Source organism: Hyperolius riggenbachi, chromosome 12, assembly GCF_040937935.1.
Source record: "Hyperolius riggenbachi isolate aHypRig1 chromosome 12, aHypRig1.pri, whole genome shotgun sequence".
Classification (NCBI taxonomy): Eukaryota; Metazoa; Chordata; class Amphibia; order Anura; family Hyperoliidae; genus Hyperolius; species Hyperolius riggenbachi.
The window spans coordinates 72,189,863-72,334,041 of record NC_090657.1 but is presented as its reverse complement, the minus strand read 5'-3'; the positions used below and the strand labels follow the sequence as shown (position 1 = coordinate 72,334,041).

Here is a 144,179-nt window from a genome sequence, read left to right as displayed (position 1 = left end):
CATCAGTCTAAATGTTTCCAGTACAGGAAGAGTTGAGAAACTCCAGTTGTTATCTCTATGCAAAAAAGCTATTAAGCTCTCCGACTAACTTGGTCGTGGAGAGGGCTGTTATCTGACTATTATTATCTCAACTGTAATTGAACTGTTTACTCTTCCTCTGCTAGAGGAGAGTTAATTACTTCACAGACTGCTCTGAAAGACTCATTTTGAATGCTGAGTGTTGTGTAATCTGCACATATTATAGAGTGATGCAATGTTAGAAAAAACACTATATACCTGAAAATAAAAATATGAGAATATTTTCTTTGCTGCTAATCTTCTAGTAATTATTCATAGTACACAACCAATTCATTATATCATATATTTTTTTTTCGCTTCAGTGTCTCTTTAATTGTAACGTGCCTAATACAAAAGGGCTCTAATTAGTTGATCTCCCTCTCAGATGGTTTATTATATTCTTTTTTGGCAGAGTACTTTGGCTAATCCAATGGGCTAAAAGTAAATCACATTATGGCCAATAGGATTGTAAGCCGGCCCACCATGGCAAGGTAGACTCTTAGGGCAGGTTGGGGGAAGGGAGCGAGTTAGGCATAGGGGATGGCAGTTTTGAAGGGGGATAAGGGGGATAGGTGGTCATCATGGGTACCACTCTTACACCCTCAAGTGTAAAGTCTGGAACCCATGACAACCACCTGTTAATTAATTGGGTCCCAGTTGGTCCCCCTTATGCCTGGTTCAACATTGGGATCGCAAAAGGAAAATCACAATCGCTTATGGAGTGTGATTGCGTTTTTACCAAGCAATTGTGGCTCCATGTTGCAATGATTGCGTTTTTCGAGTCTCATTCCAGAGAATGAGAATGGCATTCTAACTGCCACCGAAATGTTGCACGCAGTGCACCTTTGCGACATATGCACACCACAGGCACTGCAAGGATTTACCACATTGCTTTGCTGAATACCGGCTATCAGCAAAGAGCAGAAATGCTCCCCTCCAAAAGCACACCAAGTGTGAACTGGCCCTTAAGAGAATTTGATTGGTGATTACAAATTGTTGCAGCCTGCAGTGTAGAACTCAGGGGCATATTTAAAATGATTTAAATATACCCCCAAGTTCTACGTATGGCCTCCTCCTCCCCACAGCCATACCAACCCTCACCAAAAAGTTACAAAGCAAACAAAACAAAAAAGATGCAGGCCGACAATCGTAATTATTGAAAATACCAGTTGCACTAGCAAAAACCAGGCAATGCAATTTACATGTTCATCGCCGTGCTGTTGCTATTGGCAAAATGGGCATGATACCATTTTTTAATTGTAACGTGCCTAATACAAAAGGGCTCTAATTAGTTGATCTCCCTCTCAGATGGTTTATTATATTCTTTTTTGGCAGAGTACTTTGGCTAATCCAATTGGCTAAAAGTAAATCACATTATGGCCAATAGGATTGTAAGCCGGCCCACCATGGCAAGGTAGACTCTTAGGGCAGGTTGGGGGAAGGGAGTGAGTGAGGCATAGGGGATGGCAGTTTTGAATGGGGATAAGGGGGATAGGTGGTCATCATGGGTACCACTCTTACACCCTCAAGTGTAAAGTCTGGAACCCATGACAACCACCTGATAAATAATTGGGACCCAGTTGGTCCCCCTTAAGCCTGGTTCAACATTGGGATCGCAAAAGGAAAATCACAATCGCTTATAGAGTGTGATTGCGTTTTTACCAAGCAATTGTGGCTCCATGTTGCAGTGATTGCGTTTTTCGAGTCTCATTCCAGAGAATGAGAATGGCATTCTAACTGCCACCGAAATGTTGCACGCAGTGCACCTTTGCGACATATGCACACCGCAGGCACTGCAAGGATTTACCACATTGCCTTGCTGAATACCGGCTATCAGCAAAGAGCAGAAATGCTCCCCACCAAAAGCACACCAAGTGTGAACTGGCCCTTAAGAGAATTTGATTGGTGATTACAAATTGTTGCAGCCTGCAGTGTAGAACTCAGGGGCATATTTAAAATGATTTAAATATACCCCCAAGTTCTACGTATGGCCTCCTCCTCCCCACAGCCATACCAACCCTCACCAAAAAGTTACAAAGCAAACAAAACAAAAAAGATGCAGGCCGACAATCGTAATTATTGAAAATACCAATTGCACTAGCAAAAACCAGGCAATGCAATTTACATGTTCATCGCCGTGCTGTCGCTATTGGCAAAATGGGCATGATACCATTTTTTAATTGTAACGTGCCTAATACAAAAGGGCTCTAATTAGTTGATCTCCCTCTCAGATGGTTTATTATATTCTTTTTGGCAGAGTACTTTGGCTAATCCAATTGACTAAAAGTAAATCACATTTTGGCCAATAGGATTGTAAGCCGGCCCACCATGGCAAGGTAGACTCTTAGGGCAGGTTGGGGGAAGGGAGTGAGTTAGGCATAGGGGATGGCAGTTTTGAAGGGGGATAAGGGGGATAGGTGGTCATCATGGGTACCACTCTTACACCCTCAAGTGTAAAGTCTGGAACCCATGACAAGCACCTGATAAATAATTCGGACCCAGTTGGTCCCCCTTATGCCTGGTTCAACATTGGGATCGCAAAAGGAAAATCACAATCGCTTATGGAGTGTGATTGCGTTTTTACCAAGCAATTGTGGCTCCATGTTGCAGTGATTGCGTTTTTCGAGTCTCATTCCAGAGAATGAGAATGGCATTCTAACTGCCACCGAAATGTTGCACGCAGTGCACCTTTGCGACATATGCACACCGCAGGCACTGCAAGGATTTACCACATTGCTTTGCTGAATACCGGCTATCAGCAGAGAGCAGAAATGCTCCCCACCAAAAGCACACCAAGTGTGAACTGGCCCTTAAGAGAATTTGATTGGTGATTACAAATTGTTGCAGCCTGCAGTGTAGAACTCAGGGGCATATTTAAAATGATTTAAATATACCCCCAAGTTCTACGTATGGCCTCCTCCTCCCCACAGCCATACCAACCCTCACCAAAAAGTTACAAAGCAAACAAAACAAAAAAGATGCAGGCCGACAATCGTAATTATTGAAAATACCAATTGCACTAGCAAAAACCAGGCAATGCAATTTACATGTTCATCGCCGTGCTGTCGCTATTGGCAAAATGGGCATGATACCATTTTTTAATTGTAACGTGCCTAATACAAAAGGGCTCTAATTAGTTGATCTCCCTCTCAGATGGTTTATTATATTCTTTTTGGCAGAGTACTTTGGCTAATCCAATTGACTAAAAGTAAATCACATTTTGGCCAATAGGATTGTAAGCCGGCCCACCATGGCAAGGTAGACTCTTAGGGCAGGTTGGGGGAAGGGAGTGAGTTAGGCATAGGGGATGGCAGTTTTGAAGGGGGATAAGGGGGATAGGTGGTCATCATGGGTACCACTCTTACACCCTCAAGTGTAAAGTCTGGAACCCATGACAAGCACCTGATAAATAATTCGGACCCAGTTGGTCCCCCTTATGCCTGGTTCAACATTGGGATCGCAAAAGGAAAATCACAATCGCTTATGGAGTGTGATTGCGTTTTTACCAAGCAATTGTGGCTCCATGTTGCAGTGATTGCGTTTTTCGAGTCTCATTCCAGAGAATGAGAATGGCATTCTAACTGCCACCGAAATGTTGCACGCAGTGCACCTTTGCGACATATGCACACCGCAGGCACTGCAAGGATTTACCACATTGCTTTGCTGAATACCGGCTATCAGCAGAGAGCAGAAATGCTCCCCACCAAAAGCACACCAAGTGTGAACTGGCCCTTAAGAGAATTTGATTGGTGATTACAAATTGTTGCAGCCTGCAGTGTAGAACTCAGGGGCATATTTAAAATGATTTAAATATACCCCCAAGTTCTACGTATGGCCTCCTCCTCCCCACAGCCATACCAATCCTCACCAAAAAGTTACAAAGCATAGAAGCGCAAACAAAACAAAAAAGATGCAGGCCGACAATCGTAATTATTGAAAATACCAATTGCACTAGCAAAAACCTGGCAATGCAATTTACATGTTCATCGCCGTGCTGTTGCTATTGGCAAAATGGGCATGATACCTTTTTTTTTAATTGTAACGTCCCTAATACAAAAGGGCTCTACATAGTTGATCTCCCTCTCAGATGGTTTATTATATTCTTTTTTGGCAGAGTACTTTGGCTAATCCAATTGGCTAAAAGTAAATCACATTATGGCCAATAGGATTGTAAGCCGGCCCACCATGGCAAAGTAGACTCTTAGGGCAGGTTGGGGGAAGGGAGTGTGTTAGGCATAGGGGATGGCAGATTTGAAGGGGGATAGGTGGTCATCATGGGTACCACTCTTACACCCTCAAGTGTAAAGTCTGGAACCCATGACAACCACCTGATAAATAATTGGGACCCAGTTGGTCCCCCTTATGCCTGGTTCAACATTGGGATCGCAAAAGGAAAATCACAATGGCTTATGGATTGTGATTGCGTTTTTACCAAGCAATTGTGGCTCCATGTTGCAGTGATTGCGTTTTTCGAGTCTCATTCCAAAAAATGAGAATGGCATTCTAACTGCCACCGAAATGTTGCACGCAGTGCACCTTTGCGACATATGCACACCGCAGGCACTGCAAGGATTTACCACATTGCTTTGCTGAATACCGGCTATCAGCAAAGAGCAGAAATGCTCCCCACCAAAAGCACACCAAGTGTGAACTGGCCCTTAAGAGAATTTGATTGGTGATTACAAATTGTTGCAGCCTGCAGTGTAGAACTCAGGGGCATATTTAAAATGATTTAAATATACCCCCAAGTTCTACGTATGGCCTCCTCCTCCCCACAGCCATACCAACCCTCACCAAAAAGTTACAAAGCAAACAAAACAAAAAAGATGCAGGCCGACAACCGTAATTATTGAAAATACCAATTGCACTAGCAAAAACCAGGCAATGCAATTTACATGTTCATCGCTGTGCTGTTGCTATTGGCAAAATAGGCACGATACCATTTTTTAATTGTAACGTGCCTAATACAAAAGGGCTATAATTAGTTGATCTCCCTCTCAGATGGTTTATTATATTCTTTTTGGCAGAGTACTTTGGCTAATCCAATTGACTAAAAGTAAATCACATTTTGGCCAATAGGATTGTAAGCCGGCCCACCATGGCAAGGTAGACTCTTAGGGCAGGTTGGGGGAAGGGAGTGAGTTAGGCATAGGGGATGGCAGTTTTGAAGGGGGATAAGGGGGATAGGTGGTCATCATGGGTACCACTCTTACACCCTCAAGTGTAAAGTCTGGATCCCATGACAAGCACCTGATAAATAATTGGGACCCAGTTGGTCCCCCTTATGCCTGGTTCAACATTGGGATCGCAAAAGGAAAATCACAATCACTTATGGAGTGTGATTGCATTTTTACCAAGCAATTGTGGCTCCATGTTGCAGTGATTGCGTTTTTCGAGTCTCATTCCAGAGAATGAGAATGGCATTCTAACTGCCACCGCAATGTTGCACGCAGTGCACCTTTGCAACATATGCACACCGCAGGCACTGCAAGGATTTACCACATTGCTTTGCTGAATACCGGCTATCAGCAGAGAGCAGAAATGCTCCCCACCAAAAGCACACCAAGTGTGAACTGGCCGTAAGAGAATTTGCTTGGTGATTACAAATTGTTGCAGCCTGCAGTGTAGAACTCAGGGGCATATTTAAAATGATTTAAATATACCCCCAAGTTCTACGTATGGCCTCCTCCTCCCCACAGCCATACCAACCCTCACCAAAAAGTTACAAAGCATAGAAGCGCAAACAAAACAAAAAAGATGCAGGCCGACAATCGTAATTATTGAAAATACCAATTGCACTAGCAAAAACCAGGCAATGCAATTTACATGTTCATCGCCGTGCTGTTGCTATTGGCAAAATGGGCACGATACCTTTTTTTTAATTGTAACGTGCCTAATACTAAAGGGCTCTAATTAGTTGATCTCCCTCTCAGATGGTTTATTATATTCTTTTTGGCAGAGTACTTTGGCTAATCCAATTGGCTAAAAGTAAATCACATTTTGGCCAATAGGATTGTAAGCCGGCCCACCATGGCAAGGTAGACTCTTAGGGCAGGTTGGGGGAAGGGAGTGAGTGAGGCATAGGGGATGGCAGTTTTGAAGAGGGATAAGGGGGATAGGTGGTCATCATGGGTACCACTCTAACACCCTCAAGTGTAAAGTCTGGAACCCATGACAACCACCTGATAAATAATTGGGACCCAGTTGGTCCCCCTTATGCCTGGTTCAACATTGGGATCGCAAAAGGAAAATCACAATCGCTTATGGAGTGTGATTGCGCTTTTACCAAGCAATTGTGGCTCCATGTTGCAGTGATTGCGTTTTTTGAGTCTCATTCCAGAGAATGAGAATGGCATTCTAACTGCCACCGAAATGTTGCACGCAGTGCACCTTTGCGACATATGCACACCGCAGGCATTGCAAGGATTTACCACATTGCTTTGCTGAATACCGGCTATCAGCAAAGAGCAGAAATGCTCCCCACCAAAAGCACACCAAGTGAGAGGTCCAGGCCCACCTACACTCCCCTCCAGGTATCGCGCATTGGCCTTGGGGCCCCGGCCAGTGAGAGAGGTCCGGGGCCCCTGGCCATCGTGCGAACCAATCGTGTGTTTTTAAACGTTTTTTTTTCAGCTCTAGGACATGGCAGACAGGTGAGCGGTTAGGGAGGGACCCCTGTGGGAGGGATGCCTGCACGGGGCGGTCCTGCTAGCGACGCAATCTTGCGATTTGCGTCCAACTAAAGCCTCCCACCTGAATGCTAATGGCTGCTAGATGTGGTATGGCAGGTAAATGGTGTATGACAGTGCATCCTGATTGGCTGACGAGCACCTGCTGACGACTTAAATGTAGCTGCATGCATGTATTGCTGTGTTCTATTGCTTGTGTGTGTCAAATTTAGCATTCAGTATGGAGGCAGTGTTGGTGGGTTTTCTGGATGTGAGAGGTCCAGAGCCTGGGTGTGAGAGGTCCAGGCCCACCTACACTCCCCTCCAGGTATCGCGCATTGGCCTTGGGGCCCCGGCCAGTGAGAGAGGTCCGGGGCCCCTGGCCATCGTGCGAACCAATCGTGTGTTTTTAAACGTTTTTTTTTTCAGCTCTAGGACATGGCAGACAGGTGAGCGGTTAGGGAGGGACCCCTGTGGGAGGGATGCCTGCACAGGGCGGTCCTGCTAGTGACGCAATCTTGCGATTTGCGTCCAACTGAAGCCTCCCACCTGAATGCTAATGGCTGCTAGATGTGGTATGGCAGGTAAAGGGTGTATGACAGTGCATCCTGATTGGCTGACGAGCACCTGCTGACGACTTAAATGTAGCTGCATGCATGTATTGCTGTGTTCTATTGCTTGTGTGTGTCGAATTTAGCATTCAGTATGGAGGCAGTGTTGGTGGGTTTTCTGGATGTGAGAGGTCCAGAGCCTGGGTGTGAGAGGTCCAGGCCCACCTACACTCCCCTCCAGGTATCACGCATTGGCCTTGGGGCCCCGGCCAGTGAGAGAGGTCCGGGGCCCCTGGCCATCGTGCGAACCAATCGTGTGTTTTTAAACGGTTTTTTTTCAGCTCTAGGACATGGCAGACAGGTGAGCGGTTAGGGAGGGACCCCTGTGGGAGGGATGCCTGCACGGGGCGGTCCTGCTAGCGACGCAATCTTGCGATTTGCGTCCAACTGAAGCCTCCCACCTGAATGCTAATGGCTGCTAGATGTGGTATGGCAGGTAAAGGGTGTATGACAGTGCATCCTGATTGGCTGACGAGCACCTGCTGACGACTTAAATGTAGCTGCATGCATGTATTGCTGTGTTCTATTGCTTGTGTGTGTCGAATTTAGCATTCAGTATGGAGGCAGTGTTGGTGGGTTTTCTGGATGTGAGAGGTCCAGAGCCTGGGTGTGATGGCCCATACTCACGAGTGACATTTGTCGCCGCAACACGCGGCGCGCGCGTGTTGCGGCGACAGGTTGCCCGTGAGTATGGGCCGCCGCACGCGCGCGCACCCCGAACTGTCGCCCGCCGCTCTTGTCGCCATGCGATTGAAAGTTTCAATCGCATGGCAACAGTCGCCGCCGCACCTCCGCCGCAACTGTCGCTAGTCCGCGTGAGTACGCGGACTAGCGACAGCAACCTCCATAGAGGTGAATGAAGCTTCCGGCGGGGGGAGGAGGAACGTCGGCGACAGCTTCCGTCTCGCCGCTGGTCCCTCTTCCGCGTGTGTACGCGGAGGGACCTGGAGAGAAGCTGTCGCCGGCCTGTCGCTAGCACGCTCACGTGTGCTGGCGACAGGCCACTTCTGCAGCCCGTGAGTACGGGCCATGAGAGGTCCAGGCCCACCTACACTCCCCTCCAGGTATCGCGCATTGGCCATGGGGCCCCGGCCAGTGAGAGAGGTCCGGGGCCCCTGGCCATCGTGCGAACCAATCGTGTGTTTTTAAACGGTTTTTTTTCAGCTCTAGGACATGGCAGACAGGTGAGCGGTTAGGGAGGGACCCCTGTGGGAGGGATGCCTGCACGAGGCGGTCCTGCTAGCGACGCAATCTTGCGATTTGCGTCCAACTGAAGCCTCCCACCTGAATGCTAATGGCTGCTAGATGTGGTATGGCAGGTAAAGGGTGTATGACAGTGCATCCTGATTGGCTGACGAGCACCTGCTGACGACTTAAATGTAGCTGCATGCATGTATTGCTGTGTTCTATTGCTTGTGTGTGTCGAATTTAGCATTCAGTATGGAGGCAGTGTTGGTGGGTTTTCTGGATGTGAGAGGTCCAGAGCCTGGGTGTAAGAGGTCCAGGCCCACCTACACTCCCCACCAGGTATCGCGCATTGGCCTTGGGGCCCCGGCCAGTGAGAGAGGTCCGGGGCCCCTGGGCATCGTGCAAACCAATCGTGTGTTTTTAAACGTTTTTTTTTTTCAGCTCTAGGACATGGCAGACAGGTGAGCGGTTAGGGAGGGACCCCTGTGGGAGGGATGCCTGCACGGGGCGGTCCTGCTAGCAACGCAATCTTGCGATTTGCGTCCAACTGAAGCCTCCCACCTGAATGCTAATGGCTGCTAGATGTGGTATGGCAGGTAAAGGGTGTATGACAGTGCATCCTGATTGGCTGACGAGCACCTGCTGACGACTTAAATGTAGCTGCATGCATGTATTGCTGTGTTCTATTGCTTGTGTGTGTCGAATTTAGCATTCAGTATGGAGGCAGTGTTGGTGGGTTTTCTGGATGTGAGAGGTCCAGAGCCTGGGTGTGAGAGGTCCAGGCCCACCTACACTCCCCCCCAGGTATCGCGCATTGGCCTTGGGGCCCCGGCCAGTGAGAGAGGTCCGGGGCCCCTGGCCATCGTGCGAACCAATCGTGTGTTTTTAAACGTTTTTTTTTCAGCTCTAGGACATGGCAGACAGGTGAGCGGTTAGGGAGGGACCCCTGTGGGAGGGATGCCTGCACGGGGCGGTCCTGCTAGCGACGCAATCTTGCGATTTGCGTCCAACTGAAGCCTCCCACCTGAATGCTAATGGCTGCTAGATGTGGTATGGCAGGTAAAGGGTGTATGACAGTGCATCCTGAGTGGCTGACGAGCACCTGCTGACGACTTAAATGTAGCTGCATGCATGTATTGCTGTGTTCTATTGCTTGTGTGTGTCGAATTTAGCATTCGGTATGGAGGCAGTGTTGGTGGGTTTTCTGGATGTGAGAGGTCCAGAGCCTGGGTGTGAGAGGTCCAGGCCCACCTACACTCCCCTCCAGGTATCGCGCATTGGCCTTGGGGCCCCGGCCAGTGAGAGAGGTCCGGGGCCCCTGGCCATCGTGCGAACCAATCGTGTGTTTTTAAACGTTTTTTTTCAGCTCTAGGACATGGCAGACAGGTGAGCGGTTAGGGAGGGACCCCTGTGGGAGGGATGCCTGCACGGGGCGGTCCTACTAGCGACGCAATCTTGCGATTTGCGTCCAACTGAAGCCTCCCACCTGAATGCTAATGGCTGCTAGATGTGGTATGGCAGGTAAAGGGTGTATGACAGTGCATCCTGAGTGGCTGACGAGCACCTGCTGACGACTTAAATGTAGCTGCATGCATGTATTGCTGTGTTCTATTGCTTGTGTGTGTCGAATTTAGCATTCAGTATGGAGGCAGTGTTGGTGGGTTTTCTGGATGTGAGAGGTCCAGAGCCTGGGTGTGAGAGGTCCAGGCCCACCTACACTCCCCTCCAGGAATCGCGCATTGGCCTTGGGGCCCCGGCAAGTGAGAGAGGTCCGGGGCCCCTGGCCATCGTGCGAACCAATCGTGTGTTTTTAAACGTTATTTTTTCAGCTCTAGGACATGGCAGACAGGTGAGCGGTTAGGGAGGGACCCCTGTGGGAGGGATGCCTGCACGGGGCGGTCCTGCTAGCGACGCAATCTTGCGATTTGCGTCCAACTGAAGCCTCCCACCTGAATGCTAATGGCTGCTAGATGTGGTATGGCAGGTAAAGGGTGTATGACAGTGCATCCTGATTGGCTGACGAGCACCTGCTGAGGACTTAAATGTAGCTGCATGCATGTATTGCTGTGTTCTATTGCTTGTGTGTGTCGAATTTAGCATTCAGTATGGAGGCAGTGTTGGTGGGTTTTCTGGATGTGAGAGGTCCAGAGCCTGGGTGTGAGAGGTCCAGGCCCACCTACACTCCCCTCCAGGTATCGCGCATTGGCCTTGGGGCCCCGGCCAGTGAGAGAGGTCCGGGGCCCCTGGCCATCGTGCGAACCAATCGTGTGTTTTTAAACGTTTTTTTTTCAGCTCTAGGACATGGCAGACAGGTGAGCGGTTAGGGAGGGACCCCTGTGGGAGGGATGCCTGCACGGGGCGGTCCTGCTAGCGACGCAATCTTGTGATTTGCGTCCAACTGAAGCCTCCCACCTGAATGCTAATGGCTGCTAGATGTGGTATGGCAGGTAAAGGGTGTATGACAGTGCATCCTGATTGGCTGACGAGCACCTGCTGATGACTTAAATGTAGCTGCATGCATGTATTGCTGTGTTCTATTGCTTGTGTGTGTCGAATTTAGCATTCAGTATGGAGGCAGTGTTGGTGGGTTTTCTGGATGTGAGAGGTCCAGAGCCTGGGTGTGAGAGGTCCAGGCCCACCTACACTCCCCTCCAGGTATCGCGCATTGGCCTTGGGGCCCCGGCCAGTGAGAGAGGTCCGGGGCCCCTGGCCATCGTGCGAACCAATCGTGTGTTTTTAAACGTTTTTTTTTCAGCTCTAGGACATGGCAGACAGGTGAGCGGTTAGGGAGGGACCCCTGTGGGAGGGATGCCTGCACGGGGCGGTCCTGCTAGCGACGCAATCTTGCGATTTGCGTCCAACTGAAGCCTCCCACCTGAATGCTAATGGCTGCTAGATGTGGTATGGCAGGTAAAGGGTGTATGACAGTGCATCCTGATTGGCTGACGAGCACCTGCTGACGACTTAAATGTAGCTGCATGCATGTATTGCTGTGTTCTATTGCTTGTGTGTGTCGAATTTAGCATTCAGTATGGAGGCAGTGTTGGTGGGTTTTCTGGATGTGAGAGGTCCAGAGCCTGGGTGTGATGGCCCATACTCACGAGTGACATTTGTCGCCGCAACACGCGGCGCGCGCGTGTTGCGGCGACAGGTCGCCCGTGAGTATGGGCCGCCGCACGCGCGCGCGCCCCGAACTGTCGCCCGCCGCTCTTGTCGCCATGCGATTGAAAGTTTTAATCGCATGGCAACAGTCGCCGCCGCACCTCCGCCGCAACTGTCGCTAGTCCGCGTGAGTACGCGGACTAGCGACAGCAACCTCCATAGAGGTGAATGAAGCTTCCGGCAGGGGGAGGAGGAACGTCGGCGACAGCTTCCGTCTCGCCGCTGGTCCCTCTTCCGCGTGTGTACGCGGAGGGACCTGGAGAGAAGCTGTCGCCGGCCTGTCGCTAGCACGCTCACGTGTGCTGGCGACAGGCCACTTCTGCAGCCCGTGAGTACGGGCCATGAGAGGTCCAGGCCCACCTACACTCCCCTCCAGGTATCGCGCATTGGCCTTGGGGCCCCGGCCAGTGAGAGAGGTCCGGGGCCCCTGGCCATCGTGCGAACCAATCGTGTGTTTTTAAACGTTTTTTTTTTCAGCTCTAGGACATGGCAGACAGGTGAGCGGTTAGGGAGGGACCCCTGTGGGAGGGATGCCTGCACGAGGCGGTCCTGCTAGCGACGCAATCTTGCGATTTGCGTCCAACTGAAGCCTCCCACCTGAATGCTAATGGCTGCTAGATGTGGTATGGCAGGTAAAGGGTGTATGACACTGCATCCTGATTGGCTGACGAGCACCTGCTGACGACTTAAATGTAGCTGCATGCATGTATTGCTGTGTTCTATTGCTTGTGTGTGTCGAATTTAGCATTCAGTATGGAGGCAGTGTTGGTGGGTTTTCTGGATGTGAGAGGTCCAGAGCCTGGGTGTAAGAGGTCCAGGCCCACCTACACTCCCCACCAGGTATCGCGCATTGGCCTTGGGGCCCCGGCCAGTGAGAGAGGTCCGGGGCCCCTGGCCATCGTGCAAACCAATCGTGTGTTTTTAAACGTTTTTTTTTTTCAGCTCTAGGACATGGCAGACAGGTGAGCGGTTAGGGAGGGACCCCTGTGGGAGGGATGCCTGCACGGGGCGGTCCTGCTAGCAACGTAATCTTGCGATTTGCGTCCAACTGAAGCCTCCCACCTGAATGCTAATGGCTGCTAGATGTGGTATGGCAGGTAAAGGGTGTATGACAGTGCATCCTGATTGGCTGACGAGCACCTGCTGAGGACTTAAATGTAGCTGCATGCATGTATTGCTGTGTTCTATTGCTTGTGTGTGTCGAATTTAGCATTCAGTATGGAGGCAGTGTTGGTGGGTTTTCTGGATGTGAGAGGTCCAGAGCCTGGGTGTGAGAGGTCCAGGCCCACCTACACTCCCCCCCAGGTATCGCGCATTGGCCTTGGGGCCCCGGCCAGTGAGAGAGGTCCGGGGCCCCTGGCCATCGTGCGAACCAATCGTGTGTTTTTAAACGTTTTTTTTTCAGCTCTAGGACATGGCAGACAGGTGAGCGGTTAGGGAGGGACCCCTGTGGGAGGGATGCCTGCACGGGGTGGTCCTGCTAGCGACGCAATCTTGCAATTTGCGTCCAACTGAAGCCTCCCACCTGAATGCTAATGGCTGCTAGATGTGGTATGGCAGGTAAAGGGTGTATGACAGTGCATCCTGATTGGCTGACGAGCACCTGCTGACGACTTAAATGTAGCTGCATGCATGTATTGCTGTGTTCTATTGCTTGTGTGTGTCGAATTTAGCATTCAGTATGGAGGCAGTGTTGGTGGGTTTTCTGGATGTGAGAGGTCCAGAGCCTGGGTGTAAGAGGTCCAGGCCCACCTACACTCCCCTCCAGGTATCGCGCATTGTCCTTGGGGCCCCGGCCAGTGAGAGAGGTCCGGGGCCCCTGGCCATCGTGCGACCCAATCGTGTGTTTTTAAACGTTTTTTTTTTCAGCTCTAGGACATGGCAGACAGGTGAGCGGTTAGGGAGGGACCCCTGTGGGAGGGATGCCTGCACGGGGCGGTCCTGCTAGCGACGCAATCTTGCGATTTGCGTCCAACTGAAGCCTCCCACCTGAATGCTAATGGCTGCTAGATGTGGTATGGCAGGTAAAGGGTGTATGACAGTGCATCCTGATTGGCTGACGAGCACCTGCTGAGGACTTAAATGTAGCTGCATGCATGTATTGCTGTGTTCTATTGCTTGTGTGTGTCGAATTTAGCATTCAGTATGGAGGCAGTGTTGGTGGGTTTTCTGGATGTGAGAGGTCCAGAGCCTGGGTGTAAGAGGTCCAGGCCCACCTACACTCCCCTCCAGGTATCGCGCATTGGCCTTGGGGCCCCGGCCAGTGAGAGAGGTCCGGGGCCCCTGGCCATCGTGCTAACCAATCGTGTGTTTTTAAACGTTTTTTTTTCAGCTCTAGGACATGGCAGACAGGTGAGCGGTTAGGGAGGGACCCCTGTGGGAGGGATGCCTGCACGAGGCGGTCCTGCTAGCGACGCAATCTTGCGATTTGCGTCCAACTGAAGCCTCCCACCTGAATGCTAATGGCTGCTAGATGTGGTATGGCAGGTAAAGGGTGTATGACAGTGCATCCTGATTGGCTGACGAGCACCTGCTGACGACTTAAATGTAGCTGCATGCATGTATTGCTGTGTTCTATTGCTTGTGTGTGTCGAATTTAGCATTCAGTATGGAGGCAGTGTTGGTGGGTTTTCTGGATGTGAGAGGTCCAGAGCCTGGGTGTAAGAGGTCCAGGCCCACCTACACTCCCCACCAGGTATCGCGCATTGGCCTTGGGGCCCCGGCCAGTGAGAGAGGTCCGGGGCCCCTGGCCATCGTGCAAACCAATCGTGTGTTTTTAAACGTTTTTTTTTTTCAGCTCTAGGACATGGCAGACAGGTGAGCGGTTAGGGAGGGACCCCTGTGGGAGGGATGCCTGCACGGGGCGGTCCTGCTAGCAACGCAATCTTGCGATTTGCGTCCAACTGAAGCCTCCCACCTGAATGCTAATGGCTGCTAGATGTGGTATGGCAGGTAAAGGGTGTATGACAGTGCATCCTGATTGGCTGACGAGCACCTGCTGAGGACTTAAATGTAGCTGCATGCATGTATTGCTGTGTTCTATTGCTTGTGTGTGTCGAATTTAGCATTCAGTATGGAGGCAGTGTTGGTGGGTTTTCTGGATGTGAGAGGTCCAGAGCCTGGGTGTGAGAGGTCCAGGCCCACCTACACTCCCCCCCAGGTATCGCGCATTGGCCTTGGGGCCCCGGCCAGTGAGAGAGGTCCGGGGCCCCTGGCCATCGTGCGAACCAATCGTGTGTTTTTAAACGTTTTTTTTTCAGCTCTAGGACATGGCAGACAGGTGAGCGGTTAGGGAGGGACCCCTGTGGGAGGGATGCCTGCACGGGGCGGTCCTGCTAGCGACGCTATCTTGCAATTTGCGTCCAACTGAAGCCTCCCACCTGAATGCTAATGGCTGCTAGATGTGGTATGGCAGGTAAAGGGTGTATGACAGTGCATCCTGATTGGCTGACGAGCACCTGCTGACGACTTAAATGTAGCTGCATGCATGTATTGCTGTGTTCTATTGCTTGTGTGTGTCGAATTTAGCATTCAGTATGGAGGCAGTGTTGGTGGGTTTTCTGGATGTGAGAGGTCCAGAGCCTGGGTGTAAGAGGTCCAGGCCCACCTACACTCCCCTCCAGGTATCGCGCATTGGCCTTGGGGCCCCGGCCAGTGAGAGAGGTTCGGGGCCCCTGGCCATCGTGCTAACCAATCGTGTGTTTTTAAACGTTTTTTTTTTTCAGCTCTAGGACATGGCAGACAGGTGAGCGGTTAGGGAGGGACCCCTGTGGGAGGGATGCCTGCACGGGGCGGTCCTGCTAGCGACGCAATCTTGCGATTTGCGTCCAACTGAAGCCTCCCACCTGAATGCTAATGGCTGCTAGATGTGGTATGGCAGGTAAAGGGTGTATGACAGTGCATCCTGAGTGGCTGACGAGCACCTGCTGACGACTTAAATGTAGCTGCATGCATGTATTGCTGTGTTCTATTGCTTGTGTGTGTCGAATTTAGCATTCAGTATGGAGGCAGTGTTGGTGGGTTTTCTGGATGTGAGAGGTCCAGAGCCTGGGTGTAAGAGGTCCAGGCCCACCTACACTCCCCTCCAGGTATCGCGCATTGGCCTTGGGGCCCCGGCCAGTGAGAGAGGTCCGGGGCCCCTGGCCATCGTGCTAACCAATCGTGTGTTTTTAAACGTTTTTTTTTCAGCTCTAGGACATGGCAGACAGGTGAGCGGTTAGGGAGGGACCCCTGTGGGAGGGATGCCTGCACGGGGCGGTCCTGCTAGCGACGCAATCTTGCGATTTGCGTCCAACTGAAGCCTCCCACCTGAATGCTAATGGCTGCTAGATGTGGTATGGCAGGTAAAGGGTGTATGACAGTGCATCCTGAGTGGCTGACGAGCACCTGCTGACGACTTAAATGTAGCTGCATGCATGTATTGCTGTGTTCTATTGCTTGTGTGTGTCGAATTTAGCATTCAGTATGGAGGCAGTGTTGGTGGGTTTTCTAGATGTGAGAGGTCCAGAGCCTGGGTGTGAGAGGTCCAGGCCCACCTACACTCCCCTCCAGGTATCGCGCATTGGCCTTGGGGCCCCGGCCAGTGAGAGAGGTCCGGGGCCCCTGGCCATCGTGCGAACCAATCGTGTGTTTTTAAACGTTTTTTTTTCAGCTCTAGGACATGGCAGACAGGTGAGCGGTTAGGGAGAGACCCCTGTGGGAGGGATGCCTGCACGGGGCGGTCCTGCTAGCGACGCAATCTTGCGATTTGCGTCCAACTGAAGCCTCCCACCTGAATGCTAATGGCTGCTAGATGTGGTATGGCAGGTAAAGGGTGTATGACAGTGCATCCTGATTGGCTGACGAGCACCTGCTGACGACTTAAATGTAGCTGCATGCATGTATTGCTGTGTTCTATTGCTTGTGTGTGTCGAATTTAGCATTCAGTATGGAGGCAGTGTTGGTGGGTTTTCTGGATGTGAGAGGTCCAGAGCCTGGGTGTAAGAGGTCCAGGCCCACCTACACTCCCCACCAGGTATCGCGCATTGGCCTTGGGGCCCTGGCCAGTGAGAGAGGTCCGGGGCCCCTGGCCATCGTGCAAACCAATCGTGTGTTTTTAAACGTTTTTTTTTTTCAGCTCTAGGACATGGCAGACAGGTGAGCGGTTAGGGAGGGACCCCTGTGGGAGGGATGCCTGCACGGGGCGGTCCTGCTAGCAACGCAATCTTGCGATTTGCGTCCAACTGAAGCCTCCCATCTGAATGCTAATGGCTGCTAGATGTGGTATGGCAGGTAAAGGGTGTATGACAGTGCATCCTGATTGGCTGACGAGCACCTGCTGAGGACTTAAATGTAGCTGCATGCATGTATTGCTGTGTTCTATTGCTTGTGTGTGTCGAATTTAGCATTCAGTATGGAGGCAGTGTTGGTGGGTTTTCTGGATGTGAGAGGTCCAGAGCCTGGGTGTGAGAGGTCCAGGCCCACCTACACTCCCCCCCAGGTATCGCGCATTGGCCTTGGGGCCCCGGCCAGTGAGAGAGGTCCGGGGCCCCTGGCCATCGTGCGAACCAATCGTGTGTTTTTAAACGTTTTTTTTCAGCTCTAGGACATGGCAGACAGGTGAGCGGTTAGGGAGGGACCCCTGTGGGAGGGATGCCTGCACGGGGCGGTCCTGCTAGCGACGCAATCTTGCAATTTGCGTCCAACTGAAGCCTCCCACCTGAATGCTAATGGCTGCTAGATGTGGTATGGCAGGTAAAGGGTGTATGACAGTGCATCCTGATTGGCTGACGAGCACCTGCTGACGACTTAAATGTAGCTGCATGCATGTATTGCTGTGTTCTATTGCTTGTGTGTGTCGAATTTAGCATTCAGTATGGAGGCAGTGTTGGTGGGTTTTCTGGATGTGAGAGGTCCAGAGACTGGGTGTAAGAGGTCCAGGCCCACCTACACTCCCCTCCAGGTATCGCGCATTGGCCTTGGGGCCCCGGCCAGTGAGAGAGGTCCGGGGCCCTTGGCCATCGTGCGAACCAATCGTGTGTTTTTAAACGTTTTTTTTTCAGCTCTAGGACATGGCAGACAGGTGAGCGGTTAGGGAGGGACCCCTGTGGGAGGGATGCCTGCACGGGGCGGTCCTGCTAGCGACGCAATCTTGCGATTTGCGTCCAACTGAAGCCTCCCACCTGAATGCTAATGGCTGCTAGATGTGGTATGGCAGGTAAAGGGTGTATGACAGTGCATCCTGATTGGCTGACGAGCACCTGCTGACGACTTAAATGTAGCTGCATGCATGTATTGCTGTGTTCTATTGCTTGTGTGTGTCGAATTTAGCATTCAGTATGGAGGCAGTGTTGGTGGGTTTTCTGGATGTGAGAGGTCCAGAGCCTGGGTGTGAGAGGTCCAGGCCCACCTACACTCCCCTCCAGGTATCGCGCATTGGCCTTGGGGCCCCGGCCAGTGAGAGAGGTCCGGGGCCCCTGGCCATCGTGCGAACCAATCGTGTGTTTTTAAACGTTTTTTTTTCAGCTCTAGGACATGGCAGACAGGTGAGCGGTTAGGGAGAGACCCCTGTGGGAGGGATGCCTGCACGGGGCGGTCCTGCTAGCGACGCAATCTTGCGATTTGCGTCCAACTGAAGCCTCCCACCTGAATGCTAATGGCTGCTAGATGTGGTATGGCAGGTAAAGGGTGTATGACAGTGCATCCTGATTGGCTGACGAGCACCTGCTGACGACTTAAATGTAGCTGCATGCATGTATTGCTGTGTTCTATTGCTTGTGTGTGTCGAATTTAGCATTCAGTATGGAGGCAGTGTTGGTGGGTTTTCTGGATGTGAGAGGTCCAGAGCCTGGGTGTGAGAGGTCCAGGCCCACCTACACTCCCCTCCAGGTATCGCGCATTGGCCTTGGGGCCCCGGCCAGTGAGAGAGGTCCGGGGCCCCTGGCCATCGTGCGAACCAATCGTGTGTTTTTAAACGTTTTTTTTTCAGCTCTAGGACATGGCAGACAGGTGAGCGGTTAGGGAGGGACCCCTGTGGGAGGGATGCCTGCACGGGGCGGTCCTGCTAGCGACGCAATCTTGCGATTTGCGTCCAACTGAAGCCTCCCACCTGAATGCTAATGGCTGCTAGATGTGGTATGGCAGGTAAAGGGTGTATGACAGTGCATCCTGATTGGCTGACGAGCACCTGCTGACGACTTAAATGTAGCTGCATGCATGTATTGCTGTGTTCTATTGCTTGTGTGTGTCGAATTTAGCATTCAGTATGGAGGCAGTGTTGGTGGGTTTTCTGGATGTGAGAGGTCCAGAGCCTGGGTGTGAGAGGTCCAGGCCCACCTACACTCCCCTCCAGGTATCGCGCATTGGCCTTGGGGCCCCGGCCAGTGAGAGAGGTCCGGGGCCCCTGGCCATCGTGCGAACCAATCGTGTGTTTTTAAACGTTTTTTTTTCAGCTCTAGGACATGGCAGACAGGTGAGCGGTTAGGGAGGGACCCCTGTGGGAGGGATGCCTGCACGGGGCGGTCCTGCTAGCGACGCAATCTTGCGATTTGCGTCCAACTGAAGCCTCCCACCTGAATGCTAATGGCTGCTAGATGTGGTATGGCAGGTAAAGGGTGTATGACAGTGCATCCTGATTGGCTGACGAGCACCTGCTGACGACTTAAATGTAGCTGCATGCATGTATTGCTGTGTTCTATTGCTTGTGTGTGTCGAATTTAGCATTCAGTATGGAGGCAGTGTTGGTGGGTTTTCTGGATGTGAGAGGTCCAGAGCCTGGGTGTGAGAGGTCCAGGCCCACCTACACTCCCCTCCAGGTATCGCGCATTGGCCTTGGGGCCCCGGCCAGTGAGAGAGGTCCGGGGCCCCTGGCCATCGTGCGAACCAATCGTGTGTTTTTAAACGGTTTTTTTTCAGCTCTAGGACATGGCAGACAGGTGAGCGGTTAGGGAGGGACCCCTGTGGGAGGGATGCCTGCACGGGGCGGTCCTGCTAGCGACGCAATCTTGCGATTTGCGTCCAACTGAAGCCTCCCACCTGAATGCTAATGGCTGCTAGATGTGGTATGGCAGGTAAAGGGTGTATGACAGTGCATCCTGATTGGCTGACGAGCACCTGCTGACGACTTAAATGTAGCTGCATGCATGTATTGCTGTGTTCTATTGCTTGTGTGTGTCGAATTTAGCATTCAGTATGGAGGCAGTGTTGGTGGGTTTTCTGGATGTGAGAGGTCCAGAGCCTGGGTGTAAGAGGTCCAGGCCCACCTACACTCCCCACCAGGTATCGCGCATTGGCCTTGGGGCCCCGGCCAGTGAGAGAGGTCCGGGGCCCCTGGCCATCGTGCAAACCAATCGTGTGTTTTTAAACGTTTTTTTTTTCAGCTCTAGGACATGACAGACAGGTGAGCGGTTAGGGAGGGACCCCTGTGGGAGGGATGCCTGCACGGGGCGGTCCTGCTAGCAACGCAATCTTGCGATTTGCGTCCAACTGAAGCCTCCCACCTGAATGCTAATGGCTGCTAGATGTGGTATGGCAGGTAAAGGGTGTATGACAGTGCATCCTGATTGGCTGACGAGCACCTGCTGAGGACTTAAATGTAGCTGCATGCATGTATTGCTGTGTTCTATTGCTTGTGTGTGTCGAATTTAGCATTCAGTATGGAGGCAGTGTTGGTGGGTTTTCTGGATGTGAGAGGTCCAGAGCCTGGGTGTGAGAGGTCAAGGCCCACCTACACTCCCCCCCAGGTATCGCGCATTGGCCTTGGGGCCCCGGCCAGTGAGAGAGGTCCGGGGCCCCTGGCCATCGTGCGAACCAATCGTGTGTTTTTAAACGTTTTTTTTTCAGCTCTAGGACATGGCAGACAGGTGAGCGGTTAGGGAGGGACCCCTGTGGGAGGGATGCCTGCACGGGGCGGTCCTGCTAGCGACGCAATCTTGCGATTTGCGTCCAACTGAAGCCTCCCACCTGAATGCTAATGGCTGCTAGATGTGGTATGGCAGGTAAAGGGTGTATGACAGTGCATCCTGATTGGCTGACGAGCACCTGCTGACGACTTAAATGTAGCTGCATGCATGTATTGCTGTGTTCTATTGCTTGTGTGTGTCGAATTTAGCATTCAGTATGGAGGCAGTGTTGGTGGGTTTTCTGGATGTGAGAGGTCCAGAGCCTGGGTGTGAGAGGTCCAGGCCCACCTACACTCCCCTCCAGGTATCGCGCATTGGCCTTGGGGCCCCGGCCAGTGAGAGAGGTCCGGGGCCCCTGGCCATCGTGCGAACCAATCGTGTGTTTTTAAACTTTTTTTTTTTCAGCTCTAGGACATGGCAGACAGGTGAGCGGTTAGGGAGGGACCCCTGTGGGAGGGATGCCTGCACGGGGCGGTCCTGCTAGCGACGCAATCTTGCGATTTGCGTCCAACTGAAGCCTCCCACCTGAATGCTAATGGCTGCTAGATGTGGTATGGCAGGTAAAGGGTGTATGACAGTGCATCCTGATTGGCTGACGAGCACCTGCTGACGACTTAAATGTAGCTGCATGCATGTATTGCTGTGTTCTATTGCTTGTGTGTGTCGAATTTAGCATTCAGTATGGAGGCAGTGTTGGTGGGTTTTCTGGATGTGAGAGGTCCAGAGCCTGGGTGTGAGAGGTCCAGACCCACCTACACTCCCCTCCAGGTATCGCGCATTGGCCTTGGGGCCCCGGCCAGTGAGAGAGGTCCGGGGCCCCAGCCATCGTGCGAACCAATCGTGTGTTTTTAAACGTTTTTTTTTCAGCTCTAGGACATGGCAGACAGGTGAGCGGTTAGGGAGGGACCCCTGTGGGAGGGATGCCTGCACGGGGCGGTCCTGCTAGCGACGCAATCTTGCGATTTGCGTCCAACTGAAGCCTCCCACCTGAATGCTAATGGCTGCTAGATGTGGTATGGCAGGTAAAGGGTGTATGACAGTGCATCCTGAGTGGCTGACGAGCACCTGCTGATGACTTAAATGTAGCTGCATGCATGTATTGCTGTGTTCTATTGCTTGTGTGTGTCGAATTTAGCATTCAGTATGGAGGCAGTGTTGGTGGGTTTTCTGGATGTGAGAGGTCCAGAGCCTGGGTGTGAGAGGTCCAGGCCCACCTACACTCCCCTCCAGGTATCGCGCATTGGCCTTGGGGCCCCGGCCAGTGAGAGAGGTCCGGGGCCCCTGGCCATCGTGTGAACCAATCGTGTGTTTTTAAACGTTTTTTTTTCAGCTCTAGGACATGGCAGACAGGTGAGCGGTTAGGGAGGGACCCCTGTGGGAGGGATGCCTGCACGGGGCGGTCCTGCTAGCGACGCAATCTTGCGATTTGCGTCCAACTGAAGCCTCCCACCTGAATGCTAATGGCTGCTAGATGTGGTATGGCAGGTAAAGGGTGTATGACAGTGCATCCTGATTGGCTGACGAGCACCTGCTGATGACTTAAATGTAGCTGCATGCATGTATTGCTGTGTTCTATTGCTTGTGTGTGTCGAATTTAGCATTCAGTATGGAGGCAGTGTTGGTGGGTTTTCTGGATGTGAGAGGTCCAGAGCCTGGGTGTGAGAGGTCCAGGCCCACCTACACTCCCCTCCAGGTATCGCGCATTGGCCTTGGGGCCCCGGCCAGTGAGAGAGGTCCGGGGCCCCTGGCCATCGTGCGAACCAATCGTGTGTTTTTAAACGGTTTTTTTTTCAGCTCTAGGACATGGCAGACAGGTGAGCGGTTAGGGAGGGACCCCTGTGGGAGGGATGCCTGCACGGGGCGGTCCTGCTAGCGACGCAATCTTGCGATTTGCGTCCACTTGAAGCCTCCCACCTGAATGCTAATGGCTGCTAAATGTGGTATGGCAGGTAAAGGGTGTATGACAGTGCATCCTGATTGGCTGACGAGCACCTGCTGACGACTTAAATGTAGCTGCATGCATGTATTGCTGTGTTCTATTGCTTGTGTGTGTCAAATTTAGCATTCAGTATGGAGGCAGTGTTGGTGGGTTTTCTGGATGTGAGAGGTCCAGAGCCTGGGTGTGAGAGGTCCAGGCCCACCTACACTCCCCTCCAGGTATTGCGCATTGGCCTTGGGGCCCCGGCCAGTGAGAGAGGTCCGGGGCCCCTGGCCATCGTGCGAACCAATCGTGTGTTTTTAAACGTTTTTTTTTTCAGCTCTAGGACATGGCAGACAGGTGAGCGGTTAGGGAGGGACCCCTGTGGGAGGGATGCCTGCACGGGGCGGTCCTGCTAGTGACGCAATCTTGCGATTTGCGTCCAACTGAAGCCTCCCACCTGAATGCTAATGGCTGCTAGATGTGGTATGGCAGGTAAAGGGTGTATGACAGTGCATCCTGATTGGCTGACGAGCACCTGCTGACGACTTAAATGTAGCTGCATGCATGTATTGCTGTGTTCTATTGCTTGTGTGTGTCGAATTTAGCATTCAGTATGGAGGCAGTGTTGGTGGGTTTTCTGGATGTGAGAGGTCCAGAGCCTGGGTGTGAGAGGTCCAGGCCCACCTAAGCTCCCCTCCAGGTATCGCGCATTGGCCTTGGGGCCCCGGCCAGTGAGAGAGGTCCGGGGCCCCTGGCCATTGTGCGAACCAATCGTGTGTTTTTAAACGTTTTTTTTTCAGCTCTAGGACATGGCAGACAGGTGAGCGGTTAGGGAGGGACCCCTGTGGGAGGGATGCCTGCACGGGGCGGTCCTGCTAGCGACGCAATCTTGCGATTTGCGTCCAACTGAAGCCTCCCACCTGAATGCTAATGGCTGCTAGATGTGGTATGGCAGGTAAAGGGTGTATGACAGTGCATCCTGAGTGGCTGACGAGCACCTGCTGACGACTTAAATGTAGCTGCATGCATGTATTGCTGTGTTCTATTGCTTGTGTGTGTCGAATTTAGCATTCAGTATGGAGGCAGTGTTGGTGGGTTTTCTGGATGTGAGAGGTCCAGAGCCTGGGTGTGAGAGGTCCAGGCCCACCTAAGCTCCCCTCCAGGTATCGCGCATTGGCCTTGGGGCCCCGGCCAGTAAGAGAGGTCCGGGGCCCCTGGCCATCGTGCGAACCAATCGTGTGTTTTTAAACGGGTTTTTTTCAGCTCTAGGACATGGCAGACAGGTGAGCGGTTAGGGAGGGACCCCTGTGGGAGGGATGCCTGCACGGGGCGGTCCTGCTAGCGACGCAATCTTGCGATTTGCGTCCAACTGAAGCCTCCCACCTGAATGCTAATGGCTGCTAGATGTGGTATGGCAGGTAAAGGGTGTATGACAGTGCATCCTGATTGGCTGACGAGCACCTGCTGACGACTTAAATGTAGCTGCATGCATGTATTGCTGTGTTCTATTGCTTGTGTGTGTCGAATTTAGCATTCAGTATGGAGGCAGTGTTGGTGGGTTTTCTGGATGTGAGAGTTCCAGAGCCTGGGTGTGAGAGGTCCAGGCCCACCTACACTCCCCTCCAGGTATCGCGCATTGGCCTTGGGGCCCCGGCCAGTGAGAGAGGTCCGGGGCCCCTGGCCATCGTGCGAACCAATCGTGTGTTTTTAAACGTTTTTTTTTTCAGCTCTAGGACATGGCAGACAGGTGAGCGGTTAGGGAGGGACCCCTGTGGGGGGGATGCCTGCACGGGGCGGTCCTGCTAGCGACGCAATCTTGCGATTTGCGTCCAACTGAAGCCTCCCACCTGAATGCTAATGGCTGCTAGATGTGGTATGGCAGGTAAAGGGTGTATGACAGTGCATCCTGATTGGCTGACGAGCACCTGCTGACGACTTAAATGTAGCTGCATGCATGTATTGCTGTGTTCTATTGCTTGTGTGTGTCGAATTTAGCATTCAGTATGGAGGCAGTGTTGGTGGGTTTTCTGGATGTGAGAGGTCCAGAGCCTGGGTGTGAGAGGTCCAGGCCCACCTACACTCCCCTCCAGGTATCGCGCATTGGCCTTGGGGCCCCGGCCAGTGAGAGAGGTCCGGGGCCCCTGGCCATCGTGCGAACCAATCGTGTGTTTTTAAACGTTTTTTTTTCAGCTCTAGGACATGGCAGACAGGTGAGCGGTTAGGGAGGGACCCCTGTGGGAGGGATGCCTGCACGGGGCGGTCCTGCTAGCGACGCAATCTTGCGATTTGCGTCCAACTGAAGCCTCCCACCTGAATGCTAATGGCTGCTAGATGTGGTATGGCAGGTAAAGGGTGTATGACAGTGCATCCTGATTGGCTGACGAGCACCTGCTGACGACTTAAATGTAGCTGTATGCATGTATTGCTGTGTTCTATTGCTTGTGTGTGTCGAATTTAGCATTCAGTATGGAGGCAGTGTTGGTGGGTTTTCTGGATGTGAGAGGTCCAGAGCCTGGGTGTGAGAGGTCCAGGCCCACCTACACTCCCCTCCAGGTATCGCGCATTGGCCTTGGGGCCCCGGCCAGTGAGAGAGGTCCGGGGCCCCTGGCCATCGTGCGAACCAATCGTGTGTTTTTAAACGTTTTTTTTCAGCTCTAGGACATGGCAGACAGGTGAGCGGTTAGGGAGGGACCCCTGTGGGAGGGATGCCTGCACGGGGCGGTCCTGCTAGCGACGCAATCTTGCGATTTGCGTCCAACTGAAGCCTCCCACCTGAATGCTAATGGCTGCTAGATGTGGTATGGCAGGTAAAGGGTGTATGACAGTGCATCCTGAGTGGCTGACGAGCACCTGCTGACGACTTAAATGTAGCTGCATGCATGTATTGCTGTGTTCTATTGCTTGTGTGTGTCGAATTTAGCATTCAGTATGGAGGCAGTGTTGGTGGGTTTTCTGGATGTGAGAGGTCCAGAACCTGGGTGTGAGAGGTCCAGGCCCACCTACACTCCCCTCCAGGTATCGCGCATTGGCCTTGGGGCCCCGGCCAGTGAGAGAGGTCCGGGGCCCCTGGCCATTGTGCGAACCAATCGTGTGTTTTTAAACGTTTTTTTTTCAGCTCTAGGACATGGCAGACAGGTGAGCGGTTAGGGAGGGACCCCTGTGGGAGGAATGCCTGCACGGGGAGGTCCTGCTAGCGACGCAATCTTGCGATTTGCGTCCAACTGAAGCCTCCCACCTGAATGCTAATGGCTGCTAGATGTGGTATGGCAGGTAAAGGGTGTATGACAGTGCATCCTGAGTGGCTGGCGAGCACCTGCTGACGACTTAAATGTAGCTGCATGCATGTATTGCTGTGTTCTATTGCTTGTGTGTGTCGAATTTAGCATTCAGTATGGAGGCAGTGTTGGTGGGTTTTCTGGATGTGAGAGGTCCAGAGCCTGGGTGTGAGAGGTCCAGGCCCACCTACACTCCCCTCCAGGTATCGCGCATTGGCCAGGGGCCCCGGCCAGTGAGAGAGGTCCGGGGCCCCTGGCCATCGTGCGAACCAATCGTGTGTTTTTAAACGTTTTTTTTTCAGCTCTAGGACATGGCAGACAGGTGAGCGGTTAGGGAGGGACCCCTGTGGGAGGGATGCCTGCACGGGGCGGTCCTGCTAGCGACGCAATCTTGCGATTTGCGTCCAACTGAAGCCTCCCACCTGAATGCTAATGGCTGCTAGATGTGGTATGGCAGGTAAAGGGTGTATGACAGTGCATCCTGATTGGCTGACGAGCACCTGCTGACGACTTAAATGTAGCTGCATGCATGTATTGCTGTGTTCTATTGCTTGTGTGTGTCGAATTTAGCATTCAGTATGGAGGCAGTGTTGGTGGGTTTTCTGGATGTGAGAGGTCCAGAGCCTGGGTGTGAGAGGTCCAGGCCCACCTACACTCCCCTCCAGGTATCGCGCATTGGCCTTGGGGCCCCGGCCAGTGAGAGAGGTCCGGGGCCCCTGGCCATCGTGCGAACCAATCGTGTGTTTTTAAACGTTTTTTTTTCAGCTCTAGGACATGGCAGACAGGTGAGCGGTTAGGGAGGGACCCCTGTGGGAGGGATGCCTGCACGGGGCGGTCCTGCTAGCGACGCAATCTTGCGATTTGCGTCCAACTGAAGCCTCCCACCTGAATGCTAATGGCTGCTAGATGTGGTATGGCAGGTAAAGGGTGTATGACAGTGCATCCTGATTGGCTGACGAGCACCTGCTGAGGACTTAAATGTAGCTGCATGCATGTATTGCTGTGTTCTATTGCTTGTGTGTGTCGAATTTAGCATTCAGTATGGAGGCAGTGTTGGTGGGTTTTCTGGATGTGAGAGGTCCAGAGCCTGGGTGTGAGAGGTCCAGGCCCACCTACACTCCCCTCCAGGTATCGCGCATTGGCCTTGGGGCCCCGGCCAGTGAGAGAGGTCCGGGGCCCCTGGCCATCGTGCGAACCAATCGTGTGTTTTTAAACGTTTTTTTTTTCAGCTCTAGGACATGGCAGACAGGTGAGCGGTTAGGGAGGGGCCCCTGTGGGAGGGATGCCTGCACGGGGCGGTCCTGCTAGCGACGCAATCTTGCGATTTGCGTCCAACTGAAGCCTCCCACCTGAATGCTAATGGCTGCTAGATGTGGTATGGCAGGTAAAGGGTGTATGACAGTGCATCCTGATTGGCTGACGAGCACCTGCTGACGACTTAAATGTAGCTGTATGCATGTATTGCTGTGTTCTATTGCTTGTGTGTGTCGAATTTAGCATTCAGTATGGAGGCAGTGTTGGTGGGTTTTCTGGATGTGAGAGGTCCAGAGCCTGGGTGTGAGAGGTCCAGGCCCACCTACACTCCCCTCCAGGTATCGCGCATTGGCCTTGGGGCCCCGGCCAGTGAGAGAGGTCCGGGGCCCCTGGCCATCGTGCGAACCAATCGTGTGTTTTTAAACGTTTTTTTTTCAGCTCTAGGACATGGCAGACAGGTGAGCGGTTAGGGAGGGACCCCTGTGGGAGGGATGCCTGCACGGGGCGGTCCTGCTAGCGACGCAATCTTGCGATTTGCGTCCAACTGAAGCCTCCCACCTGAATGCTAATGGCTGCTAAATGTGGTATGGCAGGTAAAGGGTGTATGACAGTGCATCCTGATTGGCTGACGAGCACCTGCTGACGACTTAAATGTAGCTGCATGCATGTATTGCTGTGTTCTATTGCTTGTGTGTGTCAAATTTAGCATTCAGTATGGAGGCAGTGTTGGTGGGTTTTCTGGATGTGAGAGGTCCAGAGCCTGGGTGTGAGAGGTCCAGGCCCACCTACACTCCCCTCCAGGTATCGCGCATTGGCCTTGGGGCCCCGGCCAGTGAGAGAGGTCCGGGGCCCCTGGCCATCGTGCGAACCAATCGTGTGTTTTTAAACGTTTTTTTTCAGCTCTAGGACATGGCAGACAGGTGAGCGGTTAGGGAGGGACCCCTGTGGGAGGGATGCCTGCACGGGGCGGTCCTGCTAGAGACGCAATCTTGCGATTTGCGTCCAACTGAAGCCTCCCACCTGAATGCTAATGGCTGCTAGATGTGGTATGGCAGGTAAAGGGTGTATGACAGTGCATCCTGATTGGCTGACGAGCACCTGCTGACGACTTAAATGTAGCTGCATGCATGTATTGCTGTGTTCTATTGCTTGTGTGTGTCGAATTTAGCATTCAGTATGGAGGCAGTGTTGGTGGGTTTTCTGGATGTGAGAGTTCCAGAGCCTGGGTGTGAGAGGTCCAGGCCCACCTACACTCCCCTCCAGGTATCGCGCATTGGCCTTGGGGCCCCGGCCAGTGAGAGAGGTCCGGGGCCCCTGGCCATCGTGCGAACCAATCGTGTGTTTTTAAACGTTTTTTTTTTCAGCTCTAGGACATGGCAGACAGGTGAGCGGTTAGGGAGGGACCCCTGTGGGAGGGATGCCTGCACGGGGCGGTCCTGCTAGCGACGCAATCTTGCGATTTGCGTCCAACTGAAGCCTCCCACCTGAATGCTAATGGCTGCTAGATGTGGTATGGCAGGTAAAGGGTGTATGACAGTGCATCCTGATTGGCTGACGAGCACCTGCTGACGACTTAAATGTAGCTGCATGCATGTATTGCTGTGTTCTATTGCTTGTGTGTGTCGAATTTAGCCTTCAGTATGGAGGCAGTGTTAGTGGGTTTTCTGGATGTGAGAGGTCCAGAGCCTGGGTGTGAGAGGTCCAGGCCCACCTACACTCCCCTCCAGGTATCGCGCATTGGCCTTGGGGCCCCGGCCAGTGAGAGAGGTCCGGGGCCCCTGGCCATCGTGCGAACCAATCGTGTGTTTTTAAACGTTTTTTTTTTCAGCTCTAGGACATGGCAGACAGGTGAGCGGTTAGGGAGGGGCCCCTGTGGGAGGGATGCCTGCACGGGGCGGTCCTGCTAGCGACGCAATCTTGCGATTTGCGTCCAACTGAAGCCTCCCACCTGAATGCTAATGGCTGCTAGATGTGGTATGGCAGGTAAAGGGTGTATGACAGTGCATCCTGATTGGCTGACGAGCACCTGCTGACGACTTAAATGTAGCTGTATGCATGTATTGCTGTGTTCTATTGCTTGTGTGTGTCGAATTTAGCATTCAGTATGGAGGCAGTGTTGGTGGGTTTTCTGGATGTGAGAGGTCCAGAGCCTGGGTGTGAGAGGTCCAGGCCCACCTACACTCCCCTCCAGGTATCGCGCATTGGCCTTGGGGCCCCGGCCAGTGAGAGAGGTCCGGGGCCCCTGGCCATCGTGCGAACCAATCGTGTGTTTTTAAACGTTTTTTTTTCAGCTCTAGGACATGGCAGACAGGTGAGCGGTTAGGGAGGGACCCCTGTGGGAGGGATGCCTGCACGGGGCGGTCCTGCTAGCGACGCAATCTTGCGATTTGCGTCCAACTGAAGCCTCCCACCTGAATGCTAATGGCTGCTAAATGTGGTATGGCAGGTAAAGGGTGTATGACAGTGCATCCTGATTGGCTGACGAGCACCTGCTGACGACTTAAATGTAGCTGCATGCATGTATTGCTGTGTTCTATTGCTTGTGTGTGTCAAATTTAGCATTCAGTATGGAGGCAGTGTTGGTGGGTTTTCTGGATGTGAGAGTTCCAGAGCCTGGGTGTGAGAGGTCCAGGCCCACCTACACTCCCCTCCAGGTATCGCGCATTGGCCTTGGGGCCCCGGCCAGTGAGAGAGGTCCGGGGCCCCTGGCCATCGTGCGAACCAATCGTGTGTTTTTAAACGTTTTTTTTTTCAGCTCTAGGACATGGCAGACAGGTGAGCGGTTAGGGAGGGACCCCTGTGGGAGGGATGCCTGCACGGGGCGGTCCTGCTAGCGACGCAATCTTGCGATTTGCGTCCAACTGAAGCCTCCCACCTGAATGCTAATGGCTGCTAGATGTGGTATGGCAGGTAAAGGGTGTATGACAGTGCATCCTGATTGGCTGACGAGCACCTGCTGACGACTTAAATGTAGCTGCATGCATGTATTGCTGTGTTCTATTGCTTGTGTGTGTCAAATTTAGCATTCAGTATGGAGGCAGTGTTGGTGGGTTTTCTGGATGTGAGAGGTCCAGAGCCTGGGTGTGAGAGGTCCAGGCCCACCTACACTCCCCTCCAGGTATCGCGCATTGGCCTTGGGGCCCCGGCCAGTGAGAGAGGTCCGGGGCCCCTGGCCATCGTGCGAACCAATCGTGTGTTTTTAAACGTTTTTTTTTCAGCTCTAGGACATGGCAGACAGGTGAGCGGTTAGGGAGGGACCCCTGTGGGAGGGATGCCTGCACGGGGCGGTCCTGCTAGTGACGCAATCTTGCGATTTGCGTCCAACTGAAGCCTCCCACCTGAATGCTAATGGCTGCTAGATGTGGTATGGCAGGTAAAGGGTGTATGACAGTGCATCCTGATTGGCTGACGAGCACCTGCTGACGACTTAAATGTAGCTGCATGCATGTATTACTGTGTTCTTTTGCTTGTGTGTGTCGAATTTAGCATTCAGTATGGAGGCAGTGTTGGTGGGTTTTCTGGATGTGAGAGGTCCAGAGCCTGGGTGTGAGAGGTCCAGGCCCACCTACACTCCCCTCCAGGTATCGCGCATTGGCCTTGGGGCCCCGGCCAGTGAGAGAGGTCCGGGGCCCCTGGCCATTGTGCGAACCAATCGTGTGTTTTTAAACGTTTTTTTTTTCAGCTCTAGGACATGGCAGACAGGTGAGCGGTTAGGGAGGGACCCCTGTGGGAGGGATGCCTGCACGGGGCGGTCCTGCTAGCGACGCAATCTTGCGATTTGCGTCCAACTGAAGCCTCCCACCTGAATGCTAATGGCTGCTAGATGTGGTATGGCAGGTAAAGGGTGTATGACAGTGCATCCTGAGTGGCTGACGAGCACCTGCTGACGACTTAAATGTAGCTGCATGCATGTATTGCTCTGTTCTATTGCTTGTGTGTGTCGAATTTAGCATTCAGTATGGAGGCAGTGTTGGTGGGTTTTCTGGATGTGAGAGGTCCAGAGCCTGGGTGTGAGAGGTCCAGGCCCACCTACACTCCCCTCCAGGTATCGCGCATTGGCCTTGGGGCCCCGGCCAGTGAGAGAGGTCCGGGGCCCCTGGCCATCGTGCGAACCAATCGTGTGTTTTTAAACGTTTTTTTTTTCAGCTCTAGGACATGGCAGACAGGTGAGCGGTTAGGGAGGGACCCCTGTGGGAGGGATGCCTGCACGGGGCGGTCCTGCTAGCGACGCAATCTTGCGATTTGCGTCCAACTGAAGCCTCCCACCTGAATGCTAATGGCTGCTAGATGTGGTATGGCAGGTAAAGGGTGTATGACAGTGCATCCTGATTGGCTGACGAGCACCTGCTGACGACTTAAATGTAGCTGCATGCATGTATTGCTGTGTTCTATTGCTTGTGTGTGTCGAATTTAGCATTCAGTATGGAGGCAGTGTTGGTGGGTTTTCTGGATGTGAGAGGTCCAGAGCCTGGGTGTGAGAGGTCCAGGCCCACCTACACTCCCCTCCAGGTATCGCGCATTGGCCTTGGGGCCCCGGCCAGTGAGAGAGGTCCGGGGCCCCTGGCCATTGTGCGAACCAATCGTGTGTTTTTAAACGTTTTTTTTTTCAGCTCTAGGACATGGCAGACAGGTGAGCGGTTAGGGAGGGACCCCTGTGGGAGGGATGCCTGCACGGGGCGGTCCTGCTAGCGACGCAATCTTGCGATTTGAGTCCAACTGAAGCCTCCCACCTGAATGCTAATGGCTGCTAGATGTGGTATGGCAGGTAAAGGGTGTATGACAGTGCATCCTGAGTGGCTGACGAGCACCTGCTGACGACTTAAATGTAGCTGCATGCATGTATTGCTGTGTTCTATTGCTTGTGTGTGTCGAATTTAGCATTCAGTATGGAGGCAGTGTTGGTGGGTTTTCTGGATGTGAGAGGTCCAGAGCCTGGGTGTGAGAGGTCCAGGCCCACCTACACTCCCCTCCAGGTATCGCGCATTGGCCTTGGGGCCCCGGCCAGTGAGAGAGGTGCGGGGCCCCTGGCCATCGTGCGAACCAATCGTGTGTTTTTAAACGGTTTTTTTTCAACTCTAGGACATGGCAGACAGGTGAGCGGTTAGGGAGGGACCCCTGTGGGAGGGATGCCTGCACGGGGCGGTCCTGCTAGCGACGCAATCTTGCGATTTGCGTCCAACTGAAGCCTCCCACCTGAATGCTAATGGCTGCTAGATGTGGTATGGCAGGTAAAGGGTGTATGACAGTGCATCCTGATTGGCTGACGAGCACCTGCTGACGACTTAAATGTAGCTGCATGCATGTATTGCTGTGTTCTATTGCTTGTGTGTGTCGAATTTAGCATTCAGTATGGAGGCAGTGTTGGTGGGTTTTCTGGATGTGAGAGGTCCAGAGCCTGGGTGTGAGAGGTCCAGGCCCACCTACACTCCCCTCCAGGTATCGCGCATTGGCCTTGGGGCCCCGGCCAGTGAGAGAGGTCCGGGGCCCTTGGCCATCGTGCGAACCAATCGTGTGTTTTTAAACGTTTTTTTTTCAGCTCTAGGACATGGCAGACAGGTGAGCGGTTAGGGTGGGACCCCTGTGGGAGGGATGCCTGCACGGGGCGGTCCTGCTAGCGACGCAATCTTGCGATTTGCGTCCAACTGAAGCCTCCCACCTGAATGCTAATGGCTGCTAGATGTGGTATGGCAGGTAAAGGGTGTATGACAGTGCATCCTGATTGGCTGACGAGCACCTGCTGACGACTTAAATGTAGCTGCATGCATGTATTGCTGTGTTCTATTGCTTGTGTGTGTCGAATTTAGCATTCAGTATGGAGGCAGTGTTGGTGGGTTTTCTGGATGTGAGAGGTCCAGAGCCTGGGTGTGAGAGGTCCAGGCCCACCTACACTCCCATCCAGGTATCGCGCATTGGCCTTGGGGCCCCGGCCAGTGAGAGAGGTCCGGGGCCCCTGGCCATCGTGCGAACCAATCGTGTGTTTTTAAACGTTTTTTTTTCAGCTCTAGGACATGGCAGACAGGTGAGCGGTTAGGGAGGGACCCCTGTGGGAGGGATGCCTGCACGGGGCGGTCCTGCTAGCGACGCAATCTTGCGATTTGCGTCCAACTGAAGCCTCCCACCTGAATGCTAATGGCTGCTAGATGTGGTATGGCAGGTAAAGGGTGTATGACAGTGCATCCTGATTGGCTGACGAGCACCTGCTGACGACTTAAATGTAGCTGCATGCATGTATTGCTGTGTTCTATTGCTTGTGTGTGTCGAATTTAGCATTCAGTATGGAGGCAGTGTTGGTGGGTTTTCTGGATGTGAGAGGTCCAGAGCCTGGGTGTGAGAGGTCCAGGCCCACCTACACTCCCCTCCAGGAATCGCGCATTGGCCTTGGGGCCCCGGCAAGTGAGAGAGGTCCGGGGCCCCTGGCCATCGTGCGAACCAATCGTGTGTTTTTAAACGTTATTTTTTCAGCTCTAGGACATGGCAGACAGGTGAGCGGTTAGGGAGGGACCCCTGTGGGAGGGATGCCTGCACGGGGCGGTCCTGCTAGCGACGCAATCTTGCGATTTGCGTCCAACTGAAGCCTCCCACCTGAATGCTAATGGCTGCTAGATGTGGTATGGCAGGTAAAGGGTGTATGACAGTGCATCCTGATTGGCTGACGAGCACCTGCTGACGACTTAAATGTAGCTGCATGCATGTATTGCTGTGTTCTATTGCTTGTGTGTGTCGAATTTAGCATTCAGTATGGAGGCAGTGTTGGTGGGTTTTCTGGATGTGAGAGGTCCAGAGCCTGGGTGTGAGAGGTCCAGGCCCACCTACACTCCCCTCCAGGTATCGCGCATTGGCCTTGGGGCCCCGGCCAGTGAGAGAGGTCCGGGGCCCCTGGCCATCGTGCGAACCAATCGTGTGTTTTTAAACGTTTTTTTTTCAGCTCTAGGACATGGCAGACAGGTGAGCGGTTAGGGAGGGACTCCTGTGGGAGGGATGCCTGCACGGGGCGGTCCTGCTAGCGACGCAATCTTGCGATTTGCGTCCAACTGAAGCCTCCCACCTGAATGCTAATGGCTGCTAGATGTGGTATGGCAGGTAAAGGGTGTATGACAGTGCATCCTGATTGGCTGACGAGCACCTGCTGACGACTTAAATGTAGCTGCATGCATGTATTGCTGTGTTCTATTGCTTGTGTGTGTCGAATTTAGCATTCAGTATGGAGGCAGTGTTGGTGGGTTTTCTGGATGTGAGAGGTCCAGAGCCTGGGTGTGAGAGGTCCAGGCCCACCTACACTCCCCTCCAGGTATCGCGCATTGGCCTTGGGGCCCCGGCCAGTGAGAGAGGTCCGGGGCCCCTGGCCATCGTGCGAACCAATCGTGTGTTTTTAAATGTTTTTTTTTTCAGCTCTAGGACATGGCAGACAGGTGAGCGGTTAGGGAGGGACCCCTGTGGGAGGGATGCCTGCACGGGGCGGTCCTGCTAGCGACGCAATCTTGCGATTTGCGTCCAACTGAAGCCTCCCACCTGAATGCTAATGGCTGCTAGATGTGGTATGGCAGGTAAAGGGTGTATGACAGTGCATCCTGATTGGCTGACGAGCACCTGCTGACGACTTAAATGTAGCTGCATGCATGTATTGCTGTGTTCTATTGCTTGTGTGTGTCGAATTTAGCATTCAGTATGGAGGCAGTGTTGGTGGGTTTTATGGATGTGAGAGGTCCAGAGCCTGGGTGTGAGAGGTCCAGGCCCACCTACACTCCCCTCCAGGTATCGCGCATTGGCCTTGGGGCCCCGGCCAGTGAGAGAGGTCCGGGGCCCCTGGCCATCGTGCGAACCAATCGTGTGTTTTTAAACGTTTTTTTTTCAGCTCTAGGACATGGCAGACAGGTGAGCGGTTAGGGAGGGACCCCTGTGGGAGGGATGCCTGCACGGGGCGGTCCTGCTAGCGACGCAATCTTGCGATTTGCGTCCAACTGAAGCCTCCCACCTGAATGCTAATGGCTGCTAGATGTGGTATGGCAGGTAAAGGGTGTATGACAGTGCATCCTGATTGGCTGACGAGCACCTGCTGACGACTTAAATGTAGCTGTATGCATGTATTGCTGTGTTCTATTGCTTGTGTGTGTCGAATTTAGCATTCAGTATGGAGGCAGTGTTGGTGGGTTTTCTGGATGTGAGAGGTCCAGAGCCTGGGTGTGAGAGGTCCGGGCCCACCTACACTCCCCTCCAGGTATCGCGCATTGGCCTTGGGGCCCCGGCCAGTGAGAGAGGTCCGGGGCCCCTGGCCATCGTGCGAACCAATCGTGTGTTTTTAAAGGTAGACTCTTAGGGCAGGTTGGGGGAAGGGAGTGAGTGAGGCATAGGAGGGATAGGTGGTCATTATGAGTACCACTCTTACACCCTCAAGTGTAAAGTATGGAAACACAACGACCACCTGATAAATAATTCGGACCCAGGTGATCCCCCTTAGGCCTGGTTTAACATTGGGATCTCAAAAGGCAAATCACAATCGCCTATGGAGTGTGATTGAGTTTTTACCAAGCAATTGTGGCTCCATGTTGCAGTGATTGCGTTTTTCGAGTCTCATTCCAGAGAATGAGAATGGCATTCTAACTGCCACCGAAATGTTGCACGCAGTACACCTTTGCGACATATGCACACCGCAGGCACTGCAAGGATTTACCACATTTCTTTGCTGAATACCGGCTATCAGCAAAGAGCTATTGGCAAAATGGGCACGATACCATTTTTTAATTGTAACGTGCCTAATACAAAAGGGCTCTAATTAGTTGATCTCCCTCTCAGATGGTTTATTATATTCTTTTTGGCAGAGTACTTTGGCTAATCCAATTGGCTAAAAGTAAATCACATTTTGGCCAATAGGATTGTAAGCCGGCCCACCATGGCAAGGTAGACTCTTAGGGCAGGTTGGGGGAAGGGAGTGAGTGAGGCATAAGGGATGGCAGTTTTGAAGGGGGATAAGGGGGATAGGTGGTCATCATGAGTACCACTCTTACAACCTCAAGTGTAAAGTCTGGAACCCATGACAACCACCTGATAAATAATTGGGACCCAGTTGGTCCCCCTTAGGCCTGGTTCAACATTGAGATTGCAAAAGGAAAATCACAATCGCCTATGGAGTGTGATTGAGTTTTTACCAAGCAATTGTGGCTCCATGTTGCAGTGATTGCGTTTTTCGAGTCTCATTCCAGAGAATGAGAATGGCATTCTAACTGCCACCGAAATGTTGCACGCAGTGCACCTTTGCGACATATGCACACCGCAGGCACTGCAAGGATTTACCACATTGCTTTGCTGAATACCGGCTATCAGCAAAGAGCAGAAATGCTCCCCACCAAAAGCACACCAAGTGTGAACTGGCCCTTAAGAGAATTTGATTGGTGATTACAAATTGTTGCAGCCTGCAGTGTAGAATTCAGGGGCATATTTAAAATGATTTAAATATACCCCCAAGTTCTACGTATGGCCTCCTCCTCCCCACAGCCATACCAACCCTCACCAAAAAGTTACAAAGCATAGAAGCGCAAACAAAACAAAAAAGATGCAGGCCGACAATCGTAATTATTGAAAATACCAATTGCACTAGCAAAAACCAGGCAATGCAATTTACATGTTCATCGCCGTGCTGTTGCTACTGGCAAAATGGGCACGATACCTTTTTTTTAATTGTAACGTGCCTAATACTAAAGGGCTCTAATTAGTTGATCTCCCTCTCAGATGGTTTATTATATTCTTTTTGGCAGAGTACTTTGGCTAATCCAATTGGCTAAAAGTAAATCACATTTTGGCCAATAGGATTGTAAGCCGGCCCACCATGGCAAGGTAGACTCTTAGGGCAGGTTGGGGGAAGGGAGTGAGTGAGGCATAGGGGATGGCAGTTTTGAAGGGGGATAAGGGGGATAGGTGGTCATCATGAGTACCACTCTTACAACCTCAAGTGTAAAGTCTGGAACCCATGACAACCACCTGATAAAGAATTGGGACCCAGTTGGTCCCCCTTAGGCCTGGTTCAACATTGGGATCGCAAAAGGAAAATCACAATCGCCTATGGAGTGTGATTGCGTTTTTACCAAGCAATTGTGGCTCCATGTTGCAGTGATTGCGTTTTTCGAGTCTCATTCCAGAGAATGAGAATGGCATTCTAACTGCCACCAAAATGTTGCACGCAGTGCACCTTTGTGACATATGCACACCGCAGGCACTGCAAGGATTTACCACATTGCTTTGCTGAATACCGGCTATCAGCAAAGAGCAGAAATGCTCCCCACCAAAACCACACCAAGTGTGAACTGGCTCTTAAGAGAATTTGATTGGCGATTACAAATTGTTGCAGCCTGCAGTGTAGAACTCAGGGCATATTTAAAATGATTTAAATATACCCCCAAGTTCTACGTATGGCCTCCTCCTCCCCACAGCCATACCAACCCTCACCAAAAAGTTACAAAGCATAGAAGCGCAAACAAAACAAAAAAGATGCAGGCCGACAATCGTAATTATTGTAAATATTAATTGCACTAGCAAAAACCAGTCAATGCAATTTACATGTTCATCGCCGTGCTGTTGCTATTGGCAAAATGGGCACGATACCATTTTTTAATTGTAACGTGCCTAATACAAAAGGGCTCTAATTAGTTGATCTCCCTCTCAGATGGTTTATTATATTCTTTTTTGGCAGAGTACTTTGGCTAATCCAATTGGCTAAAAGTAAATCACATTATGGCCAATAGGATTGTAAGCCGGCCCACCATGGCAAGGTAGACTCTTAGGGCAGGTTGGGGGAAGGGAGTGAGTGAGGCATAGGGGATGACAGTTTTGAAGGGGGATAAGGGGGATAGGTGGTCATCATGGGTACCACTCTTACACCCTCAAGTGTAAAGTCTGGAACCCATGACAACCACCTGATAAATAATTGGGACCCAGTTGGTCCCCCTTAGGCCTGGTTTAACATTGGGATCGCAAAAGGAAAATCACAATCGCCTATGGAGTGTGATTGCGTTTTTACCAAGCAATTGTGGCTCCATGTTGCAGTGATTGCGTTTTTCGAGTCTCATTCCAGAGAATGAGAATGGCATTCTAACTGCCACCGAAATGTTGCACGCAGTGCACCTGTGCGACATATGCACACCGCAGGCATTGCAAGGATTTACCACATTGCTTTGCTGAATACCGGCTATCAGCAAAGAGCAGAAATACTCCCCACCAAAAGCACACCAAGTGTGAACTGGCCCTTAAGAAAATTTGATTGGTGATTACAAATTGTTGCAGCCTGCAGTGTAGAACTCAGGGGCATATTTAAAATGATTTAAATATACCCCCAAGTTCTACGTATGGCCTCCTCCTCCCCACAGCCATACCAACCCTCACCAAAAAGTTACAAAGCAAACAAAACAAAAAAGATGCAGGCCGACAATCGTAATTATTGAAAATACCAATTGCACTAGCAAAAACCAGGCAATGCAATTTACATGTTCATCGCCGTGCTGTTGCTATTGGCAAAATGGGCACGATACCATTTTTTAATTGTAACGTGCCTAATACAAAAGGGCTCTAATTAGTTGATCTCCCTCTCAGATGGTTTATTATATTCTTTTTGGCAGAGTACTTTGGCTAATCCAATTGACTAAAAGTAAATCACATTTTGGCCAATAGGATTGTAAGCTGGCCCACCATGGCAAGGTAGACTCTTAGGGCAGGTTGGGGGAAGGGAGTAAGTTAGGCATAGGGGATGGCAGTTTTGAAGGGGGATAAGGGGGATAGGTGGTCATCATGGGTACCACTCTTACACCCTCAAGTGTAAAGTCTGGTACCCATGACAACCACCTGATAAATAATTGGGACCCAGTTGGTCCCCCTTAGGCCTGGTTCAACATTGGGATCGCAAAAGGAAAATCACAATCGCTTATGGATTGTGATTGCGTTTTTACCAAGCAATTGTGGCTCCATGTTGCAGTGATTGCGTTTTTCGAGTCTCATTCCAGAGAATGAGAATGGCATTCTAACTGCCACTGAAATGTTGCAGGCAGTGCACCTGTGCGACATATGCACACCTCAGGCACTGCAAGGATTTACCACAGTGCTTTGCTGAATACCGGCTATCAGCAAAGAGCAGAAACGCCCTCCACCAAAAGCACACCAAGTGTGAACTGGCCCTTGAGAGAATTTGATTGGTGATTACAAATTGTTGCAGCCTGCAGTGTAGAACTCAGGGGCATATTTAAAATGATTTAAATATACCCCCAAGTTCTACGTATGGCCTCCTCCTCCCCACAGCCATACCAACCTTCACCAAAAAGTTACAAAGCATAGAAGCGCAAACAAAACAAAAAAGATGCAGGCCGACAATTGTAATTATTGAAAATACCAATTGCACTAGCAAAAACCAGGCAATGCAATTTACATGTTCATCGCCGTGCTGTTGCTATTGGCAAAATGGGCACGATACCATTTTTTTATTGTAACGTGCCTAATACAAAAGGGCTCTAATTAGTTGATCTCCCTCTCAGATGGTTTATTATATTCTTTTTTGGCAGAGTACTTTGGCTAATCCAATTGGCTAAAAGTAAATCACATTATGGCCAATAGGATTGTAAGCCGGCCCACCATGGCAAGGTAGACTCTTAGGGCAGGATGGGGGAAGGGAGTGAGTGAGGCATAGGGGATGGCAGTTTTGAAGGGGGATAAGGGGGATAGGTGGTCATCATGGGTACCACTCTTACACCTTCAAGTGTAAAGTCTGGAACCCATGACAACCACCTGATAAATAATTGGGACCCAGTTGGTCCCCCTTAGGCCTGGTTCAACATTGGGATCGCAAAAGGAAAATCACAATCTCCTATGGAGTGTGATTGCGTTTTTACCAAGCAATTGTGGCTCCATGTTGCAGTGATTGCGTTTTTCGAGTCTCATTCCAGAGAATGAGAATGGCATTCTAACTGCCACCGAAATGTTGCACGCAGTGCACCTTTGTGACATATGCACACCGCAGGCACTGCAAGGATTTACCACATTGCTTTGCTGAATACCGGCTATCAGCAAAGAGCAGAAATGCTCCCCACCAAAAGCACACCAAGTGTGAACTGGCCCTTAAGATAATTTGATTGGTGATTACAAATTGTTGCAGCCTGCAGTGTAGAACTCAGGGGCATATTTAAAATGATTTAAATATACCCCCAAGTTCTACGTATGGCCTCCTCCTCCCCACAGCCATACCACTCCTCACCAAAAAGTTACAAAGCATAGACGCGCAAACAAAACAAAAAAGATGCAGGCCGACAATCGTAATTATTGAAAATACCAAATGCACTAGCAAAAACCAGGCAATGCAATTTACATGTTCATCGCTGTGCTGTTGCTATTGGCAAAATGGGCACGATACCTTTTTTTTAATTGCAACGTGCCTAATACAAAAGGGCTCTAATTAGTTGATCTCCCTCTCAGATGGTTTATTGTATTCTTTTTTGGCAGAGTACTTTGGCTAATCCAATTGGCTAAAAGTAAATCACATTTTGGCCAATAGGATTGTAAGCCGGACCACCATGGCAAGGTAGACTCTTAGGGCAGGTTGGGGGAAGGGAGTGAGTGAGGCATAGGGGATGGCAGTTTTGAAGGGGGATAAGTGGTCATCATGGGTACCACTCTTACACCTTCAAGTGTAAAGTCTGGAACCCATGACAACCACCTGATAAATAATTGGGACCCAGTTGGTCCCCCTTAGGCCTGGTTCAACATTGGGATCGCAAAAGGAAAATCACAATCGCCTATGGAGTGTGATTGCGTTTTTACCAAGCAATTGTGGCTCCATGTTGCAGTGATTGCGTTTTTCGAGTCTCATTCCAGAGAATGAGAATGGCATTCTAACTGCCACCAAAATGTTGCACGCAGTGCACCTTTGTGACATATGCACACCGCAGGCACTGCAAGGATTTACCACATTGCTTTGCTGAATACCGGCTATCTGCAAAGAGCAGAAATGCTCCCCACCAAAACCACACCAAGTGTGAACTGGCTCTTAAGAGAATTTGATTGGCGATTACAAATTGTTGCAGCCTGCAGTGTAGAACTCAGGGCATATTTAAAATGATTTAAATATACCCCCAAGTTCTACGTATGGCCTCCTCCTCCCCACAGCCATACCAACTCTCACCAAAAAGTTACAAAGCATAGAAGCGCAAACAAAACAAAAAAGATGCAGGCCGACAATCGTAATTATTGTAAATATTAATTGCACTAGCAAAAACCAGGCAATGCAATTTACATGTTCATCGCCGTGCTGTTGCTATTGGCAAAATGGGCACGATACCATTTTTTAATTGTAACGTGCCTAATACAAAAGGGCTCTAATTAGTTGATCTCCCTCTCAGATGGTTTATTATATTCTTTTTTGGCAGAGTACTTTGGCTAATCCAATTGGCTAAAAGTAAATCACATTATGGCCAATAGGATTGTAAGCCGGCCCACCATGGCAAGGTAGACTCTTAGGGCAGGTTGGGGGAAGGGAGTGAGTGAGGCATAGGGGATGACAGTTTTGAAGGGGGATAAGGGGGATAGGTGGTCATCATGGGTACCACTCTTACACCCTCAAGTGTAAAGTCTGGAACCCATGACAACCACCTGATAAATAATTGGGACCCAGTTGGTCCCCCTTAGGCCTGGTTTAACATTGGGATCGCAAAAGGAAAATCACAATCGCCTATGGAGTGTGATTGCGTTTTTACCAAGCAATTGTGGGTCCATGTTGCAGTGATTGCGTTTTTCGAGTCTCATTCCAGAGAATGAGAATGGCATTCTAACTGCCACCGAAATGTTGCACGCAGTGCACCTGTGCGACATATGCACACCGCAGGCACTGCAAGGATTTACCACATTGCTTTGCTGAATACCGGCTATCAGCAAAGAGCAGAAACGCTCCCCACCAAAAGCACTCCAAACACCAATAAATTACTGTGCGCGGTACAAAGTAAGTAAAAATATGGGGTGTACTGTAATATAGAAAAATTTATATGTTACGGCCAGAACCCGAAGTTTCGGGTTCTGGTCGGCCAATGTGCGAAGTGGCCACTGCGCTGCGGCCAGTGTTAGAAATGAAATGTTTCCTGATAGATGAATGTATTCTCTGGCCGTCTCGCTGCGGCCGAATGTATGAAAAGTTAATTAATTTAATGAAATTAAGACGGCAGCAATGTAGCCGCCGGCTTCCTCTCTGCCTCTCTCTCCTCCCCCCTGCCTCTCTCTCTCTCCTACTGGCAGCCGGGGGGGGACACGCGTGTCCCCGAGAGTCGTTCGTCGCAGCAGGGAATCCTGCCGTTCTTGCAGAGCGGGTGTTGGCACAAGCAATGTCTGCAGCCTTCCCCGCTCTGCTTCCCTGGTGTGACGAACGACTCTCGGGGACACGCGTGTCCCCCCCGGCTGCCAGTAGGAGAGAGAGGCAGGGGAAGGAGAGAGAGGCAGAGCTGAAGCCAGCGGCTTCATCTGCTACATTTGCCGCCGGCTTAATTTCATTAACATTAACTAACTTTTCATACATTCAGCGAGACAGCCAAAAAATACATTCATCTTTCAGGAATCATTTCATTTCTAACACTGGCCGCAGCGCAGCAGCCACATTGGCCGGCCAGAACCCGAAGTGGCCAGCCAGAACGCAAAGTGGCCAAACTTCAGGTTCTGGCCGTAACATATACACCAAATATAAACACACTGGCTCAAAATTCAGACTTGGTAGAAAAAGTAATTACAGTGACAAATGTTACATGATGAATAAAATGTATAACACATTTCAAGACACAACATGTTGAGAGAGCCTTGTCCTTGTGAGTTTACTATCTATGGGAATTCGGGGGATGGGGTAGTAAACAACATGTATACCAAGAGGTGATGTGTTTTTAGGTTTGCTAGTGAGGAGCACAACTTGGCCAGAGGCTGATGTGGGAGTGGCGTAAGTTGTAGTGTGTATACTTGTTGGAAAATGTAGCTATCAAGTGTGATGCTTTTTTCAGGACCATATACTAGCACAGAGTAATAATTCATAGCAGCAATTCATAGCTGTTGCATGAAATAACTGGAGAATTGTTGCCACCCTGTCATCCTATAAATTGTAACACCAGATTACTATCAAGTGTGACCATGTTTCAGGGCCGTATACAGTCACGCTCTGTCAGTCAGTTGTAAATGGTGGTGAGAAATGACTTTGCGGTACCTCTCCCATTTGTAGAGCTGCAGGACTGTCTTACAGGATGTATACTCTGCAGAATCTGGCACCTGGCCTCCAGTACTCCAGTACTGCAGAGTGACCAGGATCTGCTTTCCTTTCCGTCCTCTTCCCCAATGTGCATGCATACTAGAACAGCAGTGAAAAGCACCACCTGAGAGGGCGTGGACCAGAGGTTCCCAGCATCCTCTATCTATACCCAGCTGAGTATTGTGAGGTCATCAGGTAATCCTGACCAGGGCAGTTTCTAGGCAAAAATACACTCAGGGCGAGGGTGTGAAAAGTGCACCCCCTCCACGTGGAGCCAGGTATAGGGGCCTGCAGTATAGGTTAGCAAGGTCTAGTTGCACTAAGTATAGGTAGCCAACTATAAGTCCCCTCAGTATAGGTAGCTAGGCATAGGTGCCCCAGTATAGGTAGCCAGCTATAGGTCCCCACAGTATAGGTTAGCCAGGTAGGTGCCTCCAGTATAGGTATGCAGTATTGTTGTCCCTGCATAGGTTAGATAGGCAGGTGTCACCGCTATAGGTTAGATAGGTAGGTGCCCCCAGTACAGGTTAGCTAGGTGGGTGTCTCCAATATAAGTAGCCAGAATAGTTGCACCAGTATAGGCTAGCTAGGTAGGTGCCCCCAGTATAGGCTAGCTAGGTAGGTGCCCGCAGTATAGGCTAGATAGGTAGGTTCCCCCAGTATAGGTTAGATAGGTAGATGCCCCCAATATAGGTTAGATAGGTAGCTGCCCCCAGTAAAGGCTAGATAGGTAGGTGCCCCCAGTACAGGTTAGATAGGTAGGTGCCCCCAGTATAGGCTAGATAGGTAGGTGCCTCCAGTATAGGCTAGATAGGTAGGTGCCTCCAGTATAGGCTAGATAGGTAGGTGCCTCCAGTATAGGATAGATAGGTAGCTGCCCCCCGTATAGGTTAGATAGGTAGGTATGACAAAAAAGGGAGCCTCATATACAACGTATCAAAAATATTTTTTATTCAAAAAGCATAGTGTGAATAACCTCCCCTGCCCAATTTAAAACCATAAAAATGGCTGCGGTTCCCATAGAGGATGGTAGGCCTAGCGCTAGATGAATTTGGAGTGCACTTCTATTATTCAAGCATAAGCAACAGTTACCAATAGCGTATTTCTTCGGGATCCCCTTTATGTACACTCAGGATGCTAACAATCCTTGTGATGTCCTCTATAGGTATCCAGGTCATGTGCCATATGTCATGGATAGCATATGATGAATAGACTTCAGCCTCTTACTTTAGCTCCCCTTTTTATATGCAGAACATCCACAGCAATTTTTCTAAGCAGACCGGCACTTGCCGGGACTCACCTGTCCTTTTGTATAAGTGTATTACGCTATAATGGCGGGTACTTCCGGCACTAGCAACGTCCATATGCCAGGTTCCCTTGCGTGCCACTCGTCTGCCGCCGTCCGTTTATGTGCACCGGCTACTTCAGCTGTTCGGGCGTTTTGAAGCAGGAACCAGGATGCTGGGAGGAGAGAGCGAGGCCGTACACCGAGATCCGTCACATGACCGTAGCCTCACGTGACGCATTTCACCCGGCGTCGGGTTTCTTCAGACAGGTAGGTACCTGCAATATAGGTTAGATAGGCAGCTGCCCCCAGTATAGGTTAGATTGGTAGGTACCAGCAATATAGGTTAGATAGGTAGCTGCCCCCAGTATAGGTTAGATAGGTAGGTACCAGCAATATAGGTTAGATAGGCAGCTGCCCCCAGTATAGGTTAGATAGGCAGGTACTCCCAGTATAGGTTAGATAGGTAGGTGCCCCCCAGTATAGGCTAGACGGGTAGGTGCCCCTAGTATAGGTTAGATAGGTAGGTACCCCTGTATTGGTTAGATAGGTAGGTGCCCCCAGTATAGGTTAGATAGGTAGGTACCTGCAATATAGGTTAGATATGTAGGTGCCCCCAGTATAGGTTAGATAGGTAGGTACCTGCAATATAGGTTAGATAGGTAGCTGCCCCCAGTATAGGTTAGATAGGTAGGTACCAGCAATATAGGTTAGATAGGCAGCTGCCCCCAGTATAGGTTAGATAGGTAGGTACCTGCAATATAGGTTAGATAGGTAGGTGCCCCCAGTATAGGTTAGATAGGTAGGTACCTGCAATATAGGTTAGATAGGTAGCTGCCCCCAGTATAGGTTAGATAGGTAGCTGCCCCCAGTATAGGTTAGATAGGTAGATGCCCCACAGTATAGGCTAGATAGGTAGGTGCCCCCAGTATAGGTTAGATAGGTAGGTGCCCCCAGTATAGGTTAGATAGGTAGGTACCCCCAGTATAGGCTAGATAGGAGGCTGCCCCCGTATAGGTTAGATAGGTAGTTTTTCCCCGGATAGGCTAGATAGGTAGGTGCCCCCAGTATAAGTTAGATAGGTAGGTACCTCCAGTATAGGCTAGATAGGTAGGTGCCCCCAGTATAGGTTAGATAGGTAGGTGCCCCCAGTATAGGTTAGATAGGTAGCTACCCCCAGTATAGGCTAGATAGGAGGCTGCCCCCGTATAGGTTAGATAGGTAGTTTTTCCCCGGATAGACTAGATAGGTAGGTGCCCCCAGTGTAAGTTAGATAGGTAGGTACCTCCAGTATAGGCTCGATAGGTAGGTGCCCCCAGTATAGGTTAGATAGGTAGGTACCCCCAGTATAGGTTAGATAGGTAGCTGCCCCTAGTATCAGCTAGATAGGTAGGTACCCTCCTCCCCATCATGGAGGGGGGAGTCAGCCGAGGGGAGAGCGACCCAACCTCTCCCTTCCTTCCTCTCCCGGGCTGCCCTCCGTGCTCCCCCTTTGATGCAGAGTAAAGCGCAGCAGGAAGCAATGTAGAGAGCAACAGGAAGCAATGTAGAGCGCATCTGCCTGTGTTCCAATCGCCGGTCACTAGCCGCTGGTCTCCTCCTCTGCATAGCCGCTTATACACACACTATACTTCCTGCTAAACCAGTACCCCCAAACAAGAAGTATAGTGTGTATAAGCAGCTATGCAGAGGAGGAGACCAGCGGCTAGTTACCGGCGATTGGAACTCAGGCAGGTGAGTTGCTCTCTACATTTTCAATTTCACCGTGATGTTGCGCTCAGTCCTCAAGCTCCTGTGTGGCTGCTGACTATGCACAGAGACAAGTCCCAGTGAAACAAATCCAATCAATTAAACGTGCCAATGGTCCACACACGCCCAATTCAGATTGTGTTTTTATTTTTAAGGTCTCACAGACAAGAGGGTCTCCTCATAGTGAGTATTGCCTCAATACAGTACACCCTAGTGCCAACACACACTGCGTGAGGGTAATAGCTATCACCAAAAGGCAGGAGATCACCCCCCCCTCTCAATCCCCACTCACCGGATGGCTTCTTTTAATAATTACACATCAAACATTTCATTCCGGCTGCACATGAAGATCTGAAGAGATGCACACCCCGCTGAAGGTCTAATGAAGATGTGCCCAGGCTGCTCGATCACCACTCGAGTACATATAGCAAAGAAGTAAAGCCGGCACCATCAAAGCTCTTTTACTTTTTATTAAAGACTGTCATACATAACAGCGACGTTTCGGAGCAGATGTTATGCTCCTTTATCAAGCTATGGCAGTCTCAAAGTGTAAGTTTTCAACAGTAGTTTATATAACACACCCACATTTTAAATTCACCAATTGTAGGCTATCAAAACATAATAGACCAATCCCCTGTCTCCACACAAGGGAGGACCTGATGGGGAACTATGCACGAAAATGTAGGAGCCAATGGAGAAAAGGAGAACTCACCTGCGTCATATGCAATCACACTCCACATCCGCATCACGCCAGGTCTGCCCCACAGCTCGGCGTCACAGTGATGGAACCACTCCCACCAGTCGCACGGACCAGATGGGAAACTGAGCGTCGAGTAGGCGGTGCTACAACGTCACATGGACGTTGTCAGGGGAACAGTGAAGACGCCACGGAGAGAGCCCCGTGCGTCTATCAAACCAGTGGATGACGTCACTGTGGTCCTGGCCAATCAGGTGGCTCCATGGTCCACCAATTGGCCGGCACGCTGTTACACCACATGGCTACGTGTAGACCAGCTTACACGTTGCCATAGCGATGTACACGCCGGGGCAGAGATGCGGATGTAGAGAGGAACACACAGAGCATAAACAGCCCAGAATAGCCACCGCGCAGCAGCAGTCACCGGGTCTCATCCAAACACAGCACATCACTTGATCTCTATAGTCCAGATTAGGAATAAAAATCAAACCACAGACATTAAGGGGAAGAATGCCCAGAAAAAATAAAAGAAAAAAGATAAAAAAGGATATGATCTTAAGATGAGATCAGTTGTAAAAAAATCTATTGTTGCAAAAAATTACAAGGAATCACAAAAGGGGCAATAGATCGTATTCACGATTCATGCCCCGTGGTTCCAAAGTGTCAAGAACACGTATCCAGTGAGCCTCGCGGCGTAACAGTAGCCTGTGTCTATCGCCACCCCGTTTTAAAGGAGGCACGCTGTCAATAATTTGACAGCGTAACTGACTAACAGAATGGTTAACTTGGGCGAAGTGACAGGCCACTGGTTGCTCCACCAGGCGTTCCCGGATAGCATGTTTATGAGCAGACAGTCTAATCTTGAATTTTTGAGTAGTCTCCCCCACATAGAGAAGGCCACAAGGGCACTTCAATATGTATATCACATATTGGGAATCACAGTTATAGATACTCCTAATCTCAAACTTGGTACCCAATCTAGGATGAGTGAAAAAGTTGCTCCTGATAACTGAGTTGCAGTGCACACAATTAAGGCACGGATACATGCCTCTCCTAGAGCCCCCACATTTTTTGTCAGAAGGTTTAATTTCAGCGTGTACAAGTTTATCCCTGAGTGTAGGGGCCCTTTTGTAAGAGAATAAAGGCGGATTCTGGAACTCAGGGACAGCGGGGAGCGACTGCGAAAGAGCACCCCAATGTTGCTTAATAATTCTCCCAACTCTTCCGGCTGCACATAAAATAAACTGGTATGTTTGCATATCACAATACCCATCCGCCGACACCGGTCACCTCACACATGCCCAGGCCGCGTCTGGTTCAGTATTCAGTTTGTGTGCGTCCTCCAAGCTCCGCCCTACGCATTTCGTCAGGATTGTGACTCAGTCAGGAGGACGCACGCAAACTGAATACTGAACCAGACGCGGCCTGGGCATGTGAGAGGTGACCGGTGTCGGCGGACGGGTGTTGTGATATGTAAACATACCAGTGTATTTTATGTGCAGCCGGAATGAAATGTTTGATGTGTAATTATTGAAAGAAGCCATCCGGTGAGCGGCGATTGAGGGGGGGGGGGGGTGATCCCCTGCCTTTTGGTGATAGCTATTACCCTCACGCAATGTGTGTTGGCAGTAGGGTGTACTGTATTGAGGCAATACTCACTATGAGGAGACCCGCTTGTCTGTGTTTTTATTTTTAAGGTATCACAATCTTAATTGGGCATGTGTGGACCATTGGCGCCACTAATTGATTGGATTTGCTCTCTACATTGCTTCCTGTTACTCTCTACATTGCTTCCTGCTGCGCTTTACTCTGCATCAGAGAGGGAGCATGGAGGGCGGCCCGGGAGAGGAAGGGAGAGAGAGGTCGGGCCACTCTCCCCACAGCTGCAGCTCCCCCTCCATCACTGCGCCCCCCTCAGGGTGGCCACACGGCCCTACAAAACGGGCCTGATCCTGACTCTATGGAAGGAGTTAATAAGCCTGAGGTAGAGAATATAACCTTGTGAGCCAATCATAACCATAAAGAAAAAGTAATATTAATAAGCAGAGATAAGATGGAACTGTGCCCCATTGTAGAATGGAATCTCCACTTTCACACATATCATACTTGATCAGATATCAGATACTTGACTCAGATGCTTCCAGCTAGTTGTTATGCCTGGTACATACACACCATGCAATTTCCCATCTGATAGACGGGTCCAGTGGCGTAGCTAAGGAGCTGTGGGCCCCGATGCAAGTTTTACAATGGGGCCCCCCAAGCACTCTATACATAACAATTGATACGGCGGGACAAAACCTGCCAATGGCAACTACAGTGTCAGAGATGCAAGAAGAGGATGGGGAATAGCTTGTTAATGATCACCACTGTTCAAAGTATCTATAGAAGTGATTATTATGAGCACAGGACCAATAGAGAGCTAATACTGTAATTGAGGGTGGGCCCTTCGGGGCCCCTCTGCCCCAAGGGCCCCGATGCGGTCGCTACCTCTGCACCCCCTATTGCTACGCCCCTGGACGGGTCCAAACGATGATTTCTGACAGGTCCAATCTGATCTGATTTCTGATCATGTTTCTGATGCATTTTTTGTAGAAGTTTTTGGAAAGTTTAATTGGAAAAACGATCTGAAATCAGATCTAATCTGTTGGAAATTATCAATTCGATCCGTCCATCTGAAGGAAATTGCATGGTGTGACCCAGGCATAACACCTATAGGATGTAGTCTTCCCAGTGAGTAAATCCTGGTACACACTTTCAATTATGATTGGCCAATCACTAACTAACCTTACCAAAATGCACTATGGGAGCCAACAGATATTGGATTTAATGAGCAGATTGTGCAGGTAAACAATCACACTACATATAGCTAGGTTCACACTTGGTCCGTTAACATATCTGTGGCTCTGTTTTTCAGGCCGGATCAAAACTGGAGCTACGGATACCAGTGTTAAAGATGGCAGTTCTCTTCACCCATAAAAAAAAACGGATCTGTCTGCGTTCAGGGGGACCCGTTTTTAAAACCTGAACGTATTTGCAACATTTTCAAGGACCCCAACTAGCTGGAGGGAGAGCGGGGACGGGGGACCCAGGTGAGGGGGGAATGACCCCCCTCCCCACTGACGTTTCCACGGACTGGAAACGTCACCTGTGGCTTTACCCTAGCCTCCGTTTTGTTTAGAGAAAAAAATAAAAAAGGACCCTTTTAAAACGGATTTGATCCTGAACTGACAAGTGTGGACCTAGCCATAGGTGGTAATTGGTAAGTTATTGGCCAATCATAATTGAAAGTGTGTACCAGGCTACTAAACATGTCAAACGTTCCATCGTTCTGCCATGATTGGCCTGCTTGGTGTTAGTAGTTTTCAGATCATCAAATCATTATATTTGTGATCTGTTTATATAACTTTCTATTTGGCTACTAATTACCATAATTTCTGTGAACAGATCACAAATATGATTTGATGATCTGAAAACTACTAACACCAAACTGGCCAATCAGGAATCCACAGTTATGGTTTCTAATGCACTTAAGGGGCCCATACAGTGGTTGATTTCAGCGATCGATCGATCAGAAATCGATTCTATCAAATTCCCCATTCGATCGATTTGCGGCCAAGTTCGATCGATTTGATCTATCTGACAGGATCGACCTAAATTTTCCATCCTGTCAGATAGATCAAATCGATCGAAAATTGGCCGACAAATCGATCGAATGGGGAATTTGATAGAATCAATTTCTGATCGATGACCCATAGAGTTGCATTGGCTCTTCTGATCGATGACCCATAGAGTTGCATTGGCTCTAATGGTCCAATAATGAGTGAGTTTACTATCTATGGGAATTCGGGGGATGGGGTAGTAAACAACATGTATACCAAGAGGTGATGTGTTTTTAGGTTTGCTAGTGAGGAGCACAACTTGGCCAGAGGCTGATGTGGGAGTGGCGTAAGTTGTAGTGTGTATACCTTGCATTGGATTTAATGGTTCAATAATGCATTTAGATTGATTTTCAATAGATTTCAGGAAATCTGTTCCTATTGTGTGGCACATCAGATAGATTCCTGTCAGATTGGACTTGACAGGCATCTGCCATAAATCTATCTGATGGTCAAATCTGCTGCAAATCTATAAGTGTATGGCAACCTTTACACTCAGCTCATACTCAGTGCTTAAAACTGACTGAGGCTGGGTGCACACATAACAGAGTGTGAAAGGTTGCGTTTTCTGTCATGTGTGGGGTTTTTTGTGTGTGTTTTTAGTACGTTTGCGGTTTTTCCTTGCAGATGCGTTTTTCAAGCGTTTGTGTGCATTTTTATGCATTTGTGTTTGGTATATACAAAACCCATATGTGTTTTGTATGCGCTTTTCAATTGCGTTTTATGCTAATCCCTAGGAAGACAACAGGAAGCGGAAATACATAAGAAAACAATTTTTTAAAATAAAAACGCATATAAAAGCGCATGTAAAATGCAAACATAAAACATAAAAAATGCATACCATTGCGTTCCCATTGACTTTCATTATGTGTGTTTTTTAATATTATGCAACAAAACCTGAATTTTAAAAACGCATGTTTGAAAACGCATATGCGTTTTTATATGCATTTTTCCTGCGGCCCATTGACTTCCGTTCTGCAACGTTAGCGTTTCTGCTAAGTGTGCACCTAGCCTGTATGTTCTCTATTCCATATACTTATTCTTCCTACATGCATCCTCTATGTATAACCAGCTGAGTACTGTGAGGTCATCAGGTAATCCTAGCATTCTCTATACCCAGCCGAGTTTATTGTGAGGTCATCAGGTAATCCCAGCATCCTCTATACCCAGCCGAGTATTGTGAGGTCATCAGGTAATCCCAGCATCCTCTATACCCAGCCGAGTATTGTGAGGTCATCAGGTAATCCCAGCATCCTCTATACCCACCTGAGTATTGTGAGGCCATCACGTAATCCCAGCATCCTCTATACCCAGCTGAGTATTGTGAGGTCATCAGGTAATCCTAGCATCCTCTATACCCAGCTGAGTATTGTGAGGTCATCACGTAATCCAAGCATCCTCTATCTGTACCCAGCTGAGTATTGTGAGGCCATCACGTAATCCCAGCATCCTCTATACCCAGCTGAGTATTGTGAGGTCATCAGGTAATCCAAGCATCCTCTATCTGTACCCAGCTGAGTATTGTGAGGTCATCAGGTGGGAAAAAACAGCTATAACTGATCAGTCAAGTTTTCATCTGGAAAGACAATTTACAGCATGTCAGGACTGTTTGCATGTAAATGATAATGTATTCTGTACTAGGGATTTGATTATATTTTCTTTTCATAATTCACGCTGATGTAATGCTTCCTGAGTGAGGTTTGTTGACTTTTTTGTATATATGGACTTTGCTTACCTTTTCAATAAAACGTTTAAACAAAAAATACACACACATATATACATATATATATATATATATATATATATATATATATATATATAGCCATCATTTCTTATGTCATTTGGTATATCTGCTTACATCGCTTTTTCTCTGGCTGCTATATATATATATATAACGCTTTCATTAATATATTTGCTGTATTAAAATCCTTATGTGACTCTATGATTGATGTTTAAATAATAAAAAGAATAATTACTAAAACATTCCTTCCTTCCGTTGCAGCATCGGAGCTGCGATCAGCGGCAGAGGTGCCCCTCGGCTCGGCGGTCTCTAGGCGAATGCCTCGCTCCCGCAGCGGAGCTTTATACAGCCACAGAGCGGACCACGTTGAGAACACACACAGCCACCGCGTGCCGCTGCGCCACATTTGTGTTTCTTCTCCCGCCTCTTCGCGCGGTTTTCAGGCGATCGGTGACCCCCAAACCCGGGACCACCCGCATGTCTCCATCTCCGGACTCCGCCCCGAAGACCCGAACAGGAATCCCGGAGGAATGCCGCCGCTTTCATGTGGAAATCATACGATCCATGGGCGCCCCCTGGCGGTCACAGCGCCAGCGGTGTGAAGACGGCTGTTCGGGGGCAGATTGCGGGGGTGAGAGGGGGCAGAGAGGAGAGATCGCTGCTGGGGGTGGAGGAGGGCTCTCTGATAGACAGGTGTAATGCTGTTTGGGGCCTCCAGGGGGCGGTGATGGGGAGTTATGAGCAGTTTAGTGTGATTGGAGAAGCACAAAGCCTGTCACGTGACCCCGGAGCTGTCGGCACTGGAAGCACAGATGCGGCTCCGTCACGTGCAGAGGGGAGGGGCTCTGGCACATCCCCCCCGACCCCCACATGCCTTTTTTTACATACAACAAAGGTGGCTGCAAGAAGCCACGCCCCCGCCGCGAGAAGCTCCGCCCCCCGCCGCGAGAAGCTCCGCCCCCCTATCCAGGACACTTTGGAGAGGCAGGCAGCCCTGACAGGAATTTGGGATCAGGTGAGAATGTGCATCCCCCATTGCAGCACCCTCACTGAGCTCCACCCCCTTCCAACTAACTTCTCCTTTATCCACACACCGACACTGACCCCTCCCCCCACCTGCACCCACAGTACTTTCTCCCTCAAGAACCCCCCCCCCCCACACACACACACACACACTGACCCCTCCTTCCACCAATCAACACCCACTGATCCCTCACACCCCACCCCACCCCACCCCCAAAACCCACAGTAACTTCTTCCTCATCCAACACACACACCCCCTACACCCACACTGGCCTCTCCCTCCACCAATCACCTACACTGACCCATCACCCCCCCCTAGAACCCACAGTAACTTCATACCCCCCCCCCCCCCCCCCCCACACACACACACACACACACTGACCTCACCCTCCACCCACACTAACCTCTCCATCATCCACACTGACCTCTCCCACCCCCCACAATCCACTCTAACTTCTCCCTTCCCTGACAATCATACTGACCTCTCCCTTCCCCGACAATCACAATGACCTCTACCTTCCCCCACCCCCTACACTAACCTGTCCCAACCCCCGGAACCCACACTAACCTCTCCCTTTCCCGACAACCACACTGACCTCTCCCTTCCTCGACAATCACACTGACCTCTCCCTTCCCCCACCCCCTACACTAACCTCTCCCACCCCCCAGAACCCACACTAACTTCTCCCTTCCCCAACAACCACACTGACCTGTCCCTCCCCCGACACCCACACTGACCCCCGCCCAGCACCCATCCTGACCTCTTCCTCCTCCCAGCACCTACACTGAGTTCTCCCTCCTCCAGCACAAGTGGCATAGGAATCTCCATAGGAGCCATAGTAGCTGCTATGGCGGCCTTAGCCAAGGGTCCTATTCTCTTTACCGGCGATAGGGGGGTCTGCTGCGAGCCTCATGGAGACCCATGGCGGTCTACCTGAAGTGTACAGCTAGCAAAGGGGGGACATTTCACCCTGGGCCGGCTGCACTAATGCAATAGAAAATACAGCTGTAACACCGCGACCACTCGATTAGCTCCGCCCCCTCCTCTGTACCTTTCCACCTGGCTGTCATGCCTCTTTGTTGCTTTCTGTGTTGGGTGCCAGGGATGTGATGCTCCTGTCATGCTCCTGCTATTTGCTGCTGTAGTGCTGTGCTCCGCCCCTCCGTCCTGGAACTTTCAATCTGGAAACCGTGGCGCAAGTGCCACATGTAACATTGCTGAATTTTCCCTATGGGCTAAAGTGCTGTATTTTCCCTATGGTCTAAAGTGCTATATTTTCCCTATGGGCTAAAGTGCTGCATTTTCCATATGGTCTAATGTGCTGCATTTTATATATTGGCTAACATGCTGCATTTTATATATGGGCCAATATGCTGCATTTTATATATATACTAACATGCTGCATTTTATATATGGGTCAATATGCTGCATTTTATATATGGACTAACATGCTGCATTTTATATATGGGTCAATATGCTGCATTTTGTTTATTGGCTAACGTGCTGCATTTTGTATACGGGCTAACGTGCTGCGTTTTATATATGGGCTAACGTGCTGCATTTTGTATACGGGCTAACGTGCTGCATTTTGTATACGGGCTAACGTGCTGCATTTTGTATACGGGCTAACGTGCTGCATTTTGTATACGGGCTAACGTGCTGCATTTTGTATACGGGCTAACGTGCTGCGTGTTGTATATGGGCTAACGTGCTGCGTTTTGTATACGGGCTAACGTGCTGCGTTCATTATACGGGCTAACGTGCTGCGTTTTGTATACGGTCTAACGTGCTGCGTTTTGTATACGGTCTAACGTGCTGCGTTTTGTCTACGGGCTAACGTGCTGCGTTTTGTCTACGGGCTAACGTGCTGCGTTTTGTATACGGGCTACCGTGCTGCATTTTGTATACGGGCTACCGTGCTGCATTTTCCCTATGGGCTAAAGTGCTGTATTTTCCCTATGGTCTAAAGTGCTGTATTTTCCCTATGGGCTAAAGTGCTGCATTTTCCATATGGTCTAATGTGCTGCATTTTATATATTGGCTAACATGCTGCATTTTATATATTGGCTAACGTGCTGCATTTTATATATTGGCTAACATGCTGCATTTTATATATGGGCCAATATGCTGCATTTTATATATATACACTAACATGCTGCATTTTATATATGGGTCAATATGCTGCATTTTATATATGGACTAACATGCTGCATTTTATATATGGGTCAATATGCTGCATTTTGTTTATTGGCTAACGTGCTGCATTTTGTATACGGGCTAACGTGCTGCGTTTTATATATGGGCTAACGTGCTGCATTTTGTATACGGGCTAATGTGCTGCATTTTGTATACGGGCTAACGTGCTGCGTGTTGTATATGGGCTAACGTGCTGCGTATTGTATACGGGCTAACGTGCTGCGTTCGTTATACGGGCTAACGTGCTGCGTTTTGTATACAGGCTAACGTGCTGCGTTTTGTATACGGGCTAACGTGCTGCGTTTTGTATACAGGCTAACGTGCTGCGTTTTGTATACGGTCTAACGTGCTGCGTTTTGTATACGGTCTAACGTGCTGCGTTTTGTATACGGGCTAGCGTGCTGCGTTTTGTCTACGGGCTAACGTGCTGCGTTTTGTCTACGGGCTAACGTGCTGCGTTTTGTCTACGGGCTAACGTGCTGCGTTTTGTATACGGGCTACCGTGCTGCGTTTTGTATACGGGCTAACGTGCTGCGTGTTGTATACGGGCTAACGTGCTGCGTTTTGTATACGGGCTAACGTACTGCATTTTGTATACGGGCTAACGTACTGAATTTTGTATACGGACTAACGTGCTGCATTTTGTATTCGGGCTAACATGCTGCGTTTTGTATTCGGGCTAACGTGCTGCGTTTTGTATTCGGGTTAACGTGCTGCGTTTTATATACGGGCTAACGTGCTGCGTTTTGTATACGGGCTAACGTGCTGCGTTTTGTATACAGGCTAACGTGCTGCGTTTTGTATACGGTCTAACGTGCTGCGTTTTGTAATCGGGCTAACGTGCTGCATTTTGTATTCGGGCTAACGTGCTGCATTTTGTATTCGGGTTAACGTGCTGCGTTTTGTATATGGGCTAACATGCTGCGTTTTGTATACGGGCTAACGTGCTGCGTTTTATATATGGGCTAACGTGCTGCGTTTTGTATTCGGGTTAACGTGCTGCGTTTTATATATGGGCTAACGTGCTGCGTTTTGTATACGGGCTAACGTGCTGCGTTTTGTATACGGGCTAACGTGCTGCGTTTTGTATACGGTCTAACGTGCTGCGTTTTGTAATCGGGCTAACGTGCTGCGTTTTGTATTCGGGCTAACGTGCTGCGTTTTGTATTCGGGTTAACGTGCTGCGTTTTGTATTCGGGCTAACGTGCTGCGTTTTGTATTCGGGTTAACGTGCTGCGTTTTGTATATGGGCTAACATGCTGCGTTTTGTATACGGGCTAACGTGCTGCGTTTTGTATACGGGCTAACGGGCTGCATTTTGTATACGGGCTAATGTGCTGATTTTTGTATACGGGCTAATGTGCTGCGTTTTGTATACGGTCTAACGGGCTGCATTTTGTATACGGGCTAACGTGCTGATTTTTGTATTCGGGTTAACGTGCTGCGTTTTGTATACGGGCTAACGTGCTGCGTTTTTTATACGGGCTAACGTGCTGCGTTTTGTATACGGGCTAACGTGCTGCGTTTTGTATACGGGCTAACGTGCTGCATTTTGTATATGGGCTAATGTGCTGCATTTTGTATATGGGCTAATGTGCTGCATTTTGTATATGGGCTAACGTGCTGCATTTTGTATATGGGCTAACGTGCTGCATTTTGTATATGGGCTAACGTGCTGCATTTGTATATGGGCTAATGTCCTGTGTTTTGTATATGGGCTAACATGCTGCATTTTCTGTATGGGCTAACATGCTGCATTTTATATATGGTTTAAGATGCTGCATTTTCTATGTGGGCAAACATGCTTCTTTTTGTATATGGACTGCATTTTCTATATGGGCTAACATGCTCATTTTATTTTTGGGCTAGCCAACTTATTTTCTATATAGGCAAATGTGCTGCATTTTCCGTATGGTCTAACGTGCTGCATTTTATATATGGGCTTACGTGCTACATTCTCTATATGTGCTAACATGCTGCATTTTCTATATGAGCTAACATGCTGCATTTTATATAAGGGCTTACATGCTGATGACCTGGCGTTACCCGGGTATGTATTTGGCTGGTGTTGGCTCTGCCCACTTTTTCTAACCCTAACACACAATTACTCAATGACCAAGTTTGTGAGCTTTGTGGTCTTTGGCATCAATAATTTGCATTGAAATGAAACAAATCTGATTGGCGGTGGCTCCACCCCTTTTCTGAATTTGATCCCCAGTCACCCAATGACCAACTGTACCAGGTTTGAGGTTTGCGTCATTAACAGTGCAAGAATGGCAGCAATTAAATATTCCCTGTGAAAATCAATAGGTGAATTCTGATTGGCTTTTGTAGGCTCCACCCACTTTTCTGAATATTAATCCCAGTCACCCAGTGGCCAACTGTGCAAAGTTTGAGAACCCTGCTATTACCAGTGTAAGAATGGCTGCAGTTTACATTTTCCCAGTGAAATTTGTATTTGTCTCCGCCCACTTTTTGGTTATGGGGATAAAAAGTATCCTATATGTTATTTCAGGTAATATACTATGTGTGTGCCAAATTTCATTCAAATTCCTTCAGCCATTTTTGCGTGATCGAGTAGCAAACATCCGAACTTCCCCTTTTATAATATTAGTAGGATATGCTGCATTTTATAGATGGTCTACATTTTCTGTCTGGGCTAATATGCTCATTTTATGTGTGGCCTAATCTTTTTAACTTCTATATGGGCTAATGTGCTTCATTTTCTGTATGGGCTAATGTGCTGCAATTCATATATAGGCTGCTGTTTCTATATGGATTAACCTGCTTATTTTCTATATGGGCTAACATGCTTCATTTTATTAATGGGCTGCATTTTGTTTATGGGCTAATGTGCTGCTTTTTATATATGGACTGCATTATGTATATGGGCTAACGTGCTGTATTTTCCATATGGGCTAATGTGCTGCATTTTCCATATGGGCTAAAGTGCTGCATTTTCCATATGGGCTAACGTGCTGCATTTTCCATATGGGCTAAAGTGCTGCATTTTCCATATGGGCTAAAGTGCTGCATTTTCCATATGGGCTGGTAAAAAGAGTGGCACTCATATAAAGCAGGGATATGGGTGCCAAAGCCTCAAAGGATCCTCACACCTCTGGATCCAATTCGTGTAGTAGAAGTATTGGAGGCTGACACTTCCAAACGTGAAAAAAGCTCTTTATTGAAGCATTAAAATTAGTGGTAATACAGCTGTATTACCACAAATTTTAATGTTTCAATAAAGAGCTTTTTTCACGTTTGGAAGTGCCAGCCTCCAATACTTCTACTCTTCCATATGGGCTAACGTGCTGCATTTTGTATATGGGCTAACGTGCTGCATTTTGTATATGGGCTAACGTGCTGCATTTTCCATATGGGCTAAAGTGCTGCATTTTCCATATGGGCTAAAGTGCTGCATTTTCCATATGGACTAAAGTGCTACATTTTCCATATGGGCCAATGTGATACATTTTATATATGGGCTGCATTCGGAGAAGTGATTTTTAGCACTGCTAGATTTGAGCGCAGCCGGCGCCACCATAGACTATTATAGGAATCACATCACACAGCGCTCAGTGAGTAACGTTGGCGCTGTCAGAAGACAGAGCCGAAGTTGCTTAAATCACACAATAAATCGGCCTCCAGCAATCGCTGGAAGCCAAATTATATCATTCCCCCCTATCCATGGCGGCCTGGAGGAGGAATAGTAATTAACACGGCCCGGACTTGTGCAGAAGCAGGATCAGCCAGGGCCGGCCCGCTCATGAGGCGGGGTGAAACTTTTACCTCAGGCGGCAAATTTCTAGGGGCGGCATCCGCCCGTCGGAGGGTGCGGGGAGCCGGCCGCCCAGCTGGAGGGGTAGCGGGCAGGACGGGGGTATTGGGCCTAGCGGCGGGGAGGGGGGTCGGACCCCCCCTCCATCGCCTGGGTCCCCGTCCTCCGCTCCCCTCCAGCCTTAAATACATCAGAACTAGCGCAACTCGTAAGAGGCAGTGGGCGGGGAGGACTCACCTCTTCCTCGCTCGATCCAGCGTGCGCTCCACTGACGTCACTTCCTGCACGCCGCCCACTGTATTGTAAATGGACGGCGCTGCAGGAAGGGACGTCAGTGGAGCGCACGCTGGATCGAGCGAGGAAGAGGTGAGTCCTCCCCGCCCACTGCCTCTTACGAGTTGCGCTAGTTCTGATGTATTTAAGGCTGGAGGGGAGCGGAGGACGGGGACCCAGGCGAGGGGGGGGGGGGGGTCCGACCCCCCTCCCCGCCGCTAGGCACAATACCCCCGCCCTGCCCGCTACCCCTCCAGCTCGGCGGCGGCAGCAATAATTTTTTTTTAAATTTGCCTCAGGCGGCAAAAAGTCTCGGGCCGGCCCTGGGATCAGCTATATACCTGCTGTGTCCTGTGCCCAAGTGTACCGGGCTGATTTCACATGTATGCACTACATTTTCTATACTGGCTAATGTGCTGCATTTTATGATATGTGAGATGGGCCCCTGTATTGGAGGGGGGGGGGGGAGGTTAGAAGCTGTGCCCCCACAGCTCTGGAACCCCCTGCAGTCACTGGGGCTGCTCTCTGTGGTTACACCTCTGGTATAGATATTGTGGGGACTGCTTGAGTGTCCTGAACGTAACTGCACAACACTTATAAAGCATATACAGTATATTAGAATCTTGCTGCTCAAATAAATTGTTCAAGTAGTCTGAAGTGTGTGTCCAGGTGCCCCCAATGTTCCTGGCATTCCCTTCAGCCATTGCACACTTTAGGTCAGCATTGTCTGACAGTTATCTTCTATTGTTTTTCCTACACCTCCAGCTCACCCCTTTTCCCCTCCCCTTTCCATACAACAGAACAGGCTACTCAGCAGATAGCCCGCTAGCATGCCTATACAGAGATCATTCCTAAATTACCACCTTGAAGTAATGTTTTTTATGTGAATGGAGTCATTCATATTTTAATAATATTAATCAACGTTTATAACAGTATTGATAAATTAAATGTTTTGTTTCCATAACCTCCTCAAGCCCTTGTCGAATAAGTTCTGGATCGGTGGGATCAAGGAGGATTGAGAAGACTCTGAACTCTCCAGAGGCTTCCCACTACTGAGGTAAGTGTTCAATTATCTTTTTTTCACTTCAGGTACCCTTGAAAGGATGCACGAGGTGACATGATGACATAGACATGTGTATGTACAGCGCCAAGCATACAAATAACTATGCTGTGTTCCTTTTTTTCTTTCCCTGCCTGAAAGAGTTAAACATCAGGCATGCAAGTGACTGGCTTGGGACTGGGTGGGACCACAGCGTAACCCTCACTGATAAGGAATTCCAGCTATAATACAGAAAATGGCTTCTGAGAGCAGAAAATAGATTAAAAAGGGTCAACAGTTCATAGATTGTAGCTCTGGCATACTTCAATAAAGGGCTATTGAGCAGAGACAATGAAACAGTAAAAACTTAAAAAGTAGATTTAAATATTAAATAAAACTGGGATATCTAAAAAAACAACAACACATTTTTAGGAGGAGGATCAGGGCATAGGGGCCAAGGTCGCAGCAGTTGCCTGTGCAACCGGGCCCCTGAGGGGCCCGCTTGTTCCTACCACAGTGCTGCCATTGAGGGAGTCATCAGATACTAACTTCGCCACGATCCACGCTCTGCAGCTACAAACTTCTTCCTGTTCTTGTGCTCCATCTCACATTAAGAGTGCTCCCTAGGGGCGCTCTTGCTGTGAGCTGGAACATAGGACAGGAAGAATTTTGTAGCTGCAGAGCGTGGATCTTGGCCGAAGTGACTATCCGATGACAGCTGAGCCACTGCTGCTGCATACCCCCTCCGCCTGGCTACCTATATAGAGGCATCTGATTCTGACTATCTATACAGAGCCATCTAATCCTGGCTACCTATAAAGAAGCATCTAATCCTGGCTATACAGAGGCATCTAATCCTGACTACCTAACCAAAGGCATCTAATCCTGACTATCTGCACAGAGGCATCTAATACTGACTATCTATACAGAGGCATCTAATCCTGGCTATACAGATGCATCTAATCCTGACTACCTATACAGAGGCATCTAATCCTGACTATCTATACAGAGGCATTGAATCCTGACTGTATAGTAGTCAGGATTCGATGCCTCTGTATAGTCAGGATTAGATGTCTCTGTATAGTAGTCAGGATTCGATGCCTCTGTATAGAGACATCTAATCCTGACTATACAGAGGCATCGAATCTTGACTACCTATACACAGCCATCTAATACTGACTACCTATACAGAGGCATCTGATCCTGACTACCTATACAGAGGCATCTAATCCTGTCTACCTATACTGCGGCATCTAATCCTGACTACCTATACAGAGGCATCTAATCCTGACTACCTATACAGAAGTATCTAATCCTGGCTACCTATACAGAGGCATCTAATCCTGACTACCTATACAGAAGCATCTAATCCTGGCTACCTATACAGAGGCATCTAATCCTGACTATCTATACAGAAGCATCTAATCCTGGCTACCTATACAGAGGCATATAATCCTGACTTCCTATACAGAAGCATCTAATCCTGGCTACCTATACAGAGGCATCTAATCCTGACTATCTATACAGAGGCATCTAATCCTGACTACTTCTACAAAAGCATCTAATCCTGGCTACCTATACATAAGCGTTTCCTTCCGGGTACCACTTAACAATGCCGCCCATGCCCCCTGCATCAGCGTGTAGCTGCATACGGAGGTCCACCAAGTTTGTAGCTGCAGAGAGTGGATCCTGGCCGAAGTGACTATCCGATGACAGCTGAGCCTCTGCTGCTGTGTCCCCCCTCCGCATGGCTACCTATATAGAGGCATCTAATACTGACTATCTATACAGAGCCATCTAATCCTGGCTACCTATAAAGAAGCATCTAATCCTGGCTATACAGAGGCATCTAATCCTGACTACCTATACAGAGGCATCTAATCCTGGCTACCTATACAGAGGCATCTAATACTGACTATCTATACAGAGGCATCTAATCCTGACTACCTATACACAGCCATCTAATACTGACTATCTATACAGAGGCATCTAATCCTGACTACCTACACAGAGGCATCTAATCCTGACTATCTATACAGAGGCATCGAATCCTGACTATACAGAGGCATTGAATCCTGACTATACAGAGGCATCGAATCCTGACTACCTATACAGAGCCATCTAATCCTGACTACCTATACAGAGCCATCTAATCCTGACTATCTATGCAGAGGCATCTAATACTGACTATCTATACAGAGACATCTAATCCTGACTATACAGAGGCATCTAATCTTGACTACCTATACACAGCCATCTAATACTGACTACCTATACAGAAACATCTAATCCTGACTACCTACACAGAGGCATCTAATCCTGACTATCTATACAGAGGCATCTAATCCTGACTACCTATACAGAGGCATCTAATCCTGACTACCTATACAGAGGCATCTAATCCTGACTACCTATACAGAAGCATCTAATCCTGGCTACCTATACAGAGGCATCTAATCCTGGCTTCCTATACAGAGGCATCTAATACTGACTATCTATACAGAGGAATCTAATCCTGACTACCTATACACAGCCATCTAATACTGACTATCTATACAGAGGCATCTAATCCTGACTACCTACACAGAGGCATCTAATCCTGACTATCTATACAGAGGCATCGAATCCTGACTATACAGAGGCATTGAATCCTGACTACCTATACAGAGCCATCTAATCTTGACTATCTATGCAGAGGCATCTAATCCTGACTGTATAGTCAGGATTAGATGCCTCTGTATAGATAGTCAGGATTAGATGCCTCTGCATAGATAGTCAAGATTAGATGGCTCTGTATAGGTAGTCAGGATTCAATGCCTCTGTATAGTCAGGATTCGATGCCTCTGTATAGATAGTCAGGATTAGATGCCTCTGTGTAGGTAGTCAGGATTAGATGCCTCTGTATAGATAGTCAGTATTAGATGGCTGTGTATAGGTAGTCAGGATTAGATTCCTCTGTATAGATAGTCAGTATTAGATGCCTCTGTATAGGTAGCCAGGATTAGATGCCTCTGTATAGGTAGCCAGGATTAGATGCTTCTGTATAGGTAGTCAGGATTAGATGCCTCTGTATAGGTAGTCAGAATTAGATGCCTCTGTATAGGTAGTCAGGATTAGATGCCTCTGTATAGATAGTCAGGATTAGATGCCTCTGTGTAGGTAGTCAGGATTAGATGTTTCTGTATAGGTAGTCAGTATTAGATGGCTGTGTATAGGTAGTCAAGATTAGATGCCTCTGTATAGTCAGGATTAGATGCCTCTGTATAGATAGTCAGTATTAGATGCCTCTGCATAGATAGTCAGGATTAGATGGCTCTGTATAGGTAGTCAGGATTAGATGGCTCTGTATAGGTAGTCAGGATTCGATGCCTCTGTATAGTCAGGATTCAATGCCTCTGTATAGTCAGGATTCGATGCCTCTGTATAGATAGTCAGGATTAGATGCCTCTGTGTAGGTAGCCAGGATTAGATGCTTCTGTATAGATAGTCAGGATTAGATGCCTCTGTATAGGTAGCCAGGATTAGATGCTTCTGTATAGGTAGTCAGGATTAGATGCCTCTGTATAGGTAGCCAGGATTAGATACTTCTGTATAGGTAGTCAGGATTAGATGCCTCTGTATAGGTAGTCAGGATTAGATGCCGCAGTATAGGTAGACAGGATTAGATGCCTCTGTATAGGTAGTCAAGATCAGATGCCTCTGTATAGGTAGTCAGTATTAGATGGCTGTGTATAGGTAGTCAAGATTAGATGCCTCTGTATAGTCAGGATTAGATGCCTCTGTATAGATAGAGGCATCTAATCTTGACTACCTATACACAGCCATCTAATACTGACTACCTATACAGAAGCATCTAATCCTGACTACCTACACAGAGGCATCTAATCCTGACTACCTATACAGAGGCATCTAATCCTAACTACCTATACAGAGGCATCTAATCCTGACTACCTATACAGAAGCATCTAATACTGGCTACCTATACAGGGGCATCTAATCCTGACTACCTATACAGAAGCATCTAATCCTGGCTACCTATACAGAGGCATCTAATCCTGACTATCTATACAGAAGCATCTAATCCTGGCTACCTATACAGAGGCATATAATCCTGACTTCCTATACAGAAGCATCTAATCCTGGCTACCTATACAGAGGCATCTAATCCTGACTATACAGAGGCATCTAATCTTGACTACCTATACACAGCCATCTAATACTGACTACCTATACAGAAACATCTAATCCTGACTACCTACACAGAGGCATCTAATCCTGACTATCTATACAGAGGCATCTAATCCTGACTACCTATACAGAGGCATCTAATCCTGACTACCTATACAGAGGCATCTAATCCTGACTACCTATACAGAAGCATCTAATCCTGGCTACCTATACAGAGGCATCTAATCCTGGCTACCTATACAGAGGCATCTAATACTGACTATCTATACAGAGGAATCTAATCCTGACTACCTATACACAGCCATCTAATACTGACTATCTATACAGAGGCATCTAATCCTGACTACCTACACAGAGGCATCTAATCCTGACTATCTATACAGAGGCATCGAATCCTGACTATACAGAGGCATTGAATCCTGACTACCTATACAGAGCCATCTAATCTTGACTATCTATGCAGAGGCATCTAATCCTGACTGTATAGTCAGGATTAGATGCCTCTGTATAGATAGTCAGGATTAGATGCCTCTGCATAGATAGTCAAGATTAGATGGCTCTGTATAGGTAGTCAGGATTCAATGCCTCTGTATAGTCAGGATTCGATGCCTCTGTATAGATAGTCAGGATTAGATGCCTCTGTGTAGGTAGTCAGGATTAGATGCCTCTGTATAGATAGTCAGTATTAGATGGCTGTGTATAGGTAGTCAGGATTAGATTCCTCTGTATAGATAGTCAGTATTAGATGCCTCTGTATAGGTAGCCAGGATTAGATGCCTCTGTATAGGTAGCCAGGATTAGATGCTTCTGTATAGGTAGTCAGGATTAGATGCCTCTGTATAGGTAGTCAGAATTAGATGCCTCTGTATAGGTAGTCAGGATTAGATGCCTCTGTATAGATAGTCAGGATTAGATGCCTCTGTGTAGGTAGTCAGGATTAGATGTTTCTGTATAGGTAGTCAGTATTAGATGGCTGTGTATAGGTAGTCAAGATTAGATGCCTCTGTATAGTCAGGATTAGATGCCTCTGTATAGATAGTCAGTATTAGATGCCTCTGCATAGATAGTCAGGATTAGATGGCTCTGTATAGGTAGTCAGGATTAGATGGCTCTGTATAGGTAGTCAGGATTCGATGCCTCTGTATAGTCAGGATTCAATGCCTCTGTATAGTCAGGATTCGATGCCTCTGTATAGATAGTCAGGATTAGATGCCTCTGTGTAGGTAGCCAGGATTAGATGCTTCTGTATAGATAGTCAGGATTAGATGCCTCTGTATAGGTAGCCAGGATTAGATGCTTCTGTATAGGTAGTCAGGATTAGATGCCTCTGTATAGGTAGCCAGGATTAGATACTTCTGTATAGGTAGTCAGGATTAGATGCCTCTGTATAGGTAGTCAGGATTAGATGCCGCAGTATAGGTAGACAGGATTAGATGCCTCTGTATAGGTAGTCAAGATCAGATGCCTCTGTATAGGTAGTCAGTATTAGATGGCTGTGTATAGGTAGTCAAGATTAGATGCCTCTGTATAGTCAGGATTAGATGCCTCTGTATAGATAGAGGCATCTAATCTTGACTACCTATACACAGCCATCTAATACTGACTACCTATACAGAAGCATCTAATCCTGACTACCTACACAGAGGCATCTAATCCTGACTACCTATACAGAGGCATCTAATCCTAACTACCTATACAGAGGCATCTAATCCTGACTACCTATACAGAAGCATCTAATACTGGCTACCTATACAGGGGCATCTAATCCTGACTACCTATACAGAAGCATCTAATCCTGGCTACCTATACAGAGGCATCTAATCCTGACTATCTATACAGAAGCATCTAATCCTGGCTACCTATACAGAGGCATATAATCCTGACTTCCTATACAGAAGCATCTAATCCTGGCTACCTATACAGAGGCATCTAATCCTGACTATACAGAGGCATCTAATCTTGACTACCTATACACAGCCATCTAATACTGACTACCTATACAGAAGCATCTAATCCTGACTACCTACACAGAGGCATCTAATCCTGACTATCTATATAGAGGCATCTAATCCTGACTACCTATACAGAGGCATCTAATCCTGACTACCTATACAGAGGCATCTAATCCTGACTACCTATACAGAAGCATCTAATACTGGCTACCTATACAGGGGCATCTAATCCTGACTACCTATACAGAAGCATCTAATCCTGGCTACCTATACAGAGGCATCTAATCCTGACTATCTATACAGAAGCATCTAATCCTGGCTACCTATACAGAGGCATATAATCCTGACTTCCTATACAGAAGCATCTAATCCTGGCTACCTATACAGAGGCATCTAATCCTGACTATACAGAGGCATCTAATCTTGACTACCTATACACAGCCATCTAATACTGACTACCTATACAGAAGCATCTAATCCTGACTACCTACACAGAGGCATCTAATCCTGACTATCTATACAGAGGCATCTAATCCTGACTACCTATACAGAGGCATCTAATCCTGACTACCTATACAGAGGCATCTAATCCTGACTACCTATACAGAAGCATCTAATACTGGCTACCTATACAGGGGCATCTAATCCTGACTACCTATACAGAAGCATCTAATCCTGGCTACCTATACAGAGGCATCTAATCCTGACTATCTATACAGAAGCATCTAATCCTGACTACCTATACAGAAGCATCTAATCCTGACTACCTACACAGAGGCATCTAATCCTGACTATCTATATAGAGGCATCTAATCCTGACTACCTATACAGAGGCATCTAATCCTGACTACCTATACAGAGGCATCTAATCCTGACTACCTATACAGAGGCATCTAATCCTGACTACCTATACAGAAGCATCTAATACTGGCTACCTATACAGGGGCATCTAATCCTGACTACCTATACAGAGGCATCTAATCCTGACTATCTATACAGAAGCATCTAATCCTGGCTACCTATACAGAGGCATCTAATCCTTGCTACCTATACAGAGCCATCTAATCCTGACTACCTTTACAGAGGCATCTAATCCTGACTATCTATACAGAGGCATCTAATCCTGGCTATCTATACAGAGGCATCTAATCCGGACTACTTCTACAGAGGCATCTAATCCTGGCTATCTATACAGAGGCATCTAATCCGGACTATCTATACAGAGGCATCTAATCCTGATTACTTCTACAGAGGCATCTAATCCTGACTACTACAGAGGCATCTAATCCTGGCTACCTATACAGAAGCGTTTCCTTCCGGGTACCACATAACAACGCCACCCATGCCCACTGCATCAGCGTGTAGCTGCATACGGAGGTCCACCGTGTGTCATCCACCCAGCACTCTGAAGCCCTGTGTTATGGACTTAGCAGCATCTTGAGACCAGATAGGAAGCAGTTGTCCAATGGATTGAATAGAGATTTCTGCTTTACAACAGTAGCTTCGTTTGTCTCTGGGCGGCAATGTCTTGTGCTTCCACATGCTGCATCGCTTGCTTTTGTACACGCTTCATGGTGCCATATTCCATACTCAAGAGTGCTAACTGATTCAATAACTACGATTGAGTTGTGATCTGGACACTCTGCTGGAATAGTGTGGACACTGCCGGAATTATTGCGTTGGCAATTGTTTGAGGAATGAGAGCATCAGCTTAAGGTGCCAAGCATTATTGCTTTTTCATCATGAATTGTGCTTGATGCTATTAACATGCAAATAAATATCTGGGGATTGCGACCAGAGATACCTGCTCTCTGAAATGTTGCTTATAGCTAGTAGGTGTAGTCCAGCGGACCATTTCTGGCAGGTAGTTGTAGGTGGTGTATGAATGACATTACAACGTTGGCCGGCCATACTGTTTTTAATATTTTGACAGATCTGTCAGATATTTTACAAGATGTTTGTCTGAGTATGCACTTTAACTTTTTCTAATGCACTAATAAAGTGACAACACAGTGGGTTTGTTGGACATACACGCTCATTAGTGTTTTATTTTTTGGGCAACTTTTAAGAAGAAAATAAACGCAGTGGGCAGCATTTCAGCAGAAAATAAACGCAGTGGGCAACATTTCAGCAGAAAATAAACGCAGTGGGCCACATTTCAGCAGAAAATAAACGCAGTGGGCAACATTTCAGCAGGAAATAACGCAGTGGGCAACATTTCAGCAGAAAATTAACGCAGTGGGCAACATTTCAGCAGAAAATAAACGCGGTGGGCAACATTTCAGCAGAAAATAATGCAGTGGGCCACATTTCAGCAGAAAATAACACAATGTGGGCAACATTTCAGCAGAAAATAAACGCAGTGGGCAACATTTCAGCAGAAAATAAACGCAATGAGGGCAGCTTTTCACCAGAAAATAAACACAGTGAGTGCAGCTTTTCACCTGAAAATAAACGCAATGATGGCAGCATTTCACCAGAAAATAAACACAATGAGGGCAGCTTTTCACCAGAAAATAAACACAGTGAGTGCAGCTTTTCACCAGAAAATAAACGCAATGATGGCGGCATTTCACCAGAAAATAAACGCAATGAGGGCAGCTTTTCACCAGAAAATAAACGCAATGATGGCAGCTTTTCACCAAAAATAAACGCAAAGATGGCAGCATTTCACCTGCAAAGAAAAAAAAATTTACTCACCTGACAGAAGTCTCCTCTCCCGGCGGTCTCTGGTGTGCAGTTCCCCAGATGATGCTCCTGCAGTCTCCCGCGCTGACAGGCAGAATGCAGGGCTACAAGAAGATGGCGCCCGAAGCCCTGTACTGGAGACACAAATAGTCTCCAGTGCAGGGCTTCGGGCGTCATCTTCCCGTAGCCCTGCAGACTGGAGCGGGGCTGCGGGCTATGAACTGTTAAATCCGGGACATAGCGCAGCAGCGATGGCGTGTCTGCAGATGAGGCTATGCGTGCTGGGTCTAGCACGCGTGCCATAGGTTCGCCATAGCTGATCTATACTAAGGTACCTATTCCTGACTACCTATAAAGAGGCATCTAATCCTGACTATCTATACTGAGGTACCTATTCCTGACTGTAGAGAGGCATTTAATCCTGGCTATCTATACTGAGGTACCTATTCCTGACTATATACAGAGGCATATAATCCTGGTGTATACTGAGGTAACTATTCCTGACTATCTATACAGAGGCATCTAATCTTGGCTATTTATACTGAGGTACCTATTCCTGACTATCTATACAGAGGCATCTAATCCTGACTATCTATACTGAGGCATCTAATCCTGGCTACCTATAAAGAGGCATCTAATCCTGACTATCTATAGAGAGGCATCTAATCCTGGCTACCTATACTGAGGCCTCTAATCCTGACTATACAGAGGCATCTAATCCTGGCTATCTATACTGAGGCATCTAATCCTGACTATACAGAGGCATCTAATCCTGGCTATCTATACTGAGGTACCTATTCCTGACTATGTATACAGAGGCATCTAATCCTGACTATACTGAGGCATCTAATCCTGGCTACCTATACTGAGGTACCTATTCCTGACTATAGAGAGGCATCTAATCCTGGCTACCTATACTGAGGTACCTATTCCTGACTATGTATACAGAGGCATCTAATCCTGACTATACTGAGGCATCTAATCCTGGCTACCTATACTGAGGTACCTATTCCTGACTATAGAGAGGCATCTAATCCTGGCTACCTATACTGAGGTACCTGTTCCTGACTATCTATACAGAGGCATCTAATCCTGACTACCTATACAGAGGCATCGAATCCTGACTACCTATACAGAGGCATCTAATCCTGGCTACCTATACTACGGCATCTAATCCTGACTACCTATACAGAGGCATCTAATCCTGACTACCTATACAGAAGCATCTAATCCTGGCTACCTATACAGGGGCATCTAATACTGACTACCTATACAGAAGCATCTAATCCTGGCTACCTATACAGAGGCATCTAATCCTGACTATCTATACAGAAGCATCTAATCCTGGCTACCTATACAGAGGCATATAATCCTGACTTCCTATACAGAAGCATCTAATCCTGGCTACCTATACAGAGGCATCTAATCCTGACTACTTCTACTACAAAAGCATCTAATCCTGGCTACCTATACATAAGCGTTTCCTTCCGGGTACCACGTAACAATGCCGCCTATGCCCCCTGCATCAGCGTGTAGCTGCATACGGAGGTCCACCAAGTTTGTAGCTGCAGAGAGTGGATCCTCGCCGAAGTGACTATCCGATGACAGCTGAGCCTCTGCTGCTGTGTCCCCCCTCCGCATGGCTACCTATATAGAGGCATCTAATCCTGACTATACAGAGGCATCGAATCCTGACTATACAGAGGCATTGAATCCTGACTATACAGAGGCATCGAATCCTGACTACCTATACAGAGCCATCGAATCCTGACTACCTATACAGAGCCATCTAATCCTGACTATCTATGCAGAGGCATCTAATACTGACTATCTATACAGAGGCATCTAATCCTGACTATACAGAGGCATCTAATCCTGACTACCTATACAGAGCCATCTAATACTGACTACCTATACAGAAGCATCTAATCCTGGCTACCTATACAGAGGCATCTAATCCTGACTGTATAGATAGTCAGTATTAGATGCCTCTGTATAGATAGTCAGGATTAGATGCCTCTGTATAGATAGTCAGGATTAGATGCCTCTGTATAGGTAGCCAGGATTAGATGCTTCTGTATAGATAGTCAGGATTAGATGCCTCTGTATAGGTAGCCAGGATTAGATGCTTCTGTATAGGTAGTCAGTATTAGATGGCTCTGTATAGGTAGTCAGGATTAGATGCCTCTGTATAGATAGTCAGTATTAGATGCCTCTGTATAGATAGAGGCATCTAATCCTGACTACCTATACAGAGCCATCTAATACTGACTACCTATACAGAAGCATCTAATCCTGGCTACCTATACAGAGGCATCTAATCCTGACTATCTATACAGAAGCATCTAATCCTGGCTACCTATACAGAGGCATCTAATCCTGACTACCTATACAGAAGCATCTAATACTGGCTACCTATACAGGGGCATCTAATCCTGACTACCTATACAGAAGCATCTAATCCTGGCTACCTATACAGAGGCATCTAATCCTGACTATCTATACAGAAGCATCTAATCCTGGCTACCTATACAGAGGCATATAATCCTGACTTCCTATACAGAAGCATCTAATCCTGGCTACCTATACAGAGGCATCTAATCCTGACTATACAGAGGCATCTAATCTTGACTACCTATACACAGCCATCTAATACTGACTACCTATACAGAAGCATCTAATCCTGACTACCTACACAGAGGCATCTAATCCTGACTATCTATATAGAGGCATCTAATCCTGACTACCTATACAGAGGCATCTAATCCTGACTACCTATACAGAGGCATCTAATCCTGACTACCTATACAGAAGCATCTAATACTGGCTACCTATACAGGGGCATCTAATCCTGACTACCTATACAGAAGCATCTAATCCTGGCTACCTATACAGAGGCATCTAATCCTGACTATCTATACAGAAGCATCTAATCCTGGCTACCTATACAGAGGCATATAATCCTGACTTCCTATACAGAAGCATCTAATCCTGGCTACCTATACAGAGGCATCTAATCCTGACTATACAGAGGCATCTAATCTTGACTACCTATACACAGCCATCTAATACTGACTACCTATACAGAAGCATCTAATCCTGACTACCTACACAGAGGCATCTAATCCTGACTATCTATACAGAGGCATCTAATCCTGACTACCTATACAGAGGCATCTAATCCTGACTACCTATACAGAGGCATCTAATCCTGACTACCTATACAGAAGCATCTAATACTGGCTACCTATACAGGGGCATCTAATCCTGACTACCTATACAGAAGCATCTAATCCTGGCTACCTATACAGAGGCATCTAATCCTGACTATCTATACAGAAGCATCTAATCCTGACTACCTATACAGAAGCATCTAATCCTGACTACCTACACAGAGGCATCTAATCCTGACTATCTATATAGAGGCATCTAATCCTGACTACCTATACAGAGGCATCTAATCCTGACTACCTATACAGAGGCATCTAATCCTGACTACCTATACAGAGGCATCTAATCCTGACTACCTATACAGAAGCATCTAATACTGGCTACCTATACAGGGGCATCTAATCCTGACTACCTATACAGAGGCATCTAATCCTGACTATCTATACAGAAGCATCTAATCCTGGCTACCTATACAGAGGCATCTAATCCTTGCTACCTATACAGAGCCATCTAATCCTGACTACCTTTACAGAGGCATCTAATCCTGACTATCTATACAGAGGCATCTAATCCTGGCTATCTATACAGAGGCATCTAATCCGGACTACTTCTACAGAGGCATCTAATCCTGGCTATCTATACAGAGGCATCTAATCCGGACTATCTATACAGAGGCATCTAATCCTGATTACTTCTACAGAGGCATCTAATCCTGACTACTACAGAGGCATCTAATCCTGGCTACCTATACAGAAGCGTTTCCTTCCGGGTACCACATAACAACGCCACCCATGCCCACTGCATCAGCGTGTAGCTGCATACGGAGGTCCACCGTGTGTCATCCACCCAGCACTCTGAAGCCCTGTGTTATGGACTTAGCAGCATCTTGAGACCAGATAGGAAGCAGTTGTCCAATGGATTGAATAGAGATTTCTGCTTTACAACAGTAGCTTCGTTTGTCTCTGGGCGGCAATGTCTTGTGCTTCCACATGCTGCATCGCTTGCTTTTGTACACGCTTCATGGTGCCATATTCCATACTCAAGAGTGCTAACTGATTCAATAACTACGATTGAGTTGTGATCTGGACACTCTGCTGGAATAGTGTGGACACTGCCGGAATTATTGCGTTGGCAATTGTTTGAGGAATGAGAGCATCAGCTTAAGGTGCCAAGCATTATTGCTTTTTCATCATGAATTGTGCTTGATGCTATTAACATGCAAATAAATATCTGGGGATTGCGACCAGAGATACCTGCTCTCTGAAATGTTGCTTATAGCTAGTAGGTGTAGTCCAGCGGACCATTTCTGGCAGGTAGTTGTAGGTGGTGTATGAATGACATTACAACGTTGGCCGGCCATACTGTTTTTAATATTTTGACAGATCTGTCAGATATTTTACAAGATGTTTGTCTGAGTATGCACTTTAACTTTTTCTAATGCACTAATAAAGTGACAACACAGTGGGTTTGTTGGACATACACGCTCATTAGTGTTTTATTTTTTGGGCAACTTTTAAGAAGAAAATAAACGCAGTGGGCAGCATTTCAGCAGAAAATAAACGCAGTGGGCAACATTTCAGCAGAAAATAAACGCAGTGGGCCACATTTCAGCAGAAAATAAACGCAGTGGGCAACATTTCAGCAGGAAATAACGCAGTGGGCAACATTTCAGCAGAAAATTAACGCAGTGGGCAACATTTCAGCAGAAAATAAACGCAGTGGGCAACATTTCAGCAGAAAATAATGCAGTGGGCCACATTTCAGCAGAAAATAACACAATGTGGGCAACATTTCAGCAGAAAATAAACGCAGTGGGCAACATTTCAGCAGAAAATAAACGCAATGAGGGCAGCTTTTCACCAGAAAATAAACACAGTGAGTGCAGCTTTTCACCTGAAAATAAACGCAATGATGGCAGCATTTCACCAGAAAATAAACACAATGAGGGCAGCTTTTCACCAGAAAATAAACACAGTGAGTGCAGCTTTTCACCAGAAAATAAACGCAATGATGGCGGCATTTCACCAGAAAATAAACGCAATGAGGGCAGCTTTTCACCAGAAAATAAACGCAATGATGGCAGCTTTTCACCAAAAATAAACGCAAAGATGGCAGCATTTCACCTGCAAAGAAAAAAAAATTTACTCACCTGACAGAAGTCTCCTCTCCCGGCGGTCTCTGGTGTGCAGTTCCCCAGATGATGCTCCTGCAGTCTCCCGCGCTGACAGGCAGAATGCAGGGCTACAAGAAGATGGCGCCCGAAGCCCTGTACTGGAGACACAAATAGTCTCCAGTGCAGGGCTTCGGGCGTCATCTTCCCGTAGCCCTGCAGACTGGAGCGGGGCTGCGGGCTATGAACTGTTAAATCCGGGACATAGCGCAGCAGCGATGGCGTGTCTGCAGATGAGGCTATGCGTGCTGGGTCTAGCACGCGTGCCATAGGTTCGCCATAGCTGATCTATACTAAGGTACCTATTCCTGACTACCTATAAAGAGGCATCTAATCCTGACTATCTATACTGAGGTACCTATTCCTGACTGTAGAGAGGCATTTAATCCTGGCTATCTATACTGAGGTACCTATTCCTGACTATATACAGAGGCATATAATCCTGGTGTATACTGAGGTAACTATTCCTGACTATCTATACAGAGGCATCTAATCTTGGCTATTTATACTGAGGTACCTATTCCTGACTATCTATACAGAGGCATCTAATCCTGACTATCTATACTGAGGCATCTAATCCTGGCTACCTATAAAGAGGCATCTAATCCTGACTATCTATAGAGAGGCATCTAATCCTGGCTACCTATACTGAGGCCTCTAATCCTGACTATACAGAGGCATCTAATCCTGGCTATCTATACTGAGGCATCTAATCCTGACTATACAGAGGCATCTAATCCTGGCTATCTATACTGAGGTACCTATTCCTGACTATGTATACAGAGGCATCTAATCCTGACTATACTGAGGCATCTAATCCTGGCTACCTATACTGAGGTACCTATTCCTGACTATAGAGAGGCATCTAATCCTGGCTACCTATACTGAGGTACCTATTCCTGACTATGTATACAGAGGCATCTAATCCTGACTATACTGAGGCATCTAATCCTGGCTACCTATACTGAGGTACCTATTCCTGACTATAGAGAGGCATCTAATCCTGGCTACCTATACTGAGGTACCTGTTCCTGACTATCTATACAGAGGCATCTAATCCTGACTACCTATACAGAGGCATCGAATCCTGACTACCTATACAGAGGCATCTAATCCTGGCTACCTATACTACGGCATCTAATCCTGACTACCTATACAGAGGCATCTAATCCTGACTACCTATACAGAAGCATCTAATCCTGGCTACCTATACAGGGGCATCTAATACTGACTACCTATACAGAAGCATCTAATCCTGGCTACCTATACAGAGGCATCTAATCCTGACTATCTATACAGAAGCATCTAATCCTGGCTACCTATACAGAGGCATATAATCCTGACTTCCTATACAGAAGCATCTAATCCTGGCTACCTATACAGAGGCATCTAATCCTGACTACTTCTACTACAAAAGCATCTAATCCTGGCTACCTATACATAAGCGTTTCCTTCCGGGTACCACGTAACAATGCCGCCTATGCCCCCTGCATCAGCGTGTAGCTGCATACGGAGGTCCACCAAGTTTGTAGCTGCAGAGAGTGGATCCTCGCCGAAGTGACTATCCGATGACAGCTGAGCCTCTGCTGCTGTGTCCCCCCTCCGCATGGCTACCTATATAGAGGCATCTAATCCTGACTATACAGAGGCATCGAATCCTGACTATACAGAGGCATTGAATCCTGACTATACAGAGGCATCGAATCCTGACTACCTATACAGAGCCATCGAATCCTGACTACCTATACAGAGCCATCTAATCCTGACTATCTATGCAGAGGCATCTAATACTGACTATCTATACAGAGGCATCTAATCCTGACTATACAGAGGCATCTAATCCTGACTACCTATACAGAGCCATCTAATACTGACTACCTATACAGAAGCATCTAATCCTGGCTACCTATACAGAGGCATCTAATCCTGACTGTATAGATAGTCAGTATTAGATGCCTCTGTATAGATAGTCAGGATTAGATGCCTCTGTATAGATAGTCAGGATTAGATGCCTCTGTATAGGTAGCCAGGATTAGATGCTTCTGTATAGATAGTCAGGATTAGATGCCTCTGTATAGGTAGCCAGGATTAGATGCTTCTGTATAGGTAGTCAGTATTAGATGGCTCTGTATAGGTAGTCAGGATTAGATGCCTCTGTATAGATAGTCAGTATTAGATGCCTCTGTATAGATAGAGGCATCTAATCCTGACTACCTATACAGAGCCATCTAATACTGACTACCTATACAGAAGCATCTAATCCTGGCTACCTATACAGAGGCATCTAATCCTGACTATCTATACAGAAGCATCTAATCCTGGCTACCTATACAGAGGCATCTAATCCTGACTATCTATACAGAAGCATCTAATCCTGGCTACCTATACAGAGGCATCTAATCCTGACTATCTATACAGAAGCATCTAATCCTGGCTACCTATACAGAGGCATCTAATCCTGACTATCTATACAGAAGCATCTAATCCTGACTATCTATACAGAGGCATCCAATCCTGGCTACCTATACAGAGCTATCCAATTCTGGCTACCTATACAGAGCCATCTAATCCTGGCTACCTACACAGAGCTATCTAATCCTTGCTACCTATACAGAGCCATCTAATCCTGACTACCTTTACAGAGGCATCTAATCCTGACTATCTATACAGAGGCATCTAATCCTGGCTATCTATACAGAGGCATCTAATCCGGACTACTTCTACAGAGGCATCTAATCCTGGCTATCTATACAGAGGCATCTAATCCGGACTATCTATACAGAGGCATCTAATCCTGATTACTTCTACAGAGGCATCTAATCCTGACTACTACAGAGGCATCTAATCCTGGCTACCTATACAGAAGCGTTTCCTTCCGGGTACCACGTAACAACGCCACCCATGCCCACTGCATCAGCGTGTAGCTGCATACGGAGGTCCACCGTGTGTCATCCACCCAGCACTCTGAAAGCCCTGTGTTATGGACTTAGCAGCATCTTGAGACCAGATAGGAAGCAGTTGTCCAATGGATTGAATAGAGATTTCTGCTTTACAACAGTAGCTTCGTTTGTCTCTGGGCGGCAATGTCTTGTGCTTACACATGCTGCATCGCTTGCTTTTGTACACGCTTCATGGTGCCATATTCCATACTCAAGAGTGCTAACTGATTCAATAACTACGATTGAGTTGTGATCTGGACACTCTGCTGCAATAGTGTGGACACTGCCGGAATTATTGCGTTGGCAATTGTTTGAGGAATAAGAGCATCAGCTTAAGGTGCCAAGCATTATTGCTTTTTCATCATGAATTGTGCTTGATGCTATTAACATGCAAATAAATATCTGGGGATTGTGACCAGAGATACCTGCTCTCTGAAATGTTGCTCATAGCTAGTAGGTGTAGTCCAGCGGACCATTCCTGGCAGGTAGTTGTAGGTGGTGTGTGAATGGCATTACAACGTTGGCCGGCCATACTGTTTTTAATAGTTTGACAGATCTGTCAGATATTTTACAAGATGTTTGTCTGAGTATGCACTTTAACTTTTTCTAATGCACTAATAAAGTGACAACACAGTGGGTTTGTTGGACATACACGCTCATTAGTGTTTTATTTTTTGGGCAACATTTAAGAAGAAAATAAACGCAGTGGGCAGCATTTCAGCAGAAAATAAACGCAGTGGGCAACATTTCAGCAGAAAATAAACGCAGTGGGCCACATTTCAGCAGAAAATAAACGCAGTGGGCAACATTTCAGCAGGAAATAACGCAGTGGGCAACATTTCAGCAGAAAATAAACGCAGTGGGCAACATTTCAGCAGAAAATAATGCAGTGGGCAACATTTCAGCAGAAAATAACACAATGTGGGCAACATTTCAGCAGAAAATAAACGCAGTGGGCAACATTTCAGCAGAAAATAAACGCAATGAGGGCAGCTTTTCACCAGAAAATAAACACAGTGAGTGCAGCTTTTCACCTGAAAATAAACGCAATGATGGCAGCATTTCACCAGAAAATAAACAAAATGAGGGCAGCTTTTCACCAGAAAATAAACACAGTGAGTGCAGCTTTTCACCAGAAAATAAACGCAATGATGGCAGCATTTCACCAGAAAATAAACGCAATGAGGGCAGCTTTTCACCAGAAAATAAACACAGTGAGTGCCGCTTTTCACCAGAAAATAAACGCAATAATGGCAGCTTTTCACCAGAAAATAAACGCAATGATGGCAGCTTTACACCAAAAATAAACGCAAAGATGGCAGCATTTCACCTGCAAAGAAAAAAAATGTACTCACCTGACAGAAGTCTCCTCTCCCGGCGGTCTCTGGTGTGCAGTTCCCCAGATGATGCTCCTGCAGTCTCCCGCGCTGACAGGCAGAATGCAGGGCTACAAGAAGATGGCACCCGAAGCCCTGTACTGGACACAAATAGTCTCCAGTGCAGGGCTTCGGGCGTCATCTTCCCGTAGCCCTGCAGACTGGAGCGGGGCTGCAGGCTATGAACTGTTAAATCCGGGACATAGCGCAGCAGCGATGGCGTGTCTGCAGATGAGGCTATGCGTGCTGGGTCTAGCACGCGTGCCATAGGTTCGCCATAGCTGATCTATACTAAGGTACCTATTCTTGACTACCTATAAAGAGGCATCTAATCCTGACTATCTATACTGAGGTACCTATTCCTGACTGTAGAGAGGCATTTAATCCTGGCTATCTATACTGAGGTACCTATTCCTGACTATATACAGAGGCATATAATCCTGGTGTATACTGAGGTAACTATTCCTGACTATCTATACAGAGGCATCTAATCTTGGCTATTTATACTGAGGTACCTATTCCTGACTATCTATACAGAGGCATCGAATCCTGACTATCTATACAGAGGCATCTAATCTTGGCTATTTATACTGAGGTACCTATTCCTGACTATCTATACAGAGGCATCGAATCCTGACTATCTATACTGAGGCATCTAATCCTGGCTACCTATAAAGAGGCATCTAATCCTGACTATCTATAGAGAGGCATCTAATCCTGGCTACCTATACTGAGGCCTCTAATCCTGACTATACAGAGGCATCTAATCCTGACTATACAGAGGCATCTAATCCTGGCTATCTATACTGAGGTACCTATTCCTGACTATGTATACAGAGGCATCTAATCCTGACTATACTGAGGCATCTAATCCTGGCTACCTATACTGAGGTGTAATAAAAAGGAGTTTGAAGTGCAAAGCGTGATTAAACCAATACTTGACAAGGGATTAAATGGTATGAAAAATCATCGCTTTATTGTATCAAAAAAGGGTAAAATGCAATATTGGATGTCAGAAGCCCGATGCCTGTCCAACCCACCCACCAATAAAAACCCAAATGTCCGTGGAGCGAGGATCACCCAAGTGTTGGAAGCCAACACTGGGAAAATGCAGCCAAAGAAATATAAATTCACTGCCAGTTCAATAATGACACGGAAGGTAAATGGCACTCCAGATAGCTGTCACAAACTGGGTCTAGCACGCGTGCCATAGGTTCGCCATAGCTGATCTATACTAAGGTACCTATTCTTGACTACCTATAAAGAGGCATCTAATCCTGACTATCTATACTGAGGTACCTATTCCTGACTGTAGAGAGGCATTTAATCCTGGCTATCTATACTGAGGTACCTATTCCTGACTATATACAGAGGCATATAATCCTGGTGTATACTGAGGTAACTATTCCTGACTATACAGAGGCATCTAATCTTGGCTATTTATACTGAGGTACCTATTCCTGACTATCTATACAGAGGCATCTAATCCTGACTATCTATACTGAGGCATCTAATCCTGGCTACCTATAAAGAGGCATCTAATCCTGACTATCTATAGAGAGGCATCTAATCCTGGCTACCTATACTGAGGCCTCTAATCCTGACTATACAGAGGCATCTAATCCTGGCTATCTATACAGAGGCATCTAATCCTGGCTATCTATACTGAGGTACCTATTCCTGACTATGTATACAGAGGCATCTAATCCTGACTATACTGAGGCATCTAATCCTGGCTACCTATACTGAGGTACCTGTTCCTGACTATCTATACAGAGGCATCTAATCCTGGCTATGTATACTGAGGTACCTATTCCTGACTATAGAGAGGCATCTAATCCTGGCTACCTATACTGAGGTACCTATTCCTGACTATCTATACAGAGGCATCTAATCCTGGCTACCTATACTGAGGTACCTATTCCTGACTATCTATACAGAGGCATCTAATCCTGACTATGTATACTGAGGTACCTATTCCTGGATATCTATACAGAGACATCTAATCCTGGCTATGTATACTGAGGTACCTATTCTGGACTATACAGACTATGTATCCTGAGGTACCTATTCCTGACTATCTATACAGAGGCATCTAATCCTGGCTACCTATACTGAGGTACCTGTTCCTGACTATACAGAGGAATCTAATCTTGGCTATCTATCTGAGGCATCTAATCCTGACTACCTATAAAGAGGCATCTAATCCTGACTATACTGAGGTACCTATTCCTGACTATCTAGACCAGTGGGCCTCAAACTAAGGCCTGCGGGCCGAATGTGGCCCCCAGAGGCATTTTTACCGGCCCCCCACACACAAAATGTATTACTTAAAGATGCGATCAGCTACATCTTTAAATATTGGTGGTCCGCATATAAAATAGCAGTGCTGGCACCACCCATCCACATGGAAGCCAGAAAGCAGTAATTCGCTGCATTCCAATTATATAGGTAGAAAAAAACAACGTTTTGTAAAAAATAATACCTTTTAATGGCTAACTAATAGAGTTAAATGATGCAAGCTTTCTGGGATCTAGTCCCCTTCTTCAGGCATATTTCCAGATGTATATTTCCAACTTTTTTGCTGCTTTCCATTCAAATTCCACATCAGATGACACTGCTGTCCAATTGGACTGCAGGTTGTTACCTGGGTATGCTTTACTGTCTGGCCCGCAGACTTCTACATCATTTTATATATACTCCGGGCCCCCAGCTGTCTGAAGTATGTTGACCCGGCCCTCGACCCAAAACATTTGGGGACCCCTGATCTAGACAGAGGCATCTAATCCTGGCTATCTATACTGAGGTACCTATTTCCTGACTATCTATACAGAGGAATCTAATCCTGGCTATGTATACTGAGGTACCTATTCCTGACTATCTATACAGAGGCATCTAATCCTGGCTATGTATACTGAAGTACCTATTCCTGACTATCTAGACAGAGATAACAATGAAGCAACGACCTTATTATCTTCTTGTATGTAGGTAGGCATAGGTAGGAGTCCCAGTATAGGTAGGTAGTCCCAGTAGTTAGCTAGGCATAGGTAGGAGTCCCAGTATAGGCATGTAGGCATAGGTAGGTGCCCCAGTAGTCAGCTAGGCATAGGTAGGAGTCCCAGTATAGCTAGGTAGGTAGACATCTAATCCTGGCTATCTATACTGAGGTACCTATTCCTGACTATCTATACAGAGTCATCTAATCCTGACTATACTGAGGCATCTAATCCTGTCTATCTATACTGAGGCATCTAATCCTGGCTACCTATAAAGAGGAATCTAATCCTGACTATACTGAGGTACCTATTCCTGACTATCTAGACAGGCATCTAATCCTGGATATCTATACTGAGGTACCGATTTCCTGACTATACAGAGGCATCTAATCCTGGCTACCTATACAGAGGCGTTTCCTACCGGGTACCACGTTGCAACACCGTCCATGCCACCTGCATCAGCGTGCCATCAGTGTGTAGCTGCATACGGAGGTCCGCCGTGTGTCATCCACCCAGCGCTCTGTGCAGCGCGGCTCTGAGCTGAAGCCCTGTGTTATGGACTTAGCAGCATCTTGAGACCAGATAGAAAGTGGTTGTCCAGCGCATGGGTGAGAGACTTCTGCTTTACAACGGTAGCTTCGTTTGTCTCTGAGCCGCAATGCCTTGTGTTTTTACACATGCTGCATTGCTTGCTTTTGTACACGCTTCATGGTGGCATAATCCTGACTGAGGTACCTATTCCTGGCTACCTATAAAGAGGCATCTAATCCTGACTATCTATACTGAGGTACCTATTCCTGACTATCTAGACAGAGGCATCTAATCCTGACTATCTATACTGTGGTACCTATTCCTGGCTATCTATACAGAGGTATCTAATCCTGCCTATCTATACTGAGGTACCTATTCCTGACTATCTATACAGAGGTATCTAATCCTGACTATCTATACTGAGGTACCTATTCCTGGCTATCTATACAGAGGCATCTAATCCTGACTATCTATACTGAGGTACATATTCCTGGCTATCTATACAGAGGTATCTAATCCTGCCTATCTATACTGAGGTACCTATTCCTGGCTATCTATACAGAGGTATCTAATCCTGACTATCTATACTGAGGTACATATTCCTGGCTATCTATACAGAGGTATCTAATCCTGCCTATCTATACTGAGGTACCTATTCCTGACTATCTATACAGAGGCATCTAATCCTGTCTACTGTATGTATAATGAGGTACCTATTCCTGACTATCTATACAGAGGCATCTATTCCTGGCTATCTATACTGAGGTACCTATTCCTGTCTATCTATACAGAGGCACCTATGGTACCTATACTGAGGTACCTATTCCTGACTATACAGAGGCATCTAATCTTGGCTATGTATACTGAGGTACCTATTCCTAACTATCTAAACAGAGATAACAATGAAGCAACTACCTTATTATCTTCTTGTATGTAGGTAGGCATAGGTAGGAATCCCAGTATAGGTAGGTAGGCATAGGTAGGTGTCCCAGTAGTTAGCTAGGCATAGGTAGGAATCCCAGTATAGGTAGGTAGGCATAGGTAGGTGTCCCAGTATAGGTAGATAGGCATAGGTAGGTGCCTCAGTAGTTAGCTAGGCATAGGTAGGAGACCCAGTATAGGTAGGTAGGCATAGGTAGGTGCCCCAGTAGTTAGCTAGGCATAGGTAGGAGTCCCAGTATAGGTAGGTAGGCATAGGTAGGTGTCCCAGTATAGGTAGATAGCCATAGGTAGGTGCCTCAGTAGTTAGCTAGGCATAAGTAGGAGACCCAGTATAGGTAGGTAGGCATAGGTAGGTGCCCCAGTAGTTAGCTAGGCATAGGTAGGTGTCCCCGTATAGGTAGGTAGGCATGGGTAGGTGTCCCAGTATAGGTAGATAGGCATAGGTAGGTGCCTCAGTAGTTAGCTAGGCATAGGTAGGAGACCCAGTATAGGTAGGTAGGCATAGGTAGGTGTCCCAGTATAGGTAGGTAGGCATAGGTAGGAGTCACAGTATAGGTAGGTAGGCATAGGTAGGAGTCACAGTATAGGTAAGTAGGCATAGGTAGGTCCCCTAATGTAGGTAGGTAGGCATAGGTAGGTGTCCCCGTAAAGGTAAGTAGGTGCCCCAGTAGTTAAGAAGGCATAGGTAGGTGTCCCAGTATAGATAGTTAGGCAGGGCCTGGCTGGCACAGTAATAACAATTACCAAGGTCCAGCTGCAACAGATAGGGCTGTATAATGTCAGTGTCAGTGAGCAACACAAAAAAAAAACACATCAGGAGAATATTAGCTCTCAAAAGAGCTGTTGGTTGGTACTATTTTAGCAATAACAATCAGCCAGGAGCAAGCTAACAAGCCAAGAGCCTAACTAATCTTTCCCTAGGAGAAACAGTCTGAAGCAGCTCACCCTACTCTCACTATTGCAGGCACACGAGTGAGTGTAATGGCCAGCGGAGCCTGCCTTATATAAGGGGGGAGTGGCTCCAGGACTGAGTGTAGCCTGATTGGCTACAATGTGCCTGCTGACTGTGATGTAGAGGGTCAAAGTTGACACTAATGGAGCATTATGGGGTGAATCGAACTTCCAGGAAAGTTCGCCGGCGAAGGCGAACCACCCAAAGTTCGCCTCGAACCATTCGGGCCATTTCTAATTGGCAATTGTTTGAGGAATGACAGCATCAGCTTAAGGCGCCAAGCATCATTGCTTTTTCATCATGAATTGTGCTTGATGCTATTAATAAATGAATATCTGGGGATTGCGACCAGAGATACCTGCTCTCTGAACTGTTGCTCATAGCTAGTAGGTGTAGTCCAGCGGACCATTCCTGGCAGGTAGTTGTAGGTGGTGTGTGAATTGCATTACAGCATGGGCCGGCCATATTGTTTTTTTATATTTTGACAGATCTGTCAGATATTTTACAAGATGTTTGTCTGAGTATGCACTTTAACTTTTTCTAATGCACTAATAAAGTGACCACACAGTGGGTTTGTTGGACATACACGCTCATTAGATTGTTATTTTTTCCCCTTACCTTTTTGAATTACCTATACAGAGGCATCTAATCCTGACTATCTATACAGAGGCATCTAATACTGGCTACCTATACTGTGGTACCTATTCCTGACTATCTATACAGAGGCATCTAATCCTGGCTATGTATACTGAGGTACCTATTCCTGACTATCTATACAGAGGCATCTAATCCTGACTACCTATACTGAGGTACCTATTCCTGACTATCTATACAGAGGCATCTAATCCTCCTGGCTATGTATACTGAGGTACCTATTCCTGACTATCTATACAGAGGCATCTAATCCTCCTGGCTATGTATACTGTGGTAGCTATTCCTGACTATACAGAGGCATCTAATCCTGGCTATGTATACTGAGGTACCTGTTCCTGACTATCTATACAGAGGCATCTAATCCTGGCTATGTATGCTGAGGTACCTATTCCTGACTTGGTATCAGCGAATAATTGCGCACAGCGCCTATGCATAAAATTGGCGCCGCATTAAAAAGATACGCTTATCGCTATTTATCGTTAGTACTGCATAATAATGGCGCACAGGGAAAAAAGAAGAAAAACGGCACACAGTAACGTTATTTATCAATAGTGCTGTTCATATGCCAAACAGCAGACGTTATTGTGCACAGTAACATTATTTATCAATAGCGCCCTACATAAGCCAAACTGCAGAAGTTATTTAACTGCAAAACAGTGAATGGATTTAATGTAACACTGTCAAGGTTAGGCACCACCAGGGGAGATTTAGGGTTAGGCATCACCATGGAGGTCTTAGGGTTAGGCACCACCAGGGGAGTGGTTAGGGTTAGGCACTACCAAGGGGGTGGTTAGGGTTAGGCATCACCAGGAGGGTGGTTAGGGTTAGGCACCACCAAGGGGGTGGTTAGGATTAGGCACCGCCAGGGGGGTGGTTAGGGTTAGGCACCACTGGGAGGTCTTAGGCTTAGGCACCACCATGGAGGTGCTTAGGGTTAGGCACCACCAGGGGAGTGGTTAGGGTTAGGCACCACCAAGGGGGTGGTTAGGGTTAGGCACCATCAGGGGGGTGGTTAGGGTTATGCACCACCATGGGGGTGGTTAGGGTTAGGCACCACCAGGGGGGTGGTTAGGGTTAGGCACCACCAGGGGGGGGTTAGGGATAGGTACAGAGAGGGTTCTGTGTGTTAACGCTAAATAACAATAAGGCTTTAACGTTAAATAGCGATAAGGCTTTAACGTTAAATAGCGATAAGCGTCAAACGGATTAGCAACAACACCGTGCGCCATTATTCGCAGGTGCCATTTTCAGATGGACCCTTACCCGGGGCTTCCTTAAGCCCCTTGTGGCCACTCGGCCCCTCTACAACTCCCCTGGTGGCTCCTGCTGCACGGGGCGATAGCCTGGCCAAGTCACGTTTTGTCGAGTATGTGTGGGCTGGCTGCAAGCATGCCCCCGTCGCTGGGAGCGTCCTGAGCCTGCTGGAGCATGACTGGGGCAAGTGTGCAGCCGGGCCGTAAACGCGCGACAAAGCACAACGCAGCCAGGCTATCGGTAGTGGCGTGGCTAAGGAGCAATGGGCCCTGGTGCAAGTTTTACATTGGGGCTCCCCAAGCACTCTATACACAACAATTGATAGGGCGCACCGAATCCTGCCAAGGAGAACCACAGTGTCAGAGGTGCAAGAAGGAGATGGGGACAGTGTGCTAATAATTACTATTACTATTCAAGGCATCTATAGAAGTGATTATTACAAGCACAGGACCAATAGAGAGCTAATACTGTGGTTGAGGTAGGGCCCCTCTGGCCCAAGGGCACTGATGCGGTTGCAATCTCTGCACCCCCTATTGCTACGCCACAGTTAGTACAAAACACCTATTGGGCTATTGTAATATACTACTTTTTGGACCACCAACTACCAGACAGGCTCCCCTTTAATCTGCACTGAACATGGCTGAAATTGAAAACGTCAGCGATTTTCAATTTTGTGGGCAAATGTTTTTCCTCTGCCAGCGCTTGGGGGGGGGGGGGGGGGGAGCTGCGTTTTTTATCCGCTTTTGCAGAGCGATTTGTTTTTTCACTACCTGACGTCAGTCAGGAAGTGAACTCTTTGAACCGGAAAATAATTAATACAATGGGCTTGATTCATAAAAGCGTGATAACTCAGTTATCACGCCTAAAAACTTAGTTATCACGCCTAAAAGCTTTGCACGTGCAAACTAGGGTGCTGAGTAGTTTGCACCCTAGTTTGCAAGTGCAAAGCTTTTAGGCGTGATAACTCAGTTATCACCCTTTTGTGAATCAAGCCCATTGTATTTATTCTTAAAAGCGCCTGGGAAATCGCTAAGCAAAGCGCTTTTTCAAGGGTTGTGTGATTCCCCTATACTTTCCATTGAGGCATACTATACTTTTCCATTGAGCGGATCGGAAATGAGAAGCTCAAATGTGAACACTCTCATAGGGAATCATTGCACAAGCACTTTGAAGGGGATTTTCAAAATCGCCGGTGCTTGAAAAAAAACGCAAAACGCCCTAGGAGTGAACAAGCCCTTAACCCTAACCTACAAAGCTCTCTACAATCTCTCTCCCCTCTACAGGTAGCCATACACTGGTTGATTTGCCATCAGATCCGACCAACAGATAGATCCCTCTCTGATCGAATCTGATCAGAGAGGGATCGTATGGCTGGCTTTACTGCAAACAGATTGTGAATCGATTTCAGCATGAAACCGATCACAATCTGTGGTGGTGGTGCTGCCGCGGCCCCCTCCCCTTGCATACATTACCTGCTCTGGCCGGCGCATGTCCCCTGGTCTCCGTTGTCCCTTCTCTGTGCTCGGCTCCTCCAGCTTCACTGAACTTCCTGCCGGGGAAGTTTAAACAGTAGAGGGCGCTCTACTGTTTAAAGTTCCTGCCGGGACACTAAGTTCATTGAAGGTGGAGGAGCAGAGCACAGAGAAGTGACAGCGGAGACCAGGGGACATGCCCCGGCCGGAACAGGTAATGTATTGCAGCTAGCGTCGGTCGTCGGGCATTCGAACGCCGCTATAGCTGTGTAGATACATGACGTCATAATTATTGGTTTATTAACATGATCATCACCTGATCATTGCTGATAGTGCCGGCTTTGGCTACTTATGGCCACCCAGCACATACCTTACTGGAATCTTTAAAACACTGTATTGTTTGCTATCAAATGGCGATCACCTGCCATCTATAGGTCGCTTGGAAGTGAAAGCAAATAAATGAGCTTTGCCTTAGGTCTTGCCATGTTTTCATTTCACACCGGTAATCACCGATAGAATCAATACAGCGCTGCACGTTAAGCATGAAGATGCCCTCGCGTCGTATCAGCTTGTGTTTGTTGAATAACATCATTTCTGATTACCGCACTGCTCACTTGCAGGTAAACAGCTGAAGTGGGTCAGAAGCTATTAGTGCTACACATAGACAAAACTTATAGTCAATACAAGAGACTGCCTCTTCCGCACCTATTCTCCAAGCTCTCTAATGCAGATGTGAATATTTATTTCCGATGTCAGTGACTCAGTCACAGGGTACAAGTTACTTACAGACAGCAGATGTTTGCCAACTGACAGTATTTGAAAGAAAGGAATAAATAAAATAAATTCCAGTATTTGTATAGTGCTTTTCTCCTGTCGGACTCAAAGCGCCTTGCGAGGCAGCCACTGGAGCGCACTCATTAGAACGGTGTAGTGTTAGGGTGTCTCACCCAAGGTCTCCTTACTGAATAGGTGCAACTTACTGAACAGGAAGAGTAGAGATTTGAACCCAGGTCTCGTGTCAGAGGTAAAGTCCTTGACCATTACACTTTCTAGCCAAAGGAAGGATCTGAGACTAATTGATTACAGGTTTGTTATCACTATCTGCCGCGCGTGGCAGCACTTCCTGTTCTGCGAGGACACAGATGAATCCCAGAAGCTGTGCCATGCACAGCTATGGTATTAGAAATATCATCCAATATCAATGGAATAGAAATATCATCATTGAGCAGTAATTTGGGTGCTCCCAGTGCCCAATTAATAACGGGCACTGCATCGGCTATTTATTGGGCAATCAAATCACAGCTCAATGCCAATATTCCTATAGGTGCCTACGGCGGCGCCCAAGCTTTCAGCATTAGCGGGGAACCCAAATTGCCTGCTTCACCCCTCCATCCCACTCTAACCTTGGGAGAAAAAACAAATATGGAAATATTTAAAGGACCACTGCTGTGAAAATCTTTACTTTAAAATACATGTAAACACATACAGATAAGAAGCAGATAAGAAGTTTCTTCCAGAGTAAGACGAGCCATACATTACTTTTCTCCTGTGTTGCTGTCACTTACAGTAAGTAGTGGAAATCTGACATTACTGACAGGTTTTGGGCTAGTCCATCTCTCCATAGGGGATTTTCAGCATGGCCTTTATTCTTTATAAAAACACTCCTTGGAAAAGATTTATAAAAAGATGCTGGCCAGCCTGCCTGCTCGCTGCACACTTTCTTGGCAGTTGGGCGGAGCAACTGCCATTAACTAAGTGCTTTTCAAAATAAAGAAAACCCATGAGGAGATGAGCTAGTCCAAAACGTGTCGGTTCTGTCAGTTTTCTACTACTTACTGTAAGTGACAGCAACATAAGAGAAAAGTAATTTATAGTTCATTTTACTCTGGAAGAAAAGTACTGTACTTCTTATCTGTATATGTTTACATCGATTTAAAATTTTAAGATTTTCGCAACAGAGGTCCTTTAAGTAATTGCTATAATATCTCCAAATCGGATGGCAAATTTTCCCCAAATTTCCTTGAATACAATTGCTCTGGGATTGCGGCAAAAATGGTGCAGGCAGCAGCTGTGGAATCACCTTCCCAGGGTTCTACTGCTGCAGCGCTTTTCTGACCGCAGCTGATCGCAAAGTGCCGGGATCCCAGCCCTTACTCTTAGGTCACAGATACATTCTATCATCCTGAATGGCTTCTTTGTGCAACTCGAGGTCCCAGTTTTTGCTGAAACAGAAGCTCGACTCTGCAGATGACAATAATTGGTGGTCAAATATATTTTATTGATTTTCCTGTAACCATAACACACACAGCTGAAGCACAGGTATAAAAGCATCACCTAGAGTAGATAAACAGTTCATACATGACAGATGTAAGAAATATTAGGTAATATGGATTTCATTTTACATCATGAGTCCTATGGGAGAAAAGTGCTAAAGAAATGTTATTGGTATTGTTGTTATCACTTCATAGCTATAATGCAGTACAATATAATTTTTGTTTGTTTGAAAAACACAGACAATAACGTCAGCATAAAAGAAACGCAATAACATCATACTGAACAAGAGCAAAGAGCAACACCTATCAGCGTTAGGACAGCACCCAAACAACAAATAAACAGTCTTAGTGATTTACTGCAGTAGTGTAGTTGGCATGGCTTGTCCTATACAGAGCACTTGGCAATAACAAACATAGCCTGGCTGTCCACCAAGCTGCGCTCTAAACTCAATATTTTACTAACGTGATTGTAGTTGTCAAAAGCGAGAGACTTGCCTGGATATTGTGGATTTACCTTTCTTTGATTAGGTAAGAAGGGGAATAGGGTTCATAAAAGTTGCCAGGGCCGAGGCAGAGGCGAGAGAGGCTCCATCCTCAGGGCGCAGTGTAGGAGGCGGCGCACAACTCATTCAGCTATCAATACCCTATTGTGTCTGAAGCAGAGAGAAATAAGAAAAGGGGATACATGGCAGTGACTGCAAGCCAGATTACTAGAGATTAAGGTGGTGGTGGGGCAGGGGGGGGGGGGGGGGGGGTTTCTAGTAATCAAATAGCAACCAGAGTGTAAAGACTGTGGTAGGGGTGATGGAGGGCACCCTTTGGTGTCTCAGTCTTGGGTGCTGGAGGACCTTGTCCCGGCTCTGGTTGCCAGCCAGGCCCCTGAACACGGATTAGGCTCTAGGCACCTGCCTTGGGTGGCCTTGTGAATGATACAGCTTTGGTGTGATGTGTGAAGTACAGAGATAGGCAATAAGATGTCTATAATTCCAGTTTACGTGCACATTGTATGCAGCTAGAAACTGAGTTAATCAAAACGGGTAGGAACTGATTACATAGCTTCAACTGTCCCTTTCAAAAACTGCAAGCAGTTGTGCTTTTGTGTCTAATGACTTGAAGAAGCATCACCAGATTTGAAAGGAGTTGTCATGGTAGATCTGGTACATTTGATGCTTTAATGTGATTTTAAGAAGATTAAATAAAGTGGCTTTAACTGAATGGTGCGGATCCTTATGTGAAGAGATTCAACGCAATTCCCTTTAAACTCCAGGGGACAGATCTTGCACACCAATACAGGGGCTGGACAAAATAATGGAAACACCTTTTGGCATCATAATCTTTGAACATGTTTTAAGCAATCAAAACTTGACATATGTTAATTTTTATTATTTTTGTCATTTGATGTTTAATGAAAATAATAGTTTTTTACAGATATTTAAACAAAAGTTGGTTATCTATATATATAAAATCGTATGTATGTATGTATATGTGTGTGCATGTATGTATGTGTGTATGTATGTGTGTGTGCCGCGATCACGCGAAAACAGCTCGACCGATTTGAACTAAACTTGAACCAGGAGGACCTGGGAATTCACACTGAGCCAGATTACTTGTGTTTATTCTGTTATACTTCAGACTAGTTTCAGGGTGTAGAGACCACAGATCCCTTACTACCTGGGATGATATGTTCTGGGGGTCTCGCGGCACCCCTGCACACCTGGGCGGAGCTACAAACAGCCAATCAGATTTCACCCATTCAAGTCAATGGAAAAAATGTAAAAGGCTGTGTGAGAAAACGCGGAAAAGCCGCCGCGTGTACTAGCAGCAAGGTGGCTGATTCCGCGTCCAATGCGGCGGTCTGCACGCGGAAGCGTGCATCTAGTGACATGGCAGAACGCGGAAAAGCTGTCGCATGTATTGATAGCGAGGCGGCTGGTTCAGCGTCCAGCGTGGCGGTTTGCACGCAGCAGCGTGCAGCCGGGGTGGCTGAGCCTGTTAGTTCACATAGGTTTAGGAATACACGCGCGCGCGCTGAAAAGCAGAACTTTTATGATGGCCAAGGGGGGATCAGCTGACCAGGCTGGTCAGCTGACCTCAGAGCTGGTAACCATTGGTTGATCATTTTAGGGCGGCGCCAGTGAGCACTGCTCTATATATGGTTACTGCTGGCCACTCTCAAATTGTCTGCCATTGCGATCACTACGTGGAAGCACTCAGACCTTAGTCAGATCCTACAGTGTGTTTGAACCAGGAGGACCTGGGAATTCACACTGAGCCAGATTACTTGTGTTTATTCTGTTATACTTCAGACTAGTTTCAGGGTGTAGAGACCACAGACCTCACACCCAAGACTAGGGAACTTGTGTTATCATTCTGTTATACATCAGACTAGTTCCAGGGTGTAGAGACCACGGATCTCACACCCAAGACTAGGCATTGTTTGATATTTGTTATGACCTGTTACTTTCCTGACTATCCCTCTGCTCTCTGAATCGGTACCACCCATATCTGATATACCGTTGCCAAACCCTGCCTGCCCTGGATACCGAATCAGCCTTCTGTCTTTTGTACTTTGTCTGTCCGTGTGTTGCCGACCTGGCTTGTCCGACCTCGAGAGCTATCTCTCTCCACTTAAGAGATAGTCTCCAGATCTGTCAGTGACATCCACCTCCAGGTGTCACTCACTCTCTGGTCCTTCCTACCTTCAGCCTGATTCCACCCCTTGGAGAGTCTCAAGCTGCTGGAAGGTTTCTGTACTCTCTATAGCAGTACTTCCTGTACTGCCTAGGGCCACCTGCTCTTCAGGTGGGTTACTCAAAGTTATACTGTTACACCAAACACTCACTATATACTTTAAGAGGTGTCCAGAGGTTAGCACTATATCTGTATTGTTGGTGATTCTGCAGATCATCCATAACCAGGTATAGATCTGTATTCTTGGTGATACTGCAGATCACCAATAATCAGATTCTCTCTGCGAGCTGACACCGATCGTTACAGGCTGCCATTCTCACAGTAATCAAGCCAGAGTCCCCACACTTGGCACAGTTGGTCACTTGGTGACTGAGGTTACAAATCCAGGAAAAGTGGGAGGAGCATAACACAGCCAATCAAATTTCAGCCATTCATTTTAAATGGAAACATGTAAATGCCATTCTTAGACTGGGTTCTCATACTTGCCACAGTTCGTCACTGGGTGAATGTGATTAAGATTCAAGAAAGTGGGTGGAGCCTACAACAGCCAATCAAAATTCACCTATTGATTTTCAAGGGGAATATTAAAACTGCTGCCATGCTTACACTGTTAGCGGCAGAGGCTTCAAACCTGGTACAGTTGGTCATTGGGTGACTGGGGTCCAAATTCACTAAAGGGGCGGGGCCACAAACAGCCAATCAGATTTCCTTGCTGGATAAACTGCTTCCATTCACACATTTTTGATGCCAGGAACCTGAAAGCTCACAAACTTGGTCATTGAGTGACTGTGTGTCAAGGTTACAAAAAGTGGGCGGAGCCAAAAATAAAGTTCACTAGGAAAATATAAACTGCAGCCATTCTTACACTGTTTCTGGCAGGGGTCTCAAACTTTGCACAGTTGGTCAATGGGTGAATAGGATGAATATTCAAGAGAGTGGGTGGAGCCTACAACAGCCAATTAAAATTCACCTGTTGATTTTCAAAGGGAATATTTACATTGCTGCCATTCTTACACTGTTAATGGCAGATGCTTCAAACCTGGTACTGTTAGTCACTGGGTGACTGGGGTTCAAATTCAGAAAGGGGGCGGAGCCACAAACAGCCAATCAGATTTATTTAATTTCAATGGGAATACACAAATAATTGATACCAAAAGCCCAAAGCTCATAAACTTGATCATTGAGTGACTGTATGTTAAGGTTAGAAAAAGTGGGCAGAGCCAACAACTATATTTTATTCCAGGGGAAAATATAAACTGCAGCCATTTTTACACTGTTAATGGCGGGGTTCCCAAACTTGACACAGTGGGCCACTGGGATTAATATTCAGAAATGTGGGTGGAGCCAACAGCCAATCAAATTTCACCTATTGATTTTCAAGGGGAATATTTACATTGCTACCATTCTTACACTGTTAATGGCAGAGGCCTCTTAGCTGATAGGTGACTGGGGTCCAAATTCACTTAAGGGATGGAGCCACAAACAGCTAATCAGATTTGTTAGATTGATTTCAGCCATTCTGTTATTGGCAGGGTTCTCAAACGTGACACAGTTGGTCAATGGATGAATGGGATTAATATTCAGGAAAGTGGGTGAAACCTACAACAGCCAATCAAAATTCACCTATTGATTTTTAAGGGAAATATTGAAACTGCTGCCACTCTTACACTAATAATGGCAGAAGCCTCAAACCAGCTACAGTCGGTAATGAAGTGGCTGGGGTTCAAATGCACTAAAGGGGTGGAGCCACAAACAGCCAATCAGATTACTTTACTGGATAAACTGCTTCCATTCACACAATTTTGATGGCAGAAACCCAAAAGCTTAAAACTTGGTCACTGGGATTTTCCGGGATTAATATTCAAAAAAGTGGGTGGAGCCTAAAAAGAAAATCAAAATTCACCTGTTGATTTTCAAGGGGAATATTTAAATTGCTGCCATTCTTGCACTGCTAATGGCACAAGCCTCAAACCTGGTACAGTTGGTCATTGGGTCACTGGGGTTCAAATTCAGAAAAGGGGTGGAGCTACAAACAGCCAATCAGATTTGTTTCATCTCACTGGTAAATTACAAATTAATGATGCCAAGGACCCCAGAGCTCACAAACTTGGTCATTGAGTGACTGTGTGTCAAGGTTACAAAAATTGGGCAGAGCCAAAAACAAATTTCAATAGGAAAATATAAACTGCAGCCATTCTTACACTGTTAATGGCAAGGGTTCTCAAACTTTGCCCAGATGGTCACTGGGTGACTGAGATTAATATTATGGGAAGTGGGTGGAGCCTATAATAGCCAATCAAAATTCACCTGTTTATTTTCAAGGGGAATATTTAAATTGCTTCCATTTTTGCTCTATTAATAGCAGATGCCTCAAACCTGCTACAGTTGGTCATTGGGTGACTGGGGTTCAAATGCAGAGCCACAAACAGCCAATCTGATTTGCTCAATTTCTATGGGAATATACAATTTATTTATTTTTAACAGAGAATTTTTATTGTTTTTTTTTAAAGCAGTACAATAAAAACATAAAATAGAGAAAGAAAAAAAGAAAAACATTCCAGCGTACATACGAATATTGGCACAGATCAATGATTTGATTATAATCAGCAGTTGGTCATAAACATTAATATTTTAGACAAACTTTGATTTCTCACAGGGTGCATGTATTATTGACATTCGTTGTGGTGAAGGTGGCATTGATGCCCATAAATGTGTCTGCAAACATCTTTTTTAAACCCATTGTAGGTCTTGAACAGCTACGCTTATATCGAGATTAGGGATTGTAGTTTCCGTAGCATCTACCCATCTATACCAGATTTTATCGAATTTTTTGAATTGGTTTCGTGACTGGTAGGTGATTTTGTAAAGTGGGAGCGCTGAATTTACCAGTTTTTTCCAGTCTCTTATTGAGGGAATTGTAGGTAGTTTCCATTTTAAGGCTACAGCTTTTCTGGCATAATATAGAAGAATTTTAACTAGGATAGACTGATATTTGCTACAGGGTATGTCTCCCAGGATCCCTAACAAGCACAGCTGTATATCTAGCATCACCGGTAGTTGTAGAGTATCTCGTAGAAAATGTATGACAGATTTCCAGTAGTTATTGACTAAAGGACAGCTCCATACGCAGTGGAGGAAGTCAGCGTGGGGGGCTTTGCACTTAAAGCAACAATCATCATAAGAGGAACTCATTTTAGCTAATCTTAGTGGTGTATAGTAAACTTGGTGAAACCATTTAATATTTGTAATTTTGTCATATGAGGCAATGATATTCTTATTAAAGCCTTCCGCATGTTCTGACCATTTCTCTTGGGATAAATTTGGATCGATAGCCGACCATCGGTTTCTCGAAACCAGGATTCTCCTGTTATTTCCGTGGGTGCTTAAAAAATTGGATAAGGTGGATAGTTGTTTTGTGTGATCTTTTTTGAGGAGAAGTTTTTCTAGTTCCGAGGGTTCAAGGGTTACCCCTGTTAGCCCAATTTGTGCTTTTAAGGCGTGTCGTAATTGAAAATACCGAAATAGAGCATGTTTGGGTAGACCAAATTCTAAGCGTAGAGTATTAAAGTCTTTAAAAGTGCCACTGTCATGCAGTTGGGATATATACTTGACATTATGTGTATGCCAGAAGATAATATCAGGCAGTGTATGTAATTCAGGGAGCTTGGGGTTGCCCCATAAGGGAGAACTAAGGGAGACATATCTCAGGGGTTCATCTAGTAGTTTTCGCGCTTTTTTGTACATTCGTATGGTGTTACAAATGAGGGATGTTCCCTCTAGACCTCCAGAGACTTTATATCGATAGACCGCACCGCATAATGATTCATAGGAGCCTGCAATGTCCGCTTCCACCGCTAAGCTGGAATTTGATCTGTCATCACTCAGCCAACTTTGAATGGGAATTAGTTGTGCCGCCATGTGATATAGCATAAAATTAGGTAAGGCCAGGCCTTCTAAAGCTGGGGGGAGTTGGAGTGTAGCTAATGATATGCGCGTTGGGGAGCCGGACCAAATGAATGAAAGTATCATAGAGTTGATACGTTTAAAAAAGGATTGTTGGATCCAAACTGGGGACATCTGCATAATATATAGTATTTTGGGGGCTATTACCATTTTAATAATACATATTCTACCAGCTAGATTTAGGGGCAAAGAGGCCCACTTTCGTAGTTTTAATTCAACCTGTGTCATAACAGGGTCGAGATTTGTCTCTATGAAGGATTTTAGATGGCGTCTTACCCATATTCCTAGGTATTTAAATTCCTCCACTACCTGTAGTTGAGAGAGTTTGGAAATTCTCTGGTGGTCAAAGGTATCCAGAGGAAATAAGATTGATTTGGACCAATTGATAGAGAGTCCCGATATTTTATAAAAGGCATTATATATATTTAAAGTGGCCTCTAAAGAGGGACCTGGATCTGCCAAATATACCAGCATGTCATCGGCATATAGGGAGATGCGTTCTTCAACATTGTGTATTTTGAGGCCTTGAATTAAAGGGCTGTGACGGATAGCTTGGGCAAGGGGTTCAATAGCAATGGCAAAAAGAAGAGGTGAAAGTGGGCATCCCTGCCTCGTACCTCTAGAAATAGAAAAAAGAGGGGAAATCAAAGAGTTAATTCTTATCTTGGCTTTTGGTTTGTTATATAAAATCTGGAACCAATTTTGAAAGACTGGACCAAAGCCGAAGGCTTTGAGAACTGCTCTTACATATATCCATTCGATTGAGTCAAGCGCTTTATTAGCGTCGAGTGATAAGATTACTCTTGAACCAGAATTTTTGTGTGGAAATTGTAAGTTTGAAAAAAGTCTCCTTATATTAAGCCTGGTAGAGCGATTGGGGATAAAGCCCGTTTGGTCTTGGTGTATAATGGAGGTAATGCAGTTATTGAGTCTAGAGGCCAGAATTTTAGTGAGAATTTTTATATCAGTGTTAATAAGTGATATTGGACGATATGAATCACACGAGGTGGGGTCTTTGTTAGGTTTAAGAATTAACGTAATTAAAGCTTCATACATAGTATCAGGGAGAGAGCCAGTGTCATATATGTGTTGAAATAAAGATACTAGGTGGGGAATTATAGAGGACTTATTTTTTGCATACCATTCGATAGGTATACCATCCGGTCCTGGGGCTTTGTTATGTTTAAAGGAGGAGATGGTTATACTTATTTCCTGGGGTGTTATGGGAGCATCAAGGGTTTTAATTGCCTCTTCTGATAGAGTTGGCAGATCCAGATCTCGAAGAAACACCTCGATTTCTGTGTCTATATTTCCAACTTTAGTGGAGTATAGGTCTGTATAGAAATTAGTGAAGGCATGAGCAATGTCAGGAGATTTATTACATACAGTGCCAGCGGGGGACTTGATGTTGGGAATTGCCATAGACTCTGACGTAGATTTTAATAGATATGTTAGCAATTTGCTACACTTATTCCCATATTCAAAATACCGCTGAGACTGAATGATGTCCTTGCGTTTGGTTCTTTGTAAATTGATTAATTCAAGCTTTCTGCGGGCTATTTGCCATCTGGTATAGTTGTCATCCGAGGGGTTATTAATTAAAGCGGTTTGGGCGTCATTGGTGGCTTCTTCATGATATTCCTGCGATGCGGTTTCGTTTTGTCTAATTCGTGAGAGAGATGCACGAAAGTGGCCTCTAAGCACCGCCTTGCCTGCATCCCAGCATATGTTCTCCCCAGCTGTCCCTGTGTTAATGCGCCAGAAGTCATCCATACCCCTCTGACATTCCTGAAGAACCATCTCGTCTTCTAGCCAACATGGATTCATTCGCCACAATGTTTGGGAGGTCAGGGTAGGGAGCCGTAGTTTGCAAAGCAGGGGGAAATGATCTGATATACCATGTGGTAAATAGTTAATAGAGTCTATTAGTGGTAGGGTATCTGAGGAGCCTAGGCACATATCAATTCTAGACATAGTTTTATATGGGTCTGAGAAACAGGAAAATACTTTAGAGTCAGGGAATTTCCATCTCCATATGTCCTGTAAATTGTATGTGTCTAGCCAGTTTAGTAATGTTGGAAAGGATCTCCCCCCTGTTTTTAGTCTATCTATGTCTGGGTCTAGAACTGCATTAAAATCTCCGATTATGATTAATGGACCGTCTAGCAGGGAATGTGTCTTGGACATCAGTGCTGATAATACAGATATGTCAAAAGGAGGTGGCTATATATATGGATGCAAATATAAATGAGCGCCCTTCTATTAGGCATTTAATTATTACGAAATTTCCCTTGGGATCCACCCTGACCTCCGAGACACTACCCTGGAATGTTCTAGTGACCAAAATGGCCGTGCCCCTCGAGTAGGAAGAATAGTGTGCCAAGTAATATTTGGCTACCCAGGGTTTTTTAAGGAGAAATGCTCTGGCTCCTAATAGGTGGGTTTCTTGCAGGCAGATTATTTGTGGGGCTAATTTACGGATATGGTTGAACACTAGTTTACGTTTAATAGGATTATTCATTCCCCTGACGTTCCACGACAGTATTGGAATCAGAGCCATAGATATATTGTTTCATATGTCTTAAAGAATGGGTTATTCACTATTATTCCTTCTCTAATGACACTGTGAGACAAAAGTTGTCTATCACATTTTGCTGGAATGGAGTAAAAGAAGAAAAGGGAAAAAGAAAAGGGAAGAGAAAAATAACCAAAAATCCCTAGGAGGACGTCTCGTCATTACGAGATTACCTACCTAAAACAAACTCAAACACCCTACTCCCTGTTCCAACTACAGAGAGTCTTGTGCCCTAAACTAACGAAAGGAGTAAGCAACAAAGGGTCGACTATGTCCAACTCACCATCAGAAAAAATGTTTTTCTCCCATTATTTGAGATAGAATAGTACCTTCATGTTTAGAGAAAACAAACTCAATGACATTAGTGTCTTAGCAGTCTCAGGTCAAGGGGAGGGGGGGGGGGGAGGTTGAGGGGAGGAGGGTACAGGGGGGAGGGGAGCATATATTGCTAGAATAACAACATACATGGATAAAAACATATAAGTGTCAATGTAACATTTCAGCCTGCTACCATAATAGTTAACTAAAAGAGATTATTCTGTGTAGATAGTTAAAGATTATTATGTTATCCGGTGTCCAATACAGCAAGAGGTAGTATGCGGTTGGATATTTGAAATCAGAGAACCATTTGGAGTATGAGAAAGCAGCTGAGAAAAACATTTAAACCATTAATTCAAAAGCATGCCAGTAGGTGTCGCTGTTGTATTACAAATGGTTATATGGTGCTGATAAACTTATATTCAATTGAAAGTTGAAAGTGGGAACCTGTGGAAAAAAAACAAAATAGGGAAGTCATCCCAGGAGGAAAGTTATCTTGGTATGCTGTTATTGGTTGGGGAAGAGAGTCAGTAAACTGATTTGAATTATTACACAGTTAGTTTGTAATTTAAGGAAAACCAGCACACATCTATGCTATGAACATTGGAGCATGAGAAAAAAAAAAGGATCTAGTGGGCTGGTGTATTGATCCAGTGTCAAATTTTCCAAGGACCTAAATTCCAGACCTGTAAATCAGTGTATATAAGTAGATAGGTTGCTGCATTACTGTTCAGCGTTTTGGCTTGTTGGAGATGATTGGAATTGGAATATCCTGTTCCTCCATCCAAGCAGCTGCTTCAGCAGAAGTTGTAAAGAAGAGTGCTTTGCCTTTAAACAGGATCTTCAGCTTGGCTGGAAAAAGCATACTGTAATTAATCTGTTTGTCCCTGAGGCCTGCTTTAACAGCTTGGAATGTGGCCCTGAGTTTTTGTATTTCAGCAGAGAAATCTTGATAGATGGAGATTTTTTTGCCGTTATATTCCATTTGAGGAGCCAGCCTGGCTTTCTGCAGAATCTCGGTTTTGTCTCTGTAATTTAGCAATTTAGCAATCATAGGTCTCAGGGGTTTGCCTGGTGTTGGGTTCCCACCTGGGATTCTGTGCGCCCTTTCTATTGAAAAGGAGTGTGTGAGAACTAAGTTTGCATACCCCCCAACCGTCCCGTTTTCGTCGGGATTCTCCCGATTTGGGGGGGCCCTCCCGCTATCCCGGGCCCCCCCTCTCGAATCCCGACGGCTGGCAGAGAATAGAGGCGGAAAAACTGATCGAGGCTCCAGCCGCGGTACTGAGGGATGCGGGAGCCCGGCTTCAATACTTCCTCCCTCCCTCCCTCTGTGAATGCCCCCTAATGTATGTCCGTGTGCCCCCCTCTCCTCCCCTCCCTATAGGCAGAGTGAGCGCAGCGGAGCGGGCAGTCGGGTCCTCTTACCGCTGGCTGATGCACGCGTACTGTCTCTGGCATCGGACTTCCATGTGCTTCCTGTTTACTATGACGTCACAGGAAGCACATGGAGGTCGGATGCCAGAGACAGTACGCGTGCATCAGCCAGCGGTAAGAGGACCCGACTGCCCGCTCCGCTGCGCTCACTCTGCCTATAGGGAGGGGAGGAGAGGGGGGCACACGGACATACATTAGGGGGCATTCACAGAGGGAGGGAGGGAGGAAGTATTGAAGCCGGGCTCCCGCATCCCTCAGTACCGCGGCTGGAGCCTCGATCAGTTTTTCCGCCTCCATTCTCTGCCCAGGCGCCCCCCCCCCCACCTAAAAGTGGCACCCTCCTCCCCACCCACGGTGACGGGCATTCTCCCCCCCTCCACTGACAACCCCCCTAATTAATCACATAATGGGACACTGGGGGCACATTAGGAGGGAGGGAGGGAGAAGCTTAATAGCGTCCATGCGGCATCCATGCCGCATACGCATCCCCGGGCTGGTGCCTCGATCGGGTTTTCTTTTCCCCCCCTCGGCCACCCTCACCACCCTCCTCCCCCTCCCACTGGCACCCTCCCTTTCGGGAGTAATTAATTACATTTTTTTAATAAAAAATAAATTAAAAAAAATAACATAAAATAGTGGGCGTGACTAGGGGGTTGGGGGCGTGGCCTAAGTGTCCCACTTTCGACACTTAAAATGTTGGGAGGTATGACGTTTGGAATGGTGGACTTCAGCCATTGTTCTAGAAAGTTCTCTGGGGCGGTTCCCTCTGACTTTTCAGGGAATCCCACAAACCGTAAATTGGATCTCCTTGATCTATTCTCTAGGTCATCTAATTTCAGAGCGTGTGAGGCTGAAGTTTTTATCATGGTATACTGTGCTGCTTGCATGGGTTTTATAGCATCTTCAATGTCACTGATTCTTCTATCTGATGCTGCAGCCTTTCCCTTAGTTTTCTCAAATCATCTTTTACCAGAGATAAGTCAGATTGTACTGTATCGAGTTTGGCTGTCACATTAACTTGTAATGCTCTTATTGCTTCTAGAAGCTCGGCTCTGGATGGCTCCCTCTCCCCCTTGTCTGATTCCCCATCACTAGATGTTTGTGCCCGCTTTTTTTTCCTGCTGGATTCCCCTTCATGAATCTTGGGGCTGGGGCATCTACTCACAGTTTGAGAGGTTGTGTGTTCTGTCTCCCCCTCCTGTTCCATGTCTGTGTCGTCGCTCGAGAGAGTGTCAGCTTGTATGACGGGCGGGTTGGCTGGGAACGGAGCGGCGCCATCTTGGCTGGCCCTGTGCGCATATTTAGCCAGCTTCTCTGCCGCCTCCTCGGCTCTGGCTTGCGCGGATTTCGGCATGTCGGGGCTCAATTGGGAGCTGAGGTGATCCGCCGTCACTGGGGCAAGGTTGCGTGGCAGTTGGGCTGCTGGGAGAATCAGGATACCGCAGGATTAGAGGTGAGGTGGAGGAGCCGCGGGAGATCGCGTCTTCACTCCTGCATAGCCGGCCACGCCCCCGGGAATATACAAATTTTTGATGACAAAGACTCCAAAGCTCACAAACTTGGTCATTGAGTATTTGTGTGTTAGGGTTAGAAAAAGTGGCCGGAGCTAACACCAGCCAAATACATACCCGGGCAACGCCGATTCATCAGCTATTATTCATAAAAGTGGATGGAGCCTACAAAAGCCAATCAAAATTAATCTATTGATTTTCAAGGGAAGTATTTCATTACTGCCATTCTTGCACTGTTGATGGCACAAGCCCCAAACTGGGTACAGTTATTTATTGGGTGACTGGGGTTCAAATGCAGAAAAGGGGTGGAGACACAAACAGCCCAAGACTGCAAAGCTCACAAATTTGGTCACTGAGTAATTAAGTAATTGTCTGTTACTATTAAAAAAGTGGGCATAGCCATCACCAGCCTAATACATACCCAGGCAATGCTGGGTCATCAGTGGGCGGAGACAAATAGAAATGTCACCGGGAAAATGTAAACTACAGCCATTCTTACACTGTTAACGGTAGAGTTCTCAAACTTTGCACAGTTGGTCACTGGGTTACTGGGATTAATATTCATAAAAGAGGGTGGAGCCTACAAAAGCCAATCCAAATTCATTTATTGCTTTTCAAGGGGAATATTCAATTGCTGCCATTCTTGCACTGTTAAGGACACAAGCTTAAAACCTGGTACAGTTGGTCATTTGGTGACTGGGGTTCAAAATCAGAAAAGAGGGTGGAGCCACAGCCAATCAGATTTGTTTCATTTCAATGCAAATTATTGATGCCAAACAATGCAAAGCTCACAAACTAGGCCATTGAGTCATTGTGTGTTTGGGTTAGAAAAGTGGGCGGGGCCAACACCAACCAAATACATACCCGGGCAATGCCGGGCAATCAGCTAGTAATTTATAAAAATGGCAGATCTCTCAGACTTTCAAAGAGGCCAAATTGTTGGTGCTCGTATGGCAGGCGCTACTGTAACAAAAACTGCCCGAATGCTTGGATATTTCAAGAGGTACTGTCTCAAAAGAAAGGACTGCCTTTGAGAGAGAAGGAAAAACGTCCTCAGCAAAGCACAGGTGTGGCCGAAAGTCGAAGTTGTCTGAGAGAGACCGTCGGACTCTAAATCGAATTGTTACAAAAGCTCGCAAGACCACGGCTCCTAAAATCACTGCAGAGCTGAATGAACACCTGCAGAACCCAGTTTCCACAAAAACTGTTCATTGGGAGCTGCACAAATCTGGATTCCACGGAAGAACTGCAATTAGAAAACCTCTGCTCTCAATGACAAATGTTTCAAAGCGTGTGAGAAGAGTGGTGTAGAAACCACCAGAATTGGTCCCTCGAGCAGTGGAAAAATTAGATTTTCTCTGACGAATCATCGCTTACCTTATTTCTGGCCGAGTGTACGTTTGGAGACAGCCGAAAGAAGCATTTCATCCAGACTGCCTTCTCCGAACCATAAAACATGGCGGGGTTCTGTGATGATCTGGGGTGCTATTTCTTGGAAATCCGCCAGGCAAATGATTTCCCTTTTGTAACGATGGGTGTCAACACGCAGAGAGAATCTGATTACTGGTGATCTGCAGAATCACCCGCAATGCAGATATACACCAGATTATGGATGATCTGCAGTATCACCAATAATCCGGGTATGTCTAACCTCTGGACACCAGTATAATGTGAGTGTTTGGTGTAACAGTACAACTCTGAGTATAGACCACCAGGGACCCCGGTGGCCTGAGTGACTTGAGGAATACTCCCCTGACTGTGGGGAATATTCCTGTAGCCTGAGGACTCCCTAGGAGAGGGACCCAGGCTGGGTTGCAGGAAGCCCTGCTGCTAATATGAACAAACTGGCCCTAACTAGGTGTGAGGGCCTATTCTCTATGCCCTGGAACCGGGCTAAGGCAAATACACATACAATACAATCCTAGCTCTGGGTGTGAGGTCCGTGATCACAACACCCTGGAACTAGCCTACCGAATACCCTAGTCTTGGGTGTGAGGTCCGTGATCACAACACCCCGGAACTAGTCTAGAGCATAACATAGAACTGACACAATATCCTAGTCTTGGGTGTGAGGTCCATAGTCACAACACCCCGGAACTGGGCTAAAGCATAACATAGAACTGACACAGTATCCTAGTCTTGGGTGTAAGGTCCGTAGACACAACACCCTGGAACTGGTCTAAAGCATAACATAGAACTGACACAGTATCCTAGTCTTGGGTGTGAGGTCCGTAGTCACAACACCCTGGAACTGGTCTAAAGCATAACATAGAACTGACACAGTATCCTAGTCTTGGGTGTGAGGTCTGTAGTCACAACACCCTGGAACTGGTCTAAAGCATAACACAGAACTGACACAGTATCCTAGTCTTGGGTGTGAAGTCCGTAGTCACAACACCCTGGAACTGGTCTAAAGCATAACATAGAACTGACACAGTATCCTAGTCTTGGGTGTGATGTCCGTAGTCACAACACCCTGGAACTGGTCTAAAGCATAACATAGAGCTGACACAGTATCCAAGTCATGGGTGTGAGGTCCGTAGTCACAACACCCTGGAACTGGTCTAAAGCATAACATAGCCACAAGAGTAATCTAGCTCAGTGTGAATCCCTAGGTCCACCTGGCTCTTAACACACTGTAGGATCTGACTGTGGTCTGTGTGCCAACACATAAGCATTCGCAACGGCAGACAACGTGAGACTGAAGGACAAGCAGCTATATAGTGCAGCGCAGATCAGCGCCGCCCAGTCCCTTTCAGCCAACCGCCGTTCGTTCTGGGATCAGCTGACCAGTAGAGTCAGCTGACCCCTTTCTGCTTCCCATAAAGCTTCTGCCTCTCAGCGCGCGCGTGCGTATTCCTCAGCCTATGTGCACAGGAAGGCTGAACCACATCAGACACATGTCGCCGCGCAGAAACCGCCGGGCTGAACGCGGAACCAGCTGCCGCGCAGTCAGAGCACGCGGCGGCTTTTCCACAATCCTTCACAGTACCCCCCCCCCCCCCCCCGAGGAGTGGACTCCGAACACTTCCCGCCAGGCTTCCCAGGATGTAAGTCATGGAACTCTTTCCTTAACTCCTCTGCGTGCATGCGACATTCTGGCACCCGAGTCCTATCCTCCACATCATAACCTTTCCAGTGCACCAGATACTGCACGGAGTTCTGCACTAGCCGTGAGTCCAGAATCTTTTCAACCTCATACTCAGGTTGATCATCAATCAACACAGGGGGGGGGGAGCAGAATCCACCTGTACTGCCGGCTTGAGCAATGACACGTGGAAAGATCTTACACCTCGCATACTGGTAGGAAGATCTACAGCATAAGTGACAGCATTAATCTTTTTGGTCACTGGAAAAGGCCCAACAAACCTAGGCCCCAATTTGGGTGACAGTTGTTTCAGTGCCAGGTGTCGCGTAGACACCCAGACCAAATCTCCTGGTGAAAAGTCCCATTCAGTAGACCGCCTTTTGTCCGCCTGTTTTTTCTGAGACTTGAATGCCTACTCCAAATTTGTTTTCACCATAGCCCAAATCTGTTTTAACGCCCCCTGCCAATCCTCTAATGCTGGGAAAGGACTAGATGTCACTGGCAAAGGAGCAAACTTAGGTGACCTTCCTGACACCACCTGAAATAGGGAAAACCCAGAGGAAGAACTTCTCAGATTGTTGTGCGCAAACTCTGCAAAAGGCAAAAACTTAACCCAGTCGGTTTGCGCATCAGCCACATAACATCTGAGAAACTGTTCCATGGATTGGTTGACTCTTTCTGTCTGGCCATTGGTCTGCGGGTGGTAGCCTGATGAAAACGAAAGATCCATGCCCATTAGATGACAAAATGCCCTCCAGAACTTAGAAACGAATTGGACTCCCCTATCTGACACCACATTCTCCGGAATGCCGCGCAGCCGGAAAATGTGCTGGATGAAGAGATTAGCCAGCTCCTGGGCTGAGGGGAGTCCTTTCAGAGGGACAAAATGGGCCATCTTGCTGAATCTGTCTACTACCACCCAAATGACAGACATGCCTTCTGACCTGGGGAGTTCACCCACAAAATCCATGGACAGATGAGTCCACGGTTCATTTGGCACCGGCAAAGGCTGCAAAGTTCCCACTGGTGCCTGATGGGAAGGTTTACTCCTAGCACACACAGCACACTCTCTCACAAACTCCTTACAGTCCGTGGCTAAAGATGGCCACCATGCACACCTGGCAAGGAGATCCTGTGTCCTGGTGGCCCCTGGATGACCAGCATTCTTATGAGAATGAAATAACTGTAAGAGCTGTAGGCGAAAAGGCAGGGGCACAAACAACACTCCCTCAGGCTTTCCTTCAGGAACATCCTGCTGATATGGGGCCAGTGTGGCAGCCCAATCCTTCCAGGTATCTGTGGCTGCCAAAACCACCTTCCAAGGCAGAATAGTCTCGGGTGCTGAGGGCTGTGCCGTCTCGGGCTCGAAACACCTGGACAAGGCATCAACCTTAACGTTTTTACTACCAGGAGTGTATGTAATTACAAAATTGAATCTGGAAAAGAACAGTGACCACCGGGCCTGTCGGGGACTGAGTCTCTTAGCGTTTTCTATGTACTCTAAATTTTTATGGTCCGTGTTAACCATAAAATAATGATAATGTGTTCTGCTCCCTCTAGCCAATGCCGCCATTCCTCAAAGGCTAACTTGATGGCCAGGAGTTCTCAGTTACCTATATCGTAGTTTCTCTCTGCTGGGGAAAACCTACGAGAGAAGTAGGCACATGGGTGAAGCTTACCCTGCAAACCAGAACGCTGAGACAGCACAGCCCCCACCCTCACCTCTGAGGCATCGACCTCCAGTATAAAAGGGAAGGTGACATCAACGTGTCTCAAAATTGGTGCAGAACAAAACAGTTTCTTCAGTGTGTCAAACGCCATAAGAGCCTCCTCGGACCAGTGGTAAGTATCAGCCCCCTTCTTGGTAAGACTGGTGAGGAGCGCGACCACTGTAGAGTACTCCTTTATAAATCTCCTGTAGTAATTTGCAAAAACCCAGGAATCTCTGGATGGCCTTCAAACCCAGAGGCTGCGGGCAGTCCAGCATTGCAGAGACCTTCCCAGGATCCATAGATAGGCCCGAGGTGGATATTAAATACCCCAAGAAAGCAACAGAGGTCACCTCAAAAATACACTTTTCCAGTTTGGCATACAATTGATTTTGTCTTAGTCTTCCCAGCACGAACTTGACATGTCTCCGATGCTCTGAAAGAGTAGCTGAAAAGATCAGTATATCATCGAGATATACCAAGGCAAATTTGCCCAAAATCGGTCTAAAGACCTCGTTAATCAGCTCTTGGAAGACGGCAGGAGCGTTGCACAACCCGAAGGGCATCACCAGATACTCGTAATGCCCATCGGGTGTATTAAAGAATGTCTTCAACTCATCACCGTCCCTGATATGTACAAGGTTGTATGCACCCCTTAAGTCCAATTTCGAGAAAATTTTAGCATTTGTGATCTGAGAAAATAAATCATCAATCATAGGCAGGGGGTAACGATTTTTTACTGTGATCTTGTTTACGCCCCGATAGTCAATGCAGGGACGTAGGCCCCCATCTTTTTTCTTGCCAAAAAAGAACCCGGCCCCCGCAGGTGACCGAGAGGGGCGGATAAAACCCTTGGCTACATTTTCTTTGATGTATTCTTGCATTGCCAATTTCTCTGGCCCGGACAAGTTATATAGATGACCCCTAGGGGGCATACAACCAGATCTTAAGTCAACTGGACAATCAAAGGGACGGTGAGGAGGCAGTCTATCTGCTCAACAAAAGTTAGATGGCGCTGCCTGAATAAAGCTAAAAAGATCCTGATACTGCCCACCTGCTGCTTCCCAGATGAGGTGGGTATCCCCCTCCTCCCACCTTAAAAAACACTACTTTCAAATCCTAATTATGGGTGCGCAGGTGCTGAATAATATGGATGGAGAATTAATCGATAATAAATGGATCAATATTTTATTATAAAAGTCAAAATTACATGCATAATCCACATGCATTACCCTCAATCACACTGTATCCACACATGCATGGGAGTCATATGGTGTCCATTAAAAAATGTGTAAATTACATATATACTTAGAGACTCCGCAGGGTTTTTCTTTAAAAATACTAAAAGACTGAAAGAGTATCTCTAATCAATCCCACAGTTCCGTGGCTGTTATCAGCTTTCCCTGTATATGTTTATGTCCCAAACAAATTGTTGTCCACAAATATGCACTATATATACTGTTTGGTGGGTTTTGAAAAAAAAAGGTTGATGTCACCTGACACTGTGGTATTCCTGATGCTTAGTTCGTTTTGAACTCCCGACCTGGGTAGCGGCGAGCTACGCTTTGATCTCCGTGGCTCCACGTAGGTACTGGACGGTGTCACCGGCCGAGTTCTCCTATAGTCTCGTGGGAACTCGCCGGACTCTCCAGTCATACAACTCAGAGCGCTCCTGCGCGGTGACGTCACGTCTTTTCCCAGTGGTATGGAGCTGCGTATTGGTCAGTACTGATTCTGAGGAAGACAATAGTTATTGTCGAAACATGTCAATCAAAGTCAGTCTGTAGGGGCGCCCCATTGACTGCTGAAGTACCGAGCACTAGGAGGTTTGACTGACATCTGAAGTTGATGCTAAAAAATCTGCTGTTTATTTCAACTCTTGCAATCCAGGAAGCGCTGTGGAACGCATCCAATCCAGGAAGCGCCGTGGAACGCAAAACAGCAAGGTGAAAACCCGGAGCTTAACACAAAATAGAGCGGACCAATACGCAGCTCCATACCACTGGGAAAAGACGTGACGTCACCGCGCAGGAGCGCTCTGAGTTGTATGACTGGAGAGTCCGGCGAGTTCCCACGAGACTATAGGAGAACTCGGCCGGTGACACCGTCCAGTACCTACGTGGAGCCACAGAGATCAAAGCGTAGCTCGCCGCTACCCAGGTCGGGAGTTCAAAACGAACTAAGCATTTTTTTTTCAAAACCCACCAAACAGTATATATAGTGCATATTTGTGGACAACAATTTGTTTGGGACATAAACATATACAGGGAAAGCTGATAACAGCCACGGAACTGTGGGATTGATTAGAGATACTCTTTCAGTCTTTTAGTATTTTTAAAGAAAAACCCTGCGGAGTCTCTAAGTATATATGTAATTTACACATTTTTTAATGGACACCATATGACTCCCATGCATGTGTGGATACAGTGTGATTGAGGGTAATGCATGTGGATTATGCATGTAATTTTGACTTTTATAATAAAATATTGATCCATTTATTATCGATTAATTCTCCATCCATATTATTCAGCACCTGTGCACCCATAATTAGGATTTGAAAGTAGTCTATCTGCTGCCTTAGGACAAAATACATCAGCAAATTCTTTATACTGCTCTGGCAATCCTTACACCTGAATTCTGGTGTTACCCATGGTTACCTTCGCCAAACAATGATGATGGCAGTGGGTAGACCAGTTTGTTAGCTGACCAGAGGCCCAATTAATCTGAGGGGCGTGAAGTCGTAACCACGGCAGGCCAAGGATAACCGTGGAAGTTGCCATCCGTAACACAAAAAACTGCAGACTCTCTCTATGTAAAACCCCTATGGTGACCCCCAACTCTGGAGTCTGAGACAGAGGGTATTTACTCTGCAGAGGAGAGTCATCCACCGCAGTAGCCAACACTTTATGATCTAATGGGAGAATAGGAATTCCCAATTTTCTGGCAAATTCGTAGTCGATAAAATTGGCCGCAGAGCCAGAGTCAAGAAAGGCCTCAGTAGAAACTGTCTGACCTTCCCATGAAATTATACATGGGAGAAGCAACCGATCATCATGAAGAGATAAATTCTGCACGCCTAGGGTATTACCTCTGACTACTCCTAGGCGGCAGTGTTTCCCGACTTCTTGGGACAGTTCTGCCCTTTATGACCCTCCTCTGCACAGTACAAACAGAGCTGCTCGGCTTTCCTGCGACTCTGCTCGACCCGAGACAATTTTGACCTACCAATCTGCATGGGTTCAGGAGGAGGTGACGTAGGTGGAGACGAGGCATAGGAAACATATATCACACTATTCCTGCCCCGAGTCTGCCTCTGATATCGTAAGCGACGATCCACTCTGACTGCTAGTGTAATGGCCTCATCAATGGACTTTGGTTCAGGATAGCCTAACATCAGACTAGAAACTGCATCTGATAATCCTGACAAGAAGCAGTCTAACAGTGCGAATGAGCCCCATCTAGCCGACACCGCCCACTTCCTGAACTCAGCTGCATAAATCTCTACCGAATCCTTGCCCTGCCGCAGAGTCTTGAGATTCCGCTCAGCGGTCGAAGCAATATCCGGATCATCGTAAATTATAGCCATAGCTTTAAAAATTCCTCCACCGAGGTCAGGGCCTTATCCCCTGGTTGCAGACCATATGCCCAGGTCTGAGAATCCCCTGTCAACAGAGTCTTAATAAAGATAATTCTCTGTGCGACAGTACCAGATGAATTAGGTCTTAACCCAAAGTATGATAACACTCGATCTTTAAAGTTTCGAAAGTCAGATCTGTGACCAGAAAACTTCTCGGGCACCGGCATGCGTAAATCGGTAACAAGAGGGGACCGCACTGCATTAACAGTCGTCTGAAGGGCTTGTATAGACCCAGACAAAGCATCGATCTGGGTCTGATGACTATCCAGCACGCTGATGCAATTCTCCACCGAGGTGGTGAATGCAAGCAGACGACTGTCAAGTGCGTCCATATTGTTTTGGTCTGCCGTTCTGTATCGATGGGTGTCAACACGCAGAGAGAATCTGATTACTGGTGATCTGCAGAATCACCCGCAATGCAGATATACACCAGATTATGGATGATCTGCAGTATCACCAATAATCCGGGAATGTCTAACCTCTGGACACCAGTATAATGTGAGTGTTTGGTGTAACAGTACAACTGTAAAGTATAGACCACCAGGGACCCCGGTGGCCTGAGTGACTTGAGGAATACTCCCCTGACTGTGGGGAATATTCCTGTAGCCTGAGGACTCCCTAGGAGAGGGACCCAGGCTGGGTTGCAGGAAGCCCTGCTGCTAATATGAACAGACTGGCCCTAATTAGGTGTGAGGGCCTATTATCTATGCCCTGGAACTGGGCTAAGGCAAATACACATACAATACAATCCTAGCTCTGGGTGTGAGGTCCGTGATCACAACACCCTGGAACTAGCCTACCGAATTACCCTAGTTCTGGGGTGTGAGGTCCGTGATCACAACACCCCAGAACTAGTCTAGAGCATAACATAGAACTGACACAGTATCCTAGTCTTGGGTGTGAGGTCCGTAGTCACAACACCCCGGAACTGGTCTAAAGCATAACATAGAACTGACACAGTATCCTAGTCTTGGGTGTGAGGTCCGTAGTCACAACTAGTGTTGGGCGAACAGTGTTCGCCACTGTTCGGGTTCTGCAGAACATCACCCTGTTCGGGTGATGTTCGAGTTCGGCCGAACACCTGATGGTGTTCGGCCAAACCGTTCGGCCGCATGGCCGAACTAAGAGCGCATGGCCGAACGTTCCCCGAACGTTCGGCTAGCGCTGTGATTGGCCGAACGGGTCACGTGGTTCGGACCCGAACGCGCTCTGATTGGCCGAACTGTCACGTGGTTCGGGTAAATAAATACCCGAACCACGTCATATTTCCGCCATTTGTCTGTGGGTTTAGCTTTGGGTAGGCAGGCAGGGTAGTTCGCACTCCAGCCACGCTAGCCAGGGTCCCCCCAGTCATTGTGTCGCTGCTGGGAATAGTAGTACACCGCTCGCTCAGCATTGTGTTTACTGCCACTGTGTACCTCGCTCAGCCACACTATATAGCATTCTGTTTACTGTTCTGTGTCTGCTGGGAATAGTAGTACACCGCTCGTTTAGCCACACTATATAGCATTCTGTTTACTGCCACTCTGTCTTCTGGGAATAGTGGTACACCGCTCACCCGCCACTGTATAGCATTGTGCTCTGTGTTGCTGCTGGGAATAGTGGTACACCGCTCACCCGCCACTGTATAGCATTGTGCTCTGTGTCGCTGCTGGGAATAGTGGTACACCGCTCACCCGCCACTGTATAGCATTGTGCTCTGTATCGCTGCTGGGAATAGTGGTACACCGCTCAGCCACACTATATAGCATTCTGTTTACTGTTCTGTGTCTGCTGGGAATAGTAGTACACCGCTCGCTCAGCCACACTATATAGCATTCTGTTTACTGCCACTCTGTGTACCTCGCTCAGCCACACTATATAGCATTCTGTTTACTGTTCTGTGTCTGCTGGGAATAGTAGTACACCGCTCGCTCAGCCACACTATATAGCATTCTGTTTACTGCCACTCTGTGTACCTCGCTCAGCCACACTATATAGCATTCTGTTTACTGTTCTGTGTCTGCTGGGAATAGTAGTACACCGCTCGCTCAGCCACACTATATAGCATTCTGTTTACTGCCACTCTGTGTACCTCGCTCAGCCACACTATATAGCATTCTGTTTACTGTTTTGTGCCTGCTGGGAATAGTAGTACACCGCTCGCTCAGCCACACTATATAGCATTCTGTTTACTGCCACTCTGTGTACCTCGCTCAGCCACACTATATAGCATTCTGTTTACTGTTCTGTGTCTGCTGGGAATAGTAGTACACCGCTCGCTCAGCCACACTATATAGCATTCTGTTTACTGTTCTGTGTCTGCTGGGAATAGTAGTACACCGCTCGCTCAGCCACACTATATAGCATTCTGTTTACTGTTCTGTGTCTGCTGGGAATAGTAGTACACCGCTCGCTCAGCCACACTATATAGCATTCTGTTTACTGCCACTCTGTGTACCTCGCTCAGCCACACTATATAGCATTCTGTTTACTGTTCTGTGTCTGCTGGGAATAGTAGTACACCGCTCGCTCAGCCACACTATATAGCATTCTGTTTACTGCCACTCTGTGTACACCGCTCAGCCAGACTATATAGCATTGCGTACTCTGCCAGTCAGTGTGTATATTGCTGGGATCAGTAATACTCCACTCACCGCCAACCACTATATGAGCTCACCATGAGTTCCTCAGAGACCTCCGCTGTGAGCAGCACTCCCAACAACAGCAACAGCCAACGCCCCACGCAAGCTATAAACTCCACCCCAGCAGCCAGTGGTCAGCAGCAGCCCTCCCCGGAGGAGAACGTTGTGTCCATCGGTCCGTCGCCAGAGCGATTAATGAGGGCTGCCATTGAGGAGATGATGGGGCCTGATGTGGAGGAGGAGGTCTGGCTCAGGCCAGCATCCCAAGTTAATGTTGAGGACGATGAGGGGTCTGTGTCTGGGGATGTTGGGGTGGCAGAGGTGGTGGGTGGGTCAGACTCAGGAGAAGAGTTGTATGATGAGGATGATGATCGGGACCATCTGTATGTGCCTCAGAGTCCGACCCCGGAAAACATGTTGTATCGTGTGTTTAGGTACTAAAATCTGCGTTCCCACTTCCCAGTACTGCCCGCAGTGCCCGGGTCCACGGATCCATATAATTTTTTGGGCAGCACTATCAAACTGTGGTACTATGAGTGAGTTGCCATGGTCCTTCTGTGCTGCCTGTCACACTCACCGTCTGTCTGCAGATGGATTGTTCAACACAGCTACGCCATCTGACATGTAGTCCTGGACCTTGACCATCTTCTCCAGGCGATTGGTGTTGGAGGACGTGGAACTGCCCGATTGCTGTTCTGTGGGCTGCTGCATGGGTGTCAGAAAATGTTCCCACTCCAAGGACACTGCCAATACCATTCCCTTTTCGGCACTAGCAGCAGCTTGTGTTCTTTGCTGCCCTCCTGGTCCTCCTGGGTTTGCTGAAGTCAGTCTGTCGGCGTACAACTGGCTAGAGAAGGAGGAGGATGTCAATCTCCTCTCTAAAGTCTCCATCCTCAAGGGCCTGCTGGAATTGTTCCATTTTTGACCTGTCTGACACTTTCTTCAATCAGTTTTTTAACATTGTGTTTGTATAAACTGGGTATAAACCCAGTAATTGGTGTTGTCCAGATTCCAGAATAATGAATAATAATGAATAGTGAATAATGCGCGGGCCGCGTTCAATGCAGTCTAGCATGAATTGAGCCATGTGTGCCAGAGAGTCCTGCCAGACTCCTCTGTCTTCATGTTCTTGTGAGCGTTGTGATTGTTGTGATGCACCATATTCGCCACCAGCATCACTTTCTTCCTCTTCTGCTGTCCATTCCCGCTAAATTGTGGAAGTCCAACGTGCACCGCTCTGTCCCTCGGCAGTGGGGGCATCCAATTCCTGCTCCAACTCCAGCTGTTCCTCGTCCTGTTCTTTGTCATAGCTGGGACCAGCGTTTCCTGAGGCAGGTTGCCTGATGTTGGTATCATCACGCTGATCGTTTTCATCTTCAGAATCCCCCACTTGCATCATGCCAGCGGTTTCCATCTTCAACATTGATTTCTTCAGTAAACACAGCAGTGGTATTGTAATGCTGACTGTAGAGTTGTCACTGCTCAGTCACGCAACGTGGATTGCTCAAAATTTTGGAGGACTTGGCAGAGATCTAACATGGTGGCCCAATCAGATCCACAGAAGCTTGGTAGCTAGCTGCTGGAATGCGCCTCGGCACTGCGCAAAAGCGTGCTAGCATGTGCAGCGTAGAATTCCAGCGCGTAGGGAGGGACATCACCCAGCGAGCGATGAAGCATCTCCTGCATCTCTTGGTGAGTCCTTCAGAAGCGGTACTGGACTTTTAACAATGTTTTTTTTTTTTCCTTCAACAGAAGATCTGCCACGTTGGAGTGAGGAGGACGCCGCCGACCCCGACACCAAGCTGAACCCCGGCGAACTCCAAGCAGAGGATCTTCAGGAACCCTCAAGGCTTTGAGCAAGCTGAGGAGGATCAGCAGTCCCGACGAGACCTCTCCTCATATGCGACTGAGTGCAGTGGAGCTCCCCAGAACAACCTCTCAGTTGTCACTTTGTCACTGGTCACTTTGTCATTTTGTCACTTGTCATTTTGTCACTTTGTCACTTGTCACTTTGTCACTTGTCACTTTGTCATTTTGTCACTTTGTCACTGGTCACTTTGTCACTTGGTCACTTGTCACTTGGTCACTTGTCCAGATGATCTCGGTACACCTCCTGCGATTCAAATTCCTGCACACATTGCTCTGGGATTTGGGTGTGATGAATGATGCATCTAACTGGCCACCGGAGGCAATTAAGGCCTTCAAAACATTGAAAGCAGCTTTCTGTTCCGCCCCCATTTTGCGTCATGTTGAGTTGTTGACGTCATGTTCATCCTCGGCCTCGCCTTGCATTTCAGTGCGAGGTGCATTTTCCACAGAAAAAGGTTGTGAATCCGGGCACAACATTTGTGGCTGTTCCATTGACCTTTCACAGGTAGAAGATTGTGGGGGTGGGAATAGCTCCTCCGAATAGCCCATTGTGTCCTGAAAACTACTCATTGCATTGCTTTGCGCACACATTTTTTTGTCCTCATGCAAGGCCTGAGTTGCACCTGAAAGCGTGGCCTTCTCCTCCTGCGCCTCCTCCTGTTCCATCACGTCTGCTGCTGCTGCTGGGTTAGCGTTGACGCCCGGTCCCCGTTTATTGAACCTCTTATCTTTATTACATTTATGACTGCATGGCGTTAAAAAGCATGCTATCCGCACGCTTCTTGTCCTCATGCAAGGCCTGGGTTGTTGTGTCTCAAAAAGCATGGCCTTCTCCTCCTGCGCCTGCTCCTGTTCCATCACGTGTGCTGCTGCTGCTGGGTTAGCGTTACCGGTCCCTTTTCCTGGAACCTCTTCTCTGTATTACATTTATGACTGCATGGCGACAAAAAGCATGTTACCTGTGCAAAGAAACATGACATTTTCCACATTTAAAAGACAGTTTTTCCTTTGAAACTTTACAATCAATTTTCTCAAAAACTATAAGCTCTTTTTCAAATATTTTTTTTCCTCTTGTACCCACTCCCAAGGTGCACATACCCTGCTAATTTGGGGTATGTAGCATGTAAGGAAGCTTTACAAAGCACGAAAGTTCGGGTCCCCATTGACTTCCATTATGTTCGGAGTTCGGCGCGAACACCCGAACATCGCGGCGATGTTCGGCGAACGTTCGCGAACCCGAACATCTAGGTGTTCGCCCAACACTAGTCACAACACCCTGGAACTGGTCTAAAGCATAACATAGAACTGACACAGTGTCCTAGTCTTGGGTGTGAGGTCCATAGTCACAACACCCTGGAACTGGTCTAAAGCACAACATAGCCACAAGAGTAATCTAGCTCAGTGTGAATCCCCAGGTCCACCTGGCTCTTAACACACTGTAGGATCTGACTGTGGTCTGTGTGCCAACACATAAGCATTCGCAACGGCAGACAACGTGAGACTGAAGGACAAGCAGCTACATAGTGCAGCGCAGATCAGCGCCGCCCAGTCCCCTTCAGCCAACCGCCATTCGTTCTGGGATCAGTTGACCAGTAGAGTCAGCTGACCCCTTTCTGCTTCCCATAAAGCTTCTGCCTCTCGGCGTGCGCATTCCTCAGCCTATGTGCACAGGAAGGCTGAACCACATCAGACACATGTCGCCGCGCAGAAACCGCCAGGCTGAACGCGGAACCAGCCGCCGCGCCGTCAGAGCACACGGCGGCTTTTCCGCAATCCTTCACACCTTCATGGAAGAATTAACAGCAGAGACTATTTAGGAATTTTGGGTGACCAAGTTCATCCTATGGTTCAAGAACGGTTTCCGGAGGGGAATGTCATCTTTCAAGATGATAATGCCCCAATCCATACAGCTAGAATAGTTAAAGAATGGCACGGGGAACATTCTAATGAAGTTGAGCATCTCATCTGGCCACCACAATCCCCAGACCTTAACATTAATGAGCATTTACAGACGTTTTTAGAGATTTTAGTTACATAGTTGTTTAGGTTGAAAAAAGACATACGTCCAACGAGTTCAACCAGAGAACAAAGTACAACACCAGCCTGCTCCCTCACATATTTATCCAGAGGAAGGCGAAAAACCCTTACAAGGCATGGTCCAATTAGCCCCAAAAGGTAAAAAAATTCCTTCCTGACTCCAAATGGCAATCAGATAATATCCCTGGATCAACATCACTGGGCATTACCTAGTAATTGTAGCCATGGATGTCTTTCAACGAAAGGAAAGCATCTAAGTCCCCTTTAAATGCAGATATAGAATTTGCCATAACTACTTTCTGTGGCAATGCATTCCACATCTTAATCACTCTTACTGTAAGGAACCCTTATCTAAATAAATGGCTTAAATGTTTTTCCTCCATGCGCAGATCATGTCCGCTAGTCCTTTGAGAAGGCCTAGGGACAAAAAGCTCATCCACCAATCTTTTATATTGCACTCTGATGTATTTATACATGTTAATTAGATCCCCTCTAAGGCGTCTTTTCTCTAGACTAAATAAACCCAGTTTATCTAACCTTTCTTGGTAAGTGAGACCTTCCGTCCCTCATATCAATTTTGTTTCTCATCTCTGCACCTGCTCTAAAACTGCAATATCTTTCCTGTAATGTGGTGCCCAGAACTGAATTCCATATTCCAGATGTGGCCTTACTAGAGAGTTAAATAGGGGCAATATTATGCTAGCATCTCAAGTTTATATTTCCCTTTTAATGCATCCCAAAATTTTATTAGCTTTAGCTGCAGCGGCTTGGCATTGAATACGATTATTTAACTTCCTTGCCTTCCTCTGGATCAACAGGGACATGTGAGGGAGTAGGCTGATGTTGTACTTTGTTCTCTGGTTGAACTCGATGGACGTATGTCTTTTTTCAACCAAAATAACTATGTAACTTGCTGTCGATGAGTACTCCTAAGTCCTTCTCCAAGTTTGATGTCCCCAACTGTATCCCATTTATTTTATATGGTGCTAGGCCATTGGTATGACCAAAATGCATGACTTTACATTTTTCAACATTGAATTTCATCTGCCATTTATGTGTCCATATAGCCATCCTTTCCAGATCCTGTTGCAATATGTCACTATATTCCTGAGAGTTGATGATCTACTGCATCTACTAGGTCATTAATAAATAAATTGAAGAGCACTGGACCCAGTACAGATCCCTGTGGGACCCCACTGCTAACAGTCTCCCATTTTGAGTATGATCCATTGACCACAACTCTTTGTTTTCTGTCCATTAGCCAGTTCCCTATCCATGCACACAGACTCTTCCCCAGTCCTTGCATCCTCAACTTTTGCACCAGTGGGGAACAGGTTCGAAGGCCTTAGCAAAGTCCAAGTATATCACAACTACAGCATTCCCAATATCCACATTAGCGTTCACTACCTCATAAAAGCTGAGCATGTTAGTCAAACAGGACCTGTCTTTAGTAAACCCATGCTGATGCTCAGAAATAAGATTATTTTCTACTATGAAGTCCTGCATAGTATCTCTTAGTAACCCTTCAAATAGTTTACATACAACTTATATACGCTTACAGGTCTATAATTTCCTGGATCTGATTGTTTGCCCTTCTTAAATAATGGGAAAATGTGGGCTGTACGCCAATCCACTGGGACTCTGCCAGTTGAAAGAGACTCACAAAAAAGATAAGATAAAGGGGTTTATCTCTAACTGAACTTAATTCCCTTAGGACCCGAGGATTTATGCCATCCGGGCCAGGTGCCTTGTCTATTTTTTATTTATTTAGTCTTGCCTTCACTTCTTCCTGAGTTAAGTATTTTAATATTACAAGTGAAAGATTGAGACTCTTCTGCATCTGTAATTTGCAACAGTGATGTTTCCCTTGTGAACAGGGGTGCTTCTACCAAAATGCAGTACAAGCAACTGCTTGAGGTGCTGTGTGGGGAAAAGGCGCCCCTCCCCCACCGCTACTACCATTATGCTGACCGGCTGCCATGTATTTTGTTTATAGCCTAGCAGTCCAAGCCTACAGCAGCACTCGCACGCTCCTACCACATGTGAGGAAGTACTTCAGCCTGGATACACACTATGCCCTCCATCCCCGGCAACATGGTGTGCAGAGTGCATTGCTCAAGACTACCTATGTCCCCTGGCTTGTGGAGTTGAGCGTGCAAGCAATTTATTTGCAGTGCAATGATCGGGGATGCTTCCTGTGCAGCAATGGCTGTATCTCAAATCTATGACACCATCTAGTTGCTTCTTGAGACACTGCTGCATCATCCTTGGGGCACCTTTAGCTATGGGGAGGGGGCTGACTTGTACCGGGGGCACATCTGGCTATTCTGGAGGGGGCTATACTGGAAAAGGGGCATGTATGCGAGTCAATCATTTTTTTCCTGGTTTCCTTTGCATGTCGCTCGCCTGTTCTCCTTTCTGCCCCCCACATTATGCCTAAATGTCCCCCAGATCCCTCTTCCGGGTCGCCAGAGTCGGGCTTTACTGAGCAGGTGCTGGACGGGCTGTACGCGTCCTACAGTGATGTCACTACGTCATGTGAATTAAGTCATATGCATGTGCAGAGCTCTCCCAGCCACAGGCGTGCGCTGTAGGATGCGCACAGCCTGGCCAGCATCTGAGCAGTAAAGCCTGACTCCGGCAACCTGGAAGAGGGTCCCGGGGGGCATTTAGGCATAATGCGGGGGGCAGAAAAGAGAATGGGGGGAGCGACAGGCATCAGGACAGGTAAGACTATATGCCTGCTCCCTCCGTTTCTATTACTATTTTCACATCTGGTACCCTTTAAGTTTAAAGATTGCCAATAAAGTGTGTCATATGTAATTAAAATAAGAACAATATGCAGCTGGGGGCCTCAGATCTCTTTAAAGTGATTTAAAACCCTGACATAATATTCAATAAAAACATGTTTTCCTACTTTTTATATGCCATACGGTTATCATATTTGCATATGTGCATAAGTATTATTATTCATTTAGAAGTTATAGGTTTCCAAAAGTACAGTTTTTTGCTTTGTGAGCTGACTTTGCATTGTATTAATAACTGTTTTTATTCATTATGTATTAAAGGCAGACATGCTTTGAGTCTCTGTGTTGAGCTGCTTCTCCGCAGTCAGAGAATGTGTCACATTCCTCACTTGATACATTTAAGTAAACACAAGATAACATAATCTAAATCTTCGGATGTGTCCAGATTTCACTGCACTGAACTTTCAAGCTCTGTGTGTAACCCTTCGAATAAAAAAAATATGCTGATTTCATATAATATGCTGTAAACAATGTTTTAGAGCAAATATGAAATGCTGGGTTATATTCTGCTTTAAGGGAGTAAAGAGTCATAATTAGTTACATGAATAATCTGGGGACAATTTAGAGTTAACCCCATATCTTCATCATAAGTACACTTAATACTATAAGACAACAGAACTAAAGTGCAAAACAGTAACAGTTTCTGAATAGAAAATCTTGCTATTGGTCACCCAGTATTAGCTGATAGTAGCTCCTCCCCTCTGCGGTGCACACTCCACCAGCCTGGAGTTTATTTTCGTGAAGCAAGGTGTTTACGAGTGAAGCTATTTACACTGCCAGTGTTTCAGCACTGTCTCTAGAACTGGTATGTTGACACTCGGTGCTGCCAAGAAATGTCCCCACCTTATAAATACCACATTATGTAAGCTGATCTCTGAAGCTGGTAAACATTAGTATTTTGGCATGTGTGCAAGCGAGCGCAGGCTGCTTTACTGATGAAGGTAGGAGATAAGATAAGCCAATACTTGTGTCAGTGATGTGACGTCCTACAGAATGGGGCTGCTGTCAACCAAGTTCGTGAAGTGCAGATGTCATAACCCTAAGATGAAGTTGACGTAAAAGTCACAGATACGGCAGGTACAAGGCTTTGGATGGGGCCCTCCCACCCCCCTCGCTTTCTGCACAGGAAAACTGAGGACCTGTAACGATTGGTGTCAGCACACAGAGAGAATCTGATTATTGATGATCTGCAGAATCATCAACAATACAGATGTATACCTGATTATGGATGATCTGCAGAATCACCAATAATACAAGTATGACTAACCTCTGGACACCTAATGAAGTATAAGTGTTAAGTGTAACTGTAGGCTATCTCCCGTGAGGCGGGAGATACAGGCAGCTCGGCCAGGAACCACCTGAGGGGCAGGTGGCCCTGGACTGTGCAGGGACTATCTCCTAGAGAGAGGAGATAGTGATAATCTGGCAGCCAGTGATTCCTTGGTAAACTGGAAATCAGACTGTACTGCAGCCAAGGGACTCCAATGGGATAGAGGCCACTGGCTGTGTTGCAGGAAGGACTCTCGGATGAGCAAGAGGTCCTTGCAGCTAACTGACACTTGGTGGAATAGTGTCACGGGTAGTACAGACAGACTGAACGCTCAAGGGATGAGTGACAGCCAGAAGGGTCGGCCAGGCCAGGTCGGCAAAACACGAGCAAATGGTCATAACAGATATAAATCACAATCCTAGTCTGGGGTGTGAGGACCTTGGTCTAGACACCCAGGAATTAGTCTAAAGAATAACACAGTATCCTATGCTTGGGTGTGAGGTCCTTGGTCTCAACACCCTGGAACTGCTGGAACTGGTCTAGAGTATAACACAGTAATGACACAGTAATCCTAAGCTTGGGTGTGAGGTCCTTGGTCACAACACCCTGGAACTGGTCTAAAGTATAACACAGTAATGACACAGTAATCCTAAACTTGGGTGTGAGGTCCTTGGTCACAACACCCTGGAACTGGTCTAAAGTATAACACAGCATATAACAATAGCGTAATCTGGCTAAGTGTGAATTCCCAGGTCCACCTGGTTCTAACACACTGTAGGATCTGACTGAGGTCTGAGTGGTCACACGTAAGTATTCGCAACGGCAGACAAGCAGCAACTGACAAGCAAGATCTATATATACTTGCAGTGTTGTGCAGCTCCGCCCGAGCCACTCAGCCAATCCAGAGTCCAGCTGGGATCAGCTGATCGGCCTGATCAACTGATTCCCCTTCTGCTGATATAACTGTCCTGTCGCCTGGCGCGCGGCGTAGCTCTCCATCTGTGTGAACTAGAAGGTCCAGCCAAGCCAGACGTGTGTCGCTGCGCGGAAACCGCCGGTTTGACCGCGGAGATAGCCGCCCTGTCACTAGACCATGCGGCGGCATCTCCGCTGTTCATTACAGGACCAATGTGTTTTCCCCATGCTGATAAAAACACTTAGACCTAAAGGAAACGTCAGGCAATCTATGCTACCCCTAGATCTACTTACCCGGGGCTTCCTCCAGCCCCTTGCAGCCGACAAGTCCCTTGTCGAAGCTCTGCTCCCACTACATACATACACACACAGCCGTATTATCTTACTACATGAGAGCACATGCTATATGGAGGAACAACAATGGCATGCTGAACATAAGAAGATATAGTATTTACTGTAACTTTGGCAAAACATTCAAAATGTCACTGATTGATACTGTTATTACAGGATCTTGGACTCCATGTGAGACAACAAGCTCTCAAAAAGGCAGCAACAGTCAGACATCAATCTCCACTCCACTGTGTTGTAAATGTAATCAGAGCCATAAGGTCATTAGCCTGTGTGTGATAAGAATCTAGGAATCCTTTCGGAGTGATTGCTGAAAAGGGAAAGTCTTCAACTTTTTTTCAAAACGTGACTACTTTGTAAGGTTGTACATGAAGTCATCAGAACTTTGCAGCAGTTAGAGACAGATGTTTTTTTATGAACCCTAAGGAGCAGGGACAGTGTATGAGTCCTTATCTGTGTCATATGCAGTCAATATAACAATGGTGCGAGAGCAGAATACGTTTTTTCTCTCCATGTCCTTAGCTGTCAGACACTCAAACTGTTCCCCCCACGGGCCCCCTGTGGCTTCTGGGCCCCCTGCGGAGGCATCCCTTGCATGGTCTATTGTTACGACCCTGAATTTGAAATAAAGGTGTATTTTTTCTGTTTTGAGTTTTTCTCAGGGGACAGGACAGGCTGTGGAGTATCTGGTTTTTTTATAATTCCAACAGAGGGGCAGAACACTGGGCATGTCTAGTGCACCACATGTGCCATGCCATAAACAAGCCAGCCAGTCTCACCAAGTCCAGTAGAGAGGCCCATGGAGACAACAAGTAACATGGTCCTACAGTGCCCATGTGCCACCACAAGCTGATCTGCCCCATTTGTCTGCAGAGTGCAGATGCCTGGGGTATGTGCATCACTCATGTCCAAGGCATGCAATTGTTTTTGCCAGCTGAATGTGTTAGGAATTAACTGGTAAGCTTCACAACAGCAAGAAATACAACAAACTATAAAACACAGATCAGCAGAATGCACAATAACAGCATCAAACATAAAAGTGTACCTGATGTGTTAACCTCCCTGGCGGTAAGCCCGTGCTGAGCACGGGCTATGCCGCCGGGAGGCACCGCTCAGGCCCCGCTGGGCCGATTTGCATAATTTTTTTTTGCTACACGCAGCTAGCACTTTGCTAGCTGCGTGTAGCATCTGATCGCCGCCGCTACCCGCCGATCCGCCGCAATTCCTCTCGCCGCGGCCGCCCCCCCCCCAGACCCCGTGCGCTGCCTGGCCAATCAGTGCCAGGCAGCGCTATGGGGCAGATCGGAGTCCCCTCTGACGTCACGACGTCGATGACGTCGGTGACGTCATCCCGCCCGTCGCCATTTGAACGGGATCTCCTGATCTCTGATCGGAGGGGCTGGGGGGATGCCGCTGAGCAGCGGCTATCATGTAGCGAGACTTTGTCTCGCTACATGAAAAAAAAAAAAAAATTAAAAAAAAAGATTTGCTGCCCCCTGGCGGATTTTTTGCAAACCGCCAGGGGGGTTAATATAGTGACTCTACACAACCCTCTAAGATGGAGTGATGGCTGGATGAAAGAAGTAGCCTGGAGCTGTCTGATTAGTCTCTCAAACACCAACGTTAAGTATATATTAACAATTTTTCACCTCTGGTTTACTTTAACAAACTAACATTATACAGTATAGCATATTGACAGAATGAATTAAAGGACAACTGTAACGAGAGGGATATAGAGGCAGCCATATTTATTGACTTTTTAAAAAAAAATACCAGTTGCCTGGCAGCCCTGCTGATTCTCTGTCTCTAATACTTGTAGCCATAGACCCTGAACAATCATATGCAGATCAGGTGTTTCTGATAATTGTAACGATTGGTGTCAGCACACAGAAAGAATCCGATTATTGATGATCTGCAGAATCACCAATAATACAAGTATGACTAACCTCTGGACACCTGATAAATTGTAAGTGTTTTGGTGCAACAGTAGGCTGTCTTCCGTGGGGCGGGAGACGCAGATAACAATGAGCATGGACCACCTGAGGAGCAGGAGGCCCCTGGCTGTGTGTGAACTATCTCCTAGGAAAGGGGATAGAGATAACCTTCGAGCCAGTGATTCCCTGCAATACTGGGAATCAGACTATACTGCAGCCAAAGGAATCCTAAGGGATAGAGCCCCTGACTGGACTGCCGAGAGGCCTCTCTGAGGAACAGGAGGTCTCTGCAGCTACCTGACACTTGGCGGGGTAGTGTCACAGGTAGTACAGACAGACTGAACACTCAAGGTATGAGTGACAGCCAGAAGGGTCGGCCAGGCCAGGTTGGCAACACACAAACAGATAAGGTACAGAGACAGAAGGCTGATTCGGTAACCAGGTACAGGCAGAGTTTGCAACAGGTAGGCAGATATGCATAGGTACCGAATCAGAAAGCAGGAGAGAGGTCGAGAGAGCAATTGGTCATAACAGATAAAGCAGAGGCCTAGTCTAGAGTGTGAGGTCCGTGGTCTCAACACCCAGGAACTAGTCTAAAGTATAACACAGCAATGACACAGTATTCCTAAGCTTGGGTGTGAGGTCCTTGGTCACAACACCCTGGAACTGGTCTAAAGTATAACACAGCAATGACACAGTATTCCTAAGCTTGGGTGTGAGGTCCTTGGTCACAACACCCTGGAACTGGTCTAAAGTATAACACAGTAATGACACAAGCGTAATCTGGCTAAGTGTGAATTCCCAGGTCCACCTGGTTCTAACACACTGTGGGATCTGACTATGGTCTGAGTGCTCACACGTATGTATTCGCAACGGCAGACAACCTGAGACTGACCAGCGAGATTTATATATAGTGCCGCGCTCCTCAGTGCCACCCAGCGCTACTCAGCCAATGACAGTCTGCGCTGGGATCAGCTGACAAACCTGATCAGCTGATCCCTCTCCTCCTGGCATAAAGGTCCTGCCTCTCAGCGCGCGCGCGTAGCTCTCCATCTGTGTGCACTAGAAGGCTCAGACAAACCAGACGCATGCTGCTGTGCGGAAACCGCCGGTCTGAACGCGTAGACAGCCGGCATCTCCGCAATCCTTTCCAGTACCCCCCCCCCCCCCCCCCGAGGAGTGGACTCCGGACACTTCCCACCAGGCTTCCCAGGATGTGAGTCATGAAACTCTTTCTTTAATTCTTCCGCATGCATGCGACAATCTGGCACCCAAGTTCTTTCCTCTACACCATATCCCTTCCAATGAACCAGATACTGCACGGAATTCTGCACTAACCGAGAGTCTAGAATCTTTTCAATCTCATATTCCGGTTGGTCATCAACCAACACAAGGGGGGGGGGGGAGGAATCCACGTGCACTGCCGGCTTCAACAGAGACACATGGAATGATCTCACACCTCGCATGCTGGCTGGGAGATCAATAGCATAAGTGACGTTATTGATTTTTCTGGTCACTGGAAAAGGTCCTATAAATCTAGGACCCAGTTTGGGTGACAGTTGCTTCAAGGCCAAATGCCGAGTGGACACCCACATCAAGTCCCCTGGAGAGAATTTCCACTCTGCGGACCGCCTTTTGTCCACCTGCTTTCTCTGGGTCTGGAAGGCTTTCCCCAAGTTTCTCTTAACCATTCACCAAATCTCCTTCAAAGCCCTCTGCCAGTCCTCCAGGGCCGGGAATGGTGTAGAAGCCACTGGCAATGGGGCAAACTTGGGCGATCTTCCCGACACTATCTGAAATGGGGAAAACCCTGAAGAGGAACTCTTCAGGTTGTTGTGTGCAAATTCTGCAAACGGCAAAAATTTTACCCAATCGGATTGCGCATCTGCAACATAACATCTAAGAAATTATTCCAGGGACTGGTTAACTCTCTCGGTCTGGCCATTGGTCTGTGGGTGGTAGCCTGATGAGAATGCAAGATCCATGTCCAGCTGATGGCAAAAAGCTCTCCAAAACTTAGATACAAATTGGACTCCCCGATCTGACACTACATTTTCCGGAATGCCATGCAGCCGGAAAATGTGCTGGATGAAGAGATCGGCCAATTCCTGGGCTGAGGGGAGTCCTTTCAAGGGGACAAAGTGAGCCATCTTACTGAATCTGTCTACTACCACCCAAATGACCGTCTTGCCCTCAGACCTGGGGAGTTCTCCCACAAAATCCATGGACAAGTGAGTCCAAGATTCACTCTGGACTGGTAAAGGTTGTAAAGTACCAACAGGAGCCTGACGAGAAGGTTTACTCCTAGCACACACTGCACACTCTCTTACAAACTCCTTACAGTCTGTTGCTAATGTAGGCCACCAAGCACATCTGGCCAGCAAATCCTAAGTTCTGGTGGCATGACCAGCATTTTTGTGAGAATGGAACAGCTGTAACAGTTGTAGACGGAAAGGTAGTGGCACAAACATAACCCCGTCAGGCTTCCCCTCTGGAACATCCTGTTGGTAAGGGATCAGAGTGACTGTCCAATCTTTCCAGGTCTCAGTGGCTGCCAAAACCACCTTCTGAGGTAGAATGGTCTCAGGGGCTGAGGGCTGTACCGTCTCGGGCTCGAAACACCTGGACAAGGCGTCGGCCTTGACGTTTTTACTACCAGGGGTATACGTAATTACAAATCTAAATCTCGAGAAGAACAAAGACCATCGGGCCTGACGGGGGCTAAGTCTCTTGGCACCCTCTATGTACTCCAAATTTTTATGATCTGTATAAACTGTGATAGTGTGTTCTGCACCTTCTAGCCAATGTCGCCATTCCTCAAAGGCTAACTTGATAGCCAAAAGCTCCCGGTTGCCTATATCGTAGTTTTTCTCTGTGGGTGAAAACCTACGAGAGAAGTAGGCGCATGGGTGGAGTTTACCCTGTAAACCCGAACGCTGAGACAATACAGCCCCCACCCCTACCTCTGAAGCATCCACCTCCACGATGAAGGGGAAGGTGACATCCACATGTCTCAATATGGGTGCAGAATAGAACAGTTTTTTCAGTGTGGAAAAAGCAGTATGTGCCTCTGCTGACCAGTGGTAAGTATCAGCCCCCTTTTTGGTGAGACTGGTGAGGGGCGAGACTTCTGTAGAGTACCCCTTTATAAATCTCCTGTAGTAGTTGGCAAAGCCCAAAAACCTTTGGAGCGCCTTCAGTCCCACAGGCTGAGGCCACTCCAAGACAGCAGAAACCTTACCAGGATCCATAGAGAGGCCAGACGTAGAGATAATCTACCCCAGGAAGGCAACAGAGGTCACTTCGAAAAGACATTTCTCAAGTTTAGCGTAAAGCAGATTCTGTCTTAACTTCCATAGGACAAACTTGACATGCTTTCGGTGTTCCGAGAGATTAGACGAAAAGATCAGAATATCGTCCAGATATACTAGGACAAACTTCCCCAACACCTCCCTGAACACCTCATTAATCAACTCCTGGAAGACGGCCGGGGCGTTACACAACCCGAAGGGCATCACCAGGTACTCGTAGTGTCCGTCGGGTGTGTTGAAGGCCGTCTTCCATTCGTCACCATCCCTGATACAAACTAGGTTGTATGCACCTCTCAAATCTAATTTCGAGAAAATCTTGGCGTTAGTAACCTGAGTGAACAAATGGTCAATCAAGGGCAGAGGATAACGATTTTTTCACTGTAATCTTGTTTAAACCTCGGTAATCAATGCAAGGACGAAGGCCTCCATCTTTTTTCTCAAAAAAGAATCCTGCCCCTGCTGGTGAACGAGAGGGGCGGATGAACCCTTTAGCCAAATTTTCTTTGATATACTCCTGCATTGCCAGTTTCTCAGGCCCAGATAGATTATAGAGGTGACCTCTGGGAGGCATACAACCAGATCTTAAATCGATGGGACAGTCAAAGGTACGGTGGGGGGGAAGTTTATCAGCTGATTTGGAACAAAACACGTCTGCAAATTCTGCGTATTGGCTTGGCACACCTTTAACCTGAATCTTGGTGTTATCATCACTGTTTAGCGAAAGTAACCGTGGGTAACAATGGGTAGACTAGCTTGTTAGCTGACCTGAAACCCAGTCTATCTGAGGTGAGTGAAGCTGTAACCATGGCATACCAAGAATAACGGTGGAGGTTGCCATACGCAAGACCAGAAACTGTAGACTCTCTTTATGTAGTACCCCAACACTGAACCCCAACTCCGGGGTCCGAGACAGGGGATGTCTACTTTGCATAGGAGAGTCATCTACTGCAGTGACCAAAAACCTACAGGTCCAATGGAAGTATGGGAATCCCCAACTTTTTTGCAAACTCGTAATCCATAAAGTTGGCCGCTGAGCCAGAGTCTAAGAAAGCTTCAGTGGAAACAGTCTGACCTTCCCATGTGACAGAACAGGGAAGGAGCAAGCGATTATCGTTTAGAGGTAAAGACTGCGCGCCTAGGGTATTACATCTGACTACACCTAGGCGGCAGCGTTTCCCGACTTCTTGGGACAATTCTGTACCTTATGACCCTCCTCTGCACAGTATAAACAGAGCTGTTCTGTTTTCCTGCGATTCTTTTCCACCCGTGTCAATTTTGACTGCCCAATTTGCATTGGCTCTGGTGGAGGTGACACAGGTGGAGGAGAGGCGTAGGAGACATATCTCACAGTGTTCTTACCCCGGGTCTGTTTCTGATAGCGTAAACGCTGATCAACCCGTACTGCTAAGGCGATTGCCTCATCGATAGACTTAGGTTCAGGGTGTCCCAACATCAAATCTGAGACTGCGTCTGACAACCCTGATAAAAAACAGTCTAACAATGCAAATGTCCCCCACCTAGCTGACACAGGCCACTTCCTGAACTCAGCTGCGTAGACTTCTACCGGATCCTTGCCTTGACGCAAAGTTTTGAGCTTCCGCTCAGCAGTGGAGGCAATGTCCGGATAATCATAAATTATGGCCATGGCCTTAAAAAATTCCTCGACTGACGTCAAAGCCTCATTCCCTGTCTGAAGGCTATATGCCCATGTTTGAGAATCCCCTGACAGCAGGGTCTTAATAAATGTAATTCTCTGTGTGTCAGTTCCTGACAAGTTGGGTCTCAACTCAAAATATGACATTACTCGATTTTTAAAATTCTGAAAGTCAGATCTATGACCAGAAAACCTTTCGGGTACAGACATACGTAAGTCTGTAACTGGAGGGGATCGCACTGAATTCACAGCCGTCTGAAGGACTTGTATGGACCCAGACAAGGCAGTGATCTGGGTCTGATGACCGTCCAGCACTCTGATGAAATTCTCCACCGAGGTGGTGAGTGCATCAAGATGGCTGTGGAGTGCATCCATTTTGTTTTTTGGGTCTGCCGTTCTGTAACGATTGGTGTCAGCACACAGAGAGAATTTGATTATTGGTGATCTGCAGTATCACCAACAATACAGATATATACCCGGTTATTGATGATCTGCAGAATCACCAATAATACAAGTATGACTAACCTCTGGACACCTGATAAATTGTAAGTGTTTTGGTGCAACAGTAGGCTGCCTCCCGTGGGGCGGGAGATGCAAATAACAATGAGCATGGACCACCTGAGGAGCAGGAGGCCCCTGGCTGTGTGTGAACTATCTCCTAGGAAAGGGGATAGAGATAACCTGCGAGCCAGTGATTCCCTGCAATACTGGGAATCAGACTATACTGCAGCCAAAGGAATCCTAAGGGATAGAGCCCCTGACTGGACTGCCGTGAGGCCTATCTGAGGAACAGGAGGTCTCTGCAGCTACCTGACACTTGGCGGGGTAGTGTCACAGGTAGTACAGACAGACTGAACACTCAAGGCATGAGTGACAGCCAGAAGGGTCGGCCAGGCTAGGTTGGCAACACACGAGCAGATAAGGTACAGAGACAGAAGGCTGATTCGGTAACCAGGTACAGGCAGGGTATGGCAACAGGTAGGCAGATATGCATAGGTACCGAATCAGAAAGCAGGAGAGAGGTCGAGAGAGCAATTGGTCATAACAGATAAAGCAGAGGCCTAGTCTAGAGTGTGAGGTCCGTGGTCTCAACACCCAGGAACTAGTCTAAAGTATAAAACAGCAATGACACAGTATTCCTAAGCTTGGGTGTGAGGTCCTTGGTCACAACACCCTGGAACTGGTCTAAAGTATAACACAGCAATGACACAGTATTCCTAAGCTTGGGTGTGAGGTCCTTGGTCACAAAACCCTGGAACTAGTCTAAAGTATAACACAGCAATGACACAGTATTCCTAAGCTTGGGTGTGAGGTCCTTGGTCACAACACCCTGGAACTGGTCTAAAGTATAACACAGCAATGACACAGTATTCCTAAGCTTGGGTGTGAGGTCCTTGGTCACAAAACCCTGTAACTGGTCTAAAGTATAACACAGCAATGACACAGTATTCCTAAGCTTGGGTGTGAGGTCCTTGGTCACAACACTCTGGAACTGGTCTAAAGTATAACACAGTAATGACACAAGCGTAATCTGGCTAAGTGTGAATTCCCAGGTCCACCTGGTTCTAACACACTGTGAGATCTGACTATGTTCTGAGTGCTCACACGTATGTATTCGCAACGGCAGACAACCTGAGACTGACCAGCGAGATCTATATATATAGTGCCGCGCTCCTCAGCGCTACCCAGCCAATGACAGTCTGCGCTGGGATCAGCTGACCAACCTGATCAGCTGATCCCTCTCCTCCTGGCATAAAGGTCCTGCCTCCCAGCGCGCGCGTAGCTCTCCATCTGTGTGCACTAGAAGGCTCAGACAAACCAGACGCATGCTGCTGTGCGGAAACCGCCGGTCTGAACGCGGAGAGAGCCGCCCCCCCGCCAGACTGCGCGGCGGCATCACCGCAATCCTTTAAAATAATATTGTCAGATTTGACAAGATTAGCTGCATGCTTGTTTCTGGTGTGATTCAGACACTACTGCAGCCAAACAGACCAGCAGGGCTGCCAGGCACCTGGTATTGTTTAAAAGGAAATAAATATGTCCGCCTCCATGTCCCTCTCGTTACAGTTTTCCTTCAAGGCTCGTACCCACGTCGTGATTTTGTAGGTTATTCTTCCAGCCACCAGCGATTTTATGAGCAACAAGCGATTGTTTCCATGATCTCGCGATGTGAGTATGAGCGTGCTATTAGAGGAACAATGTTTTGTAGCACGCATCGATTATGACTGTCATGGCGGAACAGATTGTTAAGATCCCGGATGACTCCCGCAGAAAGTGCGGCGATGGTTTGAACTCTCCTTTGCGCCCGACGTGTGCCATAACGTGACATTGCATGTTCCCACGGGCAGGACGATGGGTGGGGGAATGCTCTTAGTCTGGTGTTCTCATTGTGATCCATCTTCCTGTGTCTTCAGGTGAGTATTCAGAATTTAGCATTTCACTGCCATCAAAACTAACAATACTTAATATTGCTAAATGCTGCCATCTTGTGGTAAACAATAAAAATGCACTCAATGCTAGAAACAATACTGATAATCTAGACTGAGATCAAAGAAATCACAAAAACATCCATATATTACCGGGATGTTAGAAAGCTGGAGGCAATATTGGTCGATTTTAATAAAAAAGGAGAATGATAACCCACCTTCTAATCACATCCAGGGAGGCAGCATCCCTTCTAAACAGGAGGCTCAAACTGATGACTTCCACTACTGATATGCTGCTGGGAATAAAGAGAAATAAATAATGGATTCATGAGAATAAAAATGTATTGTAAATATTATAAGGAAAAAAATAAAACTGTAAGAAAAATGTATTGATTGATCTGTCCTAAATATGGATATGGGATAGGCAAAGTGAACAATGTTAAAGTAAACCTGAGATGAACGGGACAAAGAGATGCTTACTTCCCTGAGGCTTCCCTTTAGTCCAGTGGTCCTCAAACTAAGGCCCGCGGGCCGAATATGGCCCCCTGAGGCTTTTTTTACCGGCCCCCAAACACAAAATGTATAACTTATAGATGCGGTCAGCTACATCTTTAAATATTGGTGGTCTGCATATAGAATAGCAGTGCTGGCCACCCATTCACATCCAATCAAATTCCACATCCGGTGACACTGCTGTCCAATTGGACTGCAGTTTGTTACTTGGGTATGCTTCACTGTCTGGCCCGCAAAGACTTCTACATCATTTTATGTATATTCCGGCCCCCCAGCAGTCTGAAGTATGTTGACCCGGCCCTCGACCGAAAACCTTTGGGGAACCTGCTTAAGTCTGTCAATGCCCTCCCAGTCCGATCCGCTATGCCACTGTCAGCGATGGGGGCGGCTATGGCTGGCTAAGCTATACTGGCAACAATACCTTTGGCTGGCTAACCTATACTGGGGGTTCCTATGGCTGGCTAACCTTTTACGGCTGCACCTATGGCTGACTAACCTATACTGTGGGCACCTATGACTGGCTAACCTATACTGGGGGCACCTATGGCTGGCTAACCATTACTGGGGGCACCTATGGCTGGCTAACCTTTACATGGGGGCACCTATGGCTGGCTAACCTATACTGGGGGCACCTTTGGCTGGCTAACCTTTACTAGGGGCACCTATGGCTGGCTAACCCTACACTGGCGGCACCTATGGCTGGCTAACCTTTTACGGCAGCACCTACGGTTGGCTAACCTATACTGGGGGCACCTATGGCTGGCTAACCCTACACTGGCGGTACCTATGGCTGGCTAACCTTTACTGGGGTCACCAATGGCTGGCTAACCTATACTGGGCCACCTATGGCTAACTAACCTTTACTGGGGCACCTATGGCTGGATAACCTACTATGGGGCGCCTATAGCTGGCTACCTATACTTGGGGGCTAATTATCGCATCGTAATTACCATTCTCAAGCCCACGGGGGAGGGGGGTACAATATTAAAACCCTTGCCCCCATCATGCTGTGGTGCCCAGGAGTGTTCTGCAAATGGGAACTTCATTAAGATTGTAACTGCGCCTGAGCAGAACGCCCCCGGTCACGGGAGAACGATCGAGGTGGTGTGCGCCCAGAACAGCGCATGCACAGTAACCCGCAACCCAGATGGATCACAGACTTCATAGCAGCACAGCAGATCGGACCCGGAGGACATTGAGGGAACTAATAGACTACAGGGGGCTGGAGGAAGCCCCAGGTAAGTACAAATCATCTCAGGTTTATTTTAAGGGCAACGAACAGAAAATTGTGTAAATAAGACCAAACACTTACCAAGTGTGTAAATAAGACCCAACACATTGTATTTATTCATGACTTTCAGGGCAGCAGCCCTTGCAGCCTCCCCCCTTAGTCTTTTAAATGTATCGGCTCCCTTCATGTCCCCTCCATTGTGCCACTGCCCCCCTCAGAAAGATCTACAACCATTTTTTGTTGGGGGTTGCTGCGCATGCGTGGTCCTATCCGTGTGCCTGCTTGATTGCGCTCAAGTCTCTTGGATCATTTTGTGCACTTTCCTTTAGGCTGCTTACACACCAAGACGTTACAGGCGCACGTTAGTGCGCCTGTAACGCTCCCCCAACGCACAGCAATGTAACACAAGTGGGCTGTTCACACAGCCCACGTTGCGTTACATGTAACGCTGCACGTTCTCCGCAAAGTGCAGCATGCTACGGCGTTGGAGCGGCTATAGCCGTGTTAGACTGTTTGCACATGCGCAGTGGGGGGCGGAGAGGAGGCGGGAAGAGCCAGCTACAGTAGCCGCGCACATGGCTACTTAATATTCACTGCACTGGCGGGCGCTGATTGGCCGGCGGGACCACGTGATGCGGAGTGTCTCGCTCCGCATCACGTGGACCCACTGGCCAATCAGCGCCACTCTGGGAGACATTATAGGAATCGAGCCGCCTAACGCGGCTCACTCTACCGTCGGCTCTTGCAGCACCGTACGTTGTGTTAGGTGCACGTTATGCGACCTTAACGTAGCACCTAACGCAACGTCTTGGTGTGCAAGTAGCCTTAGGGCTTGTTCACACTATGAGTTTTTGCTGAATTTTTTAAGCGCTGGCAATTTTGCAAATCGCTCTAAAAGCGTTTGTGCAATAACTTCCTATGAGAATATTCACATTTGAGCGTTTGGATTTTTTTTATAAATGCTAACGCACTACCTGTACCATTGTCGGAGCATTTTGGCTCAATGGAAGGTATAGGGAAATCGCAAAGCTTTTGAAAAAGCCCTTTGTATAGCGATTTCACAAGCGATTTTAAGAATAAATACATTGTATTTATTCATTTCTGGGTTAAAGAATTCACTGATGTCAGGAAGTAAAAAAACATTTGCTCCGCCGAAATCGCTCTGAAAGCTCCTGTAAAAGCGCTTTCAAAATCCCCCCATAAATCGCCAGCGCTTGCGATAGCGCTGGCGATTTATAATGTGAACAAGGCCTTAAAGTGGACCTGAACTCTTGCACAGGGAAGAAGGAAAACATCTCATCTGTGTCCAATCACAAGTTGTAATTTGAACTCTCCCACGTCTGCCACGGTAGATAAGCTCATTTGAAAGCACGGGATATTAACAATATGTCTGCTTCCATGAAAACAGGAAGTAGACACACTGCAGATTTATTGTAGGATTTGTATCAGCTGTAACAAAGACATGTTTTTCTTTAAAGGTTATTATCCTGTTGGGTATCTTTTAGAGCAGAGAAGAAGTTCTGAATTCAAGTCCACATTAAATGCCTTTTTTCTATTCCATCTTTCACTATTTACTTTCTATAATTAAAAGGGTTAATCTCACTTCTGTTTACACTAAACTTTTCACCTTGAGGTTGTGCCTATATCCCAGTTAGTTAATACATATAGCTTGGATCACACCTGCTAAAATAGTGTGTGTACCACTTTAAGTCAGATAATAAAATAGTGTACAGGGCACTCAACAAGAAACTGATAATAACATCAGCATCTGTGTAAAACACTTCACGTAATGTCCTTTCAGATTAGCATTTAATACAAAAGAGTCCTCATAAGCTTCCCTCAATGCTGATTGTCACGGACGGTTGCGTGGCCGCAAACGCGTCAAAGAACCGCCTGTGAAGAAAATGCGAACGCAATCGATTCTCTGCATCGATTGCGATTCAGATCAATAGGATCTGGATTGGTTGTGTAGGGGCTACCTGTAGCAACCTGGAGTTTCTCTTTCTCCCAGCTGTCACGGAAAAGCCGGGAGGAACGATTTTTCCAAATTATTGGTCAGATTTGCCAGTCGTGCAAGCGATCAGAAAATTACTTCTTTGTGTTTTTTTTTTAAAAACACACGATTGGTTCACACGATGGCCAGGGGCCCCGGACCTCTCTCATTGGCCGGGGCCCCAAGGCCAACACGTGATACCTGGAGGGGAGTGCAGGTGGGCCTGGACCTCTCACACCCAGGCTCTGGACCTCTCACATCCAGAAAACCCACCAACACTGCCTCCATACTGAATGCTAAATTCAACACACACAAGCAATAGAACACAGCAGTACATGCATCCAGCTACATTTGAAATTGGTCAGCAGGTGCTCGTCAGCCAATCAGGATGCACTGTCATACACCCTTTACCTGCCATACCATATCTAGCAGCCATTAGCATTCAGGTGGGAGGCTTCAGTTGGACGCCATCGCAAGATTGCGTCGCTAGCAGGACCGCCCCGTGCAGGCATCCCTCCCACAGGGGTCCCTCCCTAACCGCTCACCTGTCCGCCATGTCCTAGAGCTGAAAGAAAACAGCTCTAGGACATGGTGGACAGGTGAGCAGTTAGGGAGGGACCCCTGTGGGAGGGATGCCTGCACGGGGCGGTCCTGCTAGCGACGCAATCTTGCGATGGCGTCCAACTGAAGCCTCCCACCTGAATGCTAATGGCTGCTAGATATGGTATGGCAGGTAAAGGGTGTATGACAGTGCATCCTCATTGGCTGACGAGCACCTGCTGACCAATTTCAAATGTAGCTGGATGCATGTACTGCTGTGTTCTATTGCTTGTGTGTGTTGAATTTAGCATTCAGTATGGAGGCAGTGTTGGTGGGTTTTCTGGATGTGAGAGGTCCAGAGCCTGGGTGTGAGAGGTCCAGGCCCACCTGCACTCCCCTCCAGGAATCACGTGTTGGCCTTGGGACCCCGGCCAGTGAGAGAGGTCCGGGGCCCCTGGCCATCGTGTGAACCAATCGTGTGTTTTTAAACGTCTTCTTTCAGCTCTAGGACATGGCGGACAGGTGAGCGGTTAGGGAGGGACCCCTGTGGGAGGGATGCCTGCACGGGGCGGTCCTGCTAGCGACGCAATCTTGCGATGGCGTCCAACTGAAGCCTCCCACCTGAATGCTAATGGCTGCTAGATATGATATGGCAGGTAAAGGGTGTATGACAGTGCATCCTGATTGGCTGACGAGCACCTGCTGACCAATTTCAAATGTAGCTCGATGCATGTACTGCTGTGTTCTATTGCTTGTGTGTGTTGTTGTTTTTTTTAAACCAGAGATCTGTCCCCCTGTGAGCAAAGCATTCCCCTCACCCCTCAGGAATGTCGCACGTGGCCAGATTCCCTGCAGGGACCAGCTCATTCCCCCCACAGCCAAATGGCTCCATGAAAAGAGCCAGGAAGCTGGCTTCCCAGGGGGGCCCCGAGAAAGCCAGCCGGGGCGGCACCGATAGTGACAGATATGAATGCATGTGATGTATGGTTTCTTACCTATTATATGGAGACCGTATATCGCACAGCTATAGTCTTATTCGTTAAAGTCTGCCCAACGCGCTGATATAACATTCATGGCAACATCTCGTCCAGTTATTGCGGTATGAATCTTCTCAGGAACCTGACCCGCTGCCTTAGTCATGTCTGATGTCATATTAATCAGTATTTTCTGACAATTAGGAATCTGCTATCCACCTAAATATGACATGTATCGTCCACGAGTTACGGCATTTTATAAGTTTAAACCTCAAATCTCTCTCAGAGAGAATGAACTGTCATTGGTTGGTAATTCAGAGAGGACGGGCATTGCCACACCCCCGAGCCAGCTTCATCAAAAGCACGGTGCCAGCAGGCGGACTTCAGTCCTCCAAATTCCATCTTTATGAGAGCCTGTCTGCTGCTAGCCAGAGGATACATGGTTAGCGGCCATCCTGTTTGGACTTTGCTCTGAGCTGAAACTAAAGAACTTTGCTGAAATTGAAACCAAGGACTTTATGATTTTCCCACAAAAGGACATCTCTCCATGAACTTTAAGTATCCGTGTTTTTCTCCCTTTTATTTTCATACTGTGTTATCTCATGTCTCAATAATTGTTGATTTTAATAATTTTCTGTATATATTAATTATTTATATTGCATATTTTATTAAAGGACGTTCAAACGTCCTTTGTTTATTCAGCTACCCTATTATTCAGCTATACACAGAAACTGAACCCAGACTTCTGAGGAGACGCTACTTTCGTTGCTAGCTAGACAGAATAGAGTGTGTTTTATTTGCAGGTCTAGAAATAGCTAGTCAGTGGGTGCTTCTGGCCCAGGAAAGCAGAAGTGGTGGCAGTTCAGTGGCGGACATACGGCCGTGCAGGCCGTGCCGCCGCACGAGGGCCCCTGAAGTTCCGTTTTCTTCAGGGGCCCATTAAGTATTTTTTTTTTAATTATTTTATTCCCCGGGGGGCCCCCCGATTCCTATCCTCCCTCCCTCCCTCCCTCACCTCGGGGGGCCCCCCTCCCGATATGCGCGGCGGGAGAGCGAGCGAGCGAGCGGCAAATGCAGGAAGTCTTCAGGGCTCTCCAGGCATCCGCTAGAGGCCCAGCCGCTTAGTCTCCAATATGTCTCCAGTTGGAGACATATTGGAGACTCAGCGGCTGGGCCTCTAGCGGATGCCTGGAGAGCCCTGAAGACTTCCTGCATTTGCCGCTCGCTCTCCCGCCGCGCATATCGGGAGGGGGCCCCCCGAGGTGAGGAAGGAAGGGAGGGAGGGAGGGAGGATAGGAGTCGGGCCCCCCACCCGGATAGCTACCCACCCGGCTACCTAACCACCTACCCACCCGGCTACCTATCTACCCACCCACCAGGCTTCCTACCTACCCACCCGACTACCTAACCACCCACCAGGCTTCCTACCTACCTACCCACCCGGCTACCTACCCACCCACCAGGCTTCCTACCTAACCACCCACCTAACTACCTAACCACCCACCCGGCTACCTACCCACCCACCAGGCTTCCTACCTAACCACCCACCCGGCTACCTACCCACCCGGCTACCTACCTACCTACCCACCCGGCTACCTACCTAACCACCCACCCGGCTACCTACCTAACCACCCACCCGGCTACCTACCGGGCTAGTTACCAACCCACCCACCAGGCTACCTACCCACCCACCAGGCTACCTACCTACCTACCCACCCACCCACCCACCAGGCTACCTACCCACCCACCAGGCTTCCTACCTACCCACCCGGCTACCTACCTACCCACCCACCCGGCTACCCACCCACCAGGCTTCCTACCTACCTACCCACCCGGCTACCTACCTAACCACCCACCCGGCTACCTACCGGGCTAGTTACCAACCCACCCACCAGGCTACCTACCCACCCACCAGGCTACCCACCCACCCACCAGGCTACCTACCTAACCACCCACCCGGCTACCTACCTAACCACCCACCCGGCTACCTACCGGGCTAGTTACCAACCCACCCACCAGGCTACCTACCTAACCACCCACCCGGCTACCTACCGGGCTAGTTACCAACCCACCCACCAGGCTACCTACCCACCCACCAGGCTACCTACCTAACCACCCACCCACCAGGCTACCTACCTAACCACCCACCCACCAGGCTACCTACCTAACCACCCACCCACCAGGCTACCTACCTAACCACCCACCCGGCTACCTACCGGGCTAGTTACCAACCCACCCACCAGGCTACCTACCTACCCACCCACCAGGCTACCTACCTAACCACCCACCCGGCTACCTACCGGGCTAGTTACCAACCCACCCACCAGGCTACCTACCTACCCACCCACCGGGCTACCTACCCACCCACCCACTCACTCACCCACTCACTCACTCACTCACCCACTCACTCACCCACCCACCCACTAACCCACCCACTAGGCTACCTATCCACCCAACCACCCATGGGAGCTGCGCGCCGGATGGAGGCTGGGACAGGAGGTCTGCTGCTGCAGGTGAGTAAATGTTTTTGTTTTATTTATATTAGCAGGTGTATGTTCTGGGCAGGTCTGCCACATGATTGCATGTATTTTCTGGGCATATCTGCCGACATGATTGCACGTATTTTCTGGGCATATCTGCCGACTTGTTTGCACGTATTTTCTGGGCATATCTGCCGACTTGATTGCATGTATTTTCTGGGCATATCTGCCGACTTGTTTGCACGTATTTTCTGGGCATATCTGCCGACTTGATTGCATGTATTTTCTGGGCATATCTGCCGACTTGATTGCACGTATTTTCTGGGCATATCTGCCGACATGATTGCACGTATTTTCTGGGCATATCTGCCGACATGATTGCACGTATTTTCTGGGCATATCTGCCGACATGATTGCACGTATTTTCTGGGCATATATGTGTATTTTCTTGAGAAAACCTGCACAATTATGTGAATTTTCTGGGGAAAGGGTCACCAAAACTTGGGCCCACTGTCTTTGCGTTGCACTTTTCAAGGGAACCTGAGGTGAGAATAATATTGAGGCTGACATATTTCTCTCCTTTTAAGCAATACCAGTTGCCTGGCTGCCGTGCTGGTCCTCTGCCTCTTATTCTTTCAACCATAGACCCTGAACAAGCATGCAGCAGGTCAGGGGTTTCTGACAATATTGTCAGAACTGAGAAGATTAGCTGCATGCTTGTTGCTGGTGTAATTCAGTTTATTACTGCAGCCAAATAGATCAGCAGGGCCGCCAGGCAACTAGTATTGTTTAAAAGGAAATAAACCCTCACCCCGGGTTCGCTTTAAGTTACAGTTAGCTCCGCCCTCATCCGGTCATTGCCACGCCCATTTTTTGCCGCGGCGCGTATCCACTATTCTTTGCCGCGGCGCGCTTAGCGCGCCGCAGGTTGTAGCCACGCCCATATTTTGCCGCGGCGCGCTACGCGCGCCGCAGGTCATAGGGGGACCACAATTACAATTTTGCACAGGGGCCCACTGCTGGCTGTGTCCGCCACTGTGGCAGTTATACCCTGAAATATATGTAAGTTGTAATTACCGTACCTCACTGGCTCCCTTCTGGTCGGGCTGCTGCAAAAATTCTGTCGATTTCTGCCCAGTGATCGCGACCACAGCTTGCATGGTCTGTGTACTGAAACCGATTGGAAGGCAATTTGTGGTCTGGCCACCAGGGGCTCTGTGACACTGATGACCCTTGAGGTTTAACGATCACTCCCTCCAATATAGGATTTCCTAAGCCTCAAACAGGCTGGATATAGTGTAACTCCGATTTTATTAAAATATTTAAAAAAGTAGTGCACTGCGGAGCCAAAGGAGCGAAGCAGAAACTAGATGAGCCCGGGATAATTTGATCTGATATGCACATTTTAAAGTGGAAATTTGTAAGTGCACTACTTTTTTTTAAATATTTTAATAAAAACGGAGTTACACTATATCCAGCCTGTTTGAGGCTTAGGAAATCCTATATTGGAGGGAGTGATCGTTACACGCTTTCAAGCTCTGACTGCTGATCTGTGCTGGGTCGGCCAGCATTTCTGGTGAGAGGCTTAAAGGGGAACTGAAGAGAGAGGTATATGGAGGCTGTCATGTTTATTTCCTTTTAATCAATACCAGTTGCCTGGCAGCCCTGCTGGTCTATTTCTCTGCAGTAGTATCTGATTAAAACCAGAAACAAGCATGCAGCTAGTCTTGTCAGATCAGACTTATAAGTCTGAACCACTGAAACACCTGATCTGCTGCATGCTTGTTCAGGGGCTATGGCTAATAGTATTAGAGGCAGAGGATCAGCAGGGCTGCAAGGCAACTGGTATTGTCTAAAAGGAAATAAACATGACAGCCTCCATATACCTCTCTCTTCAGTTCCCCTTTAAGTTTCTAGCTCGGTGGTGGAACACTGGGTGCTTGAGTTCTGCTAAGGAACACTGGTGGTGTTGTGGTAGCTTGGAAAAGCCATACAGTGAGTGTTGCACTATTGTGTTGTTATTTGTTGTTACATGCATGGAGCCATGAAGATCGGAGGTGGAGTACATGTGGCATATCTGTGAACTGGCAAGGCCAGAGGCATGTGTTGCTGATCCTAGATTGGACAGCCATATTATCTGGTGAGCGTATACTTGTACTATTGGTGAAGGAGCTGCCTAGGGAAGAGTTTAAACCTCAAGGGTCATCAGCATTGAGGGAAGCTTATGAGGACTCTTTTGTATTCATTACGTGAAGTGTTTTACGCAGATGCTAATGTTATTATTATCAATTTCTTGTTGAGCGCCCTGTACACTGTTTTACTTTCTATAATTGTCCTATCAGATCTGTGGTATAGCTGTAAGATATTTGCATTCTGTCCTTTGTCACAAGAGCCAACAACTAAGCAAGCTTTTTGTGTGACCTCAATGTGCTGCTATATAATGATGTCTCAAGGATGCACTTGAATTTAGTATTTACTGAACTCCAATAAAGTTAGTTAGGGCTGGTTCAGATGTACAGCAACTGTCCCTGACGTTTAACGCTAGGAATCCACCGCGCTGTAATTAAGATGAGTGGGAGCGTTCATATCCTTTACTGTCGTTTGCTGCAGGTTGATTTTTCTGGAGTCGATTATGTTCGCAGCTACATAACTCCCTTGGGCTCTTAAAGGGAAACTTAAGTCAGTCTAAAAAATGAAGTATAGTACTCAAGGATGCTCTGGTCCCCTGCCGCAGATCTGTTTAGCTTTTGGCGACAAAAGGCCACTGAGCCTGGGCTGCGTGCACCCTCGTACTCGCCTGGAGTGTCCTGCGCAGGCGCAGTAGAGATTTTCTCATACTGCACCTGCGTAGGAAGATCCCAGTGACGGGAGCGCGAATGAGGACACGCACAGCCAGGGTCATGCAGGTGCTGTGGCCAGCCACAGACTCAGTCGCCAAAATCGAAACGGAGCCGTAGCAGGGGATTGCAGCATCCTACAGTACAGGCCGACTGCAAGGGGTCGGTAGAAGCCCCAGGTAAGAAATATTGAATTTTTTATCCCTTTAAAGCAAATCTGTATCTGTAAGAAAGGGAAAAGTTAGACACTTACATGGGTAGATGGCCAGGTTCCAGAGGCTTCCCACAACCTCCTTGAGACCACCACTGGACCCCGGGACCCTCTGGACGTTCGCAGGCACTCTCCCGTTGATGAACAAGCACAGCTGCATTGCACAGGTGCTGAACACCTCGTGCCTGCGCAGTGGTCACTCCGGCTTGGCTGTTTCTGCCGATCCCCTGCAGCATCCTGCACCTGCGCAGTGTGGCTGAGCTCGTTCAGAGACTGGAGGGTAGTAGGGCACTCTTCAGCAAGCCCTTGTCAAAGACATTTGTGGGCTCCCTGCACTGGATCAGTGGAAGCGAAGGGGATGGGGGAAGTCTCTGGATTATCCGGTGAATTACCTTTACTAAGGTAAGTACCTATTTAGGGCACATTTTAACCCTTCAGGTTTCCTTGAGGCACACCTGCACTGCAAGTGAGTGTTGTGTTACCGTCTTTTACTGCAATGCAATTCAATGGAGCTTAGCACACTTACCGCATCACGCCAGAAGTGCACAATCCGGCACCACAAAGCCAACAGCGCGTTACCGCTGGACTTTCGCTACGGTGGAAGTAATGTAAGGCAATGGATAATGCATAGCTTTTAAATGGTTGGCGCCAGCATTGCGGCGCACAACAATGAGAATACGATGGGGACCCCCTGGAGTCCCTTTAACATACTTCCTGTCCAGCAGGGAGTATGTCACTGAGTGAGGGGCGGTGAGGGGAGCACCTGTGATTTTGTGCGTTGTGGTTCGATGCAGCGGGGGTGGGGCATCACACTGCAAACACACGCCTCAAGTGTAAAACCGGCCTTAGAAAGAAACTGTAACCAAAATAACATAACGGACAAATTTGTTTATTCTTTTACAATATTCATAGCTGGTCAACCAGAAAGCGCTGGGGGAAGAATTCCGCATAATAAACAGCCTAGGCTAAGCGTCACTGGGAGGGCGGAGCTACACGCCAGTATACAGATACAGGAAGTGTTTCTG

At 47.7% G+C, this 144,179-nt stretch overlaps 1 long non-coding RNA gene across 1 annotated transcript; it reads left to right on the top strand.

Annotated features, from left to right (window-relative positions):
* The first annotated feature begins 53,254 nt into the window (after positions 1–53,254).
* LOC137541318 (uncharacterized) lies at positions 53,255–123,693 on the top strand. Its single transcript, XR_011025124.1, has 3 exons — positions 53,255–53,398; positions 60,629–60,711; positions 123,210–123,693. It is a non-coding gene; the product is annotated as an uncharacterized lncRNA (long non-coding RNA).
* Positions 123,694–144,179: the final 20,486 nt, after the last annotated feature.